The sequence below is a fragment of the Pongo pygmaeus genome, chromosome 9 (genome assembly GCF_028885625.2).
Source record: "Pongo pygmaeus isolate AG05252 chromosome 9, NHGRI_mPonPyg2-v2.0_pri, whole genome shotgun sequence".
Classification (NCBI taxonomy): domain Eukaryota; kingdom Metazoa; phylum Chordata; class Mammalia; order Primates; family Hominidae; genus Pongo; species Pongo pygmaeus.
In genome coordinates this window covers 98,296,097-98,440,275 of record NC_072382.2, presented here as the reverse complement: position 1 = coordinate 98,440,275, position 144,179 = coordinate 98,296,097, and positions in this window count along the sequence as shown.

Below are 144,179 nucleotides of genomic sequence, written 5' to 3'. Positions count from 1 at the left end.
CTTTCCCTTTTATATATAGTCATAACCATCAACGAATAATAATATAAACAATTATTTATTGATTTATGTTTTAACTCATTCCTTCATTCATCTATGTAAACATCCATTCATTGAATATTTGGAAAGTATAAGTATCAGTCAGGGTTCTACCATAGAAATAGAATTATGAATAGTAATTGGAGATATTAGAATATATATACATATATGTTCATTTATATATATAAAAATATACATTAATTACAATGAATTGGCTTATGTGATTGTGGAGACTAGCTAAGCAAGTCTAAAATATGCAGGCAGGCCATCAAAAGAACAGGTTGGAAACTCGGGGAGGATCTGAAACTGCAATCCACAGTCAGAATTTCTTCTTCCTTATGAAAATCTCAGTCCTTCTCTTAAAGCCTATCAACTGATTGAATTAGACCCACCTAGATTAATGACAATAATGCCCTCAAAGTCAACTGATTGTAAATATCAATCATATCTACAAAATTCCTTCATAGTAACACCTAGTGTTTGACAGAATAACTGGAGACTATAGCCTAGCCAAGCTGATATACAAAACTGATCATCATAGTTTACTCTTGTCAACGTGGTACTCATATACATCTCCTTAATCCATATTTAATTTTCAAATGACGACAATAGCCAGGTCATACTTCCACCTAACACGGTACCTATTCTGCATACCACTAAAAATGCATTAATCCTTTCCCTAGAAGATAATTCAAATATTTGGGTGATGTTAAGTCTTTTACTTGATATCCTGTAACTTAAATAGTGATATAAAGTTAATTATGATTAATACATCTTTTGTTAGTTAATAAGTAAATAAGAGAGGGAAGAAAAAAATTGATAAACACATACAAACATACTCATATCAAAATAAGAGAAATATGCTTGATGATTTCAATCCTCATTCTGCAACTGGCCATGGGGTTATAGCTGGTATTTATAACTACCTTCTTACATTGCCATTTTATGTTGCCTTTACCCTCAAAAAGCACTTTAGTTGGTATTATAGATTGAATTGTGTCCCACCAAATTAATATATTGAAGCCCTAACTTCCAATGTGACTGTATTTGAAAAGAAGGTCTTTAATGGGATAACGTTAAATGAGATTATGAAGATGAGACCCTAATCTAATAAGTCTAGCTTATAAGAAGAGGAAGATATATCAGGAATGCATATGGACAGAGGAATGGCTGCATAAGAACACAGCAAAAGGGCAGCTATCTGCAAGGAGGGAGAGAGGTCTCGGGAGAAACCAAACCTGCTAACACCTTGACCTTGAGCTTCCAGCCACCAGAAGTGTGAGAAAATAAATTTCTGTTGTTCAAGCCACCAAGCCTGTAGTATTTTGGTATGACAACTCCACAGACACACAGTCATGGTTCTTTGCCCAACTGAGTTAACCAAACTGTCATTCCTGAAAGGACTATGCCATTAACACTCTTGTCTAAATTAAGTTGTAGTTTTCTATGGACTTTAATCATCATACGGCATGATAGTACTAAGATATACCTTGAATGATCTCTTGTAGTCCACGTAATCTTCCTGACCTCTATTACATAGTGACAATCCCTTGATAATTAAGGGACTACCCTGGCTAAGCCAAGAGTAAAGTGGATTATAATCACCCAGCCAGTACAATAACTCTCTACTTTTCCTGTTGATTCAGAGGAATGAGGAGCCTAAAGTGACCAGATGACACCCTTAACTTTCAGTTGGAAATAATCATTTCTGGTAGAAACACTTGTCCTTTTGGAAGTAAGACCTCTATATAAGAAGAGAAGAATGTCAAGGGGATGAGAAGCAAAATATTTCTAAAGCCTCACTAGTGGTAATAGTGGGCAGTATCACTCCCACATCCACCTGTTGATTCCTGGACCTCTGGATCCTGGCTATGGAGATAAAACAGCACCATATATTGAATGCTTACATAGAGAAGATAGAGCCTTTTGGAGGACATTGCCCCGGCCCTGCAAGGTACTGCTGCCTGGCTAGTGCTATGATTGAGTCTTCAAATGCCCATTCCACCATTCTATCCAGCCAGCTGCTTCTGAATGATGGAACATATGGTGAGATCAGTGAATTCCATGAGCTAGGCCTACTGCTACATTGCATTTGGTGTGAAATGATTTCCTTGATCAGAAGAAGGCTATGAAGAATGCCATGACAGTGGATACATTATTCTTTAAGTCCACAGATGGTCATTTTGGCAGAAGCATTTTGTACAGCAAAGGCAAATACATATCCAAAGTAAATTGCTATACCAATTAGAACAAAGCACTGCACCTTCCATGGTGGAAGTGGTTGAATGCAATCAACCTTCCACAAAATAGCTCTCTATCACACCCAGGAATTATACCATATTGGGGAATCAGTGTTGGTCTCTACTATTGGCAGAAAGGGCACTCAGCAGTGGAAAGATTGGCCTTGGTAAGCAGAAATCCACACTGTGTTTCATGCATAGCCTCCATCCCTGCCACCACAGGTACTTTTTGTTCATGAGCCCATCAGGCATGACAGGACTGCCTAGGGAAAGAGGCTCACTGGTGTCCACAGAATGAGTTGTCCTAATCACTTAATTATTAACATCCCTCTCTGCTGAAATAACTTTTTGGTGAACATTGACATGGGGCAAAAATAACTTCAAGTTCTTAACCCATGCAGAGAGATCTATCCACATACTTTACCTCACATACTCAGACTTCCTTATCATCAATTTTCCAATTATATTTCCTCCAAGCCAAACCCTTGACCACAGCCTATTGATATAAACACATTATCGCTAACCATTTCTTTTTTTTCTTTTTTTTTCAGATGGAGTCTCGCTCTGTCGCCCAGGCTGGAGTACAGTGGCGCAATCTCGGCTCACTGCAAGCTCCGCCTCCCAGGTTCACGCCATTCTCCTGCCTCAGCCTCCCGAGTAGCTAGGACTACAGGCGCCTGCCACTACGCCCGGCTAATTTTTTTGTATTTTTAGTAGATACGGGTTTTCACCGCGTTAGCCAGGATGGTCTCGAACTCCTGACCGTGTGATCTGCCCTCCTCGGCCTCCCAAAGTGCTGGGATTACAGGCATGAGCCACCGCTCCAGGCCCATTTCTCTCTTTAAACAAAATGGAAAACCAGGTGCACCGCTAAAAGTGTTGCCCATTGGTTGGATTTTTTAAACTACTCCCTTTCAGAGATGTCTCAGTTCTGCAGCTGTATTCCATTTTCAAGTGGTTCCTGCATATCATGCAAGACCATTTGTAAATTAGGCCCGAGTTTTATCTTCCCCAATCAACTGATTGTAGAGAACTCCTCATAAGGCCATAGGTATGGGCTGGGAGACAGTAGGTAATATAGTGAAGTACGGACCATGGCATTTATACAGTTTCCTCATTTAGCTTATTTATGCCTTCAGGGCTTGCTCAAATCTAAGCTCGTATATACTACTATTTGATAATGTATCCCTATACTGTGCGTTCCTGAAACTTTATGGCTTGATGGGTCAGATAACCCCCAAGTTCATGATGGGCAGTTCAAGTTTCTGGTAACTTGCTGGTCCACAGTTAAGCATTTTTTAGCCTCTTCTAAGCTGAAGCATCAAGCCACAGCAGTTTCTCAAAGAGAGTAATTATCCACAGTAGATGAAAGTGCTCTGCTCCAAAATGCTAAGGGTCTGTGTTGTAATTCACATAATGAGGGCTGTAAAAGGCTATAAACAGCATCTTATCTACCACTGACACTTGGAGCAACATCAGATTTGCTGGCTTATACAGACCAAGTGGGAAACCAGCTTGCAGGAAAGCCTAAACTTATTGCAGTGTTTTCTCTTATTCTGAGCCCCACTCAAAACCAAAAGTGTCTTGGGTTACTCAGTAAAAGGGCTAGATAGCACACCCAAACGCAGAATATTTTGCCTCCAAAATCTAAAGGGGCCCACTAAGGACTGTGTCCATGTTGGGGTTAGGAAGACCAAGATGTAGCAACTCATCCTTCATCTTAGAAGGGATATCTTTACATGTTCAACACCACTGTACCCCTAGAAATTTCACTGAAGTAGAAGGCACCTAAATTTTTGCTGGATTTATTTTCCACCCTCTATCACACAAAATTATTACCAATATGTATACAGCAGTTGCTATTTCTTTCTCACTATACCTGATCAACATAATATCGTCAACATAATAGACCAGTGCAATGTTTTATGGAATGGAAACATGATATACCCCAGAGGTGGGAGAATCAAGGTGTATTGTTGGCCTTGCTGAAAGTAAACTGCTTTTAGTGATTTTTACAAACAGGTAAAGAGAAAAAAGAATTTGCCAGATCAATAGCTGCGTACTAGATACCAAAGGGTGTGTCAGTTTGCTCAAGCAACAAAATTGCATCTAAAAGAGCAACTGCACATGGAGTCATAATATTGTTAAATTTGTGATAATCCATGGTTATTCTCCCTGATCCATCTGTTTTTTTCACAGGCTAAATAGGCAAGTTGCATGAAGATATTGTGGGAATCGCTGTCCCTGACTCTTTCAAGTCCTTGATGACGACATTAACTGCAGTCCTTTCAGGAATGTAGGAGTGGCTTCTAGTTTACTAGTTCCAGGAATGACATCCACTTGGCCGTTTCCTTCCATAATAAGCCTCACTCCACAGGTCAAGGAGCATATGTGTGGATTTTGTCAGTTGACAGGTTATGTCTATTCCAATTGCATACTCTGGAACTGGGGAAATAAACACAAGGATTCTGCAACCCATTGGACCCCTGTGAGATGAACCAGAACCTAAAGTTACATTGATCACTTTGATAGTTAATTCAGTGTATCACCTTGGCTAGGCCATGGTACCCACATATTTGGCCAAACACTTAGATGTTTCTACGAATGCATTTTTTTAGAGAAAATTAACGTTTAAATCGGTAGACTCTGATTAAAGCAAATTATCCTGCATAATATGGGCAGTCCTCATCCAATCTGTTGAAAGCTTCAAGTGAAAAAATACTGAGCTCTTCTGAAAAAAGGGAATTCAGCCAGCAGACTGTCTTCTTACTGAAGATTATCTTCTGACTACAATACTAATTCTTCCCCGAGCTTCAAGCGGCTGACCTACTCTGCAGATTTTGGACTTACCAGCCTCCCCAATCACGTGCTAATTAAAAAAAATAAATCTATATCTATCTATCCATCTCTCCCTTCCCCCACCCACATTGGTTCTGTTTTTCTGGAGAACCCTAACACAATCACACATACTCCATAAGCCTCTACTCTTGATTGGTTTGACTGTTGGACCACAGTGACACTGTGAGTGTTTTAGGTTTAGCACTAGTTCAGGACCAATGTTCAAGACCCAACTACCCCCATTGCATTTAGATATGCCAGTTCCATGGCAGCAGCTCTCACTATAGTTTCTGATCCACTGAGAAAAGTGACCAAAGAGTTCTTCAATGATGCTTAGACTCCTCTCACAAACCTACTTCTCACAGTTGTGTTGAAAAGTGTGTCCTATGAACCCTCTTAGGTTGGGTGAGTAGATCTGACATGATTACATCTACTCAAAAATTTCAATCTCTCTAAGCCTTTGGATGACTTCCTCTACAGTATGCCAAAGAAGTTCTGGCATATAGTGTAGGCCGTCTTTAGGTCTGTATTTCATCCAACCATATAAATTGTTAGAGCCCTTTCTCACACATCAAGCTATAAGATTGAATGAAGAATCTCTGCTAACTGGACCTGTATCAATAAACTCAGTTTGATCCAACTTTATATCCTCTCATTGTTATCCTACACCCTTAATATTTACTCTTACATATATTCCCCAGGTTTCTCTGTATAAACTGGAAATTCATAAAACTCTTTAGGTGAGTATCACACCTCTTCATGGATCACACTTGGTACCTTACCCTTTGGGAACTACTGGGACTTACGTCTAGTGTTAGGTCTAAAAGCAAAGAGAGGTGGCAGTAGTATTAGCAGTAGCTATTAAGCCAATTTCATTAAGTGAGACTATTACATGTTCTTCAGGCAAGGTTCTTCAGGGTTAACCTTTGCAGACTGGGGTGGGAGGCCTGCTTCTACTTGCACAAAAGACTCAGCAGAATTTAGGGTTTTGATATCCTCAGCTTCATCAGGGTCTTTTCATTTGTCCCCATTCCCATGGTCTGGATTCAATTCCTTCTCAGTATATGCCGTCACTCACTTTAACAGCAGACACCATACAAGATTGGTCATTCTATTTATGTTATAATTTAACCACTCTCTAGATGAAACTCTGAGTTTTCTGGGTTTTGTTTTTAGAAATCTCAGCCCTGCAGCTATAGGAAATAAAAGTTGCTTTCAGGTCAGACACAGGTGCTTACCGGTTATTTAGGTAGAGCTTGAATTGGAAATTTGAAACCTTGATCGCATTATTTTCTTTCCTGCCTTTCTCTAGCACATTTAGGGGCAACCAGTCAATATCTTAACAGTCCTAAGTTTAACGTAAATGTTCTGTGGTATCAAATACATGGTCACCTATGTATAGTATAATAATTATATGTATATTTATGTATAATAATTATAAAAGTCAAAACCTGGACTTTTATAATTATTTCATTAAGAGTATCCAATGGTTATATTTTGTGTATTTCTATTGTCACATCATGCCATGGACTACCAGTGCCTTCTTTACCACTAGAAATAGAGTCATTAGTGCCACTAAATGTAACCATATTAGAGAATCTATTCTAGGAAACCCAAAACCAATTCAGAAAACACATTGTCAAGATTCTAAATCCACTTTTGGTGCTCAAATAAGTCATGTTTTCACTACAAAAACAGGACTAGTGTTAGAGAGAGAGGGAAGGAGAGATTTCTTGCATGGAGTTGTTTACTTGATTATGGGATCTAGCCAGCCAAGTCTGAAACACACAGGAAAGGCCATGAAGAAGTCTAAGCTAGAAATTCTTGGGCAGGAGCTGAAGCTGCAGCTGGTAAGTGAAATTTCATCTTCCTCATGAAAACCTTACTTCTGCTTTTAAGACTTTCCAACCTATTATATCAGGCTCACTTATATAAATGAGGCCCACTTTTTATTTAAAGTCGACTGATTGCAAATATTAGTCATATCTATAAAATGCCTTCACATTGCCACTTTTGGGGTCTGATTGAAAAACTAGAGATTATAACCTAACCAAGTTGACACATAGGGACTGACTGTCACAGTATCAAATGTATGCCAAGTATCGTGATAGACACAACAGGCAATCAATATAATGATGAAGCTATGTTTGTCCAAGAGTATACTCCCTTGAGTAGAAATCTGTATTATAGACACCAATCCTGCCTGTTCTGTAAACTGGGTACATAGTGAAAAAGCAATTTTATATAATGGAGAAAATCAGTCCACATATCTCCTGGGTCAAGACTTTCATGTGACTTTCTCTGACTACTTAATTGACTACTAGTTGTAATATCTATTACTGTATTACTTATTGTATGAGGCTAAGATAAATGAGGTCCATCTTTTATTTAAAGTCAACTGATGGTAAATATTATTCATATCTATAAAATGCTCCTACAGAATTCATATAAGAAATAGTTTTTATGTTCAATCAAAAGTATTAAGTTGTCATATTTGACTATTCCATGAGTACTCTTGCTCCCCATCTAGTAGTTAAGCTCCTCGAATGAAGAAAATGTATAGTGCTTGGGTATTCCCCTGACCTCTTACCATGCTTTAAACATATGATAGGTTTGTTGACATGAAGTAAAAGGATTGGTCCACTACTGATTTAAACGATATTTTATCAATATTTAAAATTGCTGTAAACTCAGTTCTTTCATGGGTTTTAAAATAAACAAATAAAATAAAGTGGTTGGAAACTCATAAGTAGGGAATATGAATTACATTGGCGTGAAAAGAGGAATTAAAACAAACCCCACTCTGTTATTACCCAACAACTTCATCGACTTTTTTATATAAACCCTTCTCCCTGAGGATGGGCCAACATACATCACTTGCCTGTGAAGGGCTAAACTGAGACTCCTAAACCCAACTTCCCAGTGCCTCCTCCTAAGAATGTCATTACTAATCCAAAGAGCTCAACTAATGGAGTTTAAAGTGACAGAGTTTTTTATAGAGTAATAAAATATTTTAAGAAGTACTTCAGAGGCTTCTAATTCGCCCAGTAACATAGTAAATATAATGAACATAAAAATTATCTTTGCAGCTGTTGTGTCCATAACAATAACAAACTCTCAGCACTGCAGAAGATGAAAATAGCATCTGTTATTTTGATTCACCCAATTTAATCACATGGAGTTTGAACATTTGCCATTTTATAAGTTTTGTTTGTTGATTTACAAGATTTTTATAAGATTATGTGACATCCTATTGAACATATACTTAGCATGGGCCCATTTGCCTCACCCTACAGGGTCCCTACACATAACCAAAAGAGCTCTTCTGTGTAACCGCAACAAGATATTTAGCATTACACTGTAAAGAACTCTGTATGAAAGAAAGAAGTCAGATGGTGAATTCTCACAATACAAGGGTATGGTTATTTCTATACAATGTTAATAAGCAAAATTAATAAACAGTTCCCAGCCTCAGATTTTCATATCTGCACATATTACCTTGATAATGTCTACAGAAATTTACTAAGATCACCAATGATGCCTTTTCCCTATACAACAGATATTGAAGCAAGATTGAAGACTACTTTTATTTTAATAAATCACAATCTTTTGGATTTCTTTTTCAACAGAGACAATAACAAATTGATTTATAAAACTTCTAGTCTGAAAAAAACTATCTGGAAATAATGAAAATCCATTTCTGTAGCTTCCCCTCTTGAAGATTTTTGTGTCTTGCCACTTTACAATACTGGGAACCGTAGGCACAACTGGCCTCTACCTCATGAATTTCAATGTTAGTCTATTAGTAATTATGTAATATAAAATAGCTCTCATTACATTTCTATGTTTAATGTCTAGAAAATACATTCACAAGTTAAAATGAAATGCTTATTTTTTCTTTAAATTTTCGTTTTGTATGCCCTTATTATATTAAAAAAGCAAAAATTGGCTAAAGGAGTTTATGCTTTCTGTGCTAGTACTGTGCTAAGCATAAGAGGTTGAAAATCAAAGAAGACATTGTTCCTGATCTAAAAGATCAGGATAGCTTTGAATAAAGGAGGTGAATGAAAAAAAAAAAAAAAAAAAAACCAATTTCTTTGCCACCACTCTCCCCAAACATAAACTCTCATTAGTATTTAATGAAGATTGTTGGCCAGAGAAAATTTTTACAGTAGACATTTACAAATGACATCACAAAATTTTAACTCAAACTCAGAAGATAAATTTGAAATGAGAAAGTGAATAAAGAATTAAAGAACTTACTTTCTCCTTGCTATTAGAGAAGGCAGGTACTATGTTCAATACACTGCACCCTCTGCCAAAAATAAAAATAAAAATAAATAAAAAATAAAAGCACTAAAGCCAAAACATATTTTCCTTCTGAAGTTCATCTTTTTTTTTTTTATTGGTGGCCTGGCTTTGAAGATAATGTTCTGCAATGATGTGTTGATGGTTGGGATGTGCCAACTGTTGTTTTGATAGTGCTCATGTCATGTGCCCAAACATAAAAAATTGTTCTGAAATAAGTCTCTCAGCATGATGCAGCTACTATTGCTATTGCTGCTCCTTGTAAAGATTTACTGCTCTGGAGTATGCTTGTTAAGAAGAAATAGAAGAATTTGATATCTAAAATAAATTAGTCTCTGGGCCTCCAGAGGATATCTTACTTGTCCATTCTTTTCACAGACAGGATTGATCATTTTCTCTGGAAAAGAAGGAGCTTAAAAAATGACCAAAATGGGCTTTCAAATGTGTATAGGGCAGGGAGGAATAACAATTGACTAAAATGAGGCTGCTACCTTCCCTGAGGTCATGACAGGACTGGAATGGACTTTGAAATACAGCAGGAGGGATTTAGGTTTCCACATTTGAAAGGAAGTTTACTGATAGAGGTAAGAGACTCCATTCTTCCTGACTGTCCATCTGTCTTGAATAATTAATATGTCATCCTGCTCAGTGGATGACAAATGATAAGAGCATAACATATTGAATGTTTCACAAGTTGGTACAGATTCGTATGAATTCCTTATAATTACACATGCCAAGTAATTGTAATTGATAATCTTCATTGTGAGACTGAGAATATCTGGTTAACATGCCACATCAAAACATGTACCTGGAAAAGCTATAACTTAAAAACAACTTGCTAGAAATATATGTCATGTTCAACATGCTTGGCCACTTATTGTATAAGTTCTGTAAGAAAGAGACAAACTGCTTGCCTGACTTAACATAGAAAAAAATAGAACTATAATAAAACATTTTTTGCCTACAGCCAGAAATCCAAGAATACTGATCACCTGATCATCATAAATTTTGCAGAACTGTGAAGTCAAAATTATTTGTCTGATGATAAAGCTAGTGCTCACAAAATCCAGGAGGCAAGAAACAAGAATGAAAACTGGATCAAGGAGGCCCGAAAGAAATGAGTCTGACTTGCTAGGCATTTCTCAAATACTTTACTGCCCCAAAAAAGTAATTTCCTCCATCATCTAGGATGTAGCCTGTTAGTGGGGGCTGATTTGTTCTATTTCATCATTTTAGACTGAGGAATGAGTAGAGCTCTGAGGCCTGCCATTAAAAGATAGAAGCTGTAAGAGCAGATGCAGTTTTAGTGACCCCTCCTCTATAAGATATCTGGCTTGGTTTCTAGACCAAACTATTACCAGAAATTGAATTAGCCAACTAGTAATTATGGTAAATCCCAGCAAAACATTGAATCTTTAGTTGTTCACAAAACATGTCAATCCCTAGATCCCCATAATTTTTACTAATATGAAGTGGGCTTTTAATGGATAGAATTCCTAAAATAAGAAATACATATCTAGCCCCACTAAAGTAAGGTGATGGAGGATGAATGAAAACAGATATTCTCCTAGGAGGCAGGACTTGGAGCAAGCAGTGGAAGACCAGGGGCTAACTCCACTGGAGAAAAATTAGTCCCTGTTATTCTGGTCCAAAAAATTTTGAAATATGCTATAGAATGGTGCTATTTTGTTTTATCCAAGCTTCACAACTGTCCCATAGTGAACCACTAACATCCATCCTCTTGTGTGGTCCCTTCCATAGTTAACTTGGGCTTTTCCTTGTGACTAGCTTTAACTATGATAATGCAGTGGAAGTGCAGCTATGATAGCTCAGAGCCTAAACTTTAAGAAGGCCTAGAAGAACCTTCTAGAGACCCCTGAACCGCCATGTAAAATGTCTATCTACCCGACTGGAGGGACCACATCAAGACAGTCTATGTGGAGAGACCACACAAATAAAGAGAAGACCTGCTCCATGGAAATAGAGGGAGCCCAGCATACCAGTGTAGCTCCAGATGATGCTGGCCAGCCCCAGCTGCCATCACACTGCAACCACAAGGGAAAAAACAAGTCAGGCCCACAGAGCCGTGAAAGATAATAAAGTGGTTGTTTTAAGCCACTATGTTTTGGTTGGTTTTGTAAGCAGCAATAGATCAGTGGAACACAAGTTACCACTTTCTTTTATTGTTTTACATTTCTAAATAAGTATTATTACTGTGGTTAGCCCTTTTTTTTATTCCATACTTTATGGAAGGTCTGAGAATTTGTTTAACTTAATCATTTAGGCATAGACTATGGACTCTGTGAAGCCACATTTAGACAAGACTGATTAGAATGTTTACCACCCATTGATCCTGGGATCTGGAGCTGAATGCAGCACATGAGTTGCAGTTATGATGAAGATTATTAGAACAGATGTCTATATTAAGAGGAAACACACTTAAAATAATTTGTAAGAAAATGAATGCAGATGGGGCATGGGGACAATATTTATTTGTCAGCATTTTCTAGTGTCACTTTCCTATTCTTTCTGTTAACATAATCTTTTTTGGTGGGAAACCTATTGCATATAGTTTGGGGTGTACAGATGTCATCTTAGTGTCACCACAAATTCTGGGCTTTGAGAAAAGACTACGTAGTGATTGCTTTACTTACAGAATATGCATCTGAGACTACAGCCAGTCATTTGCCTACCACATAGGCAGAGCCTTTTTCAGAGAGAAACCAGATAGAGGAAAAGACAGAAAGATAGAAAGACAGAAAGACAGGAAGGAAGGAAGGAAGGAAGGAAGGAAGGAAGGAAAAGAGAGAGAGAGAGTCTTGACAACACAGTTAAATCACCCAAACAGGTGATAACTTCACCTTCCTAGGAATATAAGCAGATAAACAGCTTTTTCTTTCTTTAATATTATTATGATTGTTGCTATTGTTTGCTTTTGAGTTGTTTTTCCATTATTTCATAGAAGGAGTATGACTAATGTCATTTTCACAAAATATTACTATAACTTTCCTTAAGAATCAACTATAATTTTTATACTGAACAAGTGAAGCATAGATTCTCTATACCATCTTTTTTTTTCCTGGGAGAGTTGTTACAAGAGGGTCATATTCTGTGATATTGCCCAATGTCATAATGACCCCTATGAATCCTTTTCAACAGATTTTTGCACAGCGTTATTTCCCCTGGATTCTGACAGTTTGTGCTTCAGCAGGGCCCTAATTCAGGCGCGGTGCCTGGAGGCATGCACACCAAGGAAAGCATTATCAGTCAACCTGGCAGACCTGGAGCACGGAGCCCAAGTACAGGGATATGTCTGGTTTAGAAACAGGAAATCACCTGAGCTATCATAGGCCTCAGTCTGGGAGTGAAATCACTGGGAGACAAAAATCAATAAATAAAATAAAAATTAAAAAAAATAGCGAACCTTGGGTTTAATCTGAATCAGAAACCTGTGGCCTGAAGTCATAACAGAGAGTAGAGCCCTGCAGGGTGTGGTGGCTCATGCCTGTAATCCCAGCACTTTGGGAGGCTGAGGCAGACAGGTCACTTGAGGCCAGCAGTTTGAGACCAGTGTGGCCAACATGGTGAAACCCCATCTCTACTAAAAATACAAAAATTAGCCAGACATGGTGGCACACACCTGTAATCCCAGCTACTCAGGAAACTGAGGCAGGAGAATCACTTGAACCCGGGAGACTGAGGCTGTAGTGAGCCAAGACTGCACCACTGCACTCCAGCCTCGGCAACAGAGTGAGACTCTGTCTCAAAAAAAAAAAAAAAAAAAAAAAAGTCGAGCCCTAAAAGCTAGATTACAAGGGCTAGTCATGAAATAAAATGGAGTAAATCACCATAATAGGATTAGAGGCTGCAAGGGTCCTACCCAAAGGAATCTTGCTAAAGATATACCCTGTCACTCACTTAGTATGTAAGTGTGTGAGCACAGGCATATACATATATGTAGATTGAAGAAAGGCCTCATAAAGATGACAACAACAAGAAGGGGGTCCTCAACTGCTTTACTAAAATATGAACTCTTTGACTTTGCTTTTTAAATAAATGTTTTCCAACATGCTCCATGGAATACTATTCTTGTATCATGCCCCATAGTTAATAAGACTGAGAAACAACACATATGAGTATAAGATAGGGAAACAAAGCATATTATAGGCTTCTCTTATAGATTCCCAACAGACATAACAACATTAAAGGTTGTGAGAAGTTCTATAGTAAAGAGATTGTTTAACATTTGTTAATATAACATAGTTCAACTCATTCAGCAGATATTAAAATCTCAGCAGATCAGTTCATTAGCCCTTAGTCTGGGAAAAGATTGTTCTATTGAATGCTTTCCATGAAATTGCCATGCTATTCATGACATCAAGCTAGCATGACATCGAGGCTCTATTATGACTCCAAATCACTTTTATAGACTTGTCACCTACTCACTGCTTGCAGAAAAATACTGATCCAGCCATACAGGTTCATTCTTAAATCCTAAGTGCGACATACGTTTTTATGACACGATTCCTTTCCTACATTCAGTAACAGTCTTTACCCATCCTTTAACTGAACTCAAAATTTTACATCCTCTGTGATGTCTCTCCCCATTCCCCATTCAAAATGTGACATTTCTTCCTCTAAATCTTTACAGCAATGTCTTAGGTCTCTTTTAAGCATTAGTTTGACTCAACATTAGTATTATTTGTTGAGTTTAAATATCTTTGTAAGTGTTATTAGAAGTTATCTCGTTATACTCTGTTGCCTAGCACAGTAATATGAATACAAAAAGAAAGCCAAAAATAGGTTAAATTAAATTGAACTATACAAAGTTATATTTAGGAATTTATGAAATGGGAGATAGCACAATGATGATATAGAAAAACAACCATATGTGGCTATACCCAGGCGTCAACTTTTTTTTACTGTTTCATATCAGATAAAAACATGATACTATGGACTCCTCAAGGTTAATCAAGATGGCTCACTGCTACTCCCTTGAGATAATCCAGCATCGTCTCTTCATATTGCACTTTTTCAAACCAGAAAACCGGGAAATGACACTTTCTATGTGTTTAAATATCAGAAATTCTCCAGTGCAATCTTTGGCTCTCGTATTCCTCATTTCAGAATGCTCTTCTGGAAATAATAAGGCACCTGGGCCCCCCATGTAACATCTTTTTCCATCAATATAGTGAAAAAGTTTCACTTCAACATTAATGGGGAATCTCATATTGATTTGTATGCAAAAGTATAATGGGAATTATTATGCCTGTACCTGAGAAGAGACATCGTCATAGCAGGGTGGCATAGAAAAAAAAAAAATCTGCAAGCTTTGAAGGTGGACAGTCCTGAACTGAATTCATGCCCACTACTTCTCAGCTGTATAACTTTAGGGTAGTTCAGTTACTCTCTAAATCTACTTTCTTTATTCATAGACTAAGAACAGTAAGAGCTATTTTGCAGTATTATTATTTAAATTAAATGATAGATTATAGTAAAAATGCCTTACATTTAGACTACCTTATGCCAGATATTTTCCATATATGAAGCTTATATATATTCTTGGTTCTTTATGACATAAACCCATGATATATTGAGCCTAGGCACATATGAAGAAACCAACACTTATTTATCCTGTACATAATAATTTTTGGTAACCTGTAGACAGATACATAATCAGATAATTATCAAATCATCAAAAATAATCAAATAGATGTAATAATAGAGTTATTAGAGTAATTTGAAAACACAAAGAGCTAGTAAATGTTGGAGCCTTGAAGGGTAAATAGCACTGCTTTTTTCTACTTGTCTCTTGAATTATGACAATGAATCAAATAACTAGAAGTGAAAAATATACCTTCTAATACTGATAAATTGCGGGGATGTGGTACATAGTTCAACAGGAGGGCAAAATGGATTTACCAACTCCTATGATGAAACAGAAGTAACCAGTCCTAAGAACTGTGGGCCATCCCAAGGGAAGGGGGTTTTAATACTCTACTTGTGAAATGGCCCAGAGCAGTGATGATTGCAAACTCTCAGCTGGCATGCTGGACCTTAGAGAAGAAAGAGAAAAGTGGACCTCACATGCCTAGCTCATTCTTAGAAAAATTATCAGGCAAAAATATGTCACCTTCCTGGAGTGGAATAAGTGGAGAGATGAAAGAGGCCAAAATAACTTACTACAGTTCTCTTGGATGTTAGAGTGGGAAGGAATAATTTTTTCTCTCTAAAAATACCTAATCTATTTTAGGCAAGATGACATGTATTTGTATTTGCCAGGATTTTCCTAGTTTACACCTGTTTTCCCAGTGTAATTATGCATTGTGTTCCTTTTTATTCTCAAAAGGGTTCAAGTTTGCATGATAAATTATGTGGTCATCTTAATATTAGAGGATAAGGCAGATTTCTCTGGAGGTACAGATTGTGGCATGGTCTTTCAGAATGAGTAAGAGTTATTGCGTCTAAGAGAGAACTGATGAGGCATAGGAATGAGGAAAGTGAGAGGGATGGGGAAAGAGAGCACAAACCTCAGGAAAGCATGGAGAAATGGCTGAACAAAGAAAGTGTGGTTTTTGCTGAAATTACAAAAATGTGTACGCTGTTACAGCATCAAATGTAAGAGAGAAATGGTAAAAGAAGAAAGTAAATTTGCGTTTCTATTGGGAAAAAGGGAAGGTGGGATCCTTTGCTAGTTATGGGCTTTTTTGTAGCACAGCTTAAAATATCAATTATTTTCATTAAAACATAACTCGACTGTCTGGCTTCTAAGAACCTTCACAAAAATATGACTAAGGAGATAGATAGACAGACAGACAGACAGATAGATAGATAGATAGATATAGATAGATAGATATAGATAGATTTCTTCTATTATTTCCCTATTATTATAGCTTGTGGTATGTAGTTTCTTTATCAGATAAACTAAAGGACTATTTTGAGACACTTAAATCATACTGTAAAACATTGAAAACATTATTAGAAGCATTGTTAGAAACATTTTGAGTTTTTTAATTTTTCCAAAACATTTAAAAAATTATACTATGTTTAAACTCATAATATTTAAAAAAATTAAAATTTTTAAAAACCCTTTTCTCCAAATTTATATATTTCAATCAAATTTCACCTTTTATTTATCAAGTAGCACTAAGAACCACTGTAAAAATATTTATTCACTTAACAGAAATGGGAAGACACTTCTTAGTTTCACCCCATTCTGCTTTTTCTCAATTTCTACCCATTAAGCCCCGACTAATCTCCCAGATGTTTTACACTTTATCATTTTGTTATCCACAATAAGATACAAGTCCTAAGTTTATACACAAGGAATTAAAGACTCAAAGATAGGTAAGATAATATTCAACCTAAATCATGTTACCAATAACTATCAAAACTCAACTTTAAATCCAAATCTGTTTGCTTCAAAATCAAATGAGCTTTTGACTACAACATGTTGCCTCCTTTGCATTACCATGCTTTTTATTAGATTCAAAAAGAGTCTTAGAATGTTTCTTTAAACATTATCTGAACTTTAGCTGTTTTTAAATTATTCAACGTACAGGACAGTCATATCAATGAGAAGAAATCAAATGATGATTTAATGATAACCACATTAAATCAGTTGTACACCTGTAAAAATACATCACAACTTCATATTCTGAGAAAACTTTCTCCACCACCATAATTTTTAAGAACCAGAACAGAAACAAACAAGAGGAGGAGGAGATGTTTCCACTGTTTCTCTTCTATAACCCCAAACTATTGTCTGCTGTATCTCCTAGTGTCTCTATCACTACCTTCAATACTAAATCACTATTTAGTGGAGTGTCAAATTATTCCTCTTTGCTACTCACTCTTTTTCTCTTTCACCTCATTTGAGCCAATAGATATGTTGTTTGAGAGGCAGAAAAAAAAATCAGATTTAAATAGTCCTATAGCACTCCTGAGACTGCTCTAAATTTCAAGCTAATCTATTTATATTTTGTCATTAACTATGCACTCTTTAAAATAATTTCCCAATTCTTTCTCACATGAAAAAGTTTCATGTGAAACTCTAAAGAAGTTCTTATGAGTCAGACAGAAAAATATTTCTATTTTGACAGACAATATCTATACATTACCAAGTGCAGCAACAATTTAGGAAGCATGCATTCATTCTAAGACCTGACTCACAGACAAGAACAAACAAATATTAAAGACTGTGATCCTTGAGCTGTATAAAAAGAATCCTGAAATTTCATGCTTTTATAATCTGGGAGTGATTGTATGAGTACTATGTTGAAATGTTAGAGGATAAAGAACAAATTATGCAGGACTAAAAGTTGTTGATCAATGATATTTTGTAATGTTTATTTGTCATGGAGAGTCCCTGAAAAGTAAAATGTCACATGAGACTTTCCAGTATCTCCCATCTATAAAACAAAATGCCTCTTATGTTTAACCTAGATACCTCAGGGCACATTTTAGTTAATACTTTTGTTTCTTCCCAGTATCTCTCATTCAAAATACTCTAGAAAAGCATATCAATAGCTGATTGTTCCAAAAACTGTTTGCTTTATCCTCCAAAAGTCAAATAATTTTAACCTTTTGTAGAGGACTAATTTTGAAAAATTGCAACTGTTTTTTAAGGTTCCACTCTGAACCATCTCCTAACAATGATGTGATGAAAAATTAAATAAAGGACTCAATTAGAGTCCCACTGATAATTAATAGATTAACTCCTCTAACATGGGTAAACTCCATCATGATACTTGAAAACTGAGTTCAAAATATTAACAATGGGTAACAATATTTGCCTAAAAATTTATCTGAACTCTATAGGTAAAAAAGTCAAATTTATTATACCATGAAAATGCCTATTTTTTATTATTTATGCATCAGTTTCGGTTATTTTATCCCTTGCTCTTCAGTTCACCATAGAATTGCATGCCTACTGATACAAGGAAACAGAACAAAGAAAATAAAAATATGTCAAAATTTCTGGCTTTCAAGTAAAATAATATAGAAAAATAGATGGAAAAAAGCAAGGACCACTGCGAAACACCAGAAAATATTTTCTTGTTGAGGGGTGGGGGAGAGCTGGAAGGGAATAAAGAGATCATTGAAGTGACTATGGCTGAGGAAGGAGTCTGAGGCCCACCTACGACTGGGGCTCCCTCCTGCAAAGCTTCAGTGGGGCAAAGGATGACTGAGGCTCCTAATTTAATGGAAAATACAGTTTCCATAGAAATTTTATAGAAATGTCTAATTTTCCATAAAAGAGAAAAGTGGAGAAACATACCTCATATCAGAATCCCAGAGAAGCAGGAAGATCATAGACATGGTTGTATGATCCATTTGGGCAGTTTCCCCACTTCCTGGTATGGAACAAAAGACGTAAAATTACCCATGTGCAGAATTGCAAAGGTATCTAGGCAAAAAAAAAATGCTGCTTTTATTGTGAGCCCATACATTTAAAAGGTGGGGTTGGGTAGAGTGGGTGACCAAGCAACCATCCTCTAGGCAGATACCATGACATATATAAATCTCCCCAGAAGGTAAATGTACCTCTAAGAACATAGAGAATGATCCTGTATTACTGGAGTTGTTTTTTGGTTTTGGTTTTAGCTTTTGTTGGTTTTACCACTCACGGAATAAATTCTAGACATTAAGTAACATAAGTTAGAGAAAAATCAAGAAATGTGTTTATGTTTTAAATTGATACCTGCGATAAAGTATTCATCAAGTATTACATTATCATTATACATTTTTTACCAAATTTGGGTTTAATAAAACTAGATGACATTTATTTTGTATTTACTCTTAATCATTTACTATGTTCAACATTTTATACACATTATCTAATGTAATCCTCAGAAAAATCTGATAAGGTGGGTGTTACTATAATTGCTAGTTTGCTGATGAAGATAATGAGGATTAGAGAAGGTTAGTAAATTACCTAAGGTCACAGAGTTAGTAAGGGACAAAGTTGCATCCAAAGGGACACCTGTTTGCATCCAAATTTAATGCCTTTAATACATGGGCAGTGCCAATTTAATGCAGAAAGGAGACACTCCCTAATATTTCCTAGAAACAAAGAACTTTATCTTATTCTTATATAAAGTGCTATTGCTTAGAATAAATCTCTCTCAAAAAAATTTTAAAGTTTAATCATCTTCATTTCTTCCACTTTTAAATGTGGCCCATACAGATACCACACCCCTGCCTTTGATATAATGGTTAAAGACATATGCTATCCAATTCTTTTTTATGAGTTTTAGTTATTTTCAAAAATAATTAATTTGGGGTTAACTTTTTATGCCCATTTGCTTTTTCTCTCTGGACGTTCTTCAGTGTTCCCTACAATGTTGAAAATTTATTCTTAAAGTGCTGTGCTGTGTAATTTTAATAATCACTCTTTTGTTCTGTCATAAAATGCATTTAATTTTTTAAATAAAATCTTTTTTGTTAAATTCATCTTCACATCATGATTAGTGTTCCAATCCAATAGTCTGAGTAAGAATTCAGAGAATATTCATGATATGAATTTAATTGAGTAAGGAGGATACTCAACACTAATCAGCTGAGAGAATGGTGATTAACAAGGTTAAGGGCAAAAGAAAGAAGCAGGGATTTGGGGAAAAGTTGGATTTCTGTGTAGAGCATATTAAGCATAGAGGTAATTTGGAGATGTCCAATAGACTTGGAGAAATTCAGCTTTGTGTCTCCAGAAAGAGGACAAAACTGGAGGCCAATATAAAATGGAAGAAATGGGCAGATGGCTGGAGTCTAAAGTAAAATTTTTCTGACACTCAAATGTGCTCCCAGGAAGACTGTAGAAATTCCAAGTTCACCAGAATAACCACCCAATGAATTCTGAATCTCTTTGCTGTCATTTTTCCTACAAATATTATTTTTTGTTTGTTTATTGTCAGAGTTTTTTTCTTTTATTTTTAGTTGACACAAAATGATTGTATATATTTATAGGATGCAGAATGATATTTCAATACATGTATACAATGTTTAATGATCAAATCAGGGTAGTTAGCATATTCATCACCTCAAACATTTATCATTTCTTTGTGTTGGAAACATTCAAGATTCAGTCTTCTAGGTTTTCGAACATATACAACAAATTATTGTTAACTATATTCACCCTACAGTGCTGTAAAATACTAGAATTTATTTCTTCTATCTAGCTGTAATTTTGTATTCATTAACCAACCTCTCTCCATCCTTCCCTCCCCTTTCCTCTTCCCAATCTTTAACAACCACAATTCTGTTCCCTACTTTTTTTTTTTTTTTTAGATGGAGTCTTGCTCTGTCACCCAGGCTGGAGTGCAATGGTGCGATCTTGGCTCACTGCAACCTCTGCCTCCAGGGTTCAAGCCATTCTCTTACCTTAGCCTCCCAGGTAGCTGGGACTACAGGCATCCGCCACCACGCCCTGCTAATTTTGTATTTTTAGTAGAGATAGGGTTTCACCATGCTGACCAGGCTGGTCTCAAACTCCTGACCTCAACTGATACACCCACCTCAGCCTCCCAAAGTGCTGGGATTACAGATGTGAGCCATTACGCCCAGCCCTGTTTCCTACTTCTATGAGCTGAACTAATTTTTTAGCTTCCACATATGAGTGAGAACCTGCAGTATTTATTTTCTGTGCCTAACTTATTTCACTTAACATAATGTGCTCCAGGCGTATCCATGTTTCCACAGATTACAGGATTTCATCTTTTTACGGCTGAATAGTATTCCGTGGTGTATATATATCATATTTTCTTTATCCATTCATCTGTTGTTAGATACCTAGGTTGATTCCATATCTTGGCTATTGTGAATAGTGCTTCAGTAGGTATGGGGGGTGGAGATACCCCTGCAATACATTAATTTCTCTTCATTTGGATAAATGCCAAGTAGTGGGATTGCTGGATCATATGGTAGTTCCACTTTTTGTTTTTTTGAGAAACCTCCATGTTTTTCATAATGGCTATACTAATTTACATTCCCACCAATGGTGTACACCAGGTCCTTAAATAATGTTATGTTGTTCAAGGTCGCTTCATTATAACATTGATGGGATAAAAACAAGTTGATTCCTGGCCGGGCCATTGTCCCTGTGGAGTTTGCACATTCTCCCCACAGATGGTAAAAATGTTTCATTATACATCATTTTGCTTAAAGTCATAGTTTCTAAGAACTTAATGGACACCATTAAGTCAAGACTTACTATATAAGAGTTCCATTTTCTCTACATCCTCACCAGCATTTGATACTTTTTGTCTTTTTGAAAATAACCATTCTAACTGGGGTAACATGATATCTCTTTGTGGTTTTGATAGGCCTTTCCCTGATAATCCCACAAATATTCTTTTATCCACTTTCCTATAAATGTGTAAAACCCAACTCCTTTGTTTCATATACGTGGAGTGTCTTTCCAAGCCAACAACAATAGTATCAACCGATCTTGAAGAAGCAAAACATATAAATTTTATGAACACAAAGGATATTAGAAAGACGTTATAAAAACCTTGAAATATACCAAACTAGACTTGTAACACATTTTTCTACAAAAAGCAGAAAATTTTGAATGTTATTGTTTTAAAGAATATCTATGCATATGAGGCCTTTCCTTTCTATGTACTTGTTCAAAGATGTGCTTACTAGAGGAGTAGCTATACTGATAGATTAAGCATTTCCTTTCAGCTTCTTAAACTACTAGACTGGCAATTTTTATACAATATTCAGATGTCTGGAGGTTGTAGGGTTTAATTTAAACAATATTCATATGTCTGAATGTTTTCAGGATTTTAAGCTGAGAGTGAAATATAATTTGTTACATTGCTGCACTTGACAGACTGTTGCCCATTGAAATTATTCCCACCACTGTACTTTTAGGTTTCTGTCTCTAATGAAGCAATACAAGTTGGCTTCACCATGAATTAGCAAAGGTGTCATTAACAATAGTGTTCAATTAATGCTAACATTTTCAATTTGTCTTATACCTCAGATTTTAATGGTTCCTTCTTAAATATTAATAACAGTAGGTACCATTGTAATAGCTTCTATAGAAACTCAAAGGGAGGTGTTAGCTATTATTAGTTTAAATTATAACACTAAAGAAACTCAGGGGTTCAAATTAAAACCGTCCACTATACATCTGAAAGGAAAATGTAAAACTCTAAGAAAAGAACTGCAATGAATGGAACTGGGGTGAGAAGAAGGAAAGTAACATTTTTCTAAATATTTTCTATTTTAACTTTTCTATTTAAAGAGAGACACAAGAACCCATACTTATTCCAAGCCTCAGAAATGTTCAATTATTCATATGGAACAAAAAAAATAGCCCCCAGATGCAATTAGACACCCGATGGATCAGTCCCTCAGAAGGAAACTAAGAATATGTAATGTTTTCTCTTTGATACTCTTACAGAAAGAAGCTCTGTGAAAAATATAGCCATGTCTTGTCTGGGACCTGGAAAGAAGAGATACAAGATACACTGTAGGCATTTTCAAAGAAAGCTTGGCCTTCTCGATTAACGTTCCAATTTTTAAAAAACAGTTATCTATGGCTTTCACAATTTTTATTTTTGCAAGCCCATTACCCTTGAAAACTGATTATCCTGCATTTTCCCAATTAAGATAGAGAGGAGAACCAGATGGGAATATCTGGTGGTATAGCCATTCAAAAGTTACAAAGGCCACAAGAAAAGTGGAGAAGCTGACTGCTACCTCTGCCTAAATAAAAATAACCTAAAAGCCACCAAAATGTTAAGAAAAATGTCCTGTGACATAATTTCTACACTGTTCTCTAATCTGATGAAGGCCCTCTCTTATTCTCCACTCTGCCTTTGCTTAAGCTGTTCCTTCTACATGGAGACCCTTTAGGACCCCTTTTGTCTCCCCAAACCACAGGTATCATCCAGAACCAAATTCATGTTATCTTTCTCTGGAAATTACAAATCCAATTACTCTATCCCAAAAAGGGCTGTCTTCCTCTTTTTTGCACTGATATCTTTGGGAACCTTGGCTTGTATCTTTCTTTCATTGTTTAAATTGTCCCCCAGCTGGAACACAAATACTTTGAGAACGAATGCATCAGTGTCATATCATACCTCTGATAACAGTAATAAAGGAATCTGTAGATACCTAAACCAGCTAACACACTGATCTGCAAGTCTTGGCTTCTCACTTACCAGCTACATAATTCTGGGCAAACACACAAGTGTTATTTGCTTCACTGTCTTTCTTATAAGGACTAAGTAGGATCTTATATGTAAAGTAGTTAGCACATGCCTAGCACACAATAGGAACGTAATAAATATTAGAGGGTATATAATTCATTCAGCAAAGAAAAGCATAGATGAACCAATTTGTAAAACTTTAGGGGGCATTATTCATATTGAAGTCAATGTGAATAGCACCATGCAGCTCTACCTTTATATTGTGAATTGCATAGATATATCATATTCACTATCTTTTTTTCTTTTGTTTGACTCTGTGCTAATCTTTAAGAATACAATAATGAAAAAGACCCAATTTATTTGCTTTTCTGTAAATTACCATCTACTATAAAAAGCAGTTTCACTATCTAACTGTAAAAATGATAGTCATTAGATTCCCCCAATATTTAGTGTGGGAGTTGAGTTCTTTATCCTGACGGCATTTTATGACATTACTTTGCTGCCAACTACCAAGTTCAAAGTTTTGATAGTACATGTCAGACAGACATGATCTGCCAGCATGCATTATTCCTCCCTACTGATTAATCTCTAAAGATAAAATGAACATTTAAAGCCATGGGATTCTCCAAGTCCAAAAGTGAACAAGGCTCTAAAAAGTTAAAACAGTCTTCAATGTGTTTCAAAACCCTCTGTCTCAGCTGTGCCATACAAGTTGTGAGACATGCCTCTTGTTAGCTAAAATTTGAGAATTCCTCTCTATTTTAGTGGCTTTCTTTTTACTTTCTATTTCTTTGCCCTATGCATCTCCTTCTTATTGGTCTTTCATCTCCAAATAATAACTTTCTTCTGACTGGTTACTCATGTATGGTAACCAGTAGCAGATTACTGGTGGAGGTTTCTCTTGTGTTAGCATAAATGGCCACATCAGACACAAATATATCCTTGCATGTCACCATTTGGTGAAAACTGATAATTTTGATCCCATTCTTTTAAAACTATGCCCTAGATTTCAGATATATGAAAACATCAACAATTTTGTCCCACTGAATATTTAGTAGAGATATCATGTATCTACGTCTTAATATTTAGAATTTATTAAGGCAAACAAGTGGATAGGAAACTATCAATAACATGCTTGAGTAGTGGACTAGTTATAAATGCATATGAATCTATATCAGAACAATATTCAAGAGGGACCGCTGGAACTATGTGAAATCAGAGTAAGACAGTACCCCATGCCCACAGCATCACATCTTGCTTTAGCAGAAGTCAAATATGAGCTCTGTAATTCTATGTTGTCCTGGAGAGATCTTCTTTTCTGCTCCCCTTCAATACCCTGGCTTGGCATTCATACCTTTGCTTTGAGATGATTAACATCAATTATACCACGCCTTTGTCCTTAGTTTCATGAGTCACTTTAAAACCAAAAAACAACAACAAAAACCCTTTATCTCCCAAAGCAGACCTTATGACCACATTCTAATCCTATCATAGGTTATTATAGTACTTTTTTTTAAAGCTTATCTCCCACCACTCTCTACTTCCAAAAATCCCCTCACTATATCCAATGAAACCCATTATCATTCATCAGAAAAAAATCCTGTATACCTTTAACCTCTACTCTGAATATTTTCTGTGTTTTCTTGCTTTTATGGAAACCAGTTTTTCTTAGAGCACTTTTTTTCCTTGTCAGTCTTTTCAAGTGGGGAAAGTCTATACTCCTCTGCTCTACATGGGAGACAGATGTGTCCCGTGATCTTCATTGTCAGTTTCAAACTATCCTTCTTAAAATCCCACAAACTTTGAATCTTATTCCATAAGGCCATAACAAGCTTTACTCCTTTTTACCATACTTATCTATGAGAAATAAAAGTGAAAATTCTAAGCCCTCCAACTGGCTGAATGGGTCATCTCTTGGCCATAGGGACCATGGAATAAGCTTGGTCAGCCCTGAAAGGGGTTAGGAGGTCAGACACGCCCTTTTACAGTCCCTCTCTTGCTAACCACTACTAGTCTTTCTTCCTGAACAGAAAGAAGTCCTTTCAAAAGAGTCCACAACCAATATCAACCAACTTTCTGAAACTGCACCTCCTTTTTTCCCTGATAAGAGACCACCAACCGTAGAGTCGTTCTGGCCAGATTATGGACAATGTGCAATAAGGGTTTTCATGTACTCTGCTTCACTGTTTGATGTTAGAAGGCTGAAAACTGCACCCTTGGATCATGCTAATGCTGCCATTTTTTTTGTACCTTAGGGCCATGAAGGGACGTAAAGCCCAATTGTGCATGTGCACATTTCACCTTTAATAAATATTCATGATTCCTCCTATAGTTTACTGAATATGTATGTTCAGCCACCCAGCTCAGCATAAATTCCTCCAAATGTTTGTCTCTGGCTTCTGCACAGAGGCTACACTTTCCAGCCTGTCAGAATGGCCACTCTGCAGGCTATAAGCCTTTATGAGAAATAAAGCTCACCTTTCCAAATCTATGAACCTCATCTTTCTTCAATTGACATCTATAAGCCCCAGGTTCTCACCTCCTTGTGCCTATAAGCTTCTAGATCCTGATTGACTGGCACTTTGTCTTATACCAGCCTTCTAGAATCTGCTATCCATTGATCCCAATATTTTTTTTCTGTCCCTAAACCTCATTCTACATTCACTTCTTATTTTAATCCCCTTAAATTTCATTGTTCATCGTTAAAATTACTTCCTTATATATACCATGAACTTCTTCACTTTTCTTTTACTCCTTAGTCGCTTGAGAAAAATCCATACTGCAGATACATCTATTGATCCACACTACACAACTGTACCTCCTCAGCTGAACATAGTTGGTAGAAAACACAACCACACACTAATATCTCTTTGCATTCATGATCCTGATCTTATTCTGAAGACCACTACAGTCATGTGCCAAATAACATTTCAGTCAACGATAAACTTGATATACAACAATGATCACATAAGATTGTAATGAAGTCAAAAATTTCCTATTGCCTAGTGACATCGGTTGTTGCCTTCATAACATCACAGCACAATGCATTATTCACATGTTTGTGGTGGTACTACTGTAAACAAACCTACTGCACTGCCAGTCATATAAAAGTACAGCACATACAACTATGTACAGTATTTAATACTCGATAACAATAATAAATAACTATGTTAATAGCTCATGTATTTACTATATTATATTATACTTTTTAATGATTATTTTAAAGGGCACTTATTCTTACTTGTGGGTGAAAAAAAGCTAACTGTAAAACAGCCTCAGGCAGGTCCTTCAGGATGTGTTGCAGAAGAACACATTGTTATCATAGGAGATGACAGATCCATGCACATTATTGTCCTTCAATACCTTTCCATGGAACAAGAGGTAGAGGTGGAAGACAACAATACTGATAATTCCAACTTTGTGTAGACCTACGCTAATGTGTGGGCTTGGGTCCTAGTTTGTACCAGAGTTTAAAAAGTAAAATAATAATAAATTTTAAACATAGAAAAATTATGTAGAATAAAAATATAAAGAAATTATTTTTGTAGCTCTACAATGTTTTTTGTGGTTTAATTTTTGTGGACACATAGGTATATATATTTATGGAGTACAAGATATATTTTGATACAGGCATATAATACATAATAATCACATCAGAGTAAATAAAGTATCCATCACCTCAATAATTTATCCTTTCTTTGTGTTACAAACAATCCACCTATACTCTTTTAGTTATTTTAAACTGTACAATAAATTACTGTCGACTGTAGTGACACTGTTGTGTTATCAAATACTAGATCTTATTCAGTCTATCTAACTATATTTTTGTGCCTGTTAATTATCCCCATTTCTTCCTACCCTACTACCCCTCCCAGCCTCTGGGAACTATCATTCTCCTCCCTATCTCCATTAGTTCAATTGTTTCAATATTTTTAGCTGCCTCAAATGAGTGAGAACATGTGAAGTTTGTCTTTCTGTGCTTGGATTACTTCACTTAACATACATGTTGCAGATGACAGGATCTCATTCTTATTATGGCTCCATTATATGTATGTATACCATTTTCTTTATGCATTTGTTTGTTGGTAGATATTTAGATTGCTTACAAATATTGATTATTGCAAATAGTGCTACAATAAACATGGAAATGCAGACATCTCTTCAATAAACTGTTTTCCTTTTGGGGGAACATATACCTAGCAGCTGGATTGCTGGATCTATTTTTAGTATTTTGAAGAATCTCCAAAGTGTTCTATATAGTGGTTGTACAAATTTGCATTCCTACCAACAGTGTACAGGTGTTCTCTTTTCTTCACATCCTCACCATAATTTGCTATTGTCTGTCTCTGGACAAAAGCCATTTTAATTGGGGTGACTCACACCAATGTGTCCTGTATGTGGGACATGGAGTCAAAGGAGATTATTTTGGAGCTTTAAGATTTAATGACTGACCTTCTGTGTTTCTAATTTGCATGGGGCCTGTAGCTCCTTTCTTTCAGCCAATTTATCCCTTTTGGAACAGGAGTATTTACCCAATGCTTATATCTCCATTGTACCTTGGAAATAACTAGGTTGTTTTTGATTTTACAGGCTCACAGGCAGAAGGGACTAGCCTTGTTTCACATGAGACTGGACTTTGGACTTTTGAGATAATGCTAGAATGAGTTAAGACTTTGGGGGGACTGTTGGGAAGGCATGATTGCATTTGGAAATGTGAGAAGGACATGAGATTTGGGGCCAGGGCAGAGTAATGTGGTTTGGATCTGTGAAGGAAGCCAGCAGCAGAATAATGTGGTTTGGATCTGTGGACATGAGAAGGGGCCAGGGGCAGAATAATGTGAATTAGATCTGTGTCCCTGCCCAAATCTCATGTAAAATTGTGATCCCCAGTGTTGGAGGTGGGGCTTGGTGGGAGGTGATTGAATCATAGTAGAGATTTCTCAGGAATGGTTTAGTGCCATCCTGTTGGTGCCTTCCTCAAGATAGTGAGTGAGTTCTTATGAAATCTGGTTGTTTAAAAGTATGTAGAACCTCTCCCTACTTTGCTCCTTCTCTGGCCATGTGATGTGTCTGCTCCCCTTTTGCCTTACACCATGATTGGAAGTTTCTTGACACCTCTCCAGAGGCCAAGCAGATGCTGGCATCATGCTTCCTGTACAGCCTGAAGAATCATGAGCCAACTAAACCTCTTTTTGAAAAAATAATTACCCAGTCTCGGGTATTTCTTTATAGCAATGCAAGAACAGACTTACACAAAGAGTCAGGTATTTATGTTAGTCTTCATACTCTGGGCTTGTTTGTACCTATCCTTTTTTTAGGATGGCTCTCTAGATATTTGAAGAAACTTGGGTATTGTGATGTAAGTCTTTGAACACTCCAGCTTCATTTGCTTTAGGGGGCATCCCAAGCCCAGTAATTTGCCAGCTCTAGCAGACTCATAGATATACCACCTTGGTGGTCTTAGTAAGCTCTGAAAGAACTCCCTAGATTACCAGGTAGACCTTTGTTCTCCTTTCCTCATATTCCTCCAAAGAAAGAGTCTCTCTCTCTCTGTGCTTAGCTGCCTGGTGTTGGGGATGGGTGATGCAAGCATGCCCTTGGCCACAGCCACTGGCTGTGCTGGGTCTGACCTGAAGCAAGTAAAGCACTGGGTCTCACCTAAAGCCCACAGTGACCACTGCCTGTCTACTGCCTGTGTTCATCCAAGGCCTAAGGGCTCTTCAGTGAGCTTCTGGTGGATGCTGCCAGTCCTGAGTCTCTCCCTTCAGGGCAGTGGGCACTCCCCTGGCCCAGGGAAGGTCTAGCAATGCTGTCTAGGAGCCAAGGCCTAGAATCAGTGACCCTAGGAGCCTGCTTGGTGCTCTACCCGACTGTGGCCGAGTTAGTGCCCAAGCCACAAAACTAAGTTCCCTTTACTCTTTCCTCTCCTTTCCTCAGGCAGAAGGGGTTTATCCCCATAGCCACTACAGCTGAGAATGTGCTGGGTCACACTTGGAGCCAGAAGGCCTCTGAATTTCACCCAGTGCTCACAACAAGTACTGCCTGGCTACCAATAATGATTTTTCAGAGCCCAAGGGCTCTTTATTCAGTAGGTGATAAATCCTGTCAGGACTGCGTTCTTCCCTTGAAGAAAGTGGGTCCATTCTGGCCCAGCATGTGCTTAGAAATCTCATGGAGGAGCTAAGGCATAGAAAGGGGGCCTCCGGGCTCTGCCTGGTGCCCTATTCTATTGTGGCTGAGCTGGTCTCCAAGTTGCAAGACAAAATTCTCTTTACTCTTCTCTCCTCAAGCAGCGAGAAGTAGTCTCCCAGGGCTGTGGTTGGGGTAGGGGTAATGCGAGCACTCCCTTGGATGCCTCACCTGGTGTCCCACTAGGTTGTATGCACCACAAGTCCACTGGTTCTGAGACTAGCACAGCACCAGAACTTCCCCAGGAATTGTAGTCCTCGTGGCCTAGACTGCCTGTCAAGTTTATTTTGAACCCCAGAACACTTTAGCCCGCCATGGAAGGTCTTGTCAAAACTCAGGTTTCTGCTGAGGGATGAGGGAGGATTAGTGTAGGTGATTCAAGACCTTCTTTCCTACTCTCTTCAGTGCCTCTTACCTTGATATGATGTTAAAAGCAGGCACTGTGATAATTCACTTGATTTTTGGTTCTTATGAAGGTGACTCTTTGTGTAGAAAGTTGTTCAATTTGGTGTTTCTGCCAGGAGGAAAGCAGCTAGAGGCATCTACTTGGCCATTTTGTTCCACCTCCCCACAATGTATTTGTGTTTTAAACTGTTATTACAAAAGAGTAAAAAAGTTTTAAAAAATTAAAAAGTTTATAAAATGAAAAAACTACAGTAAGGTAAATTTATTACTGATAAAAGAATTTGTTTTATAAATTTAGTTCAGCTTAAGTTTACAGCATTTATGAAGTCTACAGTAGTGCACAGTAATGTCCTCAGCCTTCACATTCATTCACCATTCATTCACTCACTGACTCACCCAGAGCAACTTCCAGTCATGCAAACTCCATTCATGGTAAGTGCCTTACAAAGGTATATCACTTTTTATCTTTTATACTGTATTGGTTTTTGCTGTACCTTTGTTAACCTTTTATCCTATATTGTTTTTACTGTAACTTTTCTATACTTACAAATACAAATATCATTGTCTTACAATTGCCTACAGTATTCATCGCAGTAGCATGCTGTACAGGTTTGTAGCCTAGGAACAATAGGCTAAGCCACATAGCCTAGGTGTGTGAGAGGCTATATCATCTAAGTTTGTGTAAGACCACTCTGTGATGATTGTACAATGATGAAATTGCCTATTGACAAATTTCTCAGAACTTATCCCCACTGTTAAGTGACACATGCCTGCATTATATTGCTGTCAAGCAATTGTGCTACATTTCTCTAAGCTACTCTCCCAGTTCCTAGACAATTACCATATTTCATACTCTTTCTTCATATATCTCCAGAACCTTCTCCTCATAGTCACTCTAATGATTTTATTTTCAATTTCACTTCTACCCAGTCTTAACACCACATCTACCCAACCTTCTTTACATTCGTGCCCACATAATCTGCCTTCCCGCCAGCTTGCCCCATGCTTTTGTAAATGATCCAGATGCCAAGTAAGACCACTACTTTCACTTTTCAGTTCCATCCCATCTCTTCTCCCCTATTTAAGGACACTGCCCACACACTTTTTCCTCGTTCTCCTACATCATCAGTTCCATCTTCACACAGCACATTGTAATTTCTGCTTCTTTCTCTTCATTAAAAAAAAAATGCTCTTTCGATTCCATTTCTCCTCTAGCTAATTCTATATTTTTGTGACTTCATACAACAAAATCCTTTGAAAGATTTATCTGTACTTATTTTCTTCCAACTTAGCACCTCTTGTTTTTTCTCCAACCCACTCGTTTTCTTTCTACTACTTCACTGTAACTCCTGTTCAAGGTAGAAAATAATTTATGATTTGCTTATTCCAACGGTTAAATCTATTTTCATTTCATTTGGCTTATTAGTGGCATTGTACACCACTGATTACTCCTTCTCATGGGACAGAAAATAAGACAAAACTTTCTCTTCTCAGCTTCCTAATTCTACACTCTCCTGATTATTTTTCCTACCTTATTGGCTACTTCCAATAAGACTCTTGCTTGTTCTTTCTCACTTTCCTCAACTTTTAATATAAGATGCTTCAGGTCTCAGCACTTGTACGATTTCTCTTCTCTTTCTATACTTACTCCCTTGTCAATCTTACCCAATATTACAGTTTTGAATAGCATCTAATGATAATATTCAGGTCAGATTTCTTTCTGATCTCCACATTTATATATAAAGACGTACAAGTAAAAATAATGTTGATGTCCCATTTGTGGGTCCAGTAGGCTTCTCGAATTCACACATTCAAAATTGTAGTCTTGATCTCCCTATCAAAACTTTCTTCTACTATACTTTTCCCTTTCTAGGTAAATGGCAACACCATCATTCCAATAGTTATTTTTTTAAAGTATAAATTTTCTCTTATATACCATATCTAATTCATCCACATCCTTGTTCCAAACACATCCAGGATCTGACCACAGGTCTCCACTTCTACCATTGTCTCTCATCTGGATTAATCAACAACTTCCTGACTTATCTCCCTGCTCCTGTTCTTGTCCCCTACAATCTGTCTTCAACACAGAAGTACAACTTCCTGTGTCATGCAAAATAAAAGCAAATTCCTTACAGCAGCCCACACAGTCCTAGGAAGTGTATCCCTTCCCCTTGGTTCTCTGATCTCATTTCTTACTCCCCTCCCTACTGTTCACTGCTCCAGCCACACCGTCCTTACTGCTCCTCAAATACATCAAGCCCACTTTTGCCTAAGGGCTTTGCATATGTTTCTCCCTATGCCTAAAATGCGATTTTCCTAGATGTCCACATGGCTCATTCTCTTGCCTACTCTTGGTCTTTGCTCAAATGTCCCCTTTTCAGTGAAGCTACCCCAAACACCGTAATTTAAATTTCAGGCCTGTCTCCATTATTACCTTTCCTTTCCCTCCACTGTTTTTCTCCATAGTGCTTTGACTCATCTAACATGTTTTATATTTTAATTACTTTTTAAAATATCTTCTTGAATCCTCTTTCTTTCCCCCCACCCAAAGACTTCACTAGAATGTAAATTTCTTTGAGTATAAAAATTTTAATCTGTTGTTCGCTGCTGAATCTCCAGTGCCTGGCTTAGTGCCTGGTAATCAGTAGATGCTAAATTAATGTGTTGAATAAATGAATACAAATCAAAAGAAGTAAAAAAAAAAAAAAAAAGTCAAGCACTTTTGCCTCCTTCAGACATTCCAAGCTCTTTTATCTTCCCTTTCTGCATCCTATAAGCAATTACTTATTTTATAAAACATTTTCTACTAATCACTAATATCTCATTAGGAATTTTAGTTATTCAATTCCTATTTTCATAACACTTTTCTTTTAAATGCCTAATGTCACGTATGCATTTCAAGAGTGTGTACCATCATAAAGAGGCATCAGGTGATAGATGAATGTTAGTGCTTCTTTTCTGTACTCTTAAATTTACAGTCTTACACTGTCCCTTTTTGAATCATCTCTTCTGCCAGTCCTGGTGCACTTGCTAACATTGGTACCTTGTATAACACAATTGAGAGAAAAATGGGGTGAGTGCATCATATTTAAACCCAGTTATGCAGTCACAGTTTTTTCATAGCTGAGTAAAACTGGCCAGGCTTACAGCTAGCTATTACTCACTTGGGTGATTTAGTCTTCTCTTTCAGCCACATAAAAATGCCACCTGCTATTCACTTGATTGAAGATGGAATGATGTGAGCATCTAATAAAGAAGACAGAAAAATAACACAGCATTTGTGATTCATGTGTTCATATTAATGCTCATTCTTTCTCCCCTTCCCTCTTTCCATCTCTCTAAGTCATATCTTTTCCACAACAGATTATGTTTACTCCAATATTGAGCCCATTACATTATTCTATTTTTGCTTCCATTCTGGATTATTTGTTCTCAAAATATATCTCTCTATTCAATTGATTCCTCTATGAAAGAATTATTAACATCAAAGTCACATCAGAGATTTTCAGTGAGGTGTAGCATATTCCCCCAACAGTCTAAAGAAAAGATTTATAATGCCATTGCAGAGGATCATTCAAATACCTTGGCCCGTTAAGTTGCAACTGATGCTTAACAAATGTGCTTTCTTTTGAAGTGCCTATCTTTTCACAGCACAGGATAGCAATATGCCAAGGAGATAGAGATACAATGGGTGAGAGTTCAACTTGAGAATGCTATGTAAGAGAGAGGCTAACTAGAGTTCAAAGGGAATTTCATGCTCATGTACAATCATATCTGAGGCAGTAGACATTCCTTAATCAGACTTTTAAATTCTCATCTACCTAGTCTAAGTCTCATATTTTCACTTATATTTTTAACTTAATTAACAAAGCAGAAGATAAAGTAGTATTTGGACTTATAAAAATGCAAATCAGGGCTGGGCATGGTGGCTCATGCCTGTAATCCTAGCACTTCGGGAGTCTCAGGTGGGCAGATGGCCTGAGCTTAGGAGTTTGAGACCAGCCTGGGCAACATGGTGAAACCCCATCTCTACTAAAATACAAAAAAAAAAAAAAAATAGCCAGGCATGGCGGTGTGCTCCTGTAGCCCCAGCTACTCAGGAGGCTGAGGCAGGAGAATTGCTTGAACCCAGAAGGAGACTCTGTCTCAAAAAAAAAAAAAAAAAAAAAAAAAGCAAATCAGTTACCTAGCAATAGAAAAAGATAAATACATACTCTTCACATTTTACACTCAAATTTAATCCATTCTTTAAGCCATATCTCAATTTTTCTTTGGGAAATACTTTCTAATATAGACTAATAGATGTGTATTTTCTACTTTTTCCTGTAATTTACCATTATTGAAGCATTTATTCCATTCTGTCTCACATATATTATTAATATATGTCTTTCTCCATGTTCAGTTATAAGCTACTTGAGAGCAGAAATTGTACTATCTTCCTGTTTTTACCTTTAGTGACTTTCACAGTGCCCATCATGCAGATACTCAAAAAGTATTTGTTAAATAAAACAACTGAATTTAATTCCAGAGATATTTATTAATACCTTCCTTTGTCAAGCATTCCACTAAACAATAGAAGTAAACCTAGGAACAAGACAGAGTGATTGCTTTTAAAAAGCTCACGGTGCATATTTTAAACCCCAGGTTGACGTGCAGGTCTGGCAATGCTATTGGGCAGCTTATATTCAGGGCTCACGGTCACCATGTCCTTCCTCACTCTGATTTTGGCTCTGCCGATAACTACAGCATCTAGTCCACTTTTTAGAAAATTAAGTTGTTTTGATATTTACAAATACATATTTGCATTGTTGTAAACTTAAAAATGCAAAAGAAAAAGTTAATAGAGGAAAACAAAAATCACCATCATCCTCAGGTCCACAGGTACCCACTGAGAACTCATTGTGAATTTCCTGTCCACTTTCTTCTATTCATTTTGAAAATTTGTAACATAACAAGGGTCATTCTGTACATACAAAAAAAAAAACTCATGGTAAATTAAACTCAATTGTGTGCGGCTATGAAAAGCAATTCAGATGTGTGTAATTCTTAGTTTCGGAGATTATTCCATGTAGACATACCTAACAATTGAAAAAGTCCAAGGCAACCTATGAGAAAATAAAAAGGAGTCTATATCTGACTTAGCATAAGAAAACTGAGTCATATTAGGAATAGGTTTTCATGTTTTTCAACATTGGGACTCTGAGAGTCCTCCCACAGTCTTCAATTGACCTATATCCAAGTTCTAGGGAGAATCAGAGAACACACAGGAAACCTCAATCAGAAAACACTCTCCAGATCTGTATAAATTGAGATTTCCAGAACACAGCAACCTACCTATTTACCTTGTTCTCATGGTACCTGGTCTACAACATCACATTTTCATTTAATCATTTGAAAAATACTAGAAAATACAAAAATAAGTATTTACTTATTACATCATTTCTCTCTTTTTCTTCTTTCCAAAAATTTAACGTAGGGATAGATAAAAAGCCTGAATTTTTTACTATTGTAAAGGGTCATCTTTCTATCTATGGTATTTCTTCCAGGCAATTGTAATATTTCATTGAACCATTATTCTGGGGCAAATATATTGATTCTTTTCATTTCAAAGTAAATTTTTCCTTATGGTTCCCACCACCATTACGTAGAAGTAAGTTTATGTATACTCACTTTTCCTATGCTTATATTTCTTGAGTAATCATTTAATATACATATCTTCTTCCATTATTCTGAGAGTTTTTAGTTTATCTACAATGCCTAGCACAGTGTCTTCCAGGTAAGTGGTGCATAGTGGTGCTATCATCTCTTCAGTGTTTACTAAGTAAATCTTTGAAACTGTGCTAAGTACTTTAAACATGTAAGTTTAACCTTATAAAGTATTGAAAGAGCAATACCACTGTAACCCTATACATATTACCATATATTTGAATGACTATATAATTCCTATATAATCATATATCTAAAATTCTTATATATCTTCATGTATATAGTATAAAAGGTAACTAAAGAGTTAAGAATAATTAGAATTAAGCAACTTGTTTTATTAATTGTGAGTCAAACCACTATATTAAATTATTTTCTCAACTATCTCTTTAAATAAATAAGTTAATAAACTTCATATAAAGATGGTTTTAGGACATACAGTTCTGTTTAGTCATTCTGCCTGTATATCCACTTTGAATCAATTAGCTTTATAAAGAGTAATTTTGAACATGCAATGAAAATGAAAAAAGGCTAATATTTAATAATTCTTGCTAATGGAAATAAACTATGAAAAAAATACACCATCCAAAAGTCATTTGTTTGCGGCTTTTAAGTTAATCATATGACTTTTATATGACAAGTTTACTTTCCTAATAACACATTACTTAGGCTATATATTACTTATGCTAATACTGAAATATTATACCCTGGAATAACTTTATTTTATGTTCTTCATGATAGAAAAATAGAAAGGCAAATTCAGTCCTTATTGTTCATTCTAAAATTAAACATCTTCAGCATACAATCCTTTACAGGGTATACTACTTGTAGATAACTGAGAGATTTAGATCCTAGCCTCCAAGAGTGATTAGAAAATGCTTTGAGGCAGCTGGGCACAGTGGCTCACGCCTGTAATCCCAGTACTTTGGGAGGGATTTCCCAGTACTTTGGGAGGCGGGCGGATCACGAGGTCAGGAGATCGAGACCATCCTGGCTAACACGGTGAAACGCTGTCTCTACTAAACATACAAAAAATTAGCAGGGCGTGGAGGCAGGCTCCTGTAGTCCCCGCTACTCGGGAGGCTGAGGCAGGAGAATGGAGTGAACCTGGGAGGCGGAGCTTGCAGTGAGCCGAGATCGCGCCACTGCACTCCAGCCTGGGCGACAGAGCGAGACTCCATCTCAAAAAAAAAAAAAAAAAAAGGAAAAGAAAAGAAAATGCTTTGAGACTGTGTATGTATTAATCAAATGCCTCTCCCCTCTAAAACCAAGCAGCACATATTACCTTTACCACATATTGGAACTTAATTATTTCTGATCTCAAATCTGCTGATTACTAGCAAGTGTCCTTGGGATACTAATGTCATCTCAACTTCTCTGTTACATGGAAGGATGAGTGCATTTCGATGAGCTTGGCCTTTCCCTTGTGAGCACTGTTTAATCCTTGAACTACTTCTACAGAACTCCAGATCTTGAGAATATAGGAGGAAAACCACTGGACTGGAGAACCTCTGAGGTCCATTTCCAAAGCCAACAATTGAAAACTACATGACACATGGTCTTAAATGAATGTTTTATTTTGGTGCGTGCATGCCTTCGTTTTTCAATTACCCTGAGGGTTACCTTGAAGTCAAAGACCACATTTTACATACTTTACTGAATCCACATTAAATATTCAGTAAACACTTACTAAAGCAATGAATGGACACTACTCCACAGCTACCACATCCAACATATTCCTGAAAAATAGGAACAAAGGCTTGTGTACCTCAGGGACATCTGGTTCACTACTGTGGGGAGTCAACAAAAAATACCTCCTAGCAGATATCCTCTTAACTGTAATAGTTCCTCCTGATAAGGTTTCTGTTCCATTACACACACTATTTGTGCACAAATTGTTTTCTGTAGCTACCTAAAGGATCTTTTCATTTTCATGCCTCTGGTGGTATTCAGTATACCTTTTCTCTGGTTATTGTACTTCCTATGCTACATTCATTCATTTGAGATGACATCTTTGATCTACTCACACTCAGCCACCCACTTTGATGGCCCATGGGGCCCTAGTGCCTGTTCCTGCACTGCAGTTTGATGTCTATTTGGCTATGAATGAAGATGGAAGCAGAGAGAGTGTTATCAAAAAACGAACACAAGGCCTTGGGCAGAAAAGCTCCTTTTGTAGAATATTTGCTAGGACATAAGATAGTGAGGCGGAGAGAGAGAGGCGGTGTCAAGAGATAATGAATTTGCCTGAGGCAAGTTTAAAATAAAATAGACATATAATCAATGCTTTGAAGGAACACAGTGTTGAACAGTTTGTCAAATTAAGCATATGTTTTTAATTTTTAATTAAGTATATAAAACATATATATTCTGTTTTGTAGTATATGTGTGTATGTGCGTTTTAATTTTATGTTCTGTACTTGGAAGAGATTATACCTTTGCTGGAGCACTATCTATGGCCAGGTATATTATGAATTTTTTTAAAAAGCTGCTTATATAATAAGACTGAGTGGTTTTTCTGTATTATTTGTTCCATTCTTTCCATTTCCCTTTCCACGCAGAAGCATTTAACCCTCCACTATGATGGTTACACCTCTACAAAATGATCTAGAAGTAAATTGGTCTACTTGAAAGTGTATTTGCAGCCATTTACCTTAAGGCTTTGAGTTTCAAAAGCTAATAACAAAGTACAGTTGATCCCTGAACAACATGGGTTTGAAGTACACTTTAAACTTTCATGTTTTCCTGAAAAGTCAAAGTATATTTAAGGTAACAACACAATATATGGATACCCAGGAAGTAATAAGAGAGAAAACAAATCCGAAGATGTAATATTTGGAGGGGGGGGGGGTGAGATTCTACCTGATTTATTTGAGATCTTGGTAATGTCAACCAATGTTTATATTCTTGCTGAAAACCATAGGTCATACATTTGTTCATTTATTCAGCCATTCTCTTTAAAACAAAATTGATTCTCTACTACAACCTAATTAATTGTTAAACTACCTTACAATCTAAGCAAGAGATACGGGTAATGAATAGAATTACTTCCATGAACAATAACAGCAAACAAACAAAACACATGCATACATAGTAACAGAGAAGAAAACATTTCTATGCATTACTAGTCAACAGCAATTTGGCATCCTGAGCAGTCAGAAGGGGTTTGGGCTTTGTGCTCTCCACATGTAATATTTTTAACTGTATTATTGCCTCAAAGCCTCAGTTTCTTCATCATTAAATTTGAAATTATAACATTTTCTTTATTATGTTATTGTGAGGGTTAATCAAACTCATGTTTGCAAATCATGTAACATATGGCTCAGAACAGAGTAGGTTCTCAATTGGTAACTCTTTGTTGTGTGATTATTATTACTATTTTATCATTAACATTATTATTATTTGTCTTATCTTGAATAATTTAGTTTTTCTTCTATTTATTTGATAGATATGAACCAGACTTTTTATTCTCGGTCATTAGCCTTCCCAATTCAGTGGTCAGCATTTTCAGTTAGGTAATTCTTCATGCTCTAAATGGAGCCATTTATCAAAACTCACCAGACTTCTTGCTCATGTACAAGAGGCCATCCTGGAATATCCTCTATCCATTGAAATGTGCGCTCAGGCAGTGACACAAGAATCAGTACAGCAAAAACTAATGATCTGGTTCTATTAACGATTGCTCATTTGGGTGGTAAGTGACCTGAGACGAAGAAAACACAATTTTGCCTGCCAGTAAAATAAAAAATCGTTGCCCTTCCAGTTCCGTAGAGATTATAATCAATGATACTTTTTACTAGAATCAATTGAACTACACTGTAGACAATTAAATCCTTGTTTTGATGACATAGGGTAAAATGAAAGCCTTGTATCATTCATGGCTTGTACAAAATTATCTATATAACAGCTTTAGCCTTTAGTACCTTTTAATGTCAGGAGGTCACCTTGTTCATCTGACAGATGGACCTTCTTAACCAAACAATTTTTATCTCTGCATTTAAATAAAAAGTGTTTAAAAGTTTTCACATCCTTAAAGAAGAAAATGGTTATCCTCTGCCTATTCCCAAGTAAAGTTTTTTTGTTGTTCTTTTTAAAAAAATACATAGTGGAATTTTGTTTAAATGGAAATTGGCAACATTGAGATGTCATTTCTAACTGATTGTACTACAGACTAATTACTGAGCACTTTAAAACTCTAACGCCACTTTATTATCTGGGAAGTTATGTTATTAAACATCTATACAACATTTTTTCCAATATGGTCATTTGGATCTAATCATGCCAAAGTTCAGCTTTCTTTTCACAAGAATCATTATGGAATGCAAATGTGTAGAATAAAATTTTTGTTTTAAGTTCAATTCTCCCAACATTTGGGCTTTGTCTCATAAACACTATATTTTCAAATCAAACCACAATTTTGCTTCTGAAAGACATGTACCCTGGGATCCCCCAAACATAGTTAATTTGACGCAACTCAAGATGGTGATGTTTCCTAAACTTCTATGTCATCAGAAAGCTTTCATAGCATTAAAAAAGGGCATATGTAACTAAATTATTCTGCTAGATCTATTCTTCATGCCAAACTTACTGAGAAGTTGAAACAAGAGAAAATGCTCTTTCTTCTATGCCTTTTTCCAACTGTTTAAATTTATTTTTGTTTCAAGAATTACTGAGTACTTGTGACAAACACTGTGCTAAAAGATATATACAGAAAGAAGAATATAAGATGCAATAACTTCCTTTTGATTTTTCATACTCCTGTCTTTCCATACACAAATAAGTTGGTTTGTCCTTCGACTAGATATTCCTGAAGGTGGGTTGGATGTGCTATTTGGCAGGAACTAGATTGAGCCACTTGGATAGCTATAAAAATTCTATCACTAATATGTACTTTGTGGATATTTTGTTCAGCACAATTTATGTCTGCTTTGAAAGAACACAGCCAAATCTTTCTATCAGAAGAAATTTTAGGACACTAATGGTCAGGATCCTATTTAATTGCCGATATAGGAAACAATTCTGGTGTAGGAAGAAATTGAGAACTGACTGAGGTAAGAATAAAAATATTTTTTGGAAATCAAAACTTTTATCTTATAATGAGATTTATAGTTTTAAATATCTGTAATTACTTCTTTTAAGTTGTAAGCACCAGGAAAAACACATGATAATTTTTTGTTATTATAGATTGGTTGATTCATTTGATTATTTTATTTAAATAAATATAAACTTGGTATCTAATTTAAAATAGAATCTGGATAAAAGACCCTAGTGAAACAGATGCTAACAGAACATTATGCACCCCAAACAAAAGTAGAAAGATATTTTATTTTCCCCTTATAATACCCTGGATAAGAAAGTCAAGGTCTTTGTGAAGCTGAATACTGACTAAATCTATACATCTCTATAAAAATTTAACTTGTCAAAATTGAGTTAAGACATAAAAATAAGACATATTTTATATATTTTTTAAAAAATTGAAGCTAAAGCTAAAAATCTTCCCAAAAGACTATACCAGGGCCCAGGAATTTTAATTAATATAAATGAGGTTTTCTGCCTACAAAAACACAGGCACAAGAAGGCTCACAGCAGTTTTATTAATAGCAATCAAATTCTTAAAAAGAGAGTACTCCACGTTTACCTGTGTAACAAATCTGCATGTCCTGAACATGTATTATGAAACTTAAATTAAATTTAATTTAAAAAACCAAGCTTCATGCCTGCAAAATCTCACATCAAAACCAAAAATATTTTAAGTGGAATCATCTAATATTATGCAAAAAGATGAAACTTTTCATGCTCATGTATTCCAAAGCTGTTAATTATAAGGAACTGCATGCCTTACTGATGTTACTCCATACATTAATGAATGAAATGGTATTATTAAATATTTTGCTACTTCCGAAAATAAAAAAGTGCTCATGAGTGTTCAAAAATGAGTAAATACGTTGAGAAGAGGGTAAGTGTTCTAGGCAGAGAAAATATAAGAAATGTGGGAGAATATGGTGTCTTCAAGTCTCCAAAATAATTTTTACTAGAATATTAAATATTAGAGAAAGAACAGAAAGTGAAGAAGCAACGAGCTAGAGATTTGGGAAAGATGCAAATAGAGGAGAGTCATTAATAAATATAAATAAATTTGAACTTTTTACCCAAGAAAGCCATGTACAAGTTTTAAGCAAAGAAGTACTGTGATCACATTGAATTGTAGTTCAGAAGAAGGTTATGGCTGCAGAGAGTAAAATGACTTATGCAGAGGGTGCTCTTGCGGATACAAGGGTATTTACATGATTGGCGCTTTCATAATATTCAAGAATCTACTTAAATTTAACTTCTTAAAGAGGCTTGCCTTAATTTCTCTTTCTAAAAATATATACCACTCTTATAGCCAATTTGGCTCTATGTCTTTCTTATACTCCTGAGTTTTAAAATGTCTTCATTATATTTTGAGTGTTTATTTTCTATTTTTTCCAAAGATGTAAGATCTGTGAGAGGTGAGCCTTTCTTTTTCTATCTTTTCATCACTGAATCACCAAGAACAGTGTTAGTACATAGTAGGTATTCAGTACATGTTATGTGAACTAATAAATGATTCCCAAAAGTACTGTATTTTAGGTGTAGTTGAGCTTTTATAGATGGTACATTCATGCTATTCCCTACCTACTGCTTACACAGTATATTCATGCTGACTTTTAATATATAAATATATATAAGCAAATGACTGATAAGGGGTGAAAGGGGGTCTCAACTATTTAAAAACAAGCTCGACATTCATTTATACAATAAGCCCTCAATTTCTTTGCTGACATCATTTCCAGGAAGCAGGGAAATTTATCAGGGATCTTCAGTGCTATTCTATCCTTATTCTGCCCATCAGTTCTTGAAACTGACGAGAACATCGAGAAGTCAGTGTGGTGATTCCTCAGGGATCTAGAACTAGAAATTCCATTTGACCCAGCAATCCCATTACTGGGTATATACCCAAAGGATTATAAATCATGCTGCTATAAAGACACATGCACATGTATGTTTATTGCAGCACTATTCACAATAGCAAAGACTTGGAACCAAGCCAAATGTCCAACAATGATAGACTGGATTAAGAAAATTTGGCACATATACACCATGGAATACTATGCAGCCATAAAAAAGGATGAGTTCATGTCCTTTGTAGGGACATGGATGAAGCTGGAAACCATCATTCTCAGCAAACTATCGCAAAGACAAAAAACCAAACACCTCATGTTCTCACTCATAGGAGGGAATTGAACAATGAGAACACATGGACACAGGAAGGGGAACATCACACACCGGGGCCTGTTGTGGGGTGGGGGGAGGGGGGAGGGATAGCATTAGGAGATATACCTAATGTTAAATGACGAGTTAATGGGTGCAGCACATCAGCATGGCACATGTATACATATGTAACTAACCTGCATGTTGTGCACATGTACCCTAAAACTTAAAGTATAATAAAAAAATAATAATAACAATTTAATTTTAGAAATTGTGATAGAGGGCAAATGGTATAAAGGCATATCTGTCCCTTAGTATTTTGGATAGCAGGGCTTTCTAAATTCATACAAAAAAGAGATATGATTTTTTTAGTGGGAAGTTCTGAAGGGAAGATATATTGCATTAGAAAGCTCTCATAACAGCAATCTGACTGTGAGATTAACAATACACTGCAAGTTGTATCAAGGAGGATTTGGGGTACATGAATAATGCCCCATGTTTCCTTCATTCATTCAATAAAAATGTAAATTATTGCTTGTGACAGATACTATGCTTGGTGCTGTTGACAGAGTGCCTTTCCTTGCAGAGTTTTTGACCTAATATGGAATACAGAGAAGAACAGAGGTGATAAAAACCTAGTGTGACAAGTGATGTATAGGGCAAATTTGATGATCACACCGTACATGTATGTGGAGCATCTAATCTGGACTTGAAAGGAGATGCCCTTAGGAGGTAAAGTCCATTTGGGGGATTAAGGAATGAGTAGGAGAAAGTTAGACAAAGTCTGGGGAAAGATAGTTCTAAGAACATGAAACAACGTCAGTTCATACCAAGAGGACAAGTTTTCAAGTGATTTTTTTCAAAGATTTCAGATGTTTTCTAAAAAATAGATATAGGTGATAAAATAAATAACTAAAAAGTGTGGTATAAATGCAAGTTTTATAGTAGCATAAAAAATAAAATGAACTTTTTGATTAAAAATTTTCTAAGAATGGCCAAAAGGAATTTTTTGTTTGTTGACATAGTAAGAGGCAGAGGAAGATCAAAGAATGGAGAAATCTGCTAACAGAGGCAGAGCATCAAATACTGACAAGCAATACAGAGAAGACTAAACTTTTGTTTCTATCTCAAAGAAAAAATGTATTCAGAGTGGAAAGGATAGAATAATCTGCTTTGGCTAAGGTCAGAGAAAATGAATCACGGGTAAAAATACTTTTGGGGAGCCTTCTAGATTGAATAAATGTTATTCAAATCTCCTGGTCCATTCTATATTCTTGTCGGTGCCATTAAGATTCAACAAAGCAAGAATGCAGCACGTTCATTAAACAATAGCTGCTCATTAAAAAATAACCTTCGGCTAGAAAGACACTTCACTTAGCAAAATTAATCAGATTGCCCTTGAGAATGGTCACACACTTCTGTCTTTTGGTACATTAACTAAAATTCCTGGCAGGGATAGAGGGGTCAGGGAGAATTTGATAGGTAGGGATAGAGTGATTCAAGTAATTTGGCCATGGTACTAGTAGACTTTTCCTTGGGAAGACACAGATATTGTTTACTTTGTTTTTTATTTTGAGTAAAAGTTGGCAATTTTACAATTTAGCAGAACAAATAAATCTGTGACATTATTGCCAATTTGGTAGTCAATTTCATGCACTTTTGAGACTTTCTAGGTAGGAGTCCAACATAACGGTTACGTGTGCAAAATCTCTGGAATCAGACTGTTTGATTTTGAAATCTCCACTTTATGATGAAACTGAATCACAGAGAAGATAAATTACTTCCCTTTGGTCATGCCAATGTGCCAATGTTTGACATTAACCTTGGTGTTCGTTAGGTTTATCTACTACAAAGTTTTATTGTTTCCCTTCCTTTCCATACTATATGCTTGGGAAGAAAGTCAAATGCACAGCCCACACTTAAAAAGGGTGGAGTTATACTCCATGTCCTTAAAGGCAGTTTATCTACATAAATCATTTGAATTCTCTGTTTTCTCTCATTTGTTTATTTATTCGATAATTTATATCAGTATGGTCTCATAGCTATGTATTTTATACTTTGTTTTGTAATCCAATACTAAATTGTTCCAACTGTGGTCATTGGGAGTTCTTTTAGTTGGTTCCTGTATCACTTTGAAATGCCCTCATCATTGTGGTTGGTTTTTAAAAGCTCTTTCTCACTTTATAGAAGTACAAGATGCCCCAGACTCATCTTGTACATTTCCTCCCAGTCATATTATCAGCCACTTCTATAAGGAGCCCTTGTTCTCTTTAATTGGAGAATGGTATAAGAAACCAAGATTTGTGTGTTAGATGTGTTCATGTTACTGGGGTGGCATTGCTCCTGGGCCCTCTCAGCTAACAGAGCAAGAAGGTTTCTGTGTATATATTAACCAATGTACATACACGTATTTCTATATGTAACTGCCTATATCTATATTAAGCTAAACATAAGTTCATATTGATGTCTTCAACGTCAGTCAGCTATCACACAGGTCATTTAACCCTACCCTTGTCTATAACCTCCCATTTCAATGGTAAAAAAACCTGTCTTCCACAGTCTAACGTCAATTCACTTAATAGTTTAACTCCAGTATAGATAAATAGTTTATACTGTATTCCAGTATAGATAAATAGTGGTTTAAGAATCATTAGCCTGGCCGGGTGTGGTGGCTTACACCCGTAATCCCAGCATTTTGAAACGCTGAGGCAGGCGGATTACCTGAGGTCAGAGTTCAAGACCAGCCTGAGCAACATGGTGAAAACCTGTCTTTACTAAAAATACAAAATTAGCCAGGTGTGGTGGTGCATGCCTGCAATCCCAGCTACTCAGGAGGTTGAGAGAGGAGAATAGCTTGAACTTGGGAGGTGGAGGTGGCAGTGAGCTGAAATCACACCATTGCACTTCAGCCTGGGCAAGAAGAAAAAAAAAACATATTAGCCTATACCCCTTGGGAAACAAACTTATGAACCAGAAGATAGTGCTTATATACAGTTTGTTTTGCCTGCAGTCTTACAGACTCCACACACTTCCAAAGTTTTTAGCACCTTATTTCTCTACACACTTTAGTGAGGTTTTTTTTCATGTGTTTGTAATACATTTAGTTTTTTTGTCACAGTCAGCATTCTCTTCTTGGACCCACCTACCTCCCAACTGATTTCTTAGATTTTCATACATTAAGACTACTCTTTGTGCTGTAAAGCTCTATGATTTTTGACAAATGCTTAATGTTGTATCAAAAAATATATAGAACAGTTTTAATTTCTTAAGTAAATTCCATGCGTTTTACCTATTCAACCATCCCGTGACTGCAAACCACTGGCAACCAATGATCTGCTTATCATTACTATAGTTACGCCAAAATATAATTGGACTTATACAGTATGTATATTTTTCAAACTGGATTTTTTTTTCACTTAGCAATATGCATTTAGGATTAATCCATGCCTTTTTATACAATAGCTCATTTCTGTTTATAGCTAGATATTTTATTGTATATACATACTACAATTTATTTATTCATTCACTATCTAAGAGCAAAAACATTCAGCCTTTCACCATTAAACATGATGTAAGTTGCAAGATTTTTAGAGAAACTTTTTTATTTGGAAAACATTTTATTGTTGCATTATTCACAGTTAGCTGAAAGTTCCCATCGGAAATGCACGTTAGATTTGGTCAAATGCTTTTTCTGCATCTATTAAGATGATCAAATGGTTGTTCTTTTTCAATCTCTTAATACAGTGAATTATATTGTTTGATTTTAATATATTATACCAATCTTGCATCTTTGAGATAAACCCACCTTGGTCATGATACTGTTTGTATATATTATTGGATTAAATTTGCTAGGTTTTTTTTTTTAATTTGAGTATCTATGGTCAAGAAGGATATCACTCTGCAGCTATCTTTTCTTATAACATTTTTTTTTTCAAATTCAGTTATCAGAATAACACTGGCCACATAGATTGAGTTATAAAGTATTTCTTTCCCCTTAATTTCCTGAATGAGTTTATAAAAAATTGATAGCATTTTCTACATATAGTTTTTAAAGAAATTACCATTGAAGTCATATGAATCTGCCTTTTAATGAAAAAGAGAGGAAATATTTTAAACTACAAATAAAAATTCTGTAACAGGTATAAGACTCTTTATCTATTATACCAAGAGTGGGCTTTGATATTTTGTGACTTGCAAAGAATTCATTTCACCTAACTAGTCAAATTTGTTGTCATAAAGTTTTTTCTCATATTTTTTCTATTATTTCTTTAATATATATGTATACTAAATATTACCACTCCCATTCTCATATTAGTAATTTGTGTAATTCTCCCTTTTTCTCTGCTCAGTCTGAGTAATAGTTATCAATTTAATTTGTCTTCTAAAAGAGTCAGCTTTTAGTTTATACTTAACATCGGGTTTAGTCTGTGCTTCCATTTTCTTGTTTTCTTAAGGTAGAGGTGTGAACATTATTCTGAGGCCTTTCTTTTCTAATATCTATAACTTTTCCTCCAAGTGCAATTTTAGAAGCATTCTGTAATTTGTGTATTCAGAGTTTTTATTTTTGTTCCATTCCAAATACAGCCTACTTTTATTTCGCTTTCGGTTAATGTGTTATTTAGATATATGTTAATTAATTTCCAAGTATTTAGAAATTGTCAAGATATCTTTCTCATATTTATTTATACTTTAATTTCTGTCTAGTCAGAGGATATATTTCCTCTAAACTGAATTGTTTACATTTATTGAGACTTGTTTTATGTATGAGCATATTGTCTATCTTGGTAAATATACATGTGCACTTGAAAATAACTTGTATGCTGTTCTTGTTGTTCAATACTGTTCATGTCTTCTATGTTCCTAGTGATTTTCTGTCAACTTATTCTCTAAGTTATTAAGAAATAGGATAGAAATCTCTGACTAGAATTGTGTCTGTATCTATTTCTCCTTACATTCCTATCAGTTTTTGCTTCATGTGTTTTAAAACTCTGTTAAGTGTATATACTTTTTGAATTATACATCCTTTGGATGAATTCATTTATTTATCCATTTATTAAGAAATAACCTTTTTATTATAACATATATTTATCTGACATTAATATAGACAATACAACTTCCTTTTTATTACAATTAGTATGCTATTTTTTTCTATTACTTTAATTTTTTAAAGAAAATTAACAAGTTTCTTTTAGTATAATTTTAGGTTTAAGATCCAGTAGAAATTACAGAGAACTTTCTTCCACTTCCTCCTCTCTTTCACACAGTTTCTTCTATCATAATTATCTAGCATTATTTATTACAATTGGTGAATCAATATCAATACCTGATTATTAACTGAAGTCCACAATTTGCATTACAGTTTACTGTTTTTGCTGTGCAGTTCTGTAGATTTTGACAAATGATAATGTCTTATAGCCACCCTTACACTATTGTGCAAAATAGTTTCACTGCCCTAAAAATCTCCTGTGCTGTATCTATTCATTCCTTCTTCTGTATCTTTTCACTTTTAACCAACTTATGTTTAGATTTAATGTGTGTTTCTCATAGGAAACATATAATATAATAGAGTCTTTTTTTTTCTTTGTATCTAGTTGGCAATCTACAGCATATAATGGGTACATTTAAATCATTTACACTTAATGTGGTGATAAATATGTATGGTTTAAGTACCAACTTGCTTTTTATTTTCTTTTTGTGACGTCTGTTACTTCTCTCCTATCTTTCATCCCTTTCTTTTCTGTTTCTTTTTTTTTGTATTTGTTTTTTGAGTCAATGCTGTCTCCTTTGCTGTATTATCAACTATAATTCTTTGCTTTTTTTTTTAAGTGATTGCTCTAGGATTTGTACTTTTCATCTTTAACCCATCAGTGTCTACCTTAAAATAATATAATAGCACTTCAGATGTAGTATAAGAGCCTTAAAATAGTACATTTTCATTTCTCTCTCCTGGCCTTTATCCTATTTTTATCATGCAAGGTACTTCTATGTACGTTGTACTTATAGTGTACTTCACTATATACACGAATTTTTATTTAGTCATTTACCATTTAAAGAGACCTAAATAATAAAGAATATTTTATCTGTACAAATGTAATTACAATTTCTAAGATTCTTTATTTCCTTGTATTGAGTCAGATTTTCACCTGATATCATTTTTCCTTTGCTTGAAGGACTTCTGTTACTATTTCTTGTCAGGAAGGTCTGCAGTTAATAAATTAGCTCAGCTTTTGCACCTCTAAAAAAGTCCTTATTTCTACTTTATTCCTGAAAGATACTTTTTTTAGGGATTAGAATTATGGATTGGCCTTTTAGTCTTTCCAATACTTTCAAGATGTTGCATTGTTGCCTCCTGGCTTTTATGGTTTCAAAGAAGTATGCTGCCATTATAATCTTCGTATGTTGGTATGTAATGTGTCTTTTATATCTGTCTTGTTATATATTTTCTTTTTACCTTGACTCCACGAAATTTATTTATAATGTCCATTCATGTGGCCGCGCACGCGCAGGCGCGTGTGTGTGTGCTTAAGGTTCATTTATTTTCTTGTATCAGTAAGTTTATAATTTTTATCAATATTGGAAATATTTAGGCCATTACTTTCTTAAATAATTTTCCTGAAACCTGCTTTAACTGCTTTACTTTATGTTTCCAATTTTCCATATAGTAGACCAACATCTCACCGAAGCTGTTTTTGTTTTTTTGTTTTTTTTCCAGTCTTCTTTTTTTCTTACTGGTTCATTTTAGCTTCATTCCATTTCTATGCTTTCAAGTTCCCTAATTATGTCCTCTGTGGTGTATGATCTGTTATTAATTCCATCCAGTGTAATTTTTTCTCAAACATTGTAGTTTTCATTTTAAGAGTTAAATGTAGATCTTTTAAAATACTGTCAATATCTCTAGCTGATATGCTCACTCTTTACTTTAGCTCAATGAATATATGGAGTAGAATAATAATACCTGTTCTTGGGGAAAGGATCTGCATAAACATTTCTCAAAAGAAGAATGCTAATTCTTCTTTAGAGTACTAATCTCATGTGTCCAAAGGGTACATGAAAAAAATGTTCAAAAATCACTAATCATTAGAAAAAGGCAAATAAAACTAACCCTATTTTAAATGGCACTTATCAAATGTCAGGCAATAGCAAATGCTGGCAAGGATGCAGAGAAAGAGGAACCTTTGTACACTAGTGGTGGGAATGTAAATTTGTAATAGTACAGCTACTATGGAATACAGTATAGAGGCTCCTCGTAAAACTAAGACTAGAACTATCATATGATCCAGCAATTCCATTGCTGGGTGTATATCCAAAAGAATAAAAATCAGTATATCAAAGAGTTATCTGCACCCGCATGTTTATTCCAGCACTATTCTCAATAGCTAAGATATGAAATCAACTTAAGTGTCCATCAACTAATAAATGGATTAAGAAATGTGGTACCTATGCGTAATACAATGTTATTCCACCATAAAAAGAATGAAATCCTGTGATTTGCAGCAACATGGATAGAACTGAAGGTCATTATATTAAATGAAATGAGCCAGGGAAAGAAACACAAATACTGCAGTTTTCAGCACCTATAGGGGAGCTAAAAACATGGATCTCTTGGAGGTAGGGAATGGATCAGTAGTTAGCAGAGTCTGGCAAGTATAGCCAAGAGAAGTTGGCTAATAAGTACGAAATACAAATAGAAGAAATAAGATCTAGTGCTCAATAATACAGCACGGTGACTATAGTTAACAATAATATGTTGTATAGTTCAAAATAGTTGGAAGAAAAGATTTGGAATGTTCCCAATAAAACAAAAAATTAATGTTTGAGATGATAGATACCCCAATTACTTTTATTTGATCATTACAATGTTGTATGCATGTATCAAAATATCACAGGTATCCCCCGAATGTATAACTATTATCTATCAATAACTAACTACTGTAATTTTATCTACTAATTTCATCATCTATATTATTACTAGATCAGTTACAATTGATTCATCTTTCTCTCATGACAGCTTTTATCTTTTTCCACTTTTTTGCATGCTTAGTCATTTTTTTTTATTGTATGTGAGTGAAACTTTGTGAATTTTACATTGTGTTGAATAATTTTGAAATTACTTAAATATTCTTGAGCTTTGTTCCATGCATAGGTTACCTGAAAACAGATTGAGTTTTTTAGGTCTTGCTTTTAATCTTTCTTAGGTGAGATTAAAGCAGTGTTTAGGCTAGGGCAGGGGTCCCCAGGCTGCGGACCTGTACCAGTCAGTGACCTGTTAGGAACCGGGCTGCGCAGTAGGAGGTGAGCAGTGGGTGAGTGAGCATTACCACCCGAGCTCCACCTCCTGTCAGATCAGTGCTGGCATTAGATGCTCATAGGAGTGGGAACCCTATTGTGAACTGCGCATGTGAGGCATCTAGGTTGTGTGCTCCTTATGGGAATCTAATTAATGCCTGATGCTCTGAGGTGGAACACTTTTGTTCCAAAACCATCCCCTCCACAAACCCTGCTCCATGGAAAAATTGTCTTCCGCGAAACCAGTCCCTGGTGCCAGAAAGGTTGGGGACTGCTGGATTAGGGGATATTATTTTCCACTGCTGAGACAAAGTCTTTCTGAAATACCCACCTGAGTCCTTGTAAATTACATGGTTCTTCACACTTTATCTAGTAGAAACAACTATTCCTAGCCCACCTGTGAATGGTTCCTTCACATGCATGTACTGATGAGTACTCAATTTAAGAAATTAGGGTGATCCTCTGCAAATCTCTGGAGTGCTCTTTTTGCAGCTTTCTCCACTTTGGTGGTCTGCTTTGAGAACTCTAGCCAGTTTGACCTTTCTAGTTTCTTAGCTCTTCTCAACTGGAGGAAACCACTGGGTTCTGCCCGAGTTACCTCTCTCTGGGCCATTACTTGGAAACTTACTCTCCAGGAACTAAGCTGGATAATTAAAAAACCGTATTTGTTTCCTTCCTCATCTCTTAGGGACTAGTGCTTTTCATTGTCTGATGCCTAATATTTTACATTTCTTGTTTTATATATTTTATTTGGATTTCTAGCTGTTTTGAGTGGAAAAGTATATCTGGACTCTATTGCTTCATCTTGGCTGGAAAAACAAGTAATAAATGTGATTTATTTTCTTATTGCATATCGAAGTGATTCATCACTTGAAAATCTGCATAATTCTGCAAACCAATGTTTTCCTAATGACCAAAGCATGAGTTTACAAAACCATGTGTAGTTAAAATATCCCTTCAAATTGCAAGCTAGATCTCTTGATTTTTATGTAACCAAGCATTAAATATTTATTGATATGGTTTCAGATTGTGTATTTAAATAAAAATATCTAAAATTAATAGAAAGGATATTAAAATGCCCTTCTCTTTTTCAACCCATATATATGTGAAGCCAGGTTTTCTTTAAAAGGTTTCAATTACAAGAGTATATAGTCAGAGGTTGAATATAGAAATAGATATGGCAATACAACTGTGTTTTATTAAGCAAGATAGTAAGTCAGTCATCAAAAGTATAAAACGATGTCATTCTTGTTACTTTTTTGTTGTTTTGGAAAATAGCATTAATTTTTCTTAAAAGCAAGTTATTTAGTTTAACATGTAAAAAAGTTGTATTATTTTAAATAAATCAACAAATATGCATCTTAGAATTTCTCAGTTTCAGTCTTTTAGTATGGTGAATATCAATAGATATACCCTACATAAACCAAAGCTCTTTGAAATTCTCAGTAGTTTCTAAGTGTAAAGGGTCCTGAGATCTTAAAATTTGAGAATAGCTGTATTAGAAACATGAGTGCCTTTTATGGATCTCTTTCCCTAAGGTCGTTAATAGAGAGGCTGTAGCTTCTCTTTTGTTGTCCTATATCCTCTTAAGAACCTGTTAGAATAATATATGTGCATGGGTTAGACTGGGGTAGGGAATCTCATCATATATATTCACTCAATTATCCGTAAGACTATATGACTAAGAAAGACAAAATTCAGTAATTTTATACATAAAAATAGGTTTAGCCAAGGTACATTATTGGTTATCTTTGTTTTATGGTATCTTTTGAGTGAGAACATAATTACTACATGAACTATGACTGTAATAGCATTATTTTGTGTTCCTGTTTTCTCAGAATGAGAAAAAAAAACAATATTCAGAAGATGAAAAATCCTGTAAATATATTCAGACTCACTTCTACTTTAGCTTTCTTCCCTATAACAATGTTAGAGAATCACAAACAGCAATGCCTTCAGAAACCTATTTCATTAATTCAGAAAGTATTTATTTAGCATCGTTTATTGTGGTAAGAATGCCAGGGCAGAGTCCCTGCATTCAAGGAACTTACAGTCTCATAGACGATAAAAAAAAGTGATATAAAGGTAATATAAAGTAGTATAATAAATGGAATTGTGGTATAGAAAAGCAGAAAGTTTTAAAATTTAGATTAATCATGAAAAGTATGCTAAGAATAAATCTTGATTTGATCACAGTCTTCAGGAAGGAGTATTATAATAAGAAATCCTGGCTCTTCATGACTTTAAAGAATTATACACAGTAAGAGTGTAGAAAACTGGCCTACTGGGAGTTGACCTCTTTTCATTTTTTAAAAAGGTAAATTCTAGTGAACATTCTTCTCTTTCCAATTTAAATATTGTTCTATGCTTCTAATATTATTCTCTAAAATTATTTACACGTCAACAATGATATTTAAACCAAATCTGAAATATTTAACAAGTCAACAATGATATTTAAACCAAATCTGAAATATTTAAGAAAAAGAATAAAAATATTTAGAAAACAAAATGTTATTTTCACTTTACATTGCAGCCCAGTTCAGAGTATTTATTCTTATGTGGGTTATCTAATCAGGAAGAAAAGCAAGTGTACCTGTCAGTAAAGACAGGAGAATGAGCTCTGAAATTTATTGTTTTGTCATTTTCTCTGGATTTAAAATAGAAAGGATGCCACTGTACTCTTAGGGTTATCTTTAGCTCACTCATATGATTTATTTAATTCCCCTTTAGGAAATAGCATACATCAGATAATTTGCATGGGAAGCTTAAAGAAATGAGAATGTGTTTATTTAATTTTATTTTTCATCTCTTCATCTTGAACATTAAGAATCTGTTCCAAAGGGATAGAGATAGACAGACAGACAGATAGACAGATAGATTAGGCTTTGAGGGTCTGTGGGAGAGGTCAGTGTGCCATGATTACTGTCTTGATCTATAACCCATAGTAGCCATAGTTTCCCCAGCCCACAGTAATAAAAACTTTGTTATTTAAGCATTACCATGTGCCAGGCGCCATGCTAAACACTTTCTGTGCCTCCTCTCATTATTTCACACGAAGTGGCTTGGTTGATCACATTGGACTCCAAAAGAAACAAAATAAAATTGGCTCATTCCTTTTTAAAAAATGCATGCAAATAAACATTTTTGTTTTCTCTACAAAAAAAATCTGTTCCATCTCAACCTCTAGGCTAATCAGTTTGTGAGTGACATTCACCTTTTGTTTAAGTTATTTGTATATTTTAATGGCATGAGCAATAGGTTTCTTTAATTACCCAAACATTTTTGATATCATAAGATGCTATCGATTTCATTTGCTTTGGATGCATTTGTGATTTTAATGATAATGTAGCTTGGATAGCGAAGATTTCAGTCTCTAATCATCCAACATCATTTGGGAAACTAGTATCATTCTTTAATACTGATATTAGTTTTAATATTCTCACTGTTCTACACTTTATACACATAACCAGGTGTCTGTTCTTTAGAAGCCTTATTCTAAAATGATAGCGTATATATACAATCTGATCAAACACACTCCATATACTTACTGATCTTATCTACTATAATAGTCTACATTTGTTCATTTCTAATTTTTAAATATTATAGAGGTATAGGTCCTGTATGTTAATTATACTACTACTGAAATTTATTTTATATAAGAAGGGTGTTTTTGCTTCACATAAAAACTGATTCAGTAATATGCAATGAAGAAAATATTCTAGGCCTGTAATAGAGACGAAGAAGTTAAATAACCAGAATTTAAAGGTCCTGGTGGATTGAAAATTTTTATCAGAGAATCATAACATTTTAAAACAGGAATGAACATTCGAGCATATGCATTCTAATACTTGTGCCCCAAAAATGAGGTAACTAAGATTCAGAAAAATTAAGTGACTTCTTCAGTAACACGTAGTCTTTGGTAGGGTTAACACTAGACTAACATATAGTTAGTCCTTGGTAAGATTAATACCTAGTTTCTATGTACGATTTTGCCACCTAGAAAACTAATTGGCCAACTCATATAAAGAAATGATTTTACTTCATTTAATTAAAAAAGTGTCGGCAGCATATGGAGGAGTTTTCTTAAACCAAACTGTTAATAAGGCAATTGGGGGTGTATTAAAGTAGATGTATGATGTATATTCATTTGGGTATATATCCAGTAATGGGATTGCTGGGTCAAATGGTATTTCTGGTTCTAGATCTTTGAGGAATTGCCACACTGTCTTCCATAATGGTTGAATTAATTTACATTCCCACCAACAGTGTAAAAGTGTTCCTATATTTCCACAACCTCACCAGTAACTGCTGTTTCTTGACTTTTTAATAATCGCCATTCTAACTTACGTGAGATGGTATCTCACTGTGGTTTTGATACATGTACGTGTATCTTCACTGCAGCACTGTTCAGAATAGAAAACATGGAATCAACCCAAATGCGCATCAATGACAGACTGGATAAAAAAAAAAATGTGCTACATATACACCATAGAATACTAAGCAGCCATAAAAAGGAACAAGATCATGTCCTTTGAAGGAACATGAATGGAGCTGAAAGCCATTATCCCCAGCAAACTGGCACAGGAATAGAAAACCAAACACCCCATGCTCTCACTTACAGGTGGGAGCTAAACAATAAGAACACATGGACACAGGGAAGGAAACAACATACACTGGGGCCTGTTGGAGGGTGAGCTTGGGGGCAGAGAGCATCAAGAAAAATAATAGCTAATGCATGCTGTGCTTAATACCTAGGTGATGGGTTTATAGATGCAGTAAACCACCTTGTCACACGTTTACCTATGTAACAAACCTGCATATCCTGCACATGTACCCTGGAACTTTAAAGAAAAATAATCTTTTTTTAAAAAAGCAGATATATGATTGAAGTAGACTAGGGCTCATAGAAGTTGTTCAAATTGAAGAGATTGCCGTTGCTAAAGCCAAATCAAAAAGTCACATTATTAATTTAGTATATTAAAATCATGTGTTTTCTTCTTAACCTCACTGACAAGTAAATTTAATGAAACATTTTAAAATGACAGTTACTTCTAGGATGTACTAATGCAGGAGCTCTCAACTTTGTAGGGACTGCATATTCTAAAACGACCTGATGCTATTTAGTTTATGGCAAGGTATCTAGTACCATCTGACAAATGTAGGAAGTGTTCATCAAATTGTATTAACTAATTTATCGACCGAATACTATCCGCAAAAGAAAGGCATAGAAAGTGTGATTGCAGATTGTATCTAATTGGCATAACACACTGAACTATCAGTACCTAGAGATAAGCATGTAGAACTCAATCAATCATCTGATTTTTTTTTAAGAGAGGGGATAAAAATAGGGAAGTAAATAAGAATCAAGTGCACTACCAATGAGAGACAGTGCTTACAATCACTGAATGAAAGCCACTCTTCACATGGCTTTTAAGGGTTCTCAGTAAGTCATGAGTTCTCAACTGAGGATTATTGTTGGGGGAAAGCAGAGAACTTTCTTTCCCCTCCTCATGATTTGGGAGTAGAGCAGTCACTCCAACAGATGAAGTGAAGGGATTTCTTAAAAACAAACAAACAAAAATACCAACAATCAATCATAGTAGTTGGTAATGCCTTCAAGAAGAAGGGCACATCTCTCATCTGATCTTATGTAAACTAACATTTACACACTGAAAGTTCTCAAGTGGTTATCTTTGACTCAGAACTCTTCCATGAACAGTAAATCTAACTGTAGATTTTGTCTCTGAAATTAGATTTCTAACACTGCAAGCTTAACATGTCCCAAACTGAACTTATTTCCATACACTCCTACTCACATCTCACAGTCTTCTCTCATCACAGGAAATATCAACTCCTTTCTTTTAGTTTCTCTGATAAATGTTATCAGAGTCATCCTTGACTTTTCTCTTTTTCTTATATTATATATCCAATCTATCAAAAAATTCTAGCATTTTTTCCAGCAACATTCAATCAGAATTCACTTACTTCTTCCCATCTTTAAACACAACTTTCAAGGTCTAAGCTTCCATCAACTCTTTCCAAGATTATTGTTAACAGGCTCCTACTTCTATATCCTGTCTTTGCAATTGACCCCTCCAATCTATAATTTTTTTCAGCAGCTAAAAGAAACCATTTAAAAAGAAAACATGAGTGTGCCAGATCTCTCTTGAAAACTCTGCAAAGCCTTCCTATCTCACTAAGAGTGAAATCCAAAGTCCTTCCTATGGCTAAATGCCTTGATTAATCTGGCAGTCTCTCCCTGGCCCAGAACTTCCCCCACCACATACCTCTTTGAATCTCTTTTCCCCCACTCTTTTTTGCTTTTCTTTTCCCTATTTGTCACCATGTGTACATACCACACCTGCTTCCATCTAGTTCCTTTGTATTTGCTTGTTCAACTATTTGAACTGGACCAACTATTTATTTCCTTTATTTTGTTCCACTCTGCTTATTAGTTTCTTTGGTACTGGGGCATGGTTAATCCATACAAAAATTGCAACATTAATCTGCTAGAACTCTCTATCCCTCTCATTCTATTTTATCTTTTCTACAGATGTTATCACTACATGACATAATACTTTCAAAGTGTTTTATTCATTTTTTTCCATCAAAATGTAGCTCCATGAAGACAGGGTTATTTATGTTATCCACTTCTATATATAAGATTATCAGATAAAATATAGGGCACTCAGATAAGCTTTAATTTTTGATGAAAACAAGTAATTTTAATACAAAAATGTCCCAAATATTGCACACTTCTACCAATAACTTGTTTATGTTTATCTGAAATTCACATTTGGCTGGGCATCTGTATTTGTATTTGTTAAATCTGATATCCCCACTTATATTTCCTGTGCTGAAAACAAGAATTGGCATGGCTTAAGCATTCAGTAAATATTTTCTGAATGAATTAAAAAATGAATTATATGGCCAGCAATGGTAGAACATCATTAACGTGCTATTAAATGAACATGTATCCCTAAGAGCTTAGGGGAGCCTATAAATCAAGAGACTGAAGCCTGCTTCTATCCTAGAAAAGTCTAAAGATCAAAGATTGATTGAGGTAACAGGAATCTACATGATAAAGAAAGAAGAATTAGTGGTCAGATCAGGTACACTTCCTGAATGGCAGGGTAAGCAATAAATTCTCAGGGAAAGCTGGATGGGTTCAAATCATCTTCAGGTTACTTTGGCCAAGTGGGTTGTCTGCTGTGGTAAGAGGACCATAGAAATAAAAATCCATGGGTCTTCTATCCCACTAAGAAAGGGATAAGATAAAGAAGACATAGCAAAGCATTTATCAGAGAATGTATCACTCAAGACAGGAACCTTAAAAGTCTCAGGTTTTCCATGAGAGAACCAATATTTGAAGGTCAGCTCTGACAGTGGACGGTTGTAACAGATAACAACAATATAACTCATTTAGACATTTTTTTTCTAACTTTTTTTAACCCTACATAAAACCTAGAGGACAGGAAGAAAAACAGAGAGGAAGTCAGGGAAGACTTAAAGAAGAACTCACACCCTCATTTCTGTATTGTAAGTTCCTGAGCTACAAGTCAAAGTAAAGCTAAAAAAAAGAGAAAACACTTCAAATTGCATATAAAACTGAAATTTTAAGTGGAATTGGACTACTGCACATGTAAAATTGAGTCACGAGTTTCAAAAAAAGAGATCATGTTTAAATAATAATATTATTAAATGATACTATTATAAATAACTGAGTGGCTAGAAACATATGAAAATTTGTCAAAGCTTTATCATAGGAAAAAATAAGTGATAATATGTTTTTAGTAAAGTATAAAGCCATTTTCTGTATTCTGTTGTGTTTAATATATTTGATATTAGTTAATAACTTTGGGAGTAATATGAAGGGGCAAGAGGAAAGTAAAAGTGAAGGTAATAAAGAGTGAAAGAAAAATAAATGGAAAGGAACTTGAGATGAACATATCCATACAAAGAAATTAAACTGTAATTCAAACATAATATATTACATCTTACCAGAGTACAACTTATAAAGCCTCACATTAGCATTTAGGAGTTCTCAACAGTTATAATTCAGATTAACTGTCTTCAGAGAACAGTTATAAGGGCAAAAAAAAGGAATTATACATTAGGAAAACAATAGATGAGATATCATAAAGATATACATGGCTAATTATTAGATGATTCATACAGACATAAGGAGTTTTGAAGAGGAAAATATAAATTTGGCATTGGTAGATGACGAATATTACAAGGATGTGAGATTTAAAATGTATAATTAGGAATAAAAATGATTTTTAATAGGTGGCATAGAGAAGAATACCATCTCAAGTACACAAAACAGTGAGTAAAATGATAAGGGAGATGTTACTAAAGGAATATAAGATCTTTTCTGCATCCAGAATACCAACAAATTAGTCTGAAAAGTTGTCCCATTTAAAAAAAAGCAACCAAACAACCAAACAAAACTAAATGCTGAAAAAATTACAAAAAAAATTAACACAACATATCATTCAACTGTCAAGAAAATAGAAATAATCATCAAGAGCCAAAATTTTTCTCAAAATGAACTTAGAATGTTAAACCAACTGGATATTAAAAGTAGCTCTGGAAGGAAAAAAAAGTTGTACTACCAGGAAATAGGAGTTTGAGAGATTAACAGTAGTCTGAAATATTGGTTTTGGGACGTGAGCCTGCACATAATTGTGCAGCTGAATCTGATCACTGCATAAAGATCCCTAAGGGACTACAGCCTCAGTGGAAAAGGAAAAAAAAAAAAAAAAAGGTTAACCAACAAAGTGAAACTGTAGGGCAAACTCTCTGTACTTCAATTCCAGTGAAGGAAAATAACAAACAATAATAATATAATTTCCCCCTTGAAAACCATATATATATATAACCATAGATCTGTACTTATGTGGATCTCAGAAATTAATATATGCAACTATGCAGAAGGAAAAATTTCAAGATGAAATAACTATAAAACTGTCATTAAATAAGCTCATCTACCATGCTCCATAACTGCACATAACCCTATGAAATTATGTAGTTTAAACCTCATGGCAACCCTACAGAGGCTATAAGGTACTGAGTGTGAGTGTCTTGCCCAAGGAAAAACAAATTTGAACCTCAGAAAGTTCAGTTCTAAACCTGTGCTCTTCCACCTGTGACTAAGAAGAATCATCTGCACATCTTTCTCATCTCACTGTAACAACACAATAGATTACCTTGATTCTAACATCTTTTGTATAAAATATTTTTTAAAAAATCTATAATTGGAAAAAAACATAGAAATTAAGAGGCTAAGAGACAGAAGGAAAAGTAGCATATAGAAAAAAGAGGGACCAGAAAAAGAACAAAGCATGTACAGAACTTTAATATCTGAAAAGGTGATACTGAGATTTGTGGAGAAATGCTGGTTTATTAAATAACACCGGAAATTTTTTATATGCACAACAATTAAATATTTGTTTACATGACACAGTTCATAAAAATTAATTCCAGGTTTACTTTTTCTGAAATTAATCTATATATATAAAAAACCAAAATTTAGAATATAAAATAGAGAAATATCCATATGTCCTTTAGTGAGTCAAGAATGCCTTTAAAAAATCAAAATATCATAAATCAAAGCACAGATCAAAAAAGGAAAAATATTTATACGTTCAACTATTTTGGAAATATTAAGCATATTCAAAGGACACTTTAAAAAGTGAAAGTCAGCCCTTAAACCAGAGAAAGTATTTGCAATGATAACTGGCATTATGTATCTCAAATTCATAAAATCTCAAATATTACTTAAGAAAAAGACAGGACAAAAAAGAACGAGTATTTCATAAAAGAGGAAATATAATGGCCAAATATTAAATGTGATCAATTTTATCAGTTATCAGAAAAATTAAAAAGCAAAACTACCGTGAGATATTTCACAGCCTCTAAATTGGCAAAAATGTAAAAGCCTGAAAATACAAATATTGCAAGCATATGGAGAAAAGGGATAACACCCTTTAGAGGTAGAAGTGTCACTGGCAGAAAACAGTTTGGAAAACTATTTTGCACTTGCAAATAAATGTGCTATGGCTACAGGCAGCTCTATAGATAAATTTCAAAAATATAATTTTGAATGAAAAAAAGCAAGTCACAGAAGAATGCATACAAAAGTAACACATAGATTTCAAACATAAAAACGCAGTATATACCTGTGGTGGTACATATGTATATCATAAAACCATAATTAAATCAAGGGAATGATGAACATAAATCTTAGAAAAGTGCTTACTCTAAACAGAAAGTTGTGACCAAGCATGATGGATCAGGTCTATAATCCCAACACTTTGAGAGGCCGAGGCAGGAGGATCACCTGAGGTCAGGAGTTTGAGACCAGCCTGGCCAACATGGTGAAGCCCTGTCTCTACTAAAAATACAAAAATTAGCCAGGCATGGTGGCAGGCACCTGTAGTCCCAGCTAACTCTGGAGGTTGAGGCAGAAGAATCGCTTGAACCAGGAAGGCGGAGGTAGCAGTGAGCTGAGATCGCACCACTGCACTTCAGCTTGGGTGACAGAGCAAGACTCCATCTCAAAAAAGTGAAATAAATAAATAAATATAATATAATAAAATAAACAGAAAGTTGAGATGTAACTATTAGCAGGTAGATAGTACACACAGGATCTTCAATAGTACTCAATACATTTTTAACTGGATGGTGAGTGGGTTATTTAGATGGTCAATGAAGAATCTAATCAGGCAATAAAGAGGTCAGCAAAATTCTGATATTTAAAGGAAATGAGTAAGGAAGACCATCACTGGGAGTGGTGCAGAATTACACTTACCAGAATTAAGTTATGAAAATAGGAACAAGTAACAACATAAAAGTGTATAAATATATCATTGCCCAAGGGACATTGGTTACAAAGAGAAATACTTGTTGAAGAGGATAGTTTTGGTGTCTCCATTCACAGAGGATGTAAGAAAATTTAATCAAATCTACTTGTGATTCAGGTTGACTCTATAAGGACTATACAGCCTAGGACCTGTGATCAGTTTTTGCTCTAGAAACAACCCTATTAATGTCCAAAATTATTCTTCCAATCTCAGCCTTCCTGAGATAATAAATCTGCCTCATCAGAGTCAAATAAACAATCAAATATAATGATGATGTTAATCAAATCTAGAGCATTCATGGTTTTATAATGACTCTAGAAAAACTGTTTTGTTATTGTATTATTAACCCAAAAGAATATGACATACCAAGTAATCTGAAAATTAGCCTTGAAATTTACATTCAAAATTTATAATTGATTTGAGATTTGTGACTTCAAGATTCAAACACAAGGGAATTTAAACTTTAGACTATGTAAGAGAACTTGATTCACTAAAAGTTTAATATGATAGCTTAACAAGAATTATTTAAGTAATTAAAAAGATTTTGCCAGATAGCGCTGTAAGACTGACCTATCACACATCTGAAGGCTTTTTATGAAAAATTGAATATATTATATAATCAGTTTAAAATCTTTATGTAAATTTAGCTAACTTCTAAATTTGAATATATTTCATAGATTTTAATCTATTAAACTTTATTTTAATGTGATTGTTCATATCTCTGATGAAAATTATTTGATTTATGGCAATGTTAACATGAACTTAAGAGTTTAAAGTCTTTATTTCTAATTTGTAATTTTGATACATTTAATGTTAAGTTAAAACTGAGGTAATTGTAAGTAGTCTGAGTCACAAAATCATACCTTGAGTCCTAAAATAAAGACAAAAATTGTTAGAAAACCTTAAGAAATTACAAAAACGCGAGGCAAGTCAAAGAGGAAAGAAATCACTTGAAATGGATCATGGTATGATTTGAAAGATAATTCCAAAATAACAACATTTATTCAACATATGCTTTTCAGGCAAACACCCTTAGAGTCATTCAATTTAGCTCAGCCCTTTGTTACTTTGTGACTATGGACACAAGTCGTACTTAATGTCACTAATCTTCTTCTGCCTCAGATACTAATAGTATATCTCTCTCTCAGGGTTACTGCAAATACTTAATGGCTCTATACATGTAAAGCACATACAACACAAACAATGCCTGATACCTAGTATATATTTAACAGAAGTTATTATTTTGATGTTACTATTATTACAACCATGCAAGAAGTTAATGAAGCTCAAACATTTGGTTAATAAGGTGGGAAATAGGGCCATGGAGTAATCAATTCTAATATATATATTACTACTACATTAGCTTTTGGAGTTGATACTGATTCAACCACTTCAAACTTATAGATGCAGATATGAATTCACCAGAAGAGGGTTTTGTTGGTTTTTTGTATATGTAAGGATAGCCTAATCTACATGTTATATTCATCCACCTTCTACATGGATGCTATGTTCTAGTTAAAATTAGCAGGGTGGGGTGGATGGAGATGATACTAAAGCAATGTGTTTATCATCTTTATACTGAACCCTCTAGTAATCCATGAAAGTGTTATTAGGATTATTTGCACATCAAATATGAAGAAAATAAGGCATAGAAAAATTCAGTAATTTACTTAAGGTTTTATTGCTAGTGAGGGACAAATGTAAAATAAACTTCCTGTTCCTTGAACACTACATTATATTTACTAAACTTCAAAAGCAACCTCAAAATGCAGATCACCCACCAGATATGATTCTTTTATTCTTCCTTGGAACTCCATCTTAGTAAAATATGTATTTTTACTTTCTATTTGGTTGTAAAGTTACTATGATCAGAAATATCTTCATCCTCTTCATAATTACATTACTTAATATATTTAGCTATAAACATTTAATATAAATATTTCTGCTAATCAGATGCTGCCAGGCAAGACTTAGAATTGGGTTGAGAGAAGGTTTTTTTTGTTTTTTTTTCAAGTTGTTTTTTGTATTTTTATGCTTGTTCTTTTCTGACGACAGACAAAATCAAAGAGGGGCGGCTGCCCAGTCTCCAATTTTGTAAGCATCGAAAGGTTGTTGCAGTAGCAGTGGCAGATTGACTCATTGTTCTAGTGTCTGGTCACCAGTTTTGTGGATGTAAGAAAGGACCAAGTGGAAGTGATCACGAGATTCTATGTGCCAGTGTTCAGGAAGTTGCAGTAATGCTTAATTTCTCCTAGCATACTGGTATCTAGATCATAATTACAGTTTTTCAGTTTAGTATTAAACTGTCAGACCCTTGATTCTCCACCTTTCTGATCAAGATACAGATAGCATCCCTGCCAGGTCAGTTCTGTGATATTCTGAGGCTAATTCCTGAAGGCACAGTCTAGAGCTTGCTTCCAGCTTTTCGGATGATTTTGTAGGTAATCATCAGAAAAGCTGGAAGCAATCATTTTAATTCCCTGAATTAAATAGATTTCTGCTTAAAATTGCACTCCACTGATATATTCTACCATACAGACAAACTGCTTCCTACAATTATGATGTGTTTGGGTGAATTCATTCCATGTATTTTTCAGATTGAAATCATGCCCAGATAAGCTATAACCACCAACTCTCATACTTGGTCTGGTTTTTACAAACAAGTGATTTTGGTTTTGAAACTTAGGGTGTGGCTCTCACATTGAGAAAATATGCACACTGGTCTCTTCTGAAATGTACACACAGTGATATCTTCACTCTGCTTTTTTGTGCGCTTCTCTCTATCTTCTTGATTTTGATGCTTTCTACTTATTTGGAGGATGAGACTTCAGATGTTTCCTATTTTCATTGAAGAGGAGGTTTGCATTTCTGTTTTTTACAGAATGGACTGAATGCTTTGTGAGATTCTCACACAGCACAGAATGCTTTTAGGAGATTTCTAAAAGGATAATGAGAAAATGCTAACTTTACTTAACCATGTTCAAAGAGGAATTCTACATTTGTTCTTTCCTTGAGATACCTCAGGCCTCAAAATATATAATAAACTTTCAGCTTCTTCTGGGCTGGATGCTTAATTTTTACATGTCTTGTTTTAAAATGTCTTATGAATAACAATGGAGCCAAACTATCATTAGGCAATATGTCATGATGCTTGAAGTAATTTCCACTGGTAATTGTAGTAGATATAAATTCATAATTCAATTACACTTCTACATTTCAAATTTGGGTCCTAATTCTTGTCACTTTTGATTGGATATCATTGGCTTTAGTTTGTAATTAGATACATAAAAAGTCCATAATAGTTGATATATTATACCTCATACATCTAGAATAATAGATATAGAAAACATAGTAACTTAGCTACTCCTCATTTTTCACTTGTGGTTACACTAAGAATATTTTCAACCAGTGTTTTCCTTCAAGGAATAATTTTAAGCCTCCTTCATTAATTTTCTTTTGCACCTTTGTCAAAAATCAGTTGAGTATATTTCTGGGTTATCTATTCTGTTTATTGATGTGTGTGTCTATCCCTCTGCCAATATGACACTGTCTTGATTACTATAGCTATCTAGTAAGCCTTCATATCAGGTAGCAGTCTCATAATTCCTCCTATATTATTATTCTTTGTAATAATCAAAAAATGCAAAGATGTACTGCGTGAAAAAATGTGAGTACTCTCCTCCCTACCCTCTCCAACCTCTGGTAACCACTGTTCTACTCTCCTTTTCTATGAGAACAACTTTTAGATTCCCATATGAGTCAAATCATGTGGTATGTGTCTTTATGTGTGTACCTTATTCGACTTAACATAATGTCCTCCAAGTCCATCCACATTGCTGCAAATAACAGGATTTCATTCTTTTTTTATAGCTAAATAGTACATTTTTTATCCATTCATCCACTGACGGACACATAGTTTCATTCTATACCTTGGCTATTGTGACTAGTACTGCACTAAACATAGGAATGCAGATATCTCCTCAACACACTGATTTCATTTACTTTGAATAAATATCCAGTATTGCAGTAGTCAGATCATATGGTAGTTCTTCTTTTAATTTTTTTGAGAAACCTCTATGTGGTTTCCATAATGGCTGTCCTAACTTAAATTCCTTCCAGTAGTGTATAAGAGGTTCATTTTTTCCACATCACTGAGGTGAAGTGATATCTCATTGCAGTTTTAATTTTCACTTCACTAATGATTAGTGATGTTGAGCAGTTTTTACTATATCCGTTGGCCATTTGTATGTCTTCTTCTGAGAACTGTCTATTCAGGTATTTGCTCATTTTTAATAGGGTTATTTGGGTTTTTTTCTTACTAAGTGGTTGAAGTTTATTATATATAATGGATGTTAGTTCTTTATCAGATGTATAGTTTGTAAATATATCCTCCCATTCTGTAGGTCATATATAACAAACCCACAGCTAACATCATACAGAACAAAGAAAAGCTGAAAGCTTTCTCTCTAAGAGCTGGAAGAAGACAAAAATGTCCATTTTTACCACTTTTATTAAACTTAGTGTTGGAAGTCCTAGCCAGAGCAATCAAGCAATAGAAAGGAATAAAAGGCATTCGAATTGGAAAGGAGAAAATCAAATTGTCCCTGTTTGCAGATAAGAAGATCTTATATATAGAAAACCCCAAAGACTGCATGAAAAAAATTAGAATAAACAAATTTAGTAAATTTGTATAATACAAAATTAAAATACACAAATTATTAGCATTTCTATACACCAATAAAATTAACTGAAAAAGAAATCAAGAAAGCAATCTCTTTTACAATAGCTACAAAAACAATAAATTGCCTTGGAGTAAATTTAACCAAAGTAGCGAAAGATGTCTACAATAAAAACTATAAAACATTTATTGTATATGTGTATGTATATGTGTATATAGAAAAAAATTGAAGACAGTTGGATCCAATGTTCATGGATTGAACGAATTAATATAGTTAAAATGTTCATATTACCCAAAGAAATCTATAAATTCAATGCAATCTCTATTAGAATATCAATTACATTCTTCACAGAAATAGATAAAGCCATCCTGTGTTTGGAAACACTAAAGACCCTGAATAGCCAAGGCAATCTTCAGCATAAATAACAAAGCTGATGACACCATGCCACCTGACTACAAAACATACTGTAAAGTTATAGTAAACAAAACATCATGCTACTGGCATAAAAGCAGACACACACACACACACACACACACACACAAAAACAATACAGCAGAAGAGAAAGCCCAGAAATAAAGGTCCAGTGAATTTTTTCAAAGGTACCAAGTACACACAATGGGGAAATGACAGCCTCTTCAACAAATTGTGTTAGAAAACTTACTATCCGCCCGCAGAAGAATAAAGGAAGGTAGACCCTTGTCTCTCACCATATACAAAAATTAATTCAAAATAGATTAAAGACTTAAATGGAAGACCCAAAACCGTGACACTACTGGAAAAAAACAGAAAAAAATCTCCAGGACATTGAAATAGAAAAGGATTTTTTGGATATAATCTTAAAAGCACAGGCAACAAAAGTGAAAACAGACAAACAAGATTACATTAAACTAAAAAGACTTTGCACAAGAAAGGAAACAATCAATAGAGCAAAAACACAAAACCTTTATTTCTCTGTATCACACTGGTAAAAGCTAGGAATTACTTTATATCTCATTGCACAAAATTCACCAGTGAAGTTTTTCTGTATTTCCAGAAATAAGACTTCAGAAGTATATTGATATTTGAATTTCCAAATTCTTTATATTATCCCTATGAGAATCCCTAAGGCCAGAAAATGAAGGCTATCTATTTTCTTTCCTCTTCCTCCTTTTATGTGGGGGATGAGGGATGGGTAGAGATATGGAACTCAAACTATATAAGCGCAAAAATTATGAAGACTATATTTCTGAAAGCAACTATAATCCTATGAAAAAATAATTGTCCCTGGGCTAATACTAGTAATTTTTACTTATCATATGTAACTCAGGAAGTATGAAACTTTTTTTTTGTTTGTTTTGATTTCTGTTATGTTTTGTTTTGCTTTTAACTACAGGTTACAATACAAATACCAGATTGTAGAATATGTCAGACATTTTAGCCCTCACTCAAAGACAGTACCTTCTGCCCCTTCTTTATGCCCATCTCCCACCACTACCTGGCCTATTAACATCACTAGTCCAGTAAATACTCTCAGAAGCCACTATTGGTTATCATTCTATTGCTGACTCAATGAAAGAGTTAACTTAAAATTAGTGTAATACTGTGGGTTGACGGAGAAAGTAATAGGATTTTAACTTTCATATTCAAAACAATTTTCCACGAGAAATAAAGGTCCACCCATGAGTCATTTAAATGGAGATGGAGCAAAAAAACAGAAAAAAGATGGATAGGCATTGTGATCTAAATATCTTTCTCTACTGCTTCTCTTCATACCATGAGGCATAATTAGGTAAAAAGAAAATTAATAAAACTAATAAATTAAGGATCAAATTTTTCAAATAAGAAAATATGTAAGAAAAATGAATTTTATTGAATAAAAAATTATAAATGTGTAAAACTAATCCAGACATAGAGAGAATTTTTATTACTGTAAGTATTAATTAACTTTATGTTTTATTAACTAAAACAATGCCCTGCTGCTTGCTGCAGCTTTCTTAGGCTGTTGTAGCAATTTAGATGAACACCGTATAAGTAGAGGCATAGATTATTGAATCTCAGAATCGAAGGACACCCTCTCAGCCACAAAGCATATATTGATAATGTCGTATCTTTTTTTTTCTTTTTAGACAGAGTCTTGCCCAGGCTGGAGTGCAGTGGCACGATCTCAGCTCACTGCAAGCTCTGCCTCCTGGATTCAAGCCGATTCTCCTAGCTCAGCCGCCCAAGTAGCTGGGATTACAGGCTCATGCCACCACACCCGGCTAGTTTTTGTATTTTTAGTAGAGTAAGGGTTTCATCATGTTGGCCTGGCTGGTCTCGAACTCCTGACCTCAAGTAATCCGCCCGCCTCAGCCTCCCAAAGTGCTGGGATTACAGGTGTGAGCCACCGAGCCCAGCCAATAATGCCATATTTTAAGTAAGATCTTGAGTGAAGCAAATTCAAGAAATGGAATATTCACAAAGACTTTTTAAGTATCGTTCCATTCCATCATCATGATTACCAACAATAAGGGCTAAAACATTGTACACAAAAATGTTGTCAATGATCATCATTGGGTAGTGGTTGATTGAGTCTGACACACCATTTTATTGTACTATATAAGTTTTTATTATCTTAATATCTTAAATTTAAAAAATTATTATTGAAAAACAACCTCTAGTTCCCCTGAAAACTAACAAGACACAACAAAATAGGAGTTATTATGGGAAGGCATTGCCCACATCTTTTAATTGTGGCTTATATTTGCTAATTTTCAAAGCACTATGAGAACTCTTTGATTTATTGGAATTTACAATAAAGGTTTTCAAAATATAAGATACAAACTTGCCCAGAATTTTTGTAAAATTCTGTGTGATATTCACGAGGGATACTCATCAACATACTGGTATCTCTTCTTGAATATACTGCTATTTTACTTCAACATTCTGTTTAATCAGGGATAGACATATGAATCGATTTGGATATTTGAAAGGAAACATAAATCATATATATTCCTTATGAGCAGAATCCTTAAAGAGTTTGTGCTTTTAAAAATGTTCTCCCAATTCTTTTATCTACTGGCATGTGCGCAGTGATGTTCCAGATAGTGAAGTTTCAGCTTGTATTCTAGATTAAAGATGATATAGGCTGTATTCATTTTTAGGGCAGCCATAATAAACAACCACAAATATTTGGTTTAGAAAAACAGATATTTATTATCTCACTGTTCTGGAGTCCAAAATCAAGTTTCCAACAAACTATTCTCCCTCTGAATTCTCTACGGGAGAATCCTTCCTTGCCTCTTCCAGCTTCTGGTAGCTCCTGTCATTCTTGGGTATAAAGATGCATTACTCCAATCTAGCCTTTGTCTTCACACTGTCTCCTATGTATGTCTTTTTGCATACTTCTCTATCTCTTATAAGGATACTCTCATCGGATTTAAGGCCCATCCTAATCCTGTATGATCTCATATCAATCCTTACCTTAATTATGTCTGAAAATAACATATTTTCAAATAAGTAATATTCTAAAGTTCCAAATTAACACAAATTTGGGGGAAATATTATTCAACTCACTATATACCACATATAGTGTAAGCAAGAAATAAAATTTGTTGTTTTAAACCACTGAGAATTTGGGATTATTTGTTATTGTAGAAAAACCTAAACCATTCTAAGTTCTATCCCCCTTTTCAGAAAGAAAGTTTCTAAATTGAATTAATGTTGTTTTAAATGTAAAGATTCCTGGAGGGTGTAAGTTAACAATGCAATCTATAATATTAATTGCATCTGCTATCATTGAACAACTTTTACATTAAACAATATTAAATTTCTTTGGTATTAGTACAATTAATCAATGTTCACACAAGGAGAAATTATAAAGCTTGTTCCCACACAGAACCCGTTTGAACATTTTAACTTATTTAACCAGCAAATTAATTAAATGGAAGTTAACTCAAATTTTGTGTGTGTGTGTGTGTGTGTGTGTGTGTGTGTGTGTGTTGGAGAATGAGGTCTATTATATAGCAAAGGGGAAACAAACTATCATCTGTTTAGTATCTATTAAGTACCTAGCATTATTACAGAGCCTTTTCACATATTTTATCTCATTTTTTCCTCCTAACACAGCTGTTAAATATTATAATTCCCATTTTATACATGATGAAACTGCAGCTTGGAGAGTTTAGGTAATTTGGTCGAGGCTATAAAACCAGAAAGAAGCAAAGTCTGAATTCTAATCTAAGATTACTGATTAACAAAGACCGTTTTATTTCTAATATACTGCAACACTAATAGAATGAACTAAGTTGATTAAATGACTTTGGGACTAGTCAAATCTTTTGTAAAAGATAGAGATATTTATAGACAGACCTAGAACGAGTAGCCCAAATTAGAAGCTATCCCATCTTCTTTGCAGATGAACTTTGACTTTGTTTTATAAATGTGTGAGATTGCTTTTTAAAAGATAAAAGTTTGGCTAAAGCAAAATATATTTGTGTCATTTGATTCTAAGCATAGTGACCCATCAGCAAAAGGGAAGAATAAAATAGTGGTATGAATATGAACCTACTTTGATTATTGGTTAAAGTCTAATTATACTATACTTTTTTAACAAGGTAAGAAAGAACTCAGCTCAATCTCTCATTAGCAGGAATTTCCACCGAAGAACCTATATGAGAACATTGAAAATTAGGTACAAAATATCTCGTTTATCAGAGATCAAAGTGTTCATTAATTCTGTAAAGAGGAAGAAATTACAAATGGATGATCCTAAGTAAATTTGGGACTCATGGACCCAAATGCTTAAGACTTAAACACAAAGAAACCATAAATACTTTTCTGCTATACATGACAGATATGACTTATTTATTTTTAGTGTTGGCATAAAAATTCTAAATGAGTTACCCAGGTTTAGATACAAGCCTACTATTAAGAAAACATTTTGTGAAATCTTATGAGAATCATAGAGTTGTGTCTGTTCTCATTTATACTATATGCTAGCCATATTTATTTTGTTTGATCCTTATGCAACACATTGTAATTTTTAGCTTTTGTACTTTAAAATTAAGCTAATATAATAGTAATTTTGTTATTACTTCCAATATTTTCCAATATTTGAAGCTTCTTTGGATGTAAGTTCTATTTCAAAGTCAGTTTATTCAAAAAATTGTACTTGCATTGTCATAAGTTGTAATCTTAAAATGGAAATTCTTCTTAAAGTTTACGAAACAACAATCCACAGACACCTCTTGCATAAGAGGCAAACTTACCCTCTTCAACAATTTTAGATATGCCAAGGCTTCTTTACTCTTAAGGAGTAAAGAATGAATAGAAAGTTATACACAAAAGTTTTAGATCTGAAGAAAGTGTCCAGTGACACATCAAAAGGAATGCAATGGGTGAGACAGATGTTTCCAGGCATTAAGAAGCTACAGATAGTTTTGTGTGATAATGTTTTAAGTTATGTTTAATGATAACAGTCATAACTGGAACTACAGAGATAAAATCCATTAAGACTTTTCTGCTTAAATCTGAACATTGAAGAGTTTTATGAAAAGAAAATACAATGCTTACCTACAAGGGTTGAACAACCCATAATTACAAATTTTCCTGACCACATAATGTGGTTTAGCCAAACAAAAATTATTATGCTTGTTGTCTTTAGAAAGTTCCAAGTTGAACAAATACTTCAGATATCTTTACGTTTATTGATTCAACAACATTCAACAAATGTGTCTGGGCTCCTACTATGTGATGAGCCCCATTCTAGAGCCTAGGAATGAGGTAATTAGTAAAAAAGATAAAAAATATTTTCCCTCATAGAGCTTACAATATAGTGATAAAGTATTTTACATAAATGAATATGTAAAATATACATTATGGTAAATGGAAAGCAGTGAAGTGGAGAAAAATTAAGGAAGAGAATAAGGAGTGCTGGGGTAGGAACAAAATTTTAAGTAGGGAAGTCAAGAAAGTCTTCAAAGAAACGGTGACATTGGTAATAAGGCTTGATGAATGTGTAGGAATGAAACCAAGATGATTTTGGGGTGAAAGAGAGTTACCAGTGGAAATAACAAGTGCAAAGACCCAGAGGTGGGAATATGCCTGCTACGTTCCAGACAGAAAGGAAGCCAGTGTGTCTGGAACACAGTGTAATGGGCCTTACAGGCAATGAAAGATAAGACTTTGTACAGAGTGGGCACAACTGATATCTGAAAAGAATATTCTCATAGCCAGAGTAGAATAAGTATTATAGTAATTGGCCATCTGACAAAATGCCACCTGAACCAAATTTTGTTTGTTTACCTATTTGGACTTATTTATAAGTTTTTTTTCCTATTTTTAAATGGAAAAATGTGAGTGAATAAATAAAATAGGGAAGAAGAATACTAAACTTGAAATTTTCCACACTTTTAAAAGTCACAACCAAGAAATAAAACAGGCATATGAAAAATTTTCTAAACAGACAGATTTATATTGCAAATTACCCAATAAAAAGAATCCAGTAATTTAAAGCAAAAGACGACCACCAGAGGGAAGGCATGATTTCTAGTCTACTTCACATTTCTTATATTCATGATGCAAAAAGAATGACTGTGTATGTGAGTTCAACTCTCCACATATTTGATCTATAATATTTTGCCATATTTTTTATTCAAAGTATACCTTATCTAAGACAGTATTGCCAGTTTTAAGCAGTGTAAATTTTGCCTCATATCTGTCCATTTATAAAATTTTTGTTCTTCATGCTGAGAAATTTTGAGAGAGAAATATATTATAATTATGTTCAACACAGAACATATCCATTTACCATTAGATACAATTCATTCAATGGAAGAGAAAGGATGACTGTTTCTGTAGCTGTCCTTTCCATTTTTTCTCCAAATCAATAGGTCATTTTGTTAGTTCGTTTTCATGCTGCTGATAGACATACCCAAGACTGGGTAATTTACAGAAGAAAGAGGTTTAATGGACTTACAGTTCTACATGGCTGGAGAAACCTCACAATCATGGTGGAAGGCAAGGAGGGCAAGTCACATCTTACATGGATGGTGGCAGGCAAAGAGAGAGAGCTTGTGCAGGGAAACTCCTATTTTTAAAACCATCAGATCTCATGAGACTTATTCAGTATCATGAGAACAGTACAGGAAAGAATCACCCCTATGATTCAGTTATCTCCCACTGGGTCCCTCCCACAACATGTGGGAATTATGGGAGCTACAATATGAGATTTGGGTGGGCACACAGTACCAAACCATATCATCCCACCCCTGGTCCCTCCCAAATCTCATGCCCTCACATTTCAAAACCACTCATGCATTCTTAACAGTCCTCCAAAGTCTTAACTCATTTCAGCATTTACTTGAGAGTCCACAGTCCAACATCTCATCTGAGATAAGGCGAATCCCTTCCCCATATGAGCCTGTAAAATCAAAAGCAAGTTAGCTACTTCCTAGATACAATGGGGGTACAGGCACTAGGTAAATACAGCCATTCCAAATTGGAGAAATTGTCCAAAACAAAGGGGCTACAGGCCCCATGCAAGTCTGAAATCCAGCAGGGCAGTCAAATCTTAAAGCTCCAAAATAATCTCTTTTGACTCCATATATCACATCCAGTTCATGCTGATGCCATAGGTGTGCTCCCACAGCCTTGGGGAGCTCCATCCCTGTGGCTTTGCAGGGTGCAGCCTCCCTCCTGGCTGCCTTCACGTGTGGCATTGTCTGTGGCTTTTGCGGGCACAGAGCGCAAGCTGTCAGTAGATCTACCATTTTGGGGTCTGGAGGATGGTGGCTGTCTTCTCACAGCTCCATTAGGTGGTCCCCCAGTAGGGACTCTGTGTGGGGGCTCTGACCCCACATTTTCCTTCTGAACTGCCCTAGCATAGGTTCTCCATGAGAGCCCCACCCCTGCAGCAAACTTCTGCCTGGGCATCCAGGTGCTTCCATTCATCTTCTGAAATCTAGGCAGAGGTTACCAAACCCCAGTGCTTGACTTCTGTGCACTCACAGGCTCAACACCATGTGGAAGCTGCCAAGGCTTGGGGTGTGCACCCTCTGAAGCCACAGCCTGAGCTCTACGTTGGCCCCTTTCAGCCATGGCTGGAGCATCTGGGACACAGGGAACCAAGTTTTCTATGCTGCACACAGAACAGAGATGTTGGGCCCAGCCCATGAAACCAGCTTTTCCTCCTAGGCCTCCAGACCTGTGATGGGAGGGGCTGCCGCAAAGACCTTTGGCATGCCCTGGAGACATTTTCCCCATTGTCTTGGAGATTTACATTCAGCTACTTGTTCTGTATGAAAATTTCTGCAGCCCACTTGAATTTCTCCTCAGAAAATGGGATTTTCTTTTCAATGACATTGTCAGGCTGCAAATTTTCCAAACTTTTATGCTCTGCTTCCCTTATAAAACTGAATGCTTTTAACAGCACCCAGTGAATGCTTTGCTGCTTAGAAATTTCTCCCATGAGATACCCTAAACCATCTCTCTCAATTTCAAAATTTTACACATCCCTAGGGCAGGGGGAAAACGCCACCAGTCTTTTTGCTAAAACATAACAAGAGTCACCTTTACTCCAATTCCCAGCAAGTTCCTCATCTCCATCCTCAGCCTGGATTTCACTGTCCATATCATTATCAGCATTTTGGTCAAAGCCATTCAACAAGTCTCTAGGCAGCTCCAAACTTTCCCACATTTTCCTGTCTTCTTCTGAGCCCTCCAAACTGTTCTAATCTCTGCCTCTCACCCAGTTCCAAAGTCACTTCCACATTTTTGGGTACCTTTTCAGCAGTGCCCCGCTCTATTGGTACCAATGTACTGTATTAGTCCATTTTCACACAGCTGATAAAGACATACCTGAGACTGGACAATTTACAAAAGAAAGAGGTTTAATGGACTTACAGTTCTACATGGCTGTGGAGGCCTCACAATCACGGCAGAAGGCAAGGAGGATCAAGTCACATCTTATGTGGACGGCATCAGGTAAGGGCAGAGAGCTTGTGCAGGGAAACTCCCATTTTTAAAAGCATCAGATCTTGTGAGACTTATTCACTATCATGAGAACATCATGGGAAAGACCTACCCCCCCAACTCAATTATCTCCCACCAGGTCCCTCCCACAACATGTGGGAATTATGGGAGCTACAAGATGAGATTTGGGTGGGGACACAGAGCCAAACCTTATCAGTCATTAATCTTTTGGGAAATTAGAAATTAATTTGTAAATTTATTAAACTGGTTTCTAATATAAGATTCAGTATTTGTATTTACTCTCTTGCCCAATTTTCTATATGATTTACAATATGCTTACAAATTGTATAAAATGTATATATTATCCTTCCTAAGATTTTCATAAAATAGTCCAATTCTCTTTCCCCAGATAAGTCTAATTCTGTCTTTCCTACAGAGTGTAATAAAATTATATATTGACTAAACGGATAACGAATGGCTTTTAAGCATTTGACCTAAGGGCACAAACATTTAAAAAAATAGCTTAATGCACTTTAAATCATTAAAATGTTTTCTACATTTAAATGACTTTAAAAAATTCAATGACCTAGGTACTTTTTGATTACACTTACCCAAGAAGAAGTAGCAAATATAATAATGAAATCTGTTAAACTGACAATTTACCTTTGCCATACTATAATAAGTCACAGAGGGAGGGAGGGAGAGGGAGGGGAAGTGAGAGAGAGAGAGGGGGAGAGAGAGAGAGAGAGAGAGAAAGAAGTGGAGGAGGCATGGTCTCATGGAGACTCCTACATTGCTCCACCACAAATGAGTATTTGAGATGGAATGAAAAGGAGGAAGACAGTTTTCAAACTATAACGTTCTCATTTTTTTATTTTTTAGATAATTGAATACAGAAAAAGGAAGAAAAGAGTTGACTTTCAATAGGGGTATCAGCACTAACCTCCACACCCTCATCATTGTAAATGCATGTGCTTTCTGACTTTTCTTTTTTCTTTTTTTTTTTAATATATATGTATTTTTTATTATACTTTTAAGTTCTAGCGTACATGTGCACAATGTGCAGGTTTGTTACATATGTATACATGTGCCATGTTGGTGTACTGCACCCATTAACTCGTCATTTACATTAGGTATATCTCCTAATGCTATCCCTCCCCCCTCCCCCAACCCCACAACAGGCCCCAGTGTGTGATGTTCCCTTCCTGTGTCCAAGTGTTCTCATTGTTCAATTCCCACCTACGAGTGATGTCTGCTTTTTTGTCCTTGCGATAGTTTCCTGAGAATGATGGTTTCCAGCTTCATCCATGTCCCTACAAAGGACATGAACTCATCATTTTTTATGGATGCATAGTATTCCATGGTGTATATGTGCCACATTTTCTTAATCCAGTCTATCATTGTTGGACATTTGGGTTGGTTCCAAGTCTTTGCTATTGTAAATAATGCTGCAATAAACATACGTGTGCATGTGTCTTTATAGCAGCATGATTTATAGTCCTTTGGGTATATACCCAGTAATGGGATGGCTGGGTCAAATGGAATTTCTAGTTCTAGATCCCTGAGGAATCGCCACACTGACTTCCACAATGGTTGAACTAGTTTACATTCCCACCAACAGTGTAAAAGTGTTCCTATTTCTCCACATCCTCTCCAGCACCTGTTGTTTCCTGACTTTTGAATGATTGCCATTCTAACTGGTGTGAGATGGTATCTCATTGTGGTTTTGATTTGCATTTCTCTGATGGCCAGTGATGGTGAGCATTTTTTCATGTGTTTTTTGGCTGCATAAATGTCTTCTTTTGCGAAGTGTCTGTTCATGTCCTTTGCCCACTTTTTGATTGGGTTGTTTGTTTTTTTCTTGTAAATTTGTTGGAGTTCATTGTAGATTCTGGATATTAGGCCTTTGTCAGATGAGTAGATTGCAAAAATTTTCTCCCATTCTGTAGGTTGCCTGTTCACTCTGATGGTAGTTTCCTTTGCTGTGCAGAAGCTCTTTAGTTTAATTAGATCCCATTTGTCAATTTTGGCTTTTGTTGCCATTGCTTTTGGTGTTTTAGACATGAAGTCCTTGCCCATGCCTATGTCTTGAATGGTATTGCCTAGGTTTTCTTCTAGGGTTTTTGTGGTTTCTGGTCTGACATTTAAGTCTTTAATCCCTCTTGAATTAATTTTTGTACAAGGTGCAAGGAAGGGATCCAGTTTCAGCTTTCTACAGATCGCTAGCCAGTTTTCCCAGCACCATTTATTAAATAGGGAATCCTTTCCCCATTGCTTGTTTTTGTCAGGTTTGTCAAAGATCAGATACTTGTAGATATGTGGCATTATTTCTGAGGGCTCTGTTCTGTTCCCTTGGTGTATATCTCTGTTTTGGTAACAGTATCATGCTGTTTTGGTTACTGTAGCCTTGTAGTATAGTTTGAAGTCAGGTAACGTGATGCCTCCAGCTTTGTTCTTTTGGCTTAGGATTGACTTGGTGATGCGGGCTCTTTTTTGGTTCCATATGAACTTTAAAGTAGTTTTTTCCAATTCTGTGAAGAAAGTCATTGGTAGCTTGATGGGGATGGCATTGAATCTGTAAATTACCTTGGGAAGGATGGCCATTTTCATGATATTGATTCTTCCTACCCATGAGCATGGAATGTTCTTCCATTTGTTTGTGTCCTCTTTTATTTCGTTGAGCAGTGGTTTGTAGTTCTCCTTGAAGAGGTCTTTCACGTCCCTTGTAAGTTGGATTCCTAGGTATTTTATTCTCTTTGAAGCAATTGTGAATGGGAGTTCACCATGATTTGGCTCTCTGTTTGTCTGTTATTGATGTATAAGAATGCTTGTGATTTTTGCACATTTATTTTGTATCCCGAGACTTTGCTGAAGTTGCTTATCAGCTTAAGGAGATTTTGGGCTGAGATGATGGGGTTTTCTAGATATACTATCATATCATCTGCAAACATGGACAATTTGACTTCCTCTTTTCCTAATTGAATACCCTTTATTTCCTTCTCCTGCCTGATTGCCCTGGCCAGAACTTCCAACACTATGTTGAATAGGAGTGGTCAGAGAGGGCATCCCTGTCTTGTGCCAGTTTTCAAAGAGAATGCTTCCAGTTCTGCCCATTCAGTATGATATTGGCTGTGGGTTTGTCATAAATAGCTCTTATTATTTTGAGATACATCCCATCGATACCTAATTTATTGAGAGTTTTTAGCATGAAGCGTTGTTGAATTTTGTCAAAGGCCTTTTCTGCATCTATTGAGATAATCATGTGGTTTTTGTCTTTGGTTCTGTTTATATGCTGGGTTACGTTTACTGATTTGCATATGTTGAACCAGCCTTGCATCCCAGGGATGAAGCCCACTTGATCATGGTGGAGAAGCTTTTTGATGTGTTGCTGGATTTGGTTTGCCAGTATTTTATTGAGGATTTTTGCATCGATGTTCATCAGGGATATTGGTCTAAAATTCTCTTTTTTGTTGTGTCTCTGCCAGGCTTTGGTATCAGGATGATGCTGGCCTCCTAAAATGAGTTAGGGAGGATTCCCTCTTTTTCTGCTGATTGGAATAGTTTCAGAAGGAAAGGTACCAGCTCCTCCTTTTACTTCTGGTAGAATTTGGCTCTGAATCTGTCTGGTCCTGGATTTTTTTGGTAGGTAAGCTATTAATTATTGCCTCAATTTCAGAGCCTGTTATTGGTCTATTCAGAGATTCAACTTCTTCCTGCTTTAGTCTTGGGAGGGTGTATGTGTCAGGAATTTATCCATTTCTTCTAGATTTTCTAGCTTATTTGCATAGAGGTGTTTATAGTATTCTCTGATGGTAGTTTGTATTTCTGTGGGATCGGTGGTGATATCCCCTTTATCATTTTTTATTGCATCTATTTGATTCTTCTCTCTTTTCTTCTTTATTAATCTTGCTAGCGGTCTGTCGATTTTGTTGATCTTTTCAAAAAACCAGCTCCTGGATTCATTGATTTCTTGAAGGGTTTTTTGTGTCTCTATTTCCGTCAGTTCTGCTCTGATCTTAGTTATTTCTTGCCTTCTGCTAGCTTTTGAGTGTGTTTGCTCTTGCTTCTCTAGTTCTTTTAATTGTGATGTTAGGGTGTCCATTTTAGATCTGTCCTGTTTTCTCTTGTAGGCATTTAGTGCTATAAATTTCTGTCTACACACTGCTTTAAATGTGTCCCAGAGATTCTGGTATGTTGTATCTTTGTTCTCGTCCGTTTCAAAGAACATCTTTATTTCTGCCTTCATTTCATTATGCACCCAGAAGTCATTCAGGAGCAGGTTGTTCAGTTTCCATGCAGTTGAGCAGTTTTGAGTGAGTTCTTAATCCTGAGTTCTAGTTTGATTGCACTGTGGTCTGAGAGACAGTTTGTTATAATTTCTGTTCTTTTACATTTGCTGAGGAGTGCTTTACTTCCAACTATGTGGTCAATTTTGGAATAGGTGTGGTGTGGTGCTGAGAAGAAAGTATATTCTGTTGATTTGGGGTGGAGAGTTCTGTAGATGTCTATTAGATCTGCTTGGTGCAGAGCTGCATTCAATTCCTGGATATCCTTGTTAACTTTCTATCTCATTGTTCTGTCTAATGTTGACAGTGCGGTGTTAAAGTCTCAGATTACTATAGTGTGTGAGTCTAAGTCTCTTTGTAGGTCTCTAAGGACTTGCTTTATGAATCTGGGTGCTCCTGTATTGGGTGCATATATATTTAGGATAGTTAGCTCTTCTAGTTGAATTGATCCCTTTACCATTATGTAATGGCCTTCTTTGTCTCTTTTGATCTTTGTTGGTTTAAAGTCTGTTTTATCAGAGACTAGGATTGCAACCCCTGCCTTTTTTGTTTTCCATTTGCTTGGTAGATCTTAGAAGAGAGTGGGGGCCAATATTCAACATTCTTAAAGAAAAGAATTTTCAACCCAGAATTTCATATCCAGCCAAACTAAACTTCACAAGTGAAGGAGAAATAAAATACTTTACAGACAAGCAAATGCTGAGACATTTTGTCACCACCAGGCCTGCCCTACAAAAGCTCCTGAAGGAAGCAGTAAACATGGAAAGGAACAACTGGTACCAGCCACTGCAAAAACATGCCAAAGTGTAAAGACCATCAAGGCTAGGAATAAACTGCATCAACTAACGAGCAAAATAACCAGCTAACATCATAATGACAGGATCAAATTCACACATAACAATATTAACCTTACATGTAAATGGGCTAAATTCTCCAATTAAAAGACACAGAGTGGCAAATTGGATAAAGAGTCAAGACCCATCAGTGTGCTGTATTCAGGAAACCCTTCTCACGTGCAGAGACACACACTGACTTTTCAAAATATCCTGAAATCTCCACAAATGCATTGCCAACAAACAAAAAAGAGGTACTTAGCTTGGGCTCACATAGAATGTACTCAGTATCTTAACCCAAGATTTCAGAATGAGATTTGTTTATATTCAGAGATAAATTTGACTAAGTACCAGAAAAAGAAATCTTTATAGAGGACTCGCTTGCTCAAAAGTGCCCATATGCAAGTGCTCCTGAAAACCTTGTGTAGAATAACTTACACTGAAGACACTATAGGAAAAATAGAATCGGAGGAATAGGATCACAAGTGTTAGTATGGGAGCCTCATAAATAAAATGTAAACTATAAACACTAAAAGAAAGTCAGTACTCATTATAAAGAAAACATTTATATTATACTATCTTATCTAGTACTGCTTAGTAATGTACAATTAGTTTGTATTTGTCATCTCTTATCTTCACTCTTAAAAAGAGCAAGATGATTTTGTAAATCGGTTTTACTCTGCTAAAGTTAACAAGGTTGTGAGAGTCTGAAAATAGTCTAAAAAATCTAAAAATAGATGTCCCCTAAATAATGGTTAAATGAGTGAAATTAATAAATGAGCCTCCATTCAAATGCACAATGCTTTTCTGAGTTTTTAACTCCAATATCCTAACTGCTCCCCATAAACATATATTGAAACAGAGCACAGATCAGCCAATCTCTAGATACAGCTTAGCTCCCTCCCACCTAGCAGACACAGGATTGTAGTTCTAAAGGGCACCTTGACTTTCCCTCATCTTCTTTTGTCTCATCTAGAAATGTCATTTCCAAAACCTTTACTCACACTTTGCCTTTTGTTTATCTCCCTTCTCGAATCACAGTTTACCGGTTTCATTTTCTAATATTCTAACACTTTGACTCAAAAGTATCCTATGCTGAATCAAATTATCAACATTATAGAAAAAGCATAAAGATATAAAACCATTTATAGTCTTAAATTCTTCCTACAAGTTAATCACAAACAGAGAGGATGTAAGTTTAACTACTACATAGAAATTAAAATCTTTGTGGATTTTTTTTAAAGAAACTTTGAAAATTTAGTTTATCTTCCCATATCCTGACTGACTCATTTGTGCCTTCTCTTAAGAGGTGTGTTCTTGGGGAACAAAAACTAATTGCAATTTGGCCATACATAACTAAAATAGCAATTACTCCCCGCCCTCCCATACAGTATATAATGTATTTTTAATTGATTTTGGATTACATATGCCACTGATTTTCCTTTGAGTAGATAATGTGGAGGTAAGTTTATATAGTAGCATAAGAAGAGAAGTGAATGTTTTTGAATGTTTAACATTTAGACACGAACTTAATGATTTGCAGACAGTTTTCTCACCTATTTGCTCACTATGGCACAGATTTGTTCTTTGCCCCTACCAGTAAGCAGATCCTAATTCTTAAATTTAAAAAGCAGCTTGATTAGTGCTCAGATTCAAAAATAAGACTTAGACATTGTGACATCTGCTCTGCTTGTTTCTTAAATCAATTGTTCTGGAGGAAGCCAGCTGCCATGTCTGCAAGACACTCAAGCAGCCCGAAGGAGTGGCCCATATGGCAAAGAACTATGACTTCTTCAAAACAAGCAGCATTATCTTGCCCGGTGTGTGAGTGAGCCACCACGAAAGTGGCTAGTGCAGCCCCAGTAAAGTCTACGTAACTGCAGCCTCACCTGACATCTTGACTACAATTTCATAAGAAACCCTGAGCTAAAGCCTTTGAACTATTTCATTCCCAAATTCCTGACCCACAGAAACCGAGATTTAAAGGTTTTTGTTTAAGCTGTGAGGTTTAGGGCAGCATAGCCACAGTTAACAAATATAGATTTTGTTTGATTTAAAACTATCATCTATTCTGTTACCTGTCTTTTGTCCTTAGTATCCTGTCTTTTGTCCTCCTAGACTTTAGCCTGCCTCTCTACACCATCCTGATGTGGGAGTGCATATGAGAATATGTATCTCTGACACTAGGGGGATGCCATTTGCTTTGTTCCCTTCCTCACTGTTTTTGACCATTCCAAAACAAGAGCCTCACACAAATCTAAATCTCTACATTTTTATGCTGCTATATTCCTCCTGATAATATACATCCAAATCCCTTATTGTCAAAAAAGCTCATAAAAATATTCCCAAGGAATTCCACTGTTTATGAATTATATCAGAACAATATTCCTCAAAATAGTTGTAGGCATTTTAAGAAGGTTATGCATAGCTTTATCCCATACATAAGAATAACGAGCAGCCACAAGAAATAAGAAAAGTTCATTGGATGAAAGGAAAAATCTTTTCTGCTCAGTCTAATAAATCCCCAAATTCTTTCAGACAGGGACCTTGGGTTATTACACTTTCTTCTACAGATAGCTCCTTTGTGCAGCCTTGAAGTGGGGAAATAAATCGGTTAACTGAATGGGTATTTAATCTCTTTCTAGGTTCAAGAAAAAGAGAAGAGATAAAGATTCATGGTTACTTCACTGAAAAGCTCTTGGCCATATAAATTTGTAATTTCCTGGGGATGGTGCCATTTAGGTATTATTAGATGAAAATAGGTAAGTCAACTAATAAAAGGTGGCTTTAAAAACTTTTAATTTCAGAGGCGAAATATTATCTTCATTAAATTTCTTATTTCAGTTATTAATTAAGCAACAATTATACTACATAAAATAAGTGTATTTTTTCTCAGTTTATTAGTTTTCTTCTACCACTAATTTACCAGCAGTTCAATCACACCAGAGGAAAGGTGATATCTCATCTTTCCCTGTATCATTAGAGCTTACATTCAGTTTTGAGTCCATGAAAATAGATGATAAAAAAACGAAAAAATTTTGGCTCTTTTAGGAGGAACATCTATATTTATGTATCACATACCCAGGTGATGAGGGTAGCAAGCAGGTGCCAAGCTCACAAAGATGCTCAGAGTAAGTAAGAGCAAAAAGAGTGAGGAACACCTGTAAGAGATTGCATTACCTAGGCCCTTTTTACAGATGTTAACTGATGGATGTGGAACATGTGGTCATTTTCACAGGAGGCCGCACTTGCCAGTTATTCCCCTATTACTGACTCCATGAATCAACTTAACGAGAGAATATAGAGTTTAGAATTTCATTAAATGCCACTGCACAGCACTTCTGAACATGCTCTATTACCCACTTAAACTGGGCTTAGGCTCACTTCCTCTCCTTCCTTTTCCTTCCCCAAAGAGAATAAGAATACCACCTCCATTTTCTCCCCTTTTAACCCTGCTGCTATTTACTCTTTCACTAATCAGTCATTGTAAGATCTATAATCATTTTTATGCTTCTCTCATCCCCTAACGAATCTATTACTCAGAAATCAAGAGACTCGTAGTATAGTTTGAAGTCAGGTAGTGTGATGCCTCCAGCTTTGTTCTTTTGGCTTAGGATTGACTTGGTGATGCGGGCTCTTTTTTGGTTCCATATGAACTTTAAAGTAGTTTTTTCCAATTCTGTGAAGAAAGTCATTGGTAGCTTGATGGGGATGGCATTGAATCTGTAAATTACCTTGGGAAGGATGGCCATTTTCATGATATTGATTCTTCCTACCCATGAGCATGGAATGTTCTTCCATTTGTTTGTATCCTCTTTTATTTCGTTGAGCAGTGGTTTGTAGTTCTCCTTGAAGAGGTCTTTCACATCCCTTGTAAGTTGGATTCCTAGGTATTTTATTCTCTTTGAAGCAATTGTGAATGGGAGTTCACTCATGATTTGGCTCTCTGTTTGTCTGTTATTGATGTATAAGAATGCTTGTGATTTTTGCACATTGATTTTGTATCCTGAGACTTTGCTGAAGTTGTTTATCAGCTTAAGGAGATTTTGGGCTGAGACAATGGGGTTTTCTAGATATACTATCATGTCATCTGCAAACAGGGACAATTTGACTTCCTCTTTTCCTAATTGAATACCCTTGATTTCCTTCTCCTGCCTGATTGCCCTGGCCAGAACTTCCAACACTATGTTGAATAGAAGTGGCGAGAGAGGGCATCCCTGTCTTGTGCCAGTTTTCAATGGGAATGCTTCCAGTTTTTGCCCATTCAGTATGATATTGGCTGTGGGTTTGTCATAAATAGCTCTTATTATTTTGAGATACGTCCCATCAATTCCTAATTTATTGAGAGTTTTTAGCATGAAGGGTTGTTGAATTTTGTCAAAGGCCTTTTCTGCATCTATTGAGATAATCATGTGGTTTTTGTCTTTGGTTCTGTTTATATGCTGGATTACATTTATTGATTTGCGTATATTGAACCAGCCTTGCATCCCAGGGATGAAGCCCACTTGATCATGGTGGATAAGCTTTTTGATGTGCTGCTGGATTCTGTTTGCCAGTATTTTATTGAGGATTTTTGCATCGATGTTCATCAAGGATATTGGTCTAAAATTCTGTTTTTTTGTTGTGTCTCTGCCAGGCTTTGGTATCAGGATGATGCTGGCCTCATAAAATGAGTTAGGGAGGATTCCCTCTTTTTCTATTGATTGGAATAGTTTCAGAAGGAATGGTACCAGCTCCTCCTTGTACCTCTGGTAGAATTCGGCTGTGAACCCATCTGGTCCTGGACTTTTTTTGGTTGGTAAGCTATTGATTATTGCCACAATTTCAGCTCCTGTTATTGGTCTATTCAGAGATTCAACTTCTTCCTGGTTTAGTCTTGGGAGGGTGTATGTGTTGAGGAATTTATCCATTTCTTCTAGATTTTCTAGTTTATTTGCATAGAGGTGTTTGTAATATTCTCTGATGGTAGTTTGTATTTCTGTGGGATCGGTGGTGATATCCCCTTTATCATTTTTTATTGCATCTATTTGATTCTTCTCTCTTTTTTTCTTTATTAATCTTGCTAGCGGTCTATCAATTTTGTTGATCCTTTCAAAAAACCAGCTCCTGGATTCATTTATTTTTTGAAGGGTTTTTTGTGTCTCTATTTCCTTCAGTTCTGCTCTGATTTTAGTTATTTCTTGCCTTCTGCTAGCTTTCGAATGTGTTTGCTCTTGCTTTTCTAGTTCTTTTAATTGTGATGTTAGGGTGTCAATTTTGGATCTTTCCTGCTTTCTCTTGTGGGCATTTAGTGCTATAAATTTCCCTCTACACACTGCTTTGAATGCATCCCAGAGATTCTGGTATGTTGTGTCTTGGTTCTCATTGGTTTCAAAGAACATCTTTATTTCTGCCTTCATTTCGTTATGTACCCAGTATTCATTCAGGAGCAGGTTGTTCAGTTTCCACGTAGTTGAGCGGTTTTGAGTGAGATTCTTAATCCTGAGTTCTAGCTTGATTGCACTGTGATCTGAGAGACAGTTTGTTACAATTTCTGTTCTTTTACATTTATTGAGGAGAGCTTTACTTCCAAGTATATGGTCAATTTTGGAATAGGTGTGGTGTGGTGCTGAAAAAAATGTATATTCTGTTTATTTGGGGTGGAGAGTTCTGTAGATGTCTATTAGGTCTGCTTGGTGCAGAGCTGAGTTCAACTCCTGGGTATCCTTGTTGACTTTCTGTTTGGTTGATCTGTCTAATGTTGACAGTGGGGTGTTAAAGTCTCCCATTATCGATGTGTGGGAGTCTAAGTCTCTTTGTAGGTCACTCAGGACTTGCTTTATGAATCTGGGTGCTCCTGTATTGGGTGCATATATATTTAGGATAGTTAGCTCTTCTTGTTGAATTAATCCCTTTACCATTATGTAATGGCCTTCTTTGTCTCTTTTGATCTTTGTTGGTTTAAAGTCTGGTACTGGTACCAAAACAGAGATATAGATCAATGGAACAGAACAGAGCCGTCAGAAATAATGCCACATATCTACAAGTATCTGATCTTTGACAAACCTGAGAAAAACAAGAAATGGGGAAAGGATTCCCTATTTAATAAATGGTGCTGGGAAAACTGGCTAGCCATATGTAGAAAGCTGAAACTGGATCCCTTCCTTACACCTTATACAAAAATCAATTCAAGATGGATTAAAGACTTAAATGTTAGACCTAAAACCATAAAAACTCTAGAAGAAAACCTAGGCATTACCATTCAGGACATAGGCATGGGCAAGGACTTCATGTCTAAAACACCAAAAGCAATGGCAACAAAAGCCAAAATTGACAAATGGGATCTAATTAAACTAAAGAGCTTCTGCACAGCAAAAGAAACTACCATCAGAGTGAACAGGCAACCTACAAAATGGGAGAAAATTTTCACAACCTACTCATCTGACAAAGGGCTAATATCCAGAATCTACAATGAACTCCAACAAATTTACAAGAAAAAAACAAACAACCCCATCAAAAAGTGGGTGAAGGACATGAACAGACACTTCTCAAAAGAAGACATTTATGCAGCCAAAAAACACATGAAAAAATGCTCACCATCACTGGCCATCAGAGAAATGCAAATCAAAACCACAATGAGATACCATCTCACACCAGTTAGAATGGCAATCATTCAAAAGTCAGGAAACAACAGGTGCTGGAGAGGATGTGGAGAAATAGGAACACTTTTACACTGTTGGTGGGACTGTAAACTAGTTCAACCCTTGTGGAAGTCAGTGTGGCGATTCCTCAGGGATCTAGAACTAGAAATTCCATTCGACCCAGCCATCCCATTACTGGGTATATACCCAAAGGACTATAAATCATGCTGCTATAAAGACACATGCACACGTATGTTTATTGCGGCATTATTCACAATAGCAAAGACTTGGAACCAACCCAAATGTCCAACAATGATAGACTGGATTAAGAAAATGTGGCACATATACACCATGGAATACTATGCAGCCATAAAAAAGGATGAGTTCATGTCCTTTGTAGGGACATGGATGAAATTGGAAATCATCATTCTCAGTAAACTATCACAAGAACAAAAAACCAAACACCGCATGTTCTCACTCATAGGTGGGAATTGAACAATGAGAACACATGGACACAGGAAGGGGAACATCACACTTCGGGGACTGTTGTGGGGTGGGGGGAGGGGGGAGGGATAGCATTGGGAGATATACCTAATGCTAGATGACGAGTTGGTGGGTGCAGCGCACCAGCATGGCACATGTATACATATGTAACTTACCTGCACATTGCGCACATGTGCCATAAAACCTAAAGTATAATAATAATAATAATAATAATAATAAAAGAAAAAAAATAAAAATAAAAATAATTAAAAAAAATAAATAAAAAGTTTCTTATCAGACCTAAAGTATGTGTTGATGTTAATGATGGAGCGGTATAATGAGGCATACCTGATCCCCACTTCCCATCATGGCCTGAACCAGTCCTTCATGTTAAGTTTTAAGAGTGCCCTGGCTGAGAAGGAAGTCCATTAAGATGGTTGAGGCAGGTGTAGAATTTTATTTTTGGTTTACAGATTAAATAAGTGAGTAAAATATGATTGAGAGGTCAGTCCAAGTCTTAACAATATCCGTAGAAAATATGGAATACATGGTAGTTGTTTATCACACAAATAGGAGTGAAGATACACACCAAAAAAATCTATCATCTTCAAGCTCATTTGTAAAGTGTTGGCAAATATATTAACTTTTATCAAATGTCTTATCCTTAATCAAAACAAATACGTGTTCTCAAAAGCTTCTTTTTCTGTATGTTTGTGTTTTAATACTTAACACAGATGCATTAAAAAACCTTAATTATACACACACAAAAAAAAAAAGAAAAAGAAATCAAGAGACTCATAAAAGCAAAGAATTTTGGTACTTTGCATATGTTGAAATTTCATTCAATAACTTGTCATTTTTGAAAAATATATATATTTTTTTCCTTATTAGCAAGCCAGCAATGTTTTAACCTACTTTCCATCACTAATACTGCTTTGCTTTTGAGAAATGCTAATATCCAATGAAATTAAACCAAGCCAGCCTGTCTTTTAAGATTTTTGTTCCTTTCACTCATGAAATCCATAATACTAAAGCTGATTGCCTGGCTGACTCCATTATTAGATAACCCCAAAATGTCAAATGATACTGTTTAAATTAGGTGAGCAAAGCAGAATTACTAGTCACACACAGGAAAATTGTGAAATCATTTTAAAATCAGTGAAAAGAAGAAAAGATACTTACAGGAATTTAGCAGTTTGAAATTAATAATCAGGTTTTAGCTCCTATATTCACCTTTTCCTCCCACTTTATTTCTATTTAGAAACTGCAAGACAATACATTCAAAAGGGGCAATTAAATTCTCTTGACACCATGAACTTTCCTGCAGTAGGGTTATGACACTGTAGGCAATTAGGTAGCTCAATATAGGTCATTCAAAATATAATCAGCTTCCTTCTATTTTCCTTCAAGAGATAGTGAGTGCACAAAGCTAATCACTAACACCGCTTGATTGGGATTTTGTTCATTTATTTGTGATTCAGAAATCCTCTGAAGGCACATTTTCATTCTGATGAACTTTATTTGGAAAAAGAAAGTTTATTCTGTTGTTTCTATTCACTGTGAGTGAGGAAAAACTCATGTAAACAGATCTTAAAAGCAGAATTTTATCATTAGTGCTATACTGCTACTAAGATTGTGGGATATTTTCAGAGGAAATAAAATGTTCTAATCAAAACTACTGCTCATTCGAAAGAGTAATGTCACATTGGAGATATTCTATTCCAGGTGGTTCTAAAAATGCCTGCACTATAACTGGCCCAGCTAATAATAGAAAGTAAATTAAAGAAGTAAGCCTCAAGAGTTTACTGACTATGCAGCCATGACTAAGTGCAATTTTGCACCCGAAACAGTTCTTCTAAACAATAGAAATTGTTAACATGGGAAAAAAGAAGTTGGCAAGATAAAATGCCTTAAAAATGTGCCTTCAAAGAGGCCATAGATTTTCCAGGGGAGCTACTCTATAGTCATTTGTTTTCTGGCAATGCTCCCACACAGTGAACATCCTTTTACAGTCACCTAATTAAGGAACTTTGTAATGTGAATTTTGGCATTTTACATTCTTTAGATATGAAGTAGTTGATTCTCCGAAGAAATTTAATGTTTGTGATGGCGTAGGGGAGTGGAATTTGATTCAAACATCACCCTATCTGGAGAATTTTCCAAATTCCTCTACTCAGGGTTACTTTCCCACTTCTTTAGACTTCCTTAGCATATTTCTCAAATTTCTTTAAACATGTTCCTAATGCTGTATAGTTAGTAATTTGCTAGTTTGCCTTCTCCATTCAATAGATTCTCAGCTCTTTAGGTGCAAGAAGCAGGTATTAATCAATTTTGTATTTCCAGAGCCTGATTCCATATGTAGCAATTATTAAATTCAATAACATGAGTAACATATCATATATCATGACACATAATGTAGCAGAAATTCCCAAAGAACGCTTTTTTTTTATTCTATGTCAAAAATATTGTCTTACATATGATTCTAAGACATGGATTTTTAAAAATTATTCTCTAAGATAGTTATGTTTATCAATGAATTAACTTCAAGCGGCAGTATAGTAATTCAGCTGGACCAACATAAAATTCAAGGGAATGGCTCATGATAAGGCTAAATTTTTATCTCACGTTTAAAGATTTTACTCTGCTGAAACTACAAATATTCAATGTGTGAACTATTTTTCTCTTACGTCAATGTTAGAAATATATCAAATATTTATTTCTATTTGATATATAAGGATAATTCTCAATAGAGATTTCTGAGTTTTGATTTATAACCATAAGGATTATGACCAGCGCTGTAAGAGCCTAAACTAATTTATACAATTTTTTTCTGTCTAACATGTACATTGCAAATGATTCGAGGTAAATGGAAATGATTTGAAAATTGCAAAATACCCCAACCCTGGGCCCTCAAAATAGGACAAAAGAGCTAAGTTTTAAGTCCCTGAAACTGGACATGAATAATAAAGTTTCAGATACCACATCCCAGGAAATAATCAGCTATAAGAGTTGATCTATCACTTCAATTCATCTCATGTATTGCTATAGATCTTCCACTGAAAATACAGCATATTGGTCTGAGTTACTGCAGTTGTGAGAGCCCTTGCTTTTCATGAAAAAATGGCTTACAGTCTAGAAACCATTGTAATGTCTCTAGGGAAATCAACAAGATCCCAGCTGTGAGAAAAAGTAATCTATACATGATGTAAAGAAGAATAAATACTGTTAATGGTGTGTCAGGTAAGGTTTGGTACTAAGTTAGGGATCATCAATATACAATGAATAAGAGATCTATGGTATTGTTTAATTACAAGTGAAAAACAGATCTCACAATATTTTATCAATCGATGACTTTCTAATCAATAGAAATATACCACTTGCTCTATTAAATTGGAAGCTAGTGAAAATGTTTTAAAAGACCAAAGAAAAGTGAAGATTTTTAAGGATCTAAGCCACAATAGGAATGATCTAATGTCATTTATTAGTGCACGTATCCAAAATTTCTAACTTTCACAAATTAAAAAATCATGTATCAAATAAAAAATGAAAAGAAATAGAAACATTTTACAGAGCAGTCTTCTCAGTGGTTTATTTTTAAGCCTGAAAAATATCTCACTATGAAGTGGTAAATGAGTTTTAAGCTTGCTTTATTGGTTTTTGAGAATTTAAACTTCTAGAAGAAAAGTGTATCTCTTCCTTTGGTTCAAATAACTTGATTGTGATCACACAGCAATAATCCAAAAGTAAAATTCAATGCAGGACAGGAGCTCATTAATAATTTCTCTTCTCTTGTACTTCAGAGTGGAAAAAAAAGATGAGAAATTATACACTCATGCTTTTCTGATTCAAGACGTGTATGACATTAAAAATGAAAAGAAGCAATAAAGACCAGTCCCTTAATTATAAATGTTATTTAAACATTTTGAGATTGTTGGATAGGTATAGATTTCTGGGGTTAGCATGAGGTCTTTTTCAATAAAAAGTTTGTGTTCTTATTTTACTGTAAAGTAAAGCTGGAATGTTGAAATTTCTTTGAATGTTTAACTTTTTAGGTTATTAAAATTATGCATTTTCAAATATATGTGTCATAGATACTTCTGATTCTCATATGTGTTGCTTATATATGATTTTATATCATCTATCTTTAATGGTTGACATATATTTTATATGTATATATTTATTTTATGTGTACATATTGAGTACATCGTATACTTGGATACATGTGTTACAGGTATTTAATTGTATATTTTATTACAGATATTTAAATAATTACTTAATTATATATTTTTAGAATGTGTCTGTCTTACTCACCATCATTACTCTTAGCATTTATACTTCATACATTTACTTTGTCTCCTACCATTCTCTCCTTATACTCAATCCAGGTTTTACTCTATTGTTTCACTGAAGATGCTGTTTGCAAATTCATCCTACAGGTTGTGTCTAACCACTGGTTATTCCTTCTTACTTAAAATGCTTATTTCATCTGCCATCAAGGGACCACCATACTTGTTGTTACTGTTTCCCTCATCACTGGGCACTCCTTCTCAGTGTCCTGTGTAGGAAACTCCACCTCTTCCTGATCTCTAAATTTGGGATGGCCCAGAGCTTGGTTCTCGAACCCTGTCAGTTTTCTATCTCTATTTTATCTCCAGATGATCCCATTCAATCGTGGCTTTTAATACCATCTATAGTTGCATAGCAAATGTAAATCTCCTACCTTGACCTATCATCTGAATTTTAGACTAAAATAAAAGAAATATTTACATAGCATTTACATTTTGTTTCTAAAGGCATCTCAAATTCCATATATCCAAAACTTAATTTCCTTGTCCTCTGTTCCAAATTTTAGTAAATTGTGCTATTAATTACCAGTTCCTCTCCTGTGTCATATAATTCACACTCAATCTATTAGCACAGCCTATAGGCTCTAATAAACCCATATTTGACTGCATATCAATAAACTACCTTCTCGATAGGCCCACACTGACTACTTGTCCTGCAAGAGTTTCAGGGATCTTAAGATCCAGTTTCAGTATAAAGAACATTAATTTGGGGGAACACTTGTGTTGAATTGCCAACTGAGGACTGATTCAGATCACAGAGCCCGGACCTCTATAATGGGCTTGCCTACTTTTGAAGGTGTGAGCTACTGACAGTTGCCACCTGTTTCTCTCCTCATTTCCCTCTCTTGCCACCTTATCCCACATGTGAAAAAATAAATAAATCAGTGGCACAAATCTAACACATGAGTATAACAGGTTTTAGGATCCAAAATTAACACATAATAATCTTCTGCTTTCTTATATGCTAGCAGTAAACAACTATAATTTAAAAAATTATTTTAAATCATCATTTACAATAGCACCCAAAAATATGTAGTACTTAGGTATAAATATAACCAAATATAGGATGAATGTACTGAAAATTACAAAACACTAATATAAAAAATCATAGAAAACCTAAGGAAAGGGAGAGATATCCCATAATCCTAGGTTGGAAGACTCTTGTAAATGGGAGTGAAACAATTGTCATCCATATGCAAACAATATAATAAAACAAACCTAGACAAATAATTTACACCTTTAACAAAAATGATCTCAAAATAGATCCTACCACTAAATATAAAATGGAAAACTATTAAAATTCTAGAAGAAAATGTAGGAACAAATCTATGTAACTCTAGAACTATTGACGATTTTTACATGTAATACTAAAAGCACAATATATAAAAGAAATAATTGATAAGTTGGGTTCCACTAAAATGAAAAATTTCTACTCTGTGAAGTGCAATGTAATGAGAAGGAAAAGAAAGGCCAGTGACTGGGAGAAAATATTTGCAAAACACATCTAACAAATGTATCCAAAATACACAAAGAACTCTTAAAACTGCACAATAAACACACAGAGTAATTAAAGAGCAGGTGAAATATCTGAAAGATCTGAAAGACATCTCACAAAAGATGTAAAATGGTAAATAAGCATACGGAAAGACGCCCAACATAATTTGACGTTAGAGTTGCGAATTAAAACAATGAGATACCACTACCCGCCTACTGAAATGCCTAAAATCTAAAACACTAACAAAACCAATTGCTGGTAACAATGTGGAGCAACAAGAATTCTCATTCATTGCTGGTGAAAATTCAAAATGATAGAGCCGTTTTGAAAGACAGTTTGGCAATTTCTTATAAGCCAAACATAGTTTTACCATAATATCTAGCAATCGTATGCCTAGGTATTTACCTGATTGATTTAGAAACTTAAGTCAACAAAAAAAACCTGCATGTTTACACCATTTTTAGTCCTAATAGTAAAAACTCTAGCAACCAAAATTTCTTTAGTAGAAGGAAAAACATATTATGGTACACACATGCAATGAAAAATTATTCAGTGGTAAAAAGAAATGAACCACCAAAAAAAACTACAAAAAAAGGATGAATTTTATATGCATATTGCTAAGTTAAAGAAGCCAGTCTGAAAAAGCTACATATCATTAAGATTCCAATTATACATTCTGAAAAAGATAAAACAATAGAGATTGAGGAGTGAAAATGTTTAATAGGTGAAGCAAAGAGGAGTTCTCAGGGCAGAGAAAATATTTCATATGATACTGTAGTTATGAATACATGAAACTGCATTTTTCAGAAGCCATAGAATTTTACAGAGCAATGCATGACCCTTAATGTATGCAAATTTAAAAATTATAATGAAGGTACAGAATCTCTGGATGGAAAGTAGACTGACAAAACAATCTAATTCTATTAAAAATATGTGAAGCCATCTCATTGAAAAGGGTGAAGGTATAATTTGTTGACCTAAGTAATTTTGGAAAACAGTAGAATCTGTAAGACTAAAGGCATAAAATGCAGTGTACAGGCACTATGCTTTAGTTGATGGTTGTTTCTCTTGGTGATATGGGTAGAAATTCTGATACATTTATAGTGAAATTGAACAGTTAAGAAAATGGAGGGAACCAGGTTTTCTCACTGTTTTGAAAAGGAGGTTACAGATAAGCAAGGACTAAAGTCTCCAATGACCAATTAGGCAATGGATTAGAGTTGGAGAGATGAGAATGAACTTATGTTTAGATAATATATGTGCAGATAATTATACAGAATATTTATAAATATGTATATATACATTGGTTAGTATACACCGATGTATCCCCTTGCTCTGCCAGCTAAGAGGGCCTAGAAACAATAGCACCTTACAAAGGAACATAATTGTGCCCATATATTGGTTTCTAATAGCATTATCCAATAAACAAAGCTCTTTGAGTAAATGGCTGGTTCTAGGACCAGGGAAGCCTGGATTTTATTGTAGTGTCAGAAAGTAAAGAAGTGCTTTGGAAGAAAACAAAATAAAACAAAACATACAATGATGGGGACGTCTGCCAAGGAGACACAAGAGACAACTGAAAGAACCCTCAAGTGCCAAAACTGCAACAATTTGAGCAAGACAGTAAATGAAATTGTATTGGATTATAAAACAAAGTATAAAATAAATATCTAAGGGTCAGTAGTGACATAACTAAATGTTGTAAGAACTAATAAATGGGAGAGAAGGTCATCCATTCAGAAGAATCCCAAATAATTTATGTAGATTCTCTGCCCTCAGGGAGCTGAAGCATAATTTTCTATTCCTCTGTGGGAGCTACAAATAGTGACTTTCTTTCTTCCAAAGAGTACAGTATGGATGGGGAACAAGGGTTACTTTAGTGGAGAAACCTGACTATATATAAACACTATATCTACCATGTGATCAAGTTTAACATCATCGTGGTATAATGTTCATAGTATGTACCCCCAAAATAATGGGATGAAAATAGCACTTTACCTCTGTGATCTTCTTCCCCAAAACACATAATTCCAGTGTAAGACAGAGACAAGACCCAACTGAGGTATGTTCCACAAAATACTTCAACTGTACTTCTCACACTCCTCAAACCATTGAAAATAAGGAACCTGAAAAACTTGAAACAGCCAAGGGCAACTAAAGAGAAATGAAAACTAAATGCAATACGGTAACCTGGATGGAATCCAGCAACAGGAAAAGGATATCAGGTATAAACTAAGGAAATCTTAAAGTACTGACTTTACTTGCTAATGACGCATCAGCCTTGGTTCATTAATTGTAATAAATGTATAATACTAATGTAAGCTTTTAATAATAGTGGAAACTGGAAGGTAGGGTATATAGGAATATTTTGTACTGAAGCAGCATCCTCGTCTGGGGTAAATACCCGAGGTTCATCATCTCACGCCAAAAGAATCGAGGATACGGACACACAAGAAGTGAGTTTAAGGGTGGAGGTTTAATAAGCAAAAAAAAAAAAAAAAAAAAGAGAGAGAGAGAATAGCTCTCTCTCCTGCAGACAGAGAGTAGGGGATCCCAAGTGTGTCTTCCAGTATGAGATGAAGTGCAAGGGGTTTTATAGACTAGCTTGAGGAGGCGGTGTCTGTTTTACAATGGGCCCAAAGATTGGTTGGACCAGGTGTGCTATTTGCATAGTGCACAAAGAAGCTGGCCTCCCCACCCTAATCTTTAATTATGCAGATGGGTTCTCTACCTGGCTGGAGCCATGGTGTCTGTTCCTTACTGTACAAGTGGTTGACAAAGAAAAGGGAAGATGCAGCCGCCATGTTTAATATGCTTTACCCCCAGATAACATTTTCCTATTGGCACAGCTGCTGGCATTCACCCATGCAAGCTTCCAGCTTGCTTATCTATGTCTGCAGCTCGATTTTACAGGCTACTTTTAGTTAGAAAAGTAATGATTTGGAGGCTGTTTCTATTAAAAGGAAAACATTACTGAGGACTCTCTTACCCTCACTAGCTGCCTAAATAATTTCTTTTTAACTCCTATATCAGTATTATCTTCACATTTTTTCTGTGTTCCAAAACTGTACTTTTTGTAACCTAAAATTGTTCTAAAAGGAATAGGTTACTTTAGCAAAAAAGGTTAAATAATGTTATGGGATAAAAACAATGTACTTAACTAAAAACTTACACAGAACAACTTATAAGTCACATGTGTGGAGCTCGAATAAAACTTTCAACCTGACCAACATGTAGAAACCCTGTCTCTACTAAAAATACAAAATTAGCTGGGCATGGTTGCCACCCATCTACCTGGGAGGCTGAGGCAGGAGAATTGCTTGAACCCAGGAGGAAGAAGTTGCGGTGAGCTGAGATCGCACCATTGCACTCCAGCCTGGGCAACAAGAGCTAAACTCCACTTCAAAAAAAAAAAAAAAAATCTTTCAGTTCTTCCTCAGTAAAATGTTGATTAAAACAGTCTACTTTTGGTTCAGGCTGGTGTCACCCAGGATCTGCCAGACTTTAGCGTTTCCCGAGCTCCACTTGCCTCACAGTCGTCTACATAGGATCATATTGCTTCCTTATGCCACTGTCTATGGCCTTCATCCAAACATACAGAAAATAAAGCTATGATTCTTAGCATTCTACCCTAGCAACCACATCCAACTCTACACTTTGAACCTGAACAATGATGCCTGGTTACAAGGGCAAACGGAGGTGAAAAGTCAGCCAAGCTTTGTACCCGTGCTTGTTGCTGTATCTCCCTCATAGAATAGGGTACGATGTTGGCAGCCATGTTGGCTAGTGGTGGCTCCATACTATATAAGAGAACATAGTTTGAAAAATTATAGTTTTTTTGCTTTATTTATTAGACACAAATGATCACTGCTTAATGTTGCATATCTGCTCTCAAACTGACCACTCTGTGCTTCCTCTCCTGTTTAATCTTTTTAAATGTTTGTTTAAGAAATTTCATATGTAGAAAAAAAGCAAAATATGTTTCTCAACAATAAACAACAATAACAAATTTAACAACTCACTAACCAGTATAAGAAACCAATATTTACTAATAGTCTTGAAAACCACTGTGTGCCATTTGCCAGTAGAATTTCTTTTCTCTTAACAGAAGAAACTGTTAACCTGAATGTTCTGTTTCTCATTCACATGATTGTTTTAAGAGTTATACTGCTATAAATTGTGTGTATGATTAATGTATTGCTTTCTCTATCTGCACATTATAAATTTTATCTTACTCACTATATTATTTTGCAAGTGGCTTTATTTTGATATATTGTTTCTGAGGTACATCATTTTTAGTAAGTATAACAGTCAATTTATGTGTACTACTTAGTCATATTCCATTGTATAATTTTACCCCAATTTTTAAATCCAATCTCCTATCAATGGGTATTTTTCTCTATCATACTTTTTTTTCCTTACCAAAGTTATCGTGAAATTTATTTTGCATTTCTTGGAGCATATGTGCAAAAATTTCTATTAAGACATGCTTGTGAATGGAATTATGACATCCTATGCTGGGAATACTTTTAATTTTATTACATGATAGCAAATTGTGTTCCAAAAGGCTTTGGAAAGTTATAGGAAATTCACTAAGTTTTGCCAACATTATTAGAGTCAGCCTTCTTAATTTTGCCAGTAAGGTATGTATAAAATGGCATTTCATTGTGATTTCCCAAATTACTAAGAGGCTAAGAATATTTGTATTTGTTTATTGGACATCTGATAATGGAATATCTGTTCCTAATTTTGACCTATTTTTATCGGGTTTTTTGTTCTTATTTATCATTAATAGAAAAAATACATATGTATATATGCATATATTATTTTAACTGTGGATAAGTATACTATATATACATATATATTAGATGCTACTATCTGTTAGTTACATGCATTAAAAATTTCTTCTTTAAATTTTGGCTTGTCTTATCACTCTCTCAATACTGTCTTTGATTAAAAGAAAATACTCTTTTTCATGTTAATTTATCGAATTTTTCGTTTATAGTTTGTGCTGCTTGTGTTTTATTAAAAATACTTTCCTACCATGATATCATAAAGAAATTTTCCTTTGTTATTTTCTACAATTTACATTGTCTTGATATTCATATTTAAGTCTTTTATCTGTGTGGAATTGATATCTTTTGATGTTATTTAATATAATCAATTGCCCTGATACCATTTATTAAGGAAATATCTTTCTCCACATTTATCATACCTAGGTTAGATTTATTGTTCTAGGATCACTATTCTGATCTTTTATCTCATATATCCGTGCTTATAATACTTCATTGTCTTAGTTTACCTTTAAAATAAATCTACATAGCTAAGCTCCTAACGTTAATTTTTTTCAGATGTATCTTGACAATTCTTTTGCTCTTCTATAAAATTTCAAGATTTAACATGATTATAATAGTCCAAAAATGATTAAAATACAATAAGTACTAAGCATTCTCAAGGTCAAAGTTGGCCTTGGTAGACATTTTCTGCTGGAATTGGCCTATGTTCCTCTTCCTTATCTTCCCCCTCAAAAGTGCTTTTAAACTCCAACAGACTGCAGTTTCTTATCTATGATTTGTGCTATCTGATGACATTCTCTTTATCTTAAACTATTTTTAGTCTCTTTTTATGATTAGGGAATATCTGGAGTTGATTGTTTAAGCCTTCCTCTTATAGCTGAGATTGTCTTTTAACCTTCTTGAATTTCATGTTGGATTTATTTAAATATTGTGTCTGTGTTATCTATGATGTGTGTGAATCTAAGTATGTCTTTTATGTCCAGTGTTAAGGTATATAGAACCAAAGAAGTGTTTTCAATTACTAATAGTTGAGCCAAATGTATTAAAACGTGTCAAAAGCATTCAAAAATAAGATATTACCTGGGATTGCTAAAGAAAAATACCTTCAAATTAGGGTGGAAACACACCCATTGCTGATTATGGTTTATAGATTGGTTTTGTAACAGGAGAGGGCTGAACTGAGAAAAGACCATAAAAATATTGCTACTTGATAAAGGGTTTCACTTTTTGGCTGTATTTGAGGTATTAGATCTCAAGCTCCCTTAAGACTAGAAAATATCATAAAGCTTGTTAAGTTTCCTAAGATCCTTTCCTAAGATTCTTTGAGCTAAACTTTTCTCTGCTTTTACTATGTTACTCTCAGACCTAAGGGAAGCTACAACTGCCCATTAGAAGAGACAGGGGTGCGGAAACAGAAGAAACAATAGCAGTATTCTAGGAATGTGTGATACATTAAATATGTGCATAATTTATTTAATGACAGGAAATAAAAAAGGTGTTAATTATTTTTCATGACTTAATTTGAGCATTTTTTTCATGTTTATGATGCAAAGAAAGTTCAGCTTTGAAAATTAATGTTATCTATTTCAGAAACACACACACACACACACACATAGAGAGAGACAGATCAAAGCACTATTCTATTATTCATGAAGTTTTAATGTGGAGTGTCTGTCTCAACAGATGTTTGTCGATTTTATTGATCTTATCATCAGTATTTGTATCATTTTTATTATACTTTTTTCATTTTTATTCATTTTACTCTTTACTATTTTCTTCTACTTTACATTCAATTTGCTGTTACTGTTCTAGTTATTTGAGATGAATGTCTAGCTTATGAATTTTTAAACTTTTCTTTTTCTAAAATATACAAATAGTAATATAAATTCCACTATATACACACTTTAGCTACATCCCAGAAGTTTTGATATGTTGAATATTTTATATATTCAATTCAAAATAGTTTGATATTGCTAAATTTATCACTCCCTCCCTGAGGTATGTGTTATTTATAAGTTTGTTTACTTGTTTCTAAACATATGGGTGTTTAAAAAAATCTTTTTGCTATTAATTTTTAGCTTAAATGCTATATGGTTAGCAAATATAATTTAAATCATTTGCATTATATTGAGTCTGCTTTCTGACCCAAGATATAATTAATTTCACAAAACTTCTATGTACATTTAATGAGTGGTCTACAATTGAGGGTGCAAAGTTGCATATAAGTCAATTACGTTGAGATTGTTTCAATGTAATGGTCAAGTTTTCAATATTTTGATAGGTCTACATGTTCAGTAAGTTCCTGAGAAAGGTGGTTAAATTCACCCACAACGATTATGTTTTTCTATTGTCTTTTTAACTCTATCAATTTTTATTTCATACATTTCTAGGCTATGCAATTAGATAAATAAAGCTTTAGAAAATTATACTTTCATGGTGAACTTAGTGATCATTATTAAATGTTCCTCTTTATCTCTAGTAGTGTTTTTGCCATAGTCTATTTTTTTCTAATATTAATACAGCAACACTAGTTTCTTTTGGTTAGTGTTTCACAGTATAACTTTTTCATCCTTTTATTTACAAGCTGTTTATATAGTAGATGTGTCTTTTATAAACACAACAGAAATACTTTTTTTTTTTTTGAGACCGAGTTTCGCTCTTATTGCCCAGGCTGGAGTGCAATGGCGGATCTCGGTTCACCGCAACCTCCGCCTCCCGGGTTCAAGTGATTCTCCTGCCTCAGCCTCCCAAGTAGCTGGGATTACAGGTATGTGCCACCATGCCCAGCTTATTTTGTATTTTTAGTAGAGACAGGGTTTCTCCATGTAGGTCAGGCTGGTCTCGAACTCCTGACCTCAGGTGATCCGCCTGCCTCAGTCTCCCAAAGTGCTGGGATTACAGGCATGAACCACAGTGCCTGGCCAAATGCATTTTTTAAATTATGTTTTCAGGGAATTGATAGAAACTACCTGGAGTAAAATGAACTTTTCAAATTCATTCATCTTATTTATTAATAAACATTAGGGACTATTCATGTAGCACACACTACATTCCTAAAATGTAATGAACTGTTTATCACATTTGTTTTTACAACTTTGAATTTTATTTAGTCTTCAATCAGTTTTTACTTTTAGGAAAACAAATCTGCCTCATTAGCTCATTTTACAACTTTGATAGTTCTTAATTATTTTGCCTTTACTGATCTACGCAGAACATTATATTCATCACTGTGTCTATATGCTATAGTGGTGGCAGTGACTTATAAAGCCAACATAACACAGATTTAGGAGTCAAATTCTGTTTCTCCACTTATTAGTTGTGTGCCCCTGGGCAGATTATTTGACCTCCTTATGTTTTAGTTTTCTCATCTATAAAATGCAGTAGATAATAATAATACCAACTTCATAGGGTTGTTTCAAAGATTAAATAAGCTAATATATAAAAAGTGCTTAGGACACTACTGAACACATAATAAGCACTCTATAAATATTACATAAAGCAAAGACATTGTAATAATATTATAACACTCTCTTAGCTATTAAACCTACTTTCATTAGGTCTTTAAGGATAATTGTTACATTTCAACATCAACCTTGTTTTCTGGGTCAATTTTCTGCCATGCCTACACATATGGAACTTCTGTCAACACACTTGGATATCTCTGTGCCTTTGTTTATCCTGTTCCCCTGGCATGAATATCATATTTTGTCTCTTACATCTAGGAATTCCTCTTCAACCTCCAAGACCCAACTCATTATTAAATTCCCTTTTTAAATACCTGGATCTGTGTTAGCTGAATAACTGCTATGCACATGTTATTACTGAGCACTTGAAGTGTGGCTAATCCAAACTAAGGTGGACTGGAAGTACAAAATGCATCCCAGATTTCAAAGCCTTAGCTCAAAAAAATAAAATAAAAGAATATAAACTAGCTCATTAATATTTATATTAATTACATGTTGAAAGGATATTTTGGATATATTGGATTAAATAAAAGTATTATGAAATGTATTCACCAACTTCTTTCCTTTTGATATCACTACTAGAAAATTTTAAATTACATATATAACTCACATTGTAATTTTATTGAACAGTGCTGGCCTAGACAAATCAGTTTCTTCCCATCTATGCGCTCCCACAGAACTTAATGGACCTATTTCTATACATCAGATATTATATTTTAATATAATTTTCTTTTACATTGATGCTCTTCTATGAGTTTACTATCCTTTCAGGGGCAGGGTCTGTATTTTATTCATTATTATATTTCTGACATATCACTGATGTCCTGACCCATAGTGAGTGCTCAATAAATATTTGTTGAATAATACTGATAACATATTGTATATATTTCAGTAAAAAGTAGTAAACAAGTTAAGCTCATAATGTGGCTGGAAAAGCAGAACAACCATATGTTATAAATGATTCTATATGCAAAATAATAGCTCCTCAATTATATATACAGATTGAAGTTAAGATAGAATTCCTTGAAGCCTGTGGAACCAATAAAGTATGATTGTCCCAAAAAAACTGGCTCACATAAACAGAAAGCACAGGAAAGAGATACATTCTTGGGCATTCAGCAATAAACCAGAAAGAAATCTCTGGAAACAGTTGGTAACCACCCCATTCTACTACCACCTCTCATTTCTCTCTCAAGAGATATAAAAACATTATTGATTTGGACTCTTAGAATAGCATTAGGTCCTTTGTTTAAGATAAACAATCTGTGTTCTTTTAATCTTTTCTAAAGCGTCATATTTCCCAAACCTTGTGATCACTATCAATGTAATTTAATTTAACAAGCTTTCTCATATCTAGGAGACACTGTGCTAAGTGCTATGGAAGACGTACAATAAAGACAGGTGTCTAGCTTCAATAAGTTAATAATACATAATGTGAAATGGACATAAAAACTAACCCTAAACCAAAGCAGATAAAAGAGTGATACCTTTGCAGTATAAATTAACAACTATAAGCATGCAAGAGAGAAAAGAAGGTGGAGGAAAGAATGGAACAAAGACCTGATACCCTACAATTTGAAGCTCCTAAGACAAAAATAAACTTTGAAGAGAATCTCTTTAGTAAGGGCTTACCTCATTTTATTACGCCTCACTTTATTGTGCTTTGCATATGTTGTTTTTTACAAATTGATACTTTGTGTCAACTCTGCACTAAGCAAATCTGTTGGCGCCATTTTTTTCCAACACCACGTGTTCATTTCCTGTCTCTGTGTCACACTTGTTGGCAATTCTTGCACTGTTTCAGACTTTTTCATTATGATCATATCTGTCATGGTGATCTGTAATTAGTGATCTTTGATGTTCCTAGTACAATTGTTTGGGGGTACCACAAACTGTGCCCATGTAAGATAGCAAACTTACTTGATATGAAGAAATTTTAGTGGTCTGGATAAAAGATCAAACCAGCCAAAATATTCCCTTAAACCAAAACTTAATCATGGGCAAAGCCCCTACTTTCTTCAATAATATAAAGACTGAGAGAGGTACAGAAGCTGCAGAAGAAAAGTTTGAAGCTAGCAGAGGTTGGTTCCTTAGGCTTCAGGAAATAAGTCATCTCCATAAAATAAAAGATGAAGTAGTAAGTGCTGATACAGAATCTGCTACGGGTTCTCTGCAGATGTTTTTTTCATGTTTTTTCATGTCTGCTAACACAATATCCATTTTGCAGCCCATAAATCAGGAGTAATTTTGACTTCAAGTTTTATGATTTAATAAGTATATTGTGTAATGTTGCAGCTGCCGTAGATAGTTATTCCTCTGATGGATCCGGACAAGGTGAGTTGAAAACCTCTGGAAAGAATTTACCATTCTAGATGCCATTAATAATATTTGTAATTTATGAAAGGAGATCTAAATGTCAACATTAACATGAGTTTTGAAAGTTTATTTCAACCCTCATGGATGACTTTGAGAGGTTCAAGACTTCAATGGAGAAAGTAACTGCAGATGTGGTGGAAATAGCAAGAGAACTAGAATTAGAAGTACATTCGTAAGATATTACTGAATTGCTGCAATCTCATGATCAAACTTGAATTGATGAGGAGTTGCTTCTTATGGATGAGCAAAGAAAGGGGTTTACTGAGACAGAATCTACTCATGGCAAAGATGCTGTCATCATTATCGAAATGACAAGAAAAGATTTAGAATATTACATAAATTTAGTTGATAAAGCAGTAGCAGGTTTTGAGAGTATTGGCTTCAATTTTGAAAGAATATCTACTGTGAATAAAATGCTATCAAACTGCATCATATGCTACAGAGAAATATTTCGTAAAAGAATCAAAGCATGCAGCAAATTTCATTGTTATCTTATTTTAAGAAATTGCCACAGTTATTCCAAACTTCAGCAACCACCACCCTAATCAGTTGGCAGCTATTAACGTGGAAGCAAGATCCTCCACCAGCAGAGATGATGACTCACTGAAGGCTGCGATGATCATTAGCATTTTTTAGCAACAAAGTATTGTAATTAAGTTCTGCACATTGTTTAGACATAATCCAGTTGTACATGTTATAGACTACAATATAGGGTAAACATAACTTTTATGTGTACTGGGAACCAAAAAATATGTGTGACTGCCTTTACTGCAATACTCACTTTATTGCAGTGGTCTGAAACCAAACCAGCAATATCTCTGAGCTATGCCTGTATTTAAAAAATTATTTAAAAATAGAGAAATTTATATCTGAAACACCTCCTTCCTCAAATCACTTTTTGGGATCCTCAGAGTATACATTGGTATCCACTTTGGTGACCTCTCTGCCTTTGTCCATTGCCAGGTATTCTGACTTCCTATGAAAAGCCAGTTCTTTTATTAGAAGTCTTAGAAAACAGAACCATTTATAAGAACCAATTATATGTTTAATTTTCAATAGATATTTCTTAACTATAGGACACTATATTTTAAAAAGGATTCACACTCATACCCTTCTGCAAAAGAGTTTTGCCTTTGATAAAATAACAAAATAGTCTTTTTAGTTTCTCTGATTGGATTGTCAGTTGTCAAAATGACAACTCTTTTAACCTCCCTGATCTCAAATTGAAGGTTTCCATCAACTGCAGTTGCAAAGAAACATATTCAAAACACAGATTGCATACTAAAGAGGAGTAAGTGATAGAAAACCTATTGTGTAGGAGTATTCTCTATGTTATATTGTGTTATTTCAAATGTAAATGTCTTTGTGACCTCTCCCTTTATTTTGGCAATATATAAGGGCACTATATTTCTAATTCTGCAAAGAGGAGGGGTGATTTCTATAAGAACGCAAGTTTGTGATGGTTTGCTGGTTTTTAAAGAAGGATGACTATGAACTGAATGTTGTATCTTCTGTAAATTCATATGCTGAAGCCGTAACCCTTAATGTGATAGTATTTGAAGGTAGGGCCTTTTGGAAGTAATTAGGTTTAGAGAAGTTCATTAGGATGGGGCTCCCATGATGGGATTTACGTTTTTAAAAGAAGAAAAAGACAAGATTCTCTCTGTCATGTGAGGACATGAAGAGAAAGCATCTATCTGCAAGCCAGGTAGCAGGATCAGGAATCAAACTTGCCAATACCTTAATTATGGACTTACCAACTCCTAGAAATGTGAGAAATCAATGTCTGTTTCTTTAAGACACCCAGTCTGTGATATTTTGTTACAGCAACCCAAGCAGACTAATGCAGGGATGTACAAAACCCCGCAAAACAGATTACCCAGCAGAAGAACTCTAACCTTTACTCAACTACATCCCTTTCTCTTTCTTGCAGCAGTAAAGATTCCTGAAGTCAGTTGCCTTAGTGGGCATACATACTAGACTCCTTTCAATGCAGATTGCAATATTATATACCTAATAATTTAGTTTATGATTTGTCCTGGAAAAGCCCATATAAAAGTTATACAATGGTTAACATAGCTTCTGTTAAGGATTAGTGTTATAAAGGAGATACAGGGAGGGAGATTGGAGGGTGTCATGGCTCTATTTGACATTGCAACAACTAATGCCAAATGCTTTGCACAATGCCGAGCAGTAAGTAAGGAGCAAGTCAGGGTCCTTTATCTCTTACCTCTGGTCTAGTTTGATTGCACAACAGCTGCCATAACAATGTTGAGGCTACCCTTTCACCTTGCTTATAGGCACTCATGGTGCGTGCATGCACAGTAACTTACAACATATACACTGGTATTAAGCCAGCCACTGCTGTTTCAAAGATGATGGAATAACTAGAGTACTGCTCCAGAACAGCTTAGAAAGTCTCAGGTTAATAAGAAAAAAGGAGCTGTAAGGAGAAATATTATGGTCTAATATAAATGCTATAAAATTATTTCAAGAAATGCTATAGGTACCAGGAAAGGGCATGAGGCATGTTACATACACTGCTTTGTATTCTAGTGATTGTGAGGATATGATTCCTGTACTGTATCATGACAGCCTCAAAAATAAGCATCATGCTTTATTCATGTATTAATTCAGTGAAATTATATGTAACATTGATCTGGCTGGGTGCTTGGTATGAGTTAAACTATGTCTCTATAATTTAGGAGCACACAGCCTAATAGAGGTGAGAGACATAAAAGTTTCTCATTTCAGTACACTGATTGAACATAGAACATTCTCAACATAGGAGACAGAATAATGTAGCATTAACACTTATTGAGCATATGAGACAGACACTATTCTATATTTGGTCTTAGCCAAAAGGCAAAGAAGCAATTGAGACAGACACTTTTCTAACAGCTTTACCCTGATTCATGTAATGCTCACAACCCTTGAGTAGCTATAATTATTAGCCCCATTTTACCAATGAGAACACTGAGGCAGAGAGAGTTTGCATAGTTGATCTAATGTCACAGATCTAATAAAGAGAAGATCTGGGACTTCACTATTTTTTAAATTGGTCTCAAAAACCACACTTTCAACTATCAAAATGTATTCCTTTTGTGGCACATTAGTTAACACTGGCCCTTAATGTCTTGTGGCACAGTTTTCCCCATCTATAAAATAATGATCAAAAATAATACCTGTCTAATAGAGATGTTGTAAGGATTGGTTAAAATTATGCATATAATGTCTTTGGAACAGTATCTGGCATGTAGAGTATGTGGCCAATAAGTGTTCATTGTTAACAATAAATGTTTAATAGATGAAGAGTTTATCTCAGGAAATCTTTTAAAGAAATAAACATTATCATCTCACCAGGACTACTTGCCTAAGGCTGTGGATCTGGACCAGATACGCACGTAAGTTTTCATCTAGCGCAAAGAAGCTTGTTGAATTGGGAACTTTGGGTGTCATGCAATAACCCAGGCATGAGCACTCAATATGAATGCCCCTGGGCTTTACCCTGTGCAGATTACATCAAGATTAAGTGCCATGTCTCTGCATCCGGAAAATATTATAGGTGCCCTAGCCATTATTTATAGCTTCAGAAAGTTTCCAATGTGATTGTCTATGACAAATACGTCAATTCCAATGCTGTGATTATGCAGGCACCTAGCAGAGAGGGTTATGCAGTGTGTAATATTAGCACCTCTAAAATCCCTTGGGGACACATTTAGAATAGTGAATTCTGTCATCTTGCAATACTTTTTCCACATCAGCTATGCTTTCTGTGCATGAATTCCAGGTAGCAGCAGACACTTTATTCAGAAACAATGCATGTGGACAATAATCCCATTAGTCTTCAAGATAGAGAATGAAAACCAAAAATACATTGGAGTCAAAAATTTATGCTTTGAAGAGGCTAAGTGCTCAGGACAGTTGGAACTCAGTTTATTTAATCTTAGAAAAATTAATTACTATGTTCAAATTACCTATTTCTAACACAAAGAAAAAATTTTTCTCTTTCCCGTAAACTATAGCTTCTTTTCTTCTCGTCTTCACTCACCCTTTTTTTTCAATGAATATGTTGAAGTTGTCAAAGATAAAACAGGAGGAAGATTTCCTATAAATGGAACCAACATTAGCATTGGAAATAGCTCCAGCAGCTGCAGAAAGAGATTGATAGCCCTGTAACTCCTATCTGGGTGTCAAGATTAAGGCCATGAGATGAAGGGTCTCATATGAACATTTGTTATCTGTAACATTTCATATGATCTTTGCTGAAACCAAGTGTGCAGCTACAGTCAGTATGTTCCAACATTCTATTTACAGTAATCTTTACTACTGATCTCAATGTGAAGAATATTTACTTGATGATCCAAACTGGAAGAAAAATTAAATCCACCTGATCCAGCTCTTTTTAAATTTCTTATTGTAGTAAAGAAAATGTATCTATCAACCATCTGATTCTGAATCATATTGTAGAGCCAGTGATAAAGCTCAGATGTCTCAACTCCTAGCCACTGCTATTTCCAAAATTACATTGCCTCCTTAATTTATTAAACTTTAAACTTTCAACTTGGTAATAAAAAGAGAATAGTTCAAATTATAATAAAAGATAATTATGACACATATCAATGTTGCCTTTCAACATGCTAGTTAAATTAATGGAATTGGTATAAACAAGTAACGCCATGGAAATACTTCAAGAAGTTCATAGTCACATATTTAAAACAACAATGTGAATTTTAAAAGACTGACAAGAATGTTACTAAAAAACATGGAATTGTATAGACTTAAAACCCTTCTGTCAAGAATCAGTGGGATATCCAAAACATCACTCACGCTTGCTGTTGAGAGTGACTTCAGACTTCAATCAGCTTTGTAGGTAATTAGAAGTACTTGACTCTCTCTGCTTACCTTTGGAAGGGAGAGTGAGGAGGAGATAATAAGAAACACTTTGACGACATGACAGGATAGACAGGTGAAAAATAGGGAACCAGAAACCCATATCTTTGATAGCTATTCTCAGCCAAAAAATTTTAAAACCAAGTGAAAACTAGATCCCCAAAATCAACCAATGCCTCCACTAACGATATAGCTTTTTACCCTAAAAAATGGAAAAGGAGTGAGAGAATCTGACCAAAACAACTCAAAAGACTGTGGCCTCGGAAAAACTCATTTCATTAATAATCCCAAATATTAAAAAAGAAACCATAAAAACATGCATTCCTTTTGACGTGAATTAAGAAATTACCCAGAAAGGAGAGAAAAAAAAACTTTGTGGATGAAAGTACATATTGCAGGATTATATCAATTTAATTTGTAAATGAGGTATAACAGGTACACTGCAAAAGATATGTAAGCATATAGTTCAGTGAATTCTTAAGTATATACACATGTGATCACCAATCAGATCAAGACATAGATTCCCAGCACCAGAACAGGGCTCTCTGATCTTTAATGTCAATAGCAGCAACACCCCCAGCCCCATCATCTCACCCCCAAGTAACCACTCTTCTCACTTCTATCACCATAGATTAGTTTTGTCTGTTTCTTAATTTTGTATAAGTTGAGTAAAATATAATTGTTGTATGATTCTTTTTATTCTACATTATATATGATTTGTAAGATCAGTTATGTGTAGTAGACGTTTTTGTTTTTTTGTGTGGCATTCCATTGTATTAATATACTATAATTTATTCATCTACTCTCTGATGTACATTTGGGTCTCCTCCAGTTTTTCAATATTACGTATTAAACTGCTGCGAAACTATCTTGTACATGTCTTTTGATTTATGAATGCAACCATTTCTCTGTAGTGTATATCTAAGAGTGAAATTGCTGGTTACGTACTTAATTTTTATTATTTTTAATTTACATATAATAATTGTACATGTTTATGAAGTACAGTGTGATATTTTGATACTGTATAAAATGTGTAATGATCCAATAAAGTACTTAGCGTGCCTATCACCTCAAATATTTATCATTTCTTTGTATTAGAAACATTCAAAATCCTCTTTTCTAGCTATTTGAAAATAAAGTATTGTTAACTATAGGCATGCTACATGCTATAGAACACCAGAACTTATTCCTCCTATCTAGCTGTAATTTTGTATCCATTAGCCAACATCTCTCTATCCTCATTACCCCCTACCCTTCCTAGCCTGTAGTTACCACAATTCTACTCTCTACTTCTATGAAATCAATGCATTTAGCTTCCACATATGAGTGAGAACATGCAGTATTTGTCTTTCTGTGTCTGGCTTATTTCACTTAGCATAATATTCTCCAAGCACATTCATGTTGTCACAAATGACAGAATTTCATTCATTGTAATGGCTAAATCATATTTCATTGTGTAAATATACCACAAATTCTTACGCATTCATCAGCTGATGGACATAGGTTAATTTCATACTTTGGTTATTGTGAATAATGCTGCAATAAACATAATAGTGCAGATATCTCTTCAACATACTTATTTCCTTTCCTTTGCATATATACCCAGTAGTGGGATTGCTGAATAATGTGCTTCAGTTTCTTCAATAAATTATGCTGGGAAAACTAGATATCCATATGCAAAAAAAAAAATGAAACTGGACCCCTACCTCTCACCATATACCTCCCAAAATATTAACCAAGATAGACTAAAAATTTAAATGTAAGACCTCAAATTATAGAAATCCTAGAAGAAAACCTAGGAAATACCCTTTGAACATCAGCTTCAGCAAAGATTTTATGGCCAAATCCCCAAAAGCAATTGCAACAAAAACAAAAATTGACAAGTGGGACTTCTGTATAGCAAATGAAATTATCAACAGAGTAAACAGATAACCCATGGAACAGGAGAAAACATTCACAAACCATGCATCTGACAAAGGCCTAATATCCAGAATCTACAAAGAACTTAAGCAAATCAACAAGCAAAAAACAACCCCATTTTAAAAAATGTGCAAAGGACATGAACATACACTTCTCAAAAGAAGACATACAACTAGCCAATAAACATATGAAGAAATGCTCTATATCACTAGCCATTAGGGAAATGCAAATCAAAACCACAATGAGATACTGTCTCACACCAGACAGAATGGCTATTATTAAAAAGTCAAAAACTGACAGATGCTGGCAAGCCTGCAGGGAAAAGGGAACACTTACACAGTTGGTGGGAATGTAAATTAGTTCAGCCACTGTGGAAAGTAGTTCAGAGATTTCTCAAAGAACTTAAAACACAATTACCATTTGACCCAGCAATCTCATTACTGTATATATACCCAAAGGAAAATAAATTGTTCTACCAAAAAGACACATGCACTCATATGTTTATCTTAGCATTATTCACAATAGCAAAGACATGGAATTAACCCAGGTGTTCATAAATTATGGAATGGAAAAAGAAAATGTGGTACATAAACACCACGGAATACCACATGGCCATATAAAGAAATAAATCATGTCCTTTGCAGCAACATGGATGTAGCTGGAGGCCATTATCCCAAGCAAATTAATGAAGGAACAGAAAACCAAACACCACACATTCTCACTTATAAGTAGGAGCTAAATCTGGGGTTCTCACGGACATATGACGGGAACAATAAGCACTGAGGACTACTAGAAAGCTAGAAAGGAAGGAAAGGAAACTGGCTGAAAAACTACCCCTTGGGTACAATGCTTACTACCTGGGTGATGGGATCATCCATATTCCACACCTCAGCATCATGCAATATACTCATGTTACAAACCTGCATATGTATACCCAAAATCCAAGATAGAAGTTGGAATTAAAATAAAGGTCATAAGTCTATTATAATGTTCACAAAATGAAACTTAAAATCTCCCATTTTGTAGGTTGCCTGTTCACTCTGATGGTAGTTTCTTTTGCTGTGCAGAAGCTCTTTAGTTTAATTAGATCCCATTTGTCAATTTTGGCTTTTGTTGCCATTGCTTTTGGTGTTTTAGACATGAAGTCCTTGCCCATGCCTATGTCCTGAATGGTAATGCCTAGGTTTTCTTCTAGGGTTTTTATGGTTTTAGGTCTAACATTTAAGTCTTTAATCCATCTTGAATTGATTTTTGTATAAGGTGTAAGGAAGGGATCCAGTTTCAGCTTTCTACATATGGCTAGCCAGTTTTCCCAGCACCATTTATTAAATAGGGAATCCTTTCCCCATTTCTTGTTTTTCTCAGGTTTGTCAAAGATCAGATAGTTGTAGATATGTGGCATTATTTCTGACGGCTCTGTTCGCAACCTACTCATCTGACAAAGGGCTAATATCCAGAATCTACAATGAACTCCAACAAATTTACAAGAAAAAAACAAACAACCCAATCAAAAAGTGGGCAAAGGACATGAACAGACACTTCGCAAAAGAAGACATTTATGCAGCCAAAAAACACATGAAAAAATGCTCACCATCACTGGCCATCAGAGAAATGCAAATCAAAACCACAATGAGATACCATCTCACACCAGTTAGAATGGCAATCATTCAAAAGTCAGGAAACAACAGGTGCTGGAGAGGATGTGGAGAAATAGGAACACTTTTACACTGTTGGTGGGAATGTAAACTAGTTCAACCATTGTGGAAGTCAGTGTGGCGATTCCTCAGGGATCTAGAACTAGAAATTCCATTTGACCCAGCCATCCCATTACTGGGTATATACCCAAAGGACTATAAATCATGCTGCTATAAAGACACATGCACACGTATGTTTATTGCAGCATTATTTACAATAGCAAAGACTTGGAACCAACCCAAATGTCCAACAATGATAGACTGGATTAAGAAAATGTGGCACATATACACCATGGAATACTATGCAGCCATCAAAAATGATGAGTTCATGTCCTTTGTAGGGACATGGATGAAATTGGAAATCATCATTCTCAGTAAACTATCGCAAGAACAAAAAACCAAACACCGCATATTCTCACTCATAGGTGGGAATTGAACAATGAGAACACATGGACACAGGAAGGGGAACATCACACTTCGGGGACTGTTGTGGGGTGGGGGGAAGGGGGAGGGATAGTATTGGGAGATATACCTAATGCTAGATGACAAGTTAGTGGGTGTAGCGCACCAGCATGGCACATGTATACATACGTAACTTACCTGCACATTGCGCACACGTACCATAAAACCTAAAGTATAATAATAATAATAATAATAATAATAATAATAATAATAATAATAATTTAAAATCAGTAAAACAAAAAATTAAAACTAAATTAAGCCTCTCCACCAACACACATTAACATTTTCAAATAACTGAGGATGGAGCAAAATAGTAACTGAGCTGATTAAAGAATATAAGATCCCTGAAGAGATATGTACATCATTAATATGCTTTACAGAGGTGCTTTCTATCCCTACTGTATGCTTCAAATTCTGGTGGCCACTGGACTGTTAGTGTACTTACATTTTTCATTAAGTAACACAAAAAAATTTTTGTAGGATAAAAAAATGTTAAAACCTGAAAAATATGTGATGAATATTTATTAACTGATGTCAGAAGGTGGACATAGGAGAAGAGTGTTACTGGAACTGCCTCAGATCTGCTAGTGTACCAAAAATGGAAACACAATCCCAGAGGGAAGAAGGAAAGGGTTCCAGATGAATTTCTTTGTAAACTTGCTAATAACGGACCTTTTGGTAACAGACTAATAATGTTTGCTAGCAGAAGAATGCTTATCTGTGTAATGCTCTTAAAAGGATGCCCTTGGTTTAGGATTTCTTATGGGAAATAAAACTAGAATTTATGAAATTATGAAGCACATACCCCTCGAAAATGTCATGAAACCTGTTTAATATTCTGGACGTAAACTACAGACCTTTCATCATCTAAATGCCTTCACACTGTAAGATGACACGCATACCTAGGTTACAAACCTTTTCTGTTACTGTAGGCCATAAAATGTGTCTCATGAGGAACGAAGGACCTAGGAAGCCATATGGGATATCCAAGACCTCTCTCTGCTGTGCCTACACCATTTGGTTGCTTGTATCCTTAATATCAGGTAAGAGCTGAGATTCGTATGAGCATTATTTGAAAATTGGACCCTTTGTCATAGCTCATAGTGAATGAACCACAAATTCAACCATTAACCTTCATAAAATACCAGATTTAAGAAAACCTCATTCTAGAATGTTAAGACAAAGTAATTCTTGATACAAAACTATAAACAAATTAATAACAAACTTTCTTTAATGATATCTACCTATCTACTATCTGTTTATCTGTCTGTATCTATCTATCTACATACATATCTATAATAAAGTTATGAAGACAGTTTTGGCCTAAGTCCATAAACAGAAACCTAAAATATTAATTACAAAGTCAGAGAATACATGTAAATATTGATTGTAAGTGATAGGAGATTTTTATTCTGTTATGTTTTCAACTCAAGATAATTAACTAGGAGGGATTGATTGATGAAAATTGAAACACTAAAGCTAAGGGATGGCATAAGAGTAAAGCAGCCAGTACCATTGTATTTTCCCTCTTAGGGAAGAATTTTTGCTGAGTTGCAAAACATTCATCGAATCAATAAACCTGTGTACAGCAGCATCTTCTATGCACTAGCTACTGTGCTTAGTTCTTGCTCAAAAATATAAATAACACAAGTTACTTCTATGAGGGGGATACTATTAATATTATAATCATAACAGAAGGTAGGCAAATCATGATAACATGATGCATCAAATGCTATGAGTAAAAATACCTAGAGGTAATAGGTGTACACATAAGCAGGATTAAATTTAGACTTGGTGGGGGGGTAAATGCGAAGGTGTGACCAGTGGAGAAGCGCTTTACTTTTTGCATGGCACAAAAATCAGATTTAGTAGTTGCTTTATCATTTCTGACTCAAAAAATCAATTATTTTTCTTGAAAAGATAATTCATGTCAAAAGGCTGTATACAGCAGTAACAAAATGTAATAAAGGTACTTGCCAGAGCCACTGCCTAGGAGTTCTTCAGCATTGCTTCCCCAAAGAAAAAAACAAATAGAATTTAACAAACATCAGCTCGTTATCAGATACAGAAATTATGTTAGTACTTAGTTTAAATATTTCACAGAATGAAAATGCAGAAATCATAATGGAATGCAGCACTTTGCTATTTTTATTTGCTCTAATGAATGTACTACATGGAGCTTTTTCCATTAGAATTCTTGGGAAGAGAAGAAACTTTAACCTTGGCACAAATGGAGCCTAATGTTTTTAGAAACAACATAGATATTTTTAAGAATAAGGAAAATAAAATGCAACCTGGTAAAATATGCACAACCATAGTTGAAGAACATTGAAAATCCAGACAGTTTCTTCTCCAAACCCTTTATTTAATGATGTAACTCTTCTCTTCTAAGAATTCCTAATTTGGCTGGCATCTATGTACAAAGGGAAGCCAGGCGCTTCTGATCTTCAAACCTGTATCTTTCATATGTTTAAAAAAATAATGTTCTGGATTCTCTCTGATCTACTGCAATCTGTTTGCTGGATCTCTGTATTCAGTTTAAATGGCTTCAAATGGAAGTCATACGTGTTTCCACTACAAAAAATACCAGTTGCTTTATTCAATGATGAAAAATTAGTGGATTCAGTGAAAAACAAAAATCTTGATCTCCAATGAAAGTTGATTATTTGAGGAACTCTCTGGTTGACTAGCTTATTTAATAAGTGCAGACATACTAGGAATTCAAGAGCATATTTGAACTACTAGATTAGCCATTATTTAGCTTTTTTCTCTTCAATGATAGTTGTTAACTCCTCAAAATAGGAAGGATTCATGAAAGAGAAAAAGAAATCTATTTCAATTTCTATTTGTGGCAGACATTATACTACATACATTACATATATTATTTCATTTAATCCTTAAAAAAACTTACAAAGGATTATTTCACAGATAGAGAAGCCTAAAATCCGAGAAGTTAGCTGCATTCTATAGCTATTGAGAGTGTTAGAACTGAGACTTAAACTTAGACCCAAATCAACCCTCAGATGAGCAATAGCTGTCTCCTCAAAGCTTGCTATTAGTCACACAGGGAAACAATTGAGGAATATGAAAAATTCACACTAAGACATTTATTATGCTGGGAAAAGAGAAAGAGATAATGTTAAGGTTATCGGTAGAGTAGCACTCTTTCTACATAATCATATATATACACATATATGTATGTGTGTGTGTGTAAGTGATGGCAGTGGTGGCCCATCTGGAGTGGCTGCTGCCATGATGCTGGCTACCGTGGGGGAGGTACAGCCAGGGTTGTGCACTCCATGGAGCCAGTGGGAGCCAGGAATAGGCGGAAGCCCTGCACCCTTCTGAGCTGGCAGGGTGGGAGCCTCATACTCCACATGTGCAGCTGCAGCTTCCCAGCCACTGCTTTGGACCTGGGCACCCCTGTGCTCTTGGAGACTGGGAGTAAGCAGGACCTCCACCCTCCCACCTCAGCTGGGCTGCAGCTGCAGACCCAGCCATCTCTGCACTCTCAGGGGCCAGGGAAGGCCCTCCTTCCCCCACAGGTATGGATATGCCTGCTCCTGCTGCCTGGCCTCTCCCCGCTCCTGGTGCTTGCTCCAATCTCAGAGCAAAAGAGGCCAAGCCTGAGTGCTGTCACAACCCAGCCAGGTGTGTGCACGCTCAACACAGTGCTGACTCTGGACTTTGAGTGCTGACGAGGATGGGAGGGAGGCCCGGGATACGCTCGGGGAAGCTCACAGATGACCTGCAGGCACCCCTTGGCAAGAACAGCCTCAGTGCCATGGATGAGGGCAGGAGGCAGACAGGCTCCAGGATAGAAAGTGGTGGGTCCCTGGTGAAGCCCCACCTTCAAGCCAGGGGTGGCCTGAAGCCTGGGGGCTGGGCTGTCAGTTCCATGGACCAGAATGAGAACTTATGATGCCTTTTCCAGGCCCACCCATGGCCACCCAGGAACCAATCAGCATGCACTTCCTCCCCTCTGAAGCCCATAAAACCCCTAGACTCAGCCAGACTCAGAGAGATGACAGGATGACCTGCCTGTGAACAGGAGCTACTCACCCCAAGGTTTCCTCTCTGCTGAGAGCTGAGCAGATATCAGGACTACCAGCTGTGGAGAAGAGCTACCCAAAGAGAGGAGCTACCCACTGTGGGTCCCCTCTCTGCTGAGAGCTGAACACTCATTGGGACAACCTGCCTGCAGAGAGTAGTGACCCACTGCGGGTCTCCTCTGAGCTGTTATGTCACTCACTAAAGCTCCTCTTCACCTTGCTCACTCTCCACTTTTCCACGTAGTTCATTTTTCCTGGACACTGGTAAAGAACTCAGGACCTGGGGAATGGTGGGGCTGAAAGAGCTGTAACACAAACAGGGCTGAAACATGACCCTTGCTCACCATGACCCTTGCTCTTGACCCTTGCAAGTGACAAGAAAAGAGAGAAGGAAAGAAGAGTTGTGGCCTTTTGGGGAACCCAGACCTAGAAGCTCCCCAGGCCAGAGCTGTGACACACTCTCTGGGGCTCTGTGGTTCCTAGTGTCTCCAAGTTTCCAGGTGTCACTGCATTTCCCAGTGCCAGCCATGGAAGCTGCTCATGGTAACGCCTGGTCCAGCTATAGCCTCACAGGGAGCCGGCACCTATACCAGTGCCTGGAGCTGCCTGCCCCACTGCAGCCAGTGTGCCTGGCTGTGCACAGTGGCCAGACCCCATGCTTGCTCACTCACACACCCCTTACCACTCTACTTGCCCTTGGCAAGCACGGATCCAGGCCAATAGCATGAGCTAAGTGCAGCCTGCCTGGCCAAGTGGGCAGAAAGAGCCCAGTGGGCCCCAGCAAAAGTCAGGCAAAGGCACTGTTGACCACAGAAGTTTCTGGCCAGAAACCAACACCCTCAAAGCTCACATGACATAAGCATATATAAATATATATGTATATATATAAATGTATATGCATATACATTTATATATACACACACATACACACGTAACACACATGCTTACTGAATACATCTGTTGACTACATTCTAAATTCCACCCAACATAAAAATACTTTTGGAAAAGGGCTACAATACTTTTGGATAATTATGATAATGATAAGACATTCTCAAAGGAAAATAAAAGTACTTTCTGTCAAGTAATTGTAAATAATCTCAGATATTTAAATTAAGCTACTATTTAAAATTTTTAAATTAAGCTACTATTTAAAGTTGAGGTATGGGTTTTCTGCATAACTTTTTCCATAACATATAATGTCCATAAATCTTGAAAGAGTGTAGCATTCACTACTTAAATATCACAGTTCTCACAAATTAGTAAACCAGATAGCATGAGTGAAATAAAAATTAATTATCTCAAAAACATTAGTCAGAGTGTGATATTTTGAAACTAAGTATAGAAAGACATGAATAATCAATCTCTTTTTCTAGTTACCCAAATCACCTCAAGATAAATGATGCTATGTAATTAAATAGAGGAAAGTTTACTCTGCTCAGATCCATGGGGAGCAGTAAATCTTTAACACTTACTCATTTGTGTTAATTAGGTATCCACAAAAGGCACTGATGTTACTAAAAATGGTTGTAGGGCTTTTTAAAAAAAAATATTATTCAGGTGAATTTAAAGTGTTTTTTAGTCAAGTATCAAAGAAAAAAAAGAAAACGGTGCATGCTTCTTCATTCTTATCAAAATAAAACAGGCAATAAAGATACGACCAGCATCCAGTAGAACTGACAAGAGGATGCAGCCAAATGAGCATATGCTAGTGTTATGAGGCATGAAGAGGTTATAGCAAGAAGCACAATTTAACTACCAAGATACCTGGAACGAAATCAGGGGCAATTGTATATTTGTTAGCATTTGGGTCATGCAGAGACTTGCTCTAAGTCATTTCTCCTTTCTGAACCTCCCTTTCCTCTTTGGTTAAAAAAAAAAAAAATCAGAATACAATATAATATTACAAAGTTAATGCAATGATCACATGAAATAATGAACATGAAATGCTTTGCAAACTATACAGTGATATAAAAATATAGAATATTTTATTTCTTTGTAGAGTAAAAATTATTCAGAGCGAATAAAAAGTATATAGCAGTGTGAACATAAGACAGGCTAGAGGGTTGGATAATCCATTTAAGACAATCTACATTTTTAAGGGAATTTCAGCCTATCTCACTGATCAGATTGACTCATGCTCACTCTTGGCAGCATGACACAGACGATTTGTGAGTCCCTGTCCTATTTTCTCTCACTCATCATTAAATGGGCTGGGCCACTCTGGAAAATGAAAAGAGAGGCAGATGGAAAAGCTGTTTCAATGCTGTCATGTCTGGTTTTAAGACTGTCCAGGCTCTGCTTCTTTCTAAGAAATGGAAGCCAGGGTTTCTTAATTTTCCACATCCCAAAATAAACATAGTCTGTTGTGGACAGAATTACACCCGGTGGCCTTTGTTTAGCATTACTTCATGTCTCCTTGTTCCAAGGCACTAACTTAACAGGCAAGTCTCTCTCCTAGCTGAACCATTACAAGAACAATGACATTGATTATGAAGCGCAAGAGTGGCATTTTGCCCTTGGCTGTGGATGGCACATTTCAAGGAGCTTAGGATGTCTTCCATCATCTCCAATCAATCTCTAACTTAAGTCTCAAACTGATTAGCATCATTGCGTTTGCTTCTCTCTCCACACCCAAATAAATGATTACAAGTGACCTCAACATAACAAAGGACAAGCAACAAGTTACTTACTAAAGAAATGTAGTAAAGTAGGAGCGGAATTTAGAAAGGCCATGCTAATCTAATATGCTTTTTATATCCCTACCATATGCTAAGCACTATAATTGTTGTTTGACTAAGGTCTTTCTTCTAATTATTACAACAGTCCTTTATATATAATTATTTTAAAGCTTTTGGATAAAGAGAATTAAAATCAGAAAGCCTAATTTGCTTAAGCAATGATTGCTGGAGTCAGGGACTGAATCCAAATCCAGAGCCTATATTCCTATCATTAGGACAATACTTCTCAGACTTTGTAAGGGTTTTGTGTTCATTTTTGTTTTTGTTTGGTTGTGATTGCATTACCAACAGGGAAACACTTTTATCAAACAAAATCTCACAGAGAAACTCGAATGTAAAATAGACATGAATGTAGTTAATCTGGTTGAGAAGGTCATAAAGAGGGGACCTTCACTGATAGCCCCACAATATCCCTTTGTGGCCCCTCTGATATTTTTTTCTAAAGCTTTGTCTCTCTCCATAACTCAGAAAAAGTATTTACCCCACCAAGCTAATGTGTGCCATTTTTCTGAAAATTGCTCTTGGGAGGTACAAAGGAAATTGTAGCAGATAGCATCGAATGAGACTTCTGAAAGGCAGAGGACAGCCACAGAGAGGAGACCAAAATGGGGACACAAATGTAATTTGCCTATTTCACAATTCAACCTATGCCCAGTCCTGGCTGTAATACATTCAATATCATTTAGGCTAAGGATTGTGAATGCAAATTTATTTTTATCAGCATTCTCTCAGATTATGAATCATATATTTTCCTAGTCACATCTTACATTAAAGGAATGTCTGGTTTATAACTGCTTTATTTGTCCTTAAAGAATAAAGATGAAAAATGCATTTTAAAGGCACCATTATTGAATTAAACAGCATCTTAATTAATGTGCCTTTAATTAAATAAAATATATTCTCTTCACAAGATCCTGATTTTTTTTTCCACCCCCTCTAGGAGAAAGAGCAGCATCAATTGTTTCAGCTCATTAGGTTTTAAAGTTTTAACTGACTGAGAAGTTGGGTTCCTGAATTTATATTGCAACTCATTCACAATGGGAAATTAATAGCTCATAAATAAAACATCTCTTAAAAGCAAATAATATTAAACATTTTCCTGAGATATGCATTTTTTTTAAATTGAACTTATTTTAATTTCTGTCTTCTGCCCCAGGTGGGCACAGCCTAATAATGGAACACAGCAGCTGCAATGGACCAGAGTAACTTGGGAACCAAAGTGCACATAATTGTAGTTTCACCTTCTCATTTGCCACTTTTTGTTTCTTGCTAGCCAAGGGCAGAAGGCCTTTTAAATTATTGTTGGTTTTAATTCATATGCAAAAATACAGGCTGAGCAAATATGACATAGGAGTTGACAAAATTGAGTGAGAAAAAGTTTCTTTAAAAAAAAACAGACTAAAAAATGTTGAGAGCAATCTTTTGCTGACAGTTGAAGAACTAAGAATGAAATACTATTCATTAAAAGGATCTGTGAAATCATTTACCCTTGTTATAAAATAGTTATATGCAAATACACTTGTCATTTTATTTGGCAAAGTCAATCAGTTTGATAATCAACAAACATTTATTAGGTGCCTTTGCTTTAACCAACATTACTTTCATTTAATACTCAGAAATGTTAAGATGTGATATTTTTGAATGCTAACTCAATGGTGTGTTTAATTTTTCAACTATTCTTTGTGTCATGAGCTGAACTAGCATGAAGACTCTTTAGCAGGGTTTACTCCTTTGTTCTTTATTTTCCTAAGTACAAACCATTTTATGAAAAAATTGTTCATTGCAATAAATCTTCAAATGGAAATGGCTTATTCAGTAGACCAAAAAAAAAAAGGCAAATAATTAGTGGATAATAGCTACAAAAAGAAATCTTCTATGAAATGTGGACTAAGTCAAGTTTCTTTTTCTGTAGCTAGGTTCAGAACATACACTGTATAGAAATGTAATTAAAAAGAAAAGCATATTTAACGTTGGGGTCCCAGGGACAATTTGAAAGATGACGTTGGTCTTCCTTGGTCATGGGGTTGAGACTCTCCAAAGTAGTGTCTATTCTTCAAACATCAATAAAACAACAGTGGAAATGCTCACCTCTAGTCTGCCAAACCAATGCATTATAACAAGAATTCTCTGCTTTTCATCTTAAACTTTAAAGTATATAAGTACCACCAAAGGGTGCCAATTTAAAGTGCAGGATCCCAAGCCCAACATCTAAAGTTTCTAACTCAATGGGCCTGGTATAGAGTTTCAACAAGTCTATTTCCTTAACTGATTCAGAAACAAGTAGTCTGATGACCATGAAGAAACATACCTTAAGTGTTTTCTATGTGGTTTTTTTTTTTTTCTGAGTATACTTTGTAGAGGATTGGAAAATATCAGATGAAAAAAATACTGAGAAGAAAACATAATCACCCATACTGCTACCACTCCAATATAGCTACTGCTTAATCAGCCCAATAACTTCTAGGTATATATATAATAATCCACAGGTTTTTTCATTTTTTATATATATATATATATACACACACACATAATATATATATTCTGTTACATACATATTCTGTAATATTGCAGGTATAATTTATTGTAATACAGCAAAAACTTTAGTCATTAAAAACTGTCTAGGTATAAAATTATGTGTTAATACAATTTTTTCTCAAGATTTTGAGTACGTGGTTCCGTAGTAGTCTAATGCACAGTGTGGCTAATAAAAAGTCTAATGATTGATTTCTGGTTGCTTTATACATGACTTTTTAAACAATCTCTGAAAACTTAACAGATGTTATTTATATGCTTGATACTCTGAAATTGCATCTGCCTGTGTAGTATAAATAAAAATAAACCTACAAAATCAGAGAGGTTAAACAAATGGAATTCTGTTAAACATATTTTCTATATTTTCCTTTATTCATTTAATAATGGACCTTAGTTTTTTTTCAAATTAGTGTTTTAAGATCTCATTTTTAAATGGCTAAGTAGCATTCAATTTTATGAATACACCATAATTTAAGTCCTCCCCAAATGACGGACATTTAAATATTCCAAATTTTACCCAATTAAAATCAGTGCTAAAATAAGCATGTTTGGCCATAAGCGTTGGACTAGTTATTAATAAGTTTAAGATGAAAAGCAGAGAATTCTCGTCATAGTGCATTGGTTTGGCAGATTAGAGATGAGCATTTCCACTGTGTTTTATTGATGTTTGAAGAACAGACACTACTTTGGAGAGTCTCAACCCTATGACTAAGGATGACCAATGTCTTGGACCAAGCAAGTATTGGAAACATGTTCAAGTATTTCTATAACATGGATTCCTGAGCATAAAATTTGCTGTTAAAGAATTTTTGAAATACTGTTAGACTGCTATTGAAAATACCGAGATAAGATACTGAGGTAAGATTTGTGTGTAAGAAACTTGTTGGGGGATACTCTAGTTATTAATATCTATGAGTGAGTGAAAGGAAAAGATGAATTTGCAGTAAAGGCTCCAGCCAAACCCAACAATGGGATCAGGAACTGAGATATCCTTTAAAGGCATTCTCCAGTAGGGCAAGTGGGCTTAGCTTTTTGTAGTTTTACATCAAGTAGTCATTGGCTGCCCCAAGAAAAGAGCATAGTCTTGGTCATTTTAACTCCCCCCAGTCCCCAGAGGCATTCAGCTGAAAGATGTCAGCTGACAACTCTGAGCAGCTGAGATAATGAGTGCTTCCTACTTGAGGGAGTAGGGGTTTGACCGGTGAACCAAAACAAGTACTACCATCTACCACTTTGTATTCATTATATCTACCTGTCTTATATAAATTCTGATAGCAACTCCTAATCTGGTGGTCCTCTTTTATTCAAGAAAATTTATGAGATAGATAAAAATTAGTGGAATGAACTATCGCCCCTCAATTCCACAAATGATCTGCAGTATCTCACTCTTTTACTTTATTCTACATATTCCTCACCTCTGATGATAACCTTTGCTGGCCAAGGTGACTTTCCTGGTAGAATGATGCAGACCTTCCTCCAGTAAGGCCCTAGTCCTCTAAATAAAAATAATAACAATAATAATACAATAAAATAAAAGCATTTCTCTTCTACACTTCTAATAAAACCTCTAAACCTCTAGATCCAAGAACTGTGGGGATGGCAAGCACATATTTCATGAGTGGGTCACAGGAAATAATGGTGAGTGGAGTATTCTTTTATCTACCCCTTTGTTTCTGGACTCATTTTTAAATTCTACCTTTTGGAGGCACAATACTATATACTGGTCATTGATTTGGAGTATACACTGCATCCTGAAAAATGGCACCCATATTCTTAGGGTATTATATCCAAACTAATATTTGGCTATACTTTCACCAGAACTCAATTAAGACTAGTGGTTTCTGAGTGGTAGAGCATGTGATTAAACCAATGGACTCCATTTTTATGTATTTATCCCCTCATCTCCTTTTCTCTGAAGATCAGAGGTTATAAATACTTATCATTGCACAAGATTTCAAATAGTAGTTCTGGCTACAGTCCTACAGGCAGGTAAGGTAAACTCACACTCAAAGTCTAAGTCAATTTTAGAAAAGATGAATATCTGCCTCTTCAAGGATGGAAAGCATTCAATAACAATATGAAACCAAGTGGCTGTTTGGTATTTTAGATGAACGGTGCCATATTGGGTCTTCAGAGTTGGTCTTTGTTAAAATTTAAACCAAGGATTGAACAACCATGGTGAGTGGGAGCCTATATCTTTGGGCATATACAAAGGCTTCATCCTTGACCCAGTGTCTATTGAATTCATTTACCCATTGTGCCAACACTGGAATGGCCAGTTGCATGTTGGCTGACATCAGTTGACTGAATTATGTATTTTTAGAAATCCTTTCATGGTGAACTTTATCTGAAGAATATTAACATACAATACAAATACCTTCACACTTTATGCCCTCTTCATTAGGTCAGTCTTCATGCTTCTTCACCAGACCTCCTTGACCCAAGTCCTCTAATCTTTTTATAATACTTCTATGCCACTGACCAGCCAAATAAGTTATTTATTATTTTCTATATGTTATTTCATATTCTTAACTGAGGCTGTTTCTCTTTCCACATGAATCAATCGACCAGGTGCAACTGAGGAGTCCAGCCCCAGGTCTAAATTTCATGTGTGATCTTTCAGCCTCTACCAAAGATTTACCTGGCAGGCCTCATGGAGGGAAAGCTGCCCTTCCCACAAAAGATTTGGTGCACAACCAGTGCACTGGAGTCTTGGGAAGGAGTTGCAGGCAGGGATTCAGGCCTATTCCAGCCAGCCATGCTCATATATGCATGGCTTCATTCTTAGCTTAGGCACCTCTATTCAGAGGCCTCACCTGAAATATTTTTCAGGCACCTCTTCTTTATGAGGGGTACTTGAAGACACTTTTCTCCACTTCAACTCAATTCTTTGAGACTTGTGCCTTCAAGGAAAAAGAATATAGAGCACTTAGGGATCGCTTCACCCAGTAGACAAAAAAGGCCTGAGAGAATGTGTTAGTTTGCCTCAATAATGAAACAAGCATCTTGTTAAACTTAGTGAAGGAGATTGGTTCCTTACAGGAACATCACTACAAACCTCCTTCTTCAGACTACCCTGATAAACTGTGACTTTGCCTACAGAGGAGGTGCAAGGTATTGAGTGAATGAGACAGTACACATACCTAAGACCCTCTTCTTCCTCAGTTGGGTACCAGGTATGCTCTGGCACACCTGACTCACTGGTGACAAATTCCTTGCCACTCACAAACATATTTGAACCACCCTCACAAAGCCAGCCCTAAAAACACCCTTGGATCTACAATGAAGTAGTGGGAACAGTATATGATGAGATTATTAATAGACTCAGATTTCTAGGTTTATTCATGCCTCTCCTGATGGCTATTGAGGCCACTTCTCGAAGTCAGGCCCATTGTTTCACAACACAATCTGACTCTTTACTGACAAATTTCCTGGCATGCAAAAAGTGGCTACTGCCAAGATATCAAAGTCTGACTAGGCAAAAGAGCAGATGGAGAGTAGTAAACAGGCATCCTTTGCTGGACCATCCTGGCAAAGGCCTTCCAGAAAAGATCACTGAATCTTGTCTCTCAATAATGGGGTCTCAAGGAGGAGATTGATGGGCTCCCTGCCAAGAAATTGTGGCCAGGTCCAGGCCATGAGAGGCCCAACAGACAACCCCACGAGGATTCAAGTGGTGGCAGTCCCTATGAGTGACATTGGTGCTGGTCCCTCTGACCTTCCTGGTGGGCCTGAAGATGAGCTGAATGGTCCATCCAGCCTCTGCCAGGTCTTTCAGTATTCAAAAATAAACAAGACTAAGAGTTAGACCGAGGTCCGTCTCTCTCCAAAGAGAGCAAGAAGCCCTACTTCACGGTCATAGCTCAATGGAGAGATGTGGGGATCTAGCACTTCTTGGGCCTTTTGGAGATCAGTACACAAATGACTTATGATTCCCACAACCCTTGACACCCAGATAAGGGGAAACGATAATATTGTCTGGAATTGGGTTCTAGGCTACCACCACTAGCAGTCTTAACCAGACATAACTATGGATGAGTCACTTCAGGTTTCTACAAGTCTCCATTGTATGGCCCCCATCACTGAATGCATAGTTGGTACAGATATATTATGCATGTGCACCCTACTCACCTTCACCCACAGTCCTGGCAAGAATTAATGCAGTTAGGGCCATCTTAGTGGGGCATATGGAAGACTGTTAATTTGCTCCACTACTGACAATTGGCGCTGTTATTCCCCCCAAAACTAACCACCCTTTGGCCAAACTTAAGGAAAATGAAGTTCTCTATGAGACTATTTCTCTATTCTATAGCCCTATCTGGCATGTGCACAAGGCTTTGGGTGCCTAGAAACTCACCTTTGAGTATTGGAGGCTCAATGTTGTCATACCACTCTCGGAATTGGTGGAACCAGATGTTGTGACAGTCACAGAAGCTACTGCTCAAGCTAAGCAAACTTGGTGTGTAGCAATTAATATTACAAATGGTTTTTTCAGCATCTCCTTCAAATCAGATTATCAGGATCAATTTGCCTTTAGGTGGAATGGATTCCAATATACTGTAACGTTTCCTTAATGCTACCTAAATTATCTGGCTATCTGTCATCAACAGATAGGTCATAACCCTGATAAATGTCACTCCTAGACAAAATACTAGCCTTCCACTGTATTAATGACAACTCCTGGTGGGCATAGACAAGGCCATCACCCAACAAAAACTGGATGCCCTCTTGAACCACAAGTGACAACATGGCCAGTCCATTACTAAAAAGTATAAGGATCTAGCAACTAAGTAAAATTCCTGGGCATAATCCAGGAAGGTGCACAATTCTAGAGCAGACAATTATGAAGCATTTGACTCTCTCTACATGAAAAAATAGAAAGAAAGAAGACCCCTAACCCACAAGATGCCCTTAAAAGGATCTTCCAACGGGCCACTCAAGTTACTCCCCTAACCCATCCAGGCCCCACCAATTCATATTTGCTGTTTGAGTTACAGGTTTTATCAAACTTCCAGTTTGACAATTGAAACCTATGACAGAAGAATACTACCACAGGTTAGAGGTATCTATTGGGCCTTTGGACCCATAGGCTCCCCAAGTCAGCTTAAGGGCATGCACGCTTTAAGAGATTATTATTGGCTTGCCATTGTGCCTTGATGGTTACTGAGTGCATGGCCCATGGTCATGAAGTAGTCTTGTAACTAGAAATCTCAGTCACACCTTGGGTCTGAACACAGCCCTCAAATTGTCAAGTGGAGAAAGCTAAGAAATTATCTCTAGTGAAATAGAATTGGTACATAGAGAAGTGGGTAAAATCTGGCCAGGATGGGCTTCAACACCATAAAAAAAGCTTGCAACACCATAAAAAAAAAAAAGCTTCAGGAGTGCTCCTCTACCCCTAGGCATATGCTCAAAGAGCCACTGCCTCTACTGTCCCAGAGGAAACACAGAGAGAGAAATCTCCTGGACCACTGATAGGCCTGGTTCACTGAGAGCTCTTCCCAGTTAACTTATACCAGGATGGAAAAGGGTACAGCTGCCATCTCATCTGAGAGAGCCCTGTCCCTCACTGAGCACAGTAAAGGATGCTCAGCACGATAAATAGCACTTCATGTAGTGTGGATGGCTATCCAGGCCACCCCAGCTGATGAGATGTGCTACATTTTCACTGACTCACAGGCTGTGACCAATGTCCTGGCCATTTGGTTAGGCCACTAGCAGGTCTGAGTGCCATATAAACAAGCTTCCCTTTAGGGGTGAGACATTTAGAAAAAAAAAATGCTCCATTCCTAGTAAGGGTTTCTTATCAAGGTTGATGATCACCAGAAAAGCTCTTAGACTAACAATGGGGAATACAATCAATGAGCACACCATGTTTGTCAGCTAAACTCAGAGACTGAATTGGCTCTAATCCAGAACAAGCAGATGCTCAACCTATTGCCTTATGGATCCATGAGAAATTTTGATACCATTCTAGGCTGGCCTACATGCATAGACTGCCTCTGTGATCTGAACTTGCCAACATAGCATGGAAAAGGTTTTCCTCCAGCCAGACCATGGCCAAAGCCAAAAATGCTGCCTGGGAAAAAATCTCTCCAGCCAATGACCAAGGAGTTTCTGATGACTAGATCACATTGGGGCCCTCATCCAATAAAGAAGATTCCACTAGATCCTGACAGTAGCTGATACTTTCTCTGAATTTGCTCAGGCATCCTTGTGCATCCCACTGACTCAGGCCACACTATCCAGATCACTCAAGACCATACATGTCTTTTTCAGGTTTTCTGAGTGGATTTTATTTGATAATGATAAATTGATAAATTGTGGCCCAAGTTCCATATCAACAGGCCCAGTCACAGGACATACAATGAATTCTTTATACTCCATACCACTTCCAAGCTGCAATGATGATTGAGCATTTTCATGGATAATTAAAATACAGACTTAAGTGGCTGATATCACAAGTAAAGATAATCCCCGCCTGGATGTCGGAGGAAATCAGTATGGGGTCTCAATGAAGCAGTTCTCTGAAATGGTACTTTTAATTCATGCTCTATGTGTTACTAAGTTGTCTGATCTCTTCCTTCAATTGTACACCCCTTTTCAATAATTATTGACAGCTGGGTCTCTGGAGGGGACCCTGCAAGGGCCTTCCTTCCCCTTCACTCTCTTTCTTAAAACTCAAATACTTGAAAGATTAGAATGGCTATTAAACAATGAGCAGTGGGAGACGGTAACCTCCTCTATTTACCACCTGGGTGCACAAGTTGGATTTTTTGCCCACAAGGACTTCAAAAATAATGACCATCAATTTGAGTTCTCTAGTTCAATATTTTCCTTAAGGTGGCCCAGGTGCTTTTTCCCATGTAGCCCCATGGGATCAGTATCAGAATACAAAATGTTACTGAACCACGAAAAGACAGGCCAGAAGACTTCCATACATCATCCTAGGAGATAGATTAAGAGTTCTATCCTTGCTCACGGTACAGGAAAGACAGCCCACGTTGCATTCAATGGGGAAAGGTCTCCTTAACTGACACCAGGTGAACACCTTCAAACCTAATAGCCTGTGCAAGATAGGAAGGGTAGAGGGCTCTAACCTCTCTTCTCTCTCTCCTGCAGAAGAGCCTGTGATTCCTGCTTTGCCAAATTTGTTGCTTTCTCTTTCTCCATCTGCCAGAGGGTTAGACTGCCAGGAAGAGCAGGATGTCAGCATTTCTGGTTTTACCACAAGCTCCCTGTTGTGGAGGTTAAGTTCTGGATGAGTGTGAATAAAAGGAGCAAATTGCAATAAAAGGCAATTAGGAGGAAATTGTTAGGTTCATCTGAGATATAGGTTAAACTGTAAGTCAGCTGGTTTACTGGAGAGAATCGGGAAAAGACACAGCTGAGAATATCCACCTTGGGGTCAAAACAAATCTCAAAAACTGACTGCAAAGGTAACTATCCCTTCAAAAGAGACCAAATTTGATTGGATTTATCTGTAATGTAATTTATGGAACTAGACATTGTTAAAAACAGTAGAGCAACAGCCAACAATAAGTGGAGTTTAACAGCTGGGCATTGTCTGGAAAACAGTCAAAAAGACCCTTGCCAAAAAAACACTGTCACCTTTGAGTGACGGTGGACATACCCAAGGCTATACACCCTGAGAAGCACATCAGAGGCTTCATACTGCAGGGCAGAAATAGACTTTACAAAAATAATCAAGCCAGTTGCTAAACAGGTAAACAAGAAAACAGCAAGGATAAGATGAGGGGTAAGGAGAAGTATAGTACCAGTACCCAGAGCTGCTTAAAAAAAATCCAGTTTCCATGAGAATGGTCAATGGGTACAAAAATATAGTTACATGGAATGAATAAGATGTAGTATTTAATAGCACAACATGGTGATTACAGTGAACAATAATTTAATATACCTTTTAAAGAACTAAAAACTTAAAATTTGAATGTTTATAACACAAAGAAATCATAAATGCTTGAGGCAATGGATACTCCATTTATCCAGATGTGATTATTATTCATTGTATGTCTGTATCTAAATATGTCATGTACCCTATAAATATAGAAATCTACTATGTACCCATAAAAAATAAAATAACCAGTTTCCAGCAAAAATTACAAGACCTGCAGCAAAACAGGAAAGTATGACCCAAACGCAAAGGGAGAAAAAAAGCTTGCAACATATATTGCCTATTAGAGTGAAGAGATGTTAGATTTAAGAGACATAAAAATTCAAAGAAGCCATTATAAATATGTTAAAAGAACAAACCATAATTAAATAAATTAAGAAAATTATAATAACAATATTGCACCAAATCGTAAATATCCATAAAGAGATGTAAATTATAAAAAAGAACAGAATGGAAATTCTGGAATTAAAAAGTAGAATAATTTAAATGAAAATTCTACTAGAGATTAGAACTGGCAGAAAGAATGAGCAAATTTGAGGATAAATCAATATAGATTATGCAATCTGAAGAACAGAGGGCAAAAAATGAAGAAAAATGAATGTAACCTCAGAAAAATACAGGACACCAGGAAGCATACCAACATACATGTAATAGGAATACCAAAAAGAGAAGAAACAAAGAAAGTATAAAAAAAAATACTTTTAAAACAATGAAAACATTCCCAATCTATTGAAAAACATTTATCTATATATTTAGGAAGCCCAAGAAATTAGTATATAAAATATTATATACTATACATTATATACTGAGCTTCCTCTAGAAAGCTCAACAAACTCATTTTTACATCATAGGAAAAATACTGAAAGTGAGGGCAAGATGGCTAACTATATGCAGCCAGGTGGAACAGCTCCCATCAAGGGATCAAGACGACTGGCATGTTCCTAACAGATTTTCAGAAAGAAGGCATTGAAAGTGGATGGAGAGATGATGCAGAAGCTGCGCTAAAGGCGGAGAACACTGGGAACCTACACAAGGCTACAGTGCACCTGGACTCATTCCTGGCCCCAAATGCCTCCGGGAGAACAAATGAGTTGAACTGGCAATAAGCAACCTGCTCTTGCCACAGGCCTCTGGAACTCTGGCAGAAGGAGATCCCTCAACCACCACAGACACTCAGGTTGGCAGGGAGAGCTGCATAGAGAAGTGGTAGCAGCAGCAAGACAGTTGATATGGAGCCCAGAGGGTTTGGTGCAGAAGCATCTGTAGGAGAGCACAGCCAGGAATGGACATCCCCCTAGACCTGACTTGCTCCCATAAGAGACTAGCCAAAGGGGAACTGTCAGTCCTGAACACTACAGGCACCCTGGCACCTGCTACCACCTGCCACAGCTGCCACTACTGCTGCTGCTGGCACATGTGAACAAAGACAGATCCCACTGTCACTGCATTACAAAACGTGTTTGCTGACACCACCTATCAGAAAGTAGTAACCCATAATCTGGGAGCACGTCAGCCCCCACAGTGCAATGGATTTCTAACCTCAAAGAGCCAGAGAACAGTGTCAAGGCCCAATACAAGTCCCCTAGAGTTAGGGCATATGGTCCAGGAAGAGTTGGCAGCTGAGTGTGGGCACCCCAAAATCTTCCAGAAATGAAGTCAGGTGTCTGAATCCACCTTATACTACAATCAAACCCTCAAGGTCATCAAATAGGATGAAGGAAGAAACATACACAGTCAGCAACCTCAAAAATTGAAGAAAGATAAGCCCACGAAGATGAGAAAGAATGAGCACAAGAACCCTAACAACTCAAAAAGCCAGAATGCCTTTTTTTTTCTCCAAATGACTACATTACCTCTCCAGCAAGACTTCTGAACCAGGCTGAGATGGCTAAAATTACAAAAATATAATTCAGAATATGAACAGAAACAAAGATCATTGAGCTCCAGAACTACACTGAAACCCAATCCAAACAAGTTAAAAATCATGATAAAACAATGGAGGAGGTGACAAACAAAATGGCCAGTATAGAAAGAATGTAACCAAACTGATAGAGCTGAAAGACACACTACAAGAATTTCATAATGCAATTACAAGTATTAATAGCAGAATAGACCAAATGAAGAAAAGAATCTCAGAGCATCAAGACTGGCTTTCTGAAATAAGAAATTCAAACACGAATAGAGGAAAAAGAATAAAAAGGAACGAAGAAAAACCTCAAGAAATGTGGGATTATATAGAAATAAAATCTATGACTCACTGATGTTCCTGAAAGAGATGGGAGAATGGAACCAACATGGAAAACATTTCAGGATATCATCCGTGAGAACTTCCCCAACCTAGCAAGACAGGCTAACATTCAAATTCAGAAACAGCAGAGAACCCCAATAAGATATTCCTCAAGAAGCACATTCCCAAGACACATAATCACTAGATTCTTGAAGGTCAAAATGAAATTTAAAAATGTTAAACTCAGCTAGAGAAAGGACAGGTCACCTACAAAGGGAAGACCATCAAACTAACAGCAGACCTCTCAGCATAAACCCTACAAGCCAGAAGAGATTGGAGTCTTATAGTCAATGTTCTTAAAGAAAAGATATTCTGCCCCATAATTTCATATCTGGCCAAACTAAGCTTCATGAGCAAAGGAAAAATAAGATCCTTTCAGACAAGCAAATGCTGAGGCAATTCATTACCACCAGGCTTGCCTTACAAAAAATCCTGAGTGAAGCACTAAATATAACAAGGGAAGACCATTCCCAGCCACTACAAAAACTCACTGAAGTACACAGATCAGTGACACAATAAAACAACCACATAAATAAGTCTGCAAAATAACCAGCCAACATCATGATGACAGGATCAAATTTACACGCATTTTATTAGTCCATTTTCATGCTGCTTATAAAGATATACCCAAGACCGGACAATTTACAAAAGAAAGAGGTTTTATTGGACTTACAGTTTCATGTGCCTGGGGAAGGCTCACAATCATGGTGGAATGCAAGGAGGAGCAAGTCATGTCTTACATGGATGGCAGCAGGCAAAGAAAGAGCTTGTGCAAGGAAACTTTCCCTTATAGAACCATTAGATCTCATGAGACTTATTCACTATTACACGAACAGCATGGGAAAGACCTGCCCCCATGATTCAATTACCTCCCACCAGGTCTGTCCCACAACATGTGGGAATTCAAGAATGAGATTTGAGTGGAGACACAGCTAAACCATATCACATACCAATACTAACTTTGAATATAAATGGGCTAAATGTCCCAATTCAAAGACACAGAGTGGCAAGCTGGATAACGAACTAAGACCCATTGGAATGCTGTCTTCAAGAGACCCATCTAACATGCAGTGACACACACATAGGTTCAAATAAAAGGATGGTGAAAAGCCCACCAAGCAAATGGGAAACAGAAAAAAAAGTAAGGGTTGTAATCCTAGTTTCAGACAAAACAGACTTTAAAACAACAAAGATCAAAAAAGACAAAGAAGGGCAATACAGAAGGGTAAAGAGCTCAATTCAACAAGAAGGTCTAACTGTCCTAAATATATATGCACCCAACACAGGAATACCCAGATTCATAAAGCAAGTTCTTAGAAACCTTCAACAAGACTTTAACTCCCATACAATAATAGTGGAAGACTTTAACACCCCACTGTTAGTATTAGACAGACCATTGAAACAGAAAATTAATAAAGATACTCAGGACCTGAACTCAGCACTGGATCAAATGGACCTGATAGACATCTACAGAACTCTCCAACCAAAAACAACAGAACATATATATTTTTTTCATCTCCACGTGGCATACACTCTAAAATTTATCACGATTGGAAGTAAAACACTTCTTAGCAAATGCAAAAGAACTGAAATCATAACAATCTCTCAGACCATAGTACCATCAAATTAGAAATTAAGACTTAAAAATTTACTTAAAATCATACGCTTAATTAAAAATTCAATAATCTGCTCCTGAATGACTTTTTGGTAAATAAAGAAATAAAGGCAAAAACCAAGAAGTTCCTTGAAACTAATGAGAACAAAGATACAACATACCAGAATCTCTGGGACACAGCTAAGGCAGTGTTAAGAGGCAGATTTGTAGTACTAAAATGCCCACATCAAAAAGCTAGAAATATCTCAAGTTAACAAGCTAATATCACAACTAAAAGAACTAGAGAACCAAGAGCAAACCAACCCCAAGGCTAGCAGAAGACAAAAAACAACCAAAATCAAAGCTGAACTGAAACAGATTGAGATATGAAAAACCATTCAAAAAATCAGTAAATCCAGAAGTTGTTTTTTTAAGAAACAATTGATAAACTAGCTAGCTAGACTAATAAAGAAGAAAAGAGAGAAGATTCAAATAAAAGCAATCAGAAATGACAAGAGGGATATTACCACTGACCTCATAGAAATACAAATAACTATCAGGAAATATTATAATCATTTCTGTGCACATAAAATAGAAAATCTAGGGAAGAAAAGGATAAATTCCTGGACACATACACACTCCCAAGACTAAACCAGGAAGAAACTAAATCCCTGAACAGACCAATAATGAGTTCTGAAATTGAGGTGGTAATAAATAGCCTATCAACCAAAAAAGGCTAGGATCAGACAGATTAATAGCTGAATTCTACCAGATATACAAAGAAGAGCTGGTACTCTTGCTGCTGAAACAATTCCAAAAAAAAATGAGGAAGAGAGAGTCATCCCTAACTCATTCTATGAGGCCAGCATCATCCTGATATCAAAACCTGGCAGAGACACAAAAACAAAAAAAAGAATACTTCAGGCCAATATTCTTGATGAACATCAATGCAAAAATCCTCAACAAGATACTGGCAAATCAGATCTTACAGCACATCAAAAAGCTTATCTACAATGAACAAATGGGCTCAACATCCGTGGGATGCAGGGTTAGTTCAACATACTCAAATCAATAAATTGAGTCATTACTTAAACAGAACTAAAGACAAAACCACCTGATTATTTCAATAGATGCAGAAAAGTCTTTCAGTGAAAACACTGCTTCATGTTAAGAACTCTCAATAAACTGGGTATTGAAAGAACACACCTCAAAATAATAAGAGCCATCTATGATAAACCCTCAGCCAATATCATACTGAATGGGCTAAAGCTGAAAGCATTGACCTTGAAAACTGGCACAAGACAAAGATGCCCTCTCTCACTGCTCTTATTCAATATAGTATGGAAAGTCCTGGCCAGGGCAAGCAGCAAGAGAAAGAAAGAAAGTGTATACAATTAGGAAGAAAGAAATCAAACTATCCCTGTTTGCATATGACATAATCCTATATCTAGAAAACTCCATAGTCTCAGCCCAAAAGCTCCTTAAGCTGATAAACAACTTTGGCAAGGTTTCAAGATACAAAATCAACATTTAAAAAAATCACTAGCATTCTTATATGCCAATGATCATCAAGCCGAGAGCCAAAGCAGAAATGCAATTCCATTTACAATGACTACATAAAGTTTAAAACAACTAAGAATAGAGTTAACCAGGAATGTGAAAGATCTCTACAAGGAGAACTACAAAACACTGCTCGAAGAAATCAGAGATGACACAAACAAATGGAAACTCATTTCATGCTCATGGATAGGAAGAACTAATATTGTTAAAATGTGCCATACTGCCCAAAATTATTTATAGTGCTATTTCTATTCAACTATCATTGATATTCTTCACAGAACTAGAAAAAAAAAACTTTACAAATTCATAAAGAACCAAAAAAGAGCCTGAATAGCCAAGGCAATCCTATGCAAAAAGAACAAAGCTGGGGGCATCACACTACACTACCTGACTTCAAACTATACAGTGGGGATAACTGGATACCCATATGGAGAAGATTGAAACTGGACCCCTTCCTTACACCATATACAAAAATCAACTCAAGATGGATCAAAAACTTAAATATGAAACCCAAAAGTATAAAAACCCTGGAAGACAACCTAGGCAATACCATTCAGGACATAGGAATGAGCAAAGATTTCATGATGAAGATACCAAAAGCAATTGTAACAAATGCAAAAATTGATAAATGGGATCCAATTAATCTAAAGAGCTTCTGAACAGCAAAGGAAACTATCAAGAGAGTCAACAGACAACTTACAGAATGTGTGAAAATTTTTGCAATCTATGCACCTGACAAAAGTTTAATATCCAGCATTGATCAGGAACTTAAAGAAATTTACAAGATAAAAACAACTCCATTAAAACATGGGCAAAGGACATGAACAAACACTTTTCAAAAGAAGACATTCATATAGCCAATAATCATATTGAAAAACATCTCAACCTCACTGGTCATTAGAAAAATGCAAAGCAAAATCCCAATGGGATACCATCTCACACCAATCAGAATGCCTTTTATTAAAAAGTCAAAAAATAACAGATGCCATTGTGGTTGTCAAGAAAATGGAACACTTATACACTGGTATTGAGAATATGGAAATCAACCTAAATGCCTATCAATGATAGACTGGATTAAAAAAATGTGGTACATATACACCATGAAATACCATGCAGCCATAACAAAGAATGAGATCATGTCCTTTGCAGGAACGTGGATGGAGCTGAAGGCCATCATCCTTAGCAAACTACTGCAGGAACAGAAAGCCAAATATCACATGTTCTCACTTGTAAGTGGTAGCTAAATGGTGCAATCACATGGACAAATAGAGGGGAACAACACACACTGCAGCCTATCAGAGTGTGGAGGATGGGAGGAAAAAAAAATAACTAACACGTACTAGGCTTAATACCTGGGTGTTGAAATAATCTGTACAACAAATGCCCATGACACAAGTTTACCTATGTAACAAACCTGTACCCCGAACATAAAATAAAATTTAAAAAGAAAACAAACTAAAAGCCAAAGGCAAGACGAAATCTTGAATTAAGCAAGCAAAGTATTATGTATCTCTTACAAAGGAATCCCAAAAAGATTAACAGTGGGATTCTGATAAAAAAAAAAAAATGGCATCAAAGGGTGGTAGGATAAGATATTTAAAGTGCTTAAGGAAAAAACTGTCAATCTCCTATATCCAGTATACATGTATTTTAAAAATGAAAGAAAAATAATTATATTCTTAAGGAGACAAAAACAATGAAAATCTTTTGCTAGCATATCCATCTTACAGTAAATGCTAAAGCATGATCTTCAGGCTGAAAGCTAGTGGCCTCAGACTGATTTCTACTCACAAACACACTCAAAATAATACCACAAAAGGTAATTGTGCAGTTATAAAAAACAGTATAAACCTTTCTTCTCCTTTCTTAACTCATTTTAAAAAGCAGATGTATAAAGCAATATGCATATAATATTTTTTCAGGCCTATAACAAATAAAAATTAAATATATTTGCCAGTAACAGGAGGTCACAGTGGCAGCAAAGTTGTATTGGTCTAAGAAAATGACTCCACATGGTAACGTGGATCTATGGGAAAAATTGACAAGAACCAGAGATGATAAATAAGAAGTTTAATATAAGAAGAGCTTGTTATACTTATTCTCCTTTCTTTATCCAAACCTCTATCATCTGCCCAATCTAAGATAGTGTCTTCTGTCTACATCACTGTTTCTTAAAGGCACTAATTTTCTCTCTATTTGTAGTCTATGCACTCATCATATTCTCTTTAATGATTCAGGCTTTAGTCAAATAAAGAAAAATCCAAAAAAGGGAAATACTTTTCTGGCAACTTATACTTTTAGTTTTTCGGCACAAACTTTTTCTGAGGAAAGGGTGGACAAAAGAACTTGGGCGATTGCAAGGAACAGGGGAGAGGACAATGCAAAATAAACATATATTTTATTAAATTATGTATCTGCTCAAGCTTATAAACTGTCATCTTCACAATATTTATTTCCTACCTTTTATTGTCTAACCAACTTATGAATTCCTGAAAAATGTTTGTTAAAATATAACATTATGATTGCTGTTTTGACAGTTCTTTTTTGTATTTTATTGACATTATATTATATGTTCCTATGATGATATTTCCATTGCATAAATATTTATGACCCTTACTTCTTGGGAGATTGAAACTTATTACTATATAATATCACTTTTCCCCATTTAATATTTTAGTCTTAAAATTACTTTCTTGACTTACTTTTACTTCCTGTGTCTTATTTGTTAGCATTAATCTATTAAATATTTTCCAGTACAATTTTTATACTCTCAGGCATTGTTCTATTAAATAGCATATGTCTTCAAGATATAATTTTCAAGAGTTTACCCTGACTCCTGCCTATATCTGTTTTCTGTGCTCTGATTGCTTAATCAATCAAATAACTCTGGATAATACCTCCTAAAATTTCTTAAAATGTTATTGTCTTTTAATGGTACCCTGCCTTGTTTCTGGTCCCCTTATAGGTTTATTCTAGAAGAATAGAAAGACAAGCAGATATGAATATATGTCCATACTATATGGATAGGAAAAGACACAGATATAGTTTCCATCCTTTCAAAATGATTTGGATGAAAAAGAAAGAATATGCATATGTTTAGCATGCCCTCTTTAAATATGATGAACTTAGGTTCACAGAGAGTAAGTGATTTGCCCAAACTCAAAGAATGAATTAATAAGCAGAAAGAAAACTAAATCACTGAGCTCTTAATTTCCATTCAAGAGCCCTTTTCACTAAAGTGTATCTTCAATATACACATTTTAAAAATTTATAGCACAGAAAAAATTAACTAAAAACATAATGGTTTCGAGAAAGCACTTCTAAAAGACTTTTATAAGTATTGCTTAGAATTGAAATGTAGCAATTGTTACAGAAGCTCTCTACTTATTAAACTGGAAATAGCTCCCTTTTTAATAAAACCAATGCATTAGAAAGTCAATGTATACCCTATTGATGTGCTCATTAGAAGTGGAGACTGAGTTACAAAGATCAATCAACAGCTATCCAATGCAGGATTTCAAGGGGACATCATTGGCCCTGCCCCCACATACCAATCTATAGGTGTTTTATCTCTAAATCACCCACAGTGCTCAGATCTTTATTTCTTACGGATTTAGCTTACCTTTCCCCAGCATTTCATATCATTTTTAATCAAAAATTTCTCTCCTGTTTATCTCTAACCTGTTTATTGACCCTGTGTTTATAGGCAGGACTCAGATATGACAGAAATTGAAAGCTGTAGGAGGCTGCAAAGTTGGATCATTTTTATTGAAGCTCTCAGAAGATTAACCACATGACCCTGTGATTTATAATAGCAGTTATAAGCCAAGGAGTTTCATACAATTGAATAGATTTCACAAATATTCTCCACATCAAAACTCACAAAGGCTGCCTTTTTCTACTAATCATTTTTACTAGCATTGTTATTGTTAATGGACAAATAAAAGAAAAATTACACTGAGATTAACATGCCAGATTTTAATTCTAAATTTTTTATGTCCCAAAGAATAAATTCACATTATAAAAATAGGTCCAGCTTCAAATTAGAAACAGGGTACAGAGTGAATAAATAAATAAGCAGAGTAATTCTCCAAAGGAGGATCTAAAATGGGAGTAAAATTAAAATGACCTTGTAAGATTGGAAAATGTCCTGCAAAAGAGTGCATTTTAGAAGGAAAAAAGTGCCAAGAGATCCTTTTAGAAGATAAATAATTTAGAATTCCAAATATAGGATATAATATTATGGGTCAGTCCCCTTCCCATATACCACTGATTTCATATATATATATATGTAGAGAGAGAGAGAATAACACACTTTTCCATAAAGTACTATTATACGTGATCCTATGTCCCCATGTTAGTTCACAAAGACATATAATTCATAATAAAGCCAATTACTTGACATGTGTATTTAAAGTAAAAAACATATACTGAAAAGTTATTTTTCTTTTAAACATTAAAATATTATTTAAGTTTATAATCTATATAAGAAAAAATAAACAAATACAAAGTTTGTCAGAGCATTAACTGATGCTTGTTATTGTTTTTACTTGTTATCAATTAATACTCAGCCTACTTGCAAACAAATAGAGCCCATTTATAAGTTATGCAACAAAAAAGTGTAAAACACGGATGGAATCATTTTCTGCTCCATATTCTCTCTCCTTCACCCTTCCCAGAGATATACACCCTGTAGTGCAGAAATGTTGTTGTTTATGTACTGTGTGGTAGAGACAGCAAACTGTTTAGAACAAAGTGATTACATTCCAACAAAGTGACAATGTTTAGGGAGGCTCACTTAGTTATCGGAGATATTCACTAGGTCTCTGTGTTCTCTAGAGGCTAAACAGATTTCTTTTGCTAATACTGTGAGATAAAAAACAGAAGAGACTAACAGAAGGTTTAGAGAAGAAAGCACACAGGGTGACAGAAATATCGGTCCTGGTCCTCCCTTGCCTTCTATCTCTTTGGAGAATGAGAGAATTGTATCAGAAAGATGTTTCCCAATGGATGGATGGACTTTAATATAAAAACTGGGGCTTGCTTCCCCTCTGGTAATTTCTGAAGGTTGACAATCTATTATTCCATGGGAATAAGCATAGAACCATGCTACTACCTGAGTGGCTACTCAGCCAAGCAGAGGAAAACAACCCAGAGAAGAGACTGAGAGTATACGTTGCTGGCAGAGTCCAAATAGAGACACAGCTAACCTTCTGTTTTTCTGTCATGGAAAAGGCCAAGTTAAAGTTGCCAAAAAGAAACATGCAAAAAAATGACTATGCTAAAATCACACCCATCAGACCAAACCAGACTGAGTAGAAGGATCTTTTCACATAAATACTACCCATCACATTATCAGACACTCCTTCCGCCCTGGCCCTCTACCTATAAGGAAGGAGGGAAGTGAGACCCATGAGTATACACATTCAAGATAGAAGAGTGCAGAGGAAGGAAGTTCAGAAAGGAGGGATCTTGAACTCTAAAAAGTGATTGAAATAATGATTATATCAAATTTCTTACTGACTATTCACCCAAGAGAAACAAATTTTGATAACTAGATTAATTATGAATGATATTGGAATGGATGAAGATTTAATCAAGAATGGGGGGAAAGTTAAGATTCCTGCTCTCAGCAAATTTATGGATCCAGAGCCAAGAATTATATGTGTAGTTTTCAAACTAAAGCAAGCTTTATATTTGAAGACATCTATATCTGAAGACATTTGAGAGTTATCAGATAAACCAGGTGCACATAATAGTAAGTACAGAGTTGAGCGATGTAGAGGTATGCAGCTCACCTAAGCTGGGACCATCAAAGTCCCTATCCAGAAAATGAAGACTTGGAATGCCAAGAGTATTCTATTTCAATCTGCTTTGTCTTTTGCTTTTGAAACTTCTATTGTTACTGCTTTTGCTGTTGCTTTGTATTTTGGCATTTAATTTGGTTCACTGGTTGAGTTTAGCTATCTGCTCTATCAAGCTTTGTCCTAAGGGGTAGAGAAATAATCAGCTCAGCCTGAGTCACATGCCCACCCCCTGGAAAAGGGTAAACATGATACTATAGTTGAATGGTTAATGCAGAACCAATTGTGATAGGAAAGAGGACACTCCCACAAAGAAAAGGTACTGAAAGAAAAAAAAAACTGTAAGCTTACTACCTGAGTAAAAGAACAAGAAGAACCGAGGAAGACATGAAAGAGAATAGTTACGTGAAAAATTCTAGACTAAGAATTCCTACTGAACTTCACAGCTAACTCAAAAAGAGAAAGAATAATGAAATTGTACCTGAAAACTAATAAGATAATGCAGAGTAGTTAATTGGGAGAAATAAAACTTAGCTGCATAGTACATACTGCTTTCCTTAGAAAGTTTTATAACAATCCTCAATTAAAAAAGAAAAAAGAGTATTAGACAGGACAGGAAGAAAGAGTGGGCATCATATATTAAATTATAATTATATGATGCCTTATTTTGGAGAATTAAAAGAAAACTACCAACCATTTAACTTTCTGATAATCTGATGTATTAGTCCGTTTTCACACTGCTGTAAAGATACTACCTGAGACTGGATAATTTATAAACAAAAGAAGTTTAATTGACTCACAGTTTCACATGGTTGGGGAGGCCTCAGGAAAGTTACAGTCATGGCAGAAGGCAAAGGAGAAACAAGCACCTTCTTCAAAAGACAGCAGGAGAGACAGAAAGAAGGAGAAAACACCAGACACTTATCAAACGACCAGATCTCATGAGAACTCATTCACTATCAAGAGACTAGCATGGGGGAAACCACCCCTATGATCCAGTCACCTCCACCAGGTACCACCCTCAACATATGGATTACAATTTGGATTACAATTTGAAAGGAGATTAGGGTGGGAACACAGCCAAACCATATCACTCTACCCTGGCCCCTCCTGAATCTCATGTCCTTTTCACATTTCAAAACCAATCATGCCATCATGTCTTTCCAACAGTCCTCCAAAGTCTGAACTCATTCCAGCATTAACTCAAAAGTCCAAGTCCAAAGTCCCATCTGAAGCAAGGCAAGCTGTTCTGCCTATAGCCTCTAAAATCAAAAGCAAGTTAGTTACTTCCCAGATACAATGGGGGTACAGGCATGGGGTAAACACACCCACTCCCAATGGGAGAAATCAGCCAAATCAAAGGAGCCACAGACCTCAAGCAAGTCTGAAACCAGGCCAGGCAGTCATTACATCTTAAAGCTCCAAAATCTTTGTCTTCTTGTCTCATATCTAGGACATGCTGATGCAAGGAGTGGGCTCCCACAGCCTTGGGCAGCTTTGCCCCTGTGGCTCTGCAGGTTACAGCCCCTGTGGCTGCTTTCATGGGCTGGTGTTGAGTGCCTGAAACTTTTCCACGTGTATGGTGTAAGCTGTCAGACAATCTACCTTTCTGGGGTCTGGAGGATGGTGGCCTTCTTCTTACAGCTGCACTAGGCAGTGCCCCAGTGGGGGCTCTGTGTAGGGCATTCCACCCCATGTTTCCCTTCCACACTGCCCTAGCAGAGGTTCTCCATGAGGACTCTGCCCCTGCCTGGACATCCAGGCATTTTTATACATCCTCTAAAATCTAGGCAGAGGTTCCCAAACCTTAACTCTTGTCTTCTGTGCACCTGCAGGCCCAACATCACATGGACGCTGCCAAAGCTTGGGGCTTGTACCCTCTAAAGCAATGACCCAAGCTGTATCTTGGCCCCTTTTAGGCATGGCTATAGCTGAAGCAGCTAGGATGCAGGGCGTCAAGTCCCAAGGCTGCACAGAGCAGTAAGGCCCTTGGCCTGACCCACAAAACCATTTTTCCCTTCTAGGCCTCCAGGCCTGTGATGGGAGAAGCTGCTCCGTAGATCTTTGTAATGCACTGGTGACATTTTCCCCACTGTCTTGGTGATTAACATTCAGCTCATTACTTATGCAAATTTCTGTAGCAGTCTTCAA